This window comes from Notolepis coatsorum, assembly GCF_963971535.1.
Source record: "Notolepis coatsorum genome assembly, chromosome: 1".
Lineage (NCBI taxonomy): Eukaryota > Metazoa > Chordata > Actinopteri > Aulopiformes > Paralepididae > Notolepis > Notolepis coatsorum.
In genome coordinates, this window is record NC_140165.1 from 36,286,632 (window position 1) to 36,411,327 (window position 124,696).

At 43.3% G+C, this 124,696-nt stretch overlaps 2 protein-coding genes across 2 annotated transcripts; both read left to right on the forward strand.

Annotated features, from left to right (window-relative positions):
• The first annotated feature begins 33,754 nt into the window (after positions 1-33,754).
• mrps9 (mitochondrial ribosomal protein S9) lies at positions 33,755-64,092 on the forward strand. The gene is made up of 11 exons (XM_084312855.1): positions 33,755-33,865; positions 37,678-37,860; positions 44,138-44,200; positions 47,230-47,260; positions 47,413-47,492; positions 56,686-56,771; positions 57,601-57,676; positions 60,404-60,572; positions 61,113-61,221; positions 62,644-62,813; positions 63,679-64,092. Exons 1-11 carry the CDS (start codon positions 33,764-33,766, stop codon positions 63,768-63,770), a joined length of 1,161 nt encoding a protein of 386 aa, XP_084168981.1. The 5' UTR covers positions 33,755-33,763; the 3' UTR covers positions 63,771-64,092.
• A 9,201-nt stretch (positions 64,093-73,293) lies between these two features.
• LOC311230599 (SLAIN motif-containing protein 1-like) lies at positions 73,294-114,622 on the forward strand (the record flags this gene model as incomplete). Its single annotated transcript, XM_084316926.1, has 9 exons — positions 73,294-73,715; positions 75,777-75,910; positions 98,787-98,924; positions 101,760-101,873; positions 103,057-103,191; positions 109,056-109,424; positions 113,145-113,294; positions 113,884-114,208; positions 114,547-114,622. The coding sequence occupies 9 exons, from the start codon at positions 73,294-73,296 to the stop codon at positions 114,620-114,622; spliced, it is 1,863 nt and encodes a 620-aa protein (XP_084173052.1).
• Between the last annotated feature and the right edge of the window lie 10,074 nt (positions 114,623-124,696).

A 124,696-nucleotide genomic window follows, 5' to 3' on the forward strand; every position in this document is an offset into this window, starting at 1 on the left:
GAACAAGGAAGATAGGTTCATTTTAAGTTGATTTCTTAGATTGTCAGTGTCACATTGATCATCATCATCCACCACTTCTATGCTCTGGCCTGGACATTCTTCATGCAAATCACTAGTGACCTCAGAAATCCTGTCTTGGGGATCCTCAACAACGACAGCTTTAAGTCTGATGCAAGACTTAATTGGTGTACTCTGTTTTTATGGCAATTGAATGAAGAGTAAACATTTGTGCTATAGCTACATCCTTATATGGGCATGTCACTGTTTCATTATTTTTTAAATGCTTTCTGAGATGACTTAAGAAAATTGATTCAGAAAAGGGTTCCCGAAATGCGCACAAAGGGCATTTTATTACCACAGGGCTCAGACTCTGTTCTGGTCTACTGCTAAGTTGTGCAGTATGATATCTTGACAAATGAGTACTTAATGCATTTAGCGTTTTAAATTTACAGATACAATCAGTATGGAGGCATGGAAGAGGACTGACTCTGGAAAAGTGGCTGTGTTGCAGTCTGTAGTGTTTAAATAACTGTATTCTAGAAGTCAAAGAGCTGCACACAATTTACACTGCCAGACTACCATATTGGAACTATGAGAAAAACTGAGCTCTGTGGAAACAGATTAATAAACTATGTTCTGGTCTCAACGATACAGTCCCATCTCACAAATGTGTTTTTATATTTAAAAATAATCAGCTTACTGTTTGGCTCATTTGATATTTCCCAGCAGCACTTGCTACCTGAAAGGCAAGGGAAAAATACAACGTTTAGACCTCCATGAAACATATACCAGAATAACTTACAACTCAATATAACAAGTTCATACTATATTAGCTTACAAAAACATGATCATAATTTTCACTGTTTGAATGTTTAACCATCAATCAGAAGGAGATAGAGAGAGAGCGAGAGAGAGGAGATAGAGAGAGCGAGAGAGAGGAGATAGAGAGAGAGAGGAGATAGAGAGAGAGGGAGGGAGGGAGAGAGAGAGCGGAGATGAATGAGAGCGTGAATTAATATCTCTCTCAAAACCTCCCTTTTGTCAAAATATATATCTATTACAAACATCAATTTACAAGCTCAAAGAAATGGAGATATGTGGCTTCGACCATGCATGCCATGAGGACGCGACGCCTGCATGACACTCAACCTAACCAAATTAATCTCCCTCAAACCCGATAATAGGACATAATGTGCAAACAAACCTAAAATGGAGATGCGGCTTGACATGCATGGCACGCACGAGGGCGACGCCATGTTTACCTGCACTATAACTCACACTTGCACTTGACCCAATATCGAACACTTAATATTTTTTGCATGAAACTAACATAATTTCGGTGTGCCATAATATTTTAATTGCACACAGCATGCATGCACGCATGGCGACGCCATGTTTACCTGCACTATAACTCACACTTGCACTTGACCCAATATCGAACACTTAATATTTTGCAAACAACATCATTTCGGTGTGCCATAATATTTTAATTGCACACAGCATGCATGCACGCATGGCGACGCCATGTTTACCTGCACTTAACTCACACTTGCACTTGACCCAATATCGAACACTTAATATTTTGCATGAAACGACATCATTTCGGTGTGCCATAATATTTTAATTGCACACAGCATGCATGCAGGCAGTGTTTAAGAAGACAATGGAGACCGAGTTAGCTTAATTATACTGAACAGCCATTAACTATAAAAGATGCGCTAGCAGCTCACGCAATTTGCATCTACAAATTGCATATCCGAACAGATTAATGACCACAGATAACCGCAAATTGGCAAATTTTATAAAAAAAATATGTATACTCACATGAAAGAAACTTGACGTGCGCTGCTTCAGCTAACTTGATGGCTGCTGCTGCTGCAACTCACCATGCGGTATGCAGGTATCATCCCAGAATTCCTCCGCATCTGCGCATCTGCGCACAACAGTGGTTTCCTGTTGCTTGCTTGCAGAAATATTATTTTTCACATGCCGTTTTTTTCTCACTTCTCAGAGCTGAGCTAATTCTCTAAACGAATCTTTAATATAATTGGACTTAATATATATAATATAATAACTTTATTAACATCTCCTCTCACTCTCTCTGTCTCTGTCTCTCTCTCCCTCTCTCTCTCTCTCTCCCCTCTCTCCCCCCTCTCTCTCTCTCTCTCTCTCTCTCTCTCTCTCTCTCTCTCTCTCTCTCTCTCTCTCTCATTCTCTCTCTCTGTCTCTCTGTTTCTCTCTCTCTCTCTGTCTCTGTCTCTCTCTCTGTCTCTCTCTCTCTGTCTGTCTGTTTCTCTCTCTGTCTCTCTCTCTCTGTCTCTCTCTCTCTCTGTTTCTCTCTCTCTCCCTCTCTCTGTCTCTCTCTCCCTCTCTCTCTCTCTCTCTCTCTCTATCCCTCTCTCTCTCTATCCCTCTCTCTCTCTCCCTCTCTCCCCCCCCCTCTCTCTCTCTCTCTCTCTCTCTCTCTCTCTCTCTCTCTCTCTCTCTCTCTCTCTCTCTCTCTCTCTCTCTCTCTCTCTCTCTCTCTCTCTCTCTCTCTCTCTCTCTCTCTCTCTCTCTCTCTCGTTCTCTCTCTCTGTCTCTCTGTTTCTCTCTCTCTCTCTCTCTGTCTCTGTCTGTTTCTCTCTCTCTGTCTCTCTCTCTCTGTTTCTCTCTCTCTCTCTCCCTCTCTCTGTCTCTCTCTCTGTCTCTCTATTAATGTAAAAGAGTTGAATACTCTACACCCAGTGGCCTAATATTGAAGAAAACAGACCTGGGCTGGAATATGGAACCAACAATCTTGTATCTCCTAAATAAAATATAAAAATAAAAATCAGGAATGAAAGAAAGACGAAAGAAATGTCTCATATTCATATCTATTTTTGAAATCCATGACATTTACATTTAGTCATTTAGCTGCTTTTATCCAAAATGACTTACAAGTTCTGTCAAGCATGCAGGAAGGGTACAACTCTGCGTATAAGTAAGATTGTTTGTTAAACAGTGTCAAACTTGAGTGCTACAGTCTTGAGTCCATATCCGTGTCATGCTATAGCATACAGGCACAGGTCAACATAGCTTTTTCAACCTCAACCAAAAATAACAAATCTGACCAAAATCCAACATTTAATGAATGTCTTTTGCTATCTGGGAAACATGCAGGTTGCATGTTTTCATGCCGACATCATCACACTAATGTTACTGCATCAGACAGTAATGTTGAAACATAGAAATGAGTGGAAAATATATTTTTTATAAGATAAGATAAGATATTCCTTTATTGAATTCATGGGTACAGTGACTGTGACAGGCCCGGATTGATTGACTGAAAACTTTATTAACAGATTGCAGAATGGGTACAGTGACGTCACAGGCCCGGATTGATTGATTGATAACTTTATTAACATCTCTCTCTCTCTCTCTCTCTCTCTCTCTCTCTCTCTCTCTCTCTCTCTCTCTCTCTCTCTCTCTCTCTCTCTCTCTCTCTCTCTCTCTCTCTCTCTCTCTCTCTCTCTCTCTCTCTCTCTCTCTCTCTCTCTCTCATTTAAAGCTAGCAAGAAGTGGTATGAAACTAGAGACTGAGGAGTCCATATATACCAGCCGTGTCATGCTAATACAGGCACAGGTCATAGGTCAACTGTGTCATGCTAGCATACAGGCACAGGTCATATAGATACCAACAGTGTCATGCTATACAGGCACAGGTCATAGATACCAACAGTGTCATGCTAGCATACAGGCACAGGTCATAGATACCAACCTATCACACCTATCACACCTCTCACACCTATCACACCTCTCACACCGATCCCACCTATCACACATATCACACCTCTCACACCTATCACACCTCTCACACCTATCACACCTCTCACACCTATCACACCTCTCACACCTCTCACACCTATCACACCTATCACACATCTCACACCTATCACACATCTCACACCTCACACCTCTCACACCTATCACACCTCTCACACCTATCACACCTCTCACACCTCTCACACCTTTCACACCTCTCACACCTATCACACCTCTCACACCGATCCCACCTATCACACATATCACACCTCTCACACCTATCACACCTCTCACACCTATCACACCTCTCACACCTATCACACCTCTCACACCTATCACACCTATCACACCTCTCACACCTATCACACCTCTCACACCTCTCACACCTATCACACCTCTCACACCTCTCACACCTCTCACACCTATCACACCTCTCACACCTCTCACACCTCTCACACCTTTCACACCTCTCACACCTATCACACCTCTCACACCTATCACACCTCTCACACCTATCACACCTATCACACCTCTCACACCTATCACACCTCTCACACCTATCACACCTCTCACACCTCACACCTCTCACACCTATCACACCTCTCACACCTATCACACCTCTCACACCTCTCACACCTTTCACACCTCTCACACCTATCACACCTCTCACACCGATCCCACCTATCACACATATCACACCTCTCACACCTATCACACCTCTCACACCTATCACACCTCTCACACCTATCACACCTATCACACATATCACACCTCTCACACCTATCACACCTCTCACACCTATCACACCTCTCACACCTATCACACCTCTCACACCTCTCACACCTATCACACCTATCACACCTCTCACACCTATCACACCTCTCACACCTCTCACACCTCTCACACCTATCACACCTCTCACACCTATCTCACCTCTCACACCTCTCACACCTTTCACACCTCTCACACCTATCACACCTCTCACACCGATCCCACCTATCACACATATCACACCTCTCACACCTATCACACCTCTCACACCTATCACACCTCTCACACCTATCACACCTCTCACACCTATCACACCTATCACACCTCTCACACCTATCACACCTCTCACACCTCTCACACCTATCACACCTCTCACACCTCTCACACCTCTCACACCTATCACACCTCTCACACCTCTCACACCTTTCACACCTCTCACACCTATCACACCTCTCACACCGATCCCACCTATCACACATATCACACCTCTCACACCTATCACACCTCTCACACCTATCACACCTCTCACACCTATCACACCTCTCACACCTCTCACACCTATCACACCTATCACACCTCTCACACCTATCACACCTCTCACACCTCTCACACCTCTCACACCTATCACACCTCTCACACCTATCACACCTATCACACCTCTCACACCTATCACACCTCTCACACCTCTCACACCTATCACACATCTCACACCTCTCACACCTCTCACACCTATCACACCTCTCACACCTCTCACACCTTTCACACCTCTCACACCTATCACACCTCTCACACCTATCACACCTCTCACACCGATCCCACCTATCACACATATCACACCTCTCACACCTATCACACCTATCACACCTCTCACACCTATCACACCTCTCACACCTATCACACCTCTCACACCGATCCCACCTATCACACATATCACACCTCTCACACCTATCACACCTCTCACACCTATCACACCTCTCACACCTATCACACCTCTCACACCTCTCACACCTATCACACCTATCACACCTCTCACACCTATCACACCTATCACACCTCTCACACCTATCACACCTCTCACACCTATCACACCTCTCACACCTATCACACCTATCACACCTCTCACACCTATCACACCTATCACACCTATCACACTTCTCACACCTATCACACCTATCACACCTATCACACCTCTATACCCATTCTGCAATCTGTTAATAAAGTTGTACTTAAGTTATGCTTTTACATTATACTTACTTAATAAGTGAATAGTTCCAAGTCAATCAAAAACGATGAGTTTTATTTACTCAAAACATAATGCGGTTTACAGTCTGTATCTACTTAATTATCTTAAGTTGTACTTAATTTATGCTTTTACATTATACTTACTTAATAAGTGAATAGTTCCAAGTCAATCAAAAACTATGAGTTTTATTTACTCAAAACATAATGCGGTTTTCAGTCTGTATCTACTTAATTATCTTAAGTTATACTTAAGTTATGCTTTTACATTATACTTACTTAATAAGTGAATAGTTCCAAGTCAATCAAAAACTATGAGTTTTATTTACTCAAAACATAATGCGGTTTTCAGTCTGTATCTACTTAATTATCTTAAGTTGTACTTAAGTTATGCTTTTACATTATACTTACTTAATAAGTGAATAGTTCCAAGTCAATCAAAAACTATGAGTTTTATTTACTCAAAACATAATGCGGTTTTCAGTCTGTATCTACTTAATTATCTTAAGTTGTACTTAAGTTATGCTTTTACATTATACTTACTTAATAAGTGAATAGTTCCAAGTCAATCAAAAACTATGAGTTTTATTTACTCAAAACATAATGCGGTTTACAGTCTGTATCTACTTAATTATCTTAAGTTGTACTTAAGTTATGCTTTTACATTATACTTACTTAATAAGTGAATAATTCCAAGTCAATCAAAAACTATGAGTTTTATTTACTCAAAACATAATGCGGTTTACACTCTGTATCTACTTAATTATCTTAAGTTGTACTTAAGTTATGCTTTTACATTATACTTACTTAATAAGTGAATAGTTCCAAGTCAATCAAAAACTATGAGTTTTATTTACTCAAAACATAATGCGGTTTACAGTCTGTATCTACTTAATTATCTTAAGTTGTACTTAAGTTATGCTTTTACATTATACTTACTTAATAAGTGAATAATTCCAAGTCAATCAAAAACTATGAGTTTTATTTACTCAAAACATAATGCGGTTTTCAGTCTGTATCTACTTAATTATCTTAAGTTGTACTTAAGTTATGCTTTTACATTATACTTACTTAATAAGTGAATAGTTCCAAGTCAATCAAAAACTATGAGTTTTATTTACTCAAAACATAATGCGGTTTACAGTCTGTATCTACTTAATTATCTTAAGTTGTACTTAAGTTATGCTTTTACATTATACTTACTTAATAAGTGAATAGTTCCAAGTCAATCAAAAACTATGAGTTTTATTTACTCAAAACATAATGCGGTTTACAGTCTGTATCTACTTAATTATCTTAAGTTGTACTTAAGTTATGCTTTTACATTATACTTACTTAATAAGTGAATAATTCCAAGTCAATCAAAAACTATGAGTTTTATCTACTCAAAACATAATGTGGTTTAGAGTCTGTATCTACTTAATTATCTTAAGTTGTACTTAAGTTATGCTTTTACATTATACTTACTTAATAAGTGAATAGTTCCAAGTCAATCAAAAACTATGAGACTCAAGACATTCAAGTTAGTAGAACTTTCATAGAATATTGAGTATACCCTACTCAAACTAATTGATTATTTTGAACGTGCGGGTTTACAGTGCATACAAAGTAAGAATCTGATACAAAATAACAAGCATAAGACATTGATTATGAACAGATGATGGTGGCTTTAAAAAAATGCATTTATTTGCCTTTGGAAAGAATTGTTACAAATCATTTGACAGGAAATGGCTTTATGTGCTGTGAAGATGGCTGTGAACATGTCCTCCCTGCTCTCCTGCTGTTCTTGATTGATCAGTCTTGTATAAAACAAGTGAAACTCCAAGATTTTATATGTATATGTAGCAGGTATATATAATATACTGTTATGTATTCCACAAATAATCCCTCACGTTTTATTTTATTGCTTTGGTTTTATTTCATTGATTTCGTTTTGTTTTATTGCACTTTTGGGAGCCAAGTCTTTTATTTTGAAATTGACACCGTTGTCACTTACTCCCGAAGTGACGTATTTCCTTTCGACCGTCCCTCCTCACGCTGCAGTCACTACTGGGTGTTGAGGAGGTAAGATGTCTACTCACTGTCTGTAAATATATTTCTGGTCTAAAAGAACGTTATGATGGTTTAAATGTTGTAAATATTCATTATATACAAATGAACCATTTGTATATAATAGTATCTATGTTAAGGATGAGCAGTTGTGCACTTGTTGTGGAGGAATTTAGCCGTGGTAACGAACTTTTGTAAGAACACATGTTGATTAGGCTAGTAGTATGGTCTGAGAGTTGTGTAGGCCTCGACCTGACAGTGTGACATATTTCCCTCATTGCAGCCTGCGAGCTGTTTGGCGCCATCCTGTGGACAAAAGATAATTGTGTTTATCTGTTTTGAACCACAAGTAAATGAATGACCCATATTGTTTATTTTGTATTGGTTTATTGTATTGTTTTATTATAAATGTTTTATTTCAATGCTTGATTAAAAATGGCAGTCACTACTGGGTGTTGAGGAGCCTGCGAGCTGTTTGGCGCCATCCTGTGGACAAAATATAATTGTGTTTATCTGTTTTGAACCACAGGTGAATAAATACTGAAAATGGATCACAAGCCTGTGTTTACTTCACATGCATGTTCGACAGAGGAGTAGGCTGCAGACCGGCTACATATACAGTATTACTGTGGCCAAATACTCATGGATGGACCAGTGGACAGTATAGGCTAGAAATGACAAATGTGTATGACTTTGTGTTTTAGCTCTTCCTGTAAATTCATACAGTAACCCTCCCAACCCTGACCGACAGGGAGTGTTCCAATTGTGTTATACTCTGTGACTTTATTTGTACTAAACAGAGATGAGTCGGACCAGCCAGTTAATCCCAGGTTGACCAAAATTGTACAAAAATAAAACAAAATTGTTCTCTAAAACAATCGTAACAAACTTCTTTCAGAAGAAGGGAGTAGAGCTTGGCACGGGTGCTGTGTGGGGAGAGCGCCCTCTACAGGGGGGTGGATGTGGGAGGACTAATTTGTGTGTGTGGGGGGGGGGGGGGGGGGGGGCGGAGCGGATGAGACTGGCACATTTGTTTGGGGGAACAAATGGGAGGGGAAAGCCTTGGGAATTACTTTTAGTACTGTAGGTAACATTTATGTCTTGAATAATATATGGGCCGTATATAGCGATTTTCTAGAACTCAAAGTTGCTTTACACTAAAAGGTGGTGGTAGTGAGACAAACAACAGAGAGAGAGAGAAAGTCCCTTTTGCACAGATGCAAAACCCACCATAACTATCACTTATACGAGACAGGTGGTAATTCAACATAGTGATAATAATAATCCACATAATAACATTTAGAACCAATAATAACTAGGTCACTGCAATGATTACAGACACAAATAAATCAAGCAATTTCAATAAAAGCAATGCAGGAAACATACAATACAACTTTAATTCATAAAAGATTTCAGTCCTTTCTAATTCTCCTACTGTTTTTGACTGGGCCAGGTGCCAGGGATCCTTATCTTTAGACAGATAACACCAGTTTCCGTGAACTGGATTGATGATTTACAGTAGGTGGAACGTTGCAAAGAGAAAGCAAAACTGGTTTAACACAGGTTTATAATTGTTGACCTTCTTGGAACTCTGCTCATTTGGAACACGTATAGGTAAGAACGTACCTATTAAAAAAATGTCTGTAGTGTTTTACTTTTGTTTTAGAAAAACACTTTGAGCTTGAGTAACATTTGATGTCATGGTGAGGGACATTAGATTAGTGTTGTTAAAGAGCTTCAGTTTTTTATAGAACATATATATTTTCACAGATACCTGGCAAATAGCAACGTATATAATGGGTGGTAGGACCAGCTATCCTACTCCACCCTCAAGCACAACCAGCTATCCTACTCCACCCTATACTCCTGGCAGAAGAACATACACCATGTATCACGGTACAACACTGAAGAACGCTCAGAAGATCAAAGCACATGGATTTAAGCGGTCGGCAGGTGGCATGTTGGGCCCCGGCGTCTATGTCAGCAGGAATGTAGACAAAGCCGTGCCTCCTGGCGAGAGCAGGGACGTGCTCAAGCTGCGTGTGGGCAAGGTGAAGAAGATTGACTACCAAGGCCACCCACTTCATGCATGGGTGCCACCCGAGTCCCGACTGTGCAGATGGTGCGCAGTGGGCTGGAGGAGAACTGTGTCTGGGACCCGGACATCAAGTCAAGTCAAGTCAAGTCAAGAGTTTTATTTGTCACGGCATACAAGCATACATGCCCGCAGCGATTGAGCAATAATACAAGTAATAGTTAAGACATAACAGGTATAATGTACATAAAGTTTACAAAATGCATGGTAAAGACATGCTAAGGTCCTGCGATAGTGCAATACATGTTAAATACGGATGAGGCACTGGGTCTTATGTACACTACTATACAATACTATACTATACAATATACAGTTATACTATGTGTCCTTATGCTAGCTTGCTATATCCATCTATTTACTATACAAGAACCACTCCCGTTCTTTATTTTAAATTTTTTTAAATTTTTTAGTGACCTTTTCATTGTGTAAAGTGACCGTTGAGTGTGAGCGTGTGCAGCGTGTGTGTGTGTGTGTGTGTGTGTGTGTGTGTGTGTGTGTGTGTGTGTGTTGTGTGTGTGTGTGTGTGTGTGTGTGTGTGTGTGTGTGTGTGTGTGTGTGTGTGTGTGTGTGTGTGTGTGTGTGTGTGTGTGTGTGTGTGTGTGTGTGTGTGTGTGCGTGTTCGTGCTAAAGTGACTGTTAGTGTGTGAGCGTATACAGTGTGTGTGTTGTGTGTGTGCTCATGTGTGCTTGTGTGTGGAGAGTTCAGTGTTCAAGACTCTTATGGCCTGGGGGAAGAAGCTGAGCCGAAGTCTCTCTGTCCTAGTTGCTGCTGGTTTGCGCAGGCGTTTGCCTGACCGCAGCAGCTTAAACAGGCTGTTGTTGGGGTGGTGAGGGTCTTTCATTATTCTGCAGGCTCTGGATTTGCACCTCTTGTTATATAAGTCCTGCAGGGGTGGTAGTGCAATACCCGTAGTGCACTCAGCTCTGTAGGGCCTTCTTGTCCTGTGCCTTGCTGTTTCCATACCAGGCAGTGATGTTTCCAGTCAAGATGCTCTCTACAGCTCCGGAGTAGAAGGACAAGTATCTTCCCCGATACTCTGAACTTCCTTAACTGTCTAGGCGCTGCTTCACCTTTTTTACGACTGAGTCTATGTGTGTTGTCCATGTCAGATCCTCTGAGATGTGGACCCCCAGGTACTTAAAGCTGCTCACCCTGTCCACGGTAGCCCCGTTTATCCACAGTGGTGTGTGTGTCCCCTGCTGTGTTCTCCTAAAATCCACAATCAGCTCCTTGGTTTTACCAATGTTCAGGAGCAGGCTTTCTACATGATAGAGGTTCTGAAGATAAATACAGAATATATGATTTGAACCTGTTCCACTCGACGGGGTCGGTACAGACCCCTTTTGACCTTATTATCATATAGGCATATTTTTATGAAGATGAAAATAATTTGTGATTTTAAAATCAACCGTTTTCAAGTAGAAACATCACTGCTATGTCACAAATACATGTAGAATGTAAAACGTTAGGTTGGCAATAGTTTAGCAATAGGTTAAAAGTGTACTTATATCATTTTAAGTTTTCTATTTGCGATCGTCTATTTTGACCCGGAACCGGAAATGGAAATGTTGAACCATGGGAATTGTAGTTTTTTTGCGGCCATTTTGTAGAGGAGATCGCTAGCTATCTTCCAGCGTTGAAATTTCTCCGATCTACACTTCCTGTCACATACTATGGTGGTTCAAAGTTCAGCGTTCTGAATGAATCATATCAATAATTGTTATGATTCGCGATAATAAGCTACAAAAGGTAACGTTTTTGACAAATATTGAAACGCAGTCAGTTTATCCACACTATTGTTAACATGTAGGAAGAATTAGATCTGAAATTAGTTTCAAAATGGTTACACTGTGGGGGAAATAAAATAGTACAGTCGATTACAGTAAATATCAGTATCTGTTATAACTTATTATTAGGGATGCTCGATATTGGCTTTTTTACCGATACCGATATTCCGATATTGTCCAACTCTTAATTTCCGATACCGATATCAACCGATATCAACCGATACCGATATATGCAGGGTTTCCCCGTCCAAAAAACTGAATAATTTCAGGTAACTAATAATTTCACTGGATATATATATAACAAATATTGTTATTGTTTATTTTTGTTTTTAAACCGATAGCGATATTTTCCGATATCACATTTTACTGCCGATATCGGCCGATAATATCGGTCGGCCGATAATATCGGACATCCCTACTTATTATGCAAGCCTGGTGATACTATATCCAAATTGAACTCGGCCATTTGAAAGATACTATATGTATATATATATAAATGTGCGAATTGGCTATAATAAGGTAATGTATAAGCATATATTCTATATTCTATAATAATATTTCAAATTGCATTGGTCCGGATGGGAGAATTCAGTACTGTATATACAGAACCTTCAGTTTGATCATCTTCCCTTTATTAATTTCCTTAGATCTTTTGTACACATGATCTCAAGAGGGTACTGAATGAGCTCAGTGGCAGTTTTTTAAGTTTGGTCATTATTATCATGGTTTTATTCACTGTCAAAGATGAAAAGAAAAATCATAATTCATATTTTCCTTTGTTTCATCACAATTTAAGCAAGCCTAGTAATAGACACAATATTTCTGACACTGAGAATACATTCATTGAGGTCCATAGATGTTCCTAGATACCAAGAATATGCAAATAGCCCTTGTAGAAGTGGAGCAATATTCCATTTACCTAGGTATACATTTTATGCAGATTTTCACCTGGGGTGGAACAGGCCTATTGAAGAGAAGGAATGGCAAATACACCTCACTGAAAATGTATCTGTACTGAGAAGTGATAATGAAAAAGTTACCTTCAATTCTCAATGATTACAGTATGAAAAGGGAAGCCTACAGTATCTGATCTCTGCGTTCATTTTCACATTGTTATTCTAATCTCAGGACTTTATTGTTATATGTTTTAGACATTTTCTATATGCATATCTCACAAAAGCTTTCTCTATGTATCAATTTATACATTTAGCTGCTGAATAAACTTTGATATCATGCATAATGAAGTTTCACTGTCTTAAGTTCTGAGTTAAAGTAACCTAGATATATATTCATGATGGAGATGTACAGTAGGTATGCTGATGAGTCATCTACAAGAAAAATATGTAAGCCTCTCCCATGTCTGAACACATACAAAGTAAGAATCTGATACAAAATAACAAGCATAAGACGTTGATTATGAACAGATGAAGGTGGATTAAAAAAATTAAAATAAAATGCATTTCTTTGCCTTTGGAAAGAATTGTTACAAATCATTTGAGGGGAAATGGCTTTATATGCTGTGAAAATGGCCGTGAAGATGTCCTCCCTGCTCTCCTGCTGTTCTTGATTCAGTCTTGTATAAAACAAGAGAAACTCCAAGATCTTATATGTATACAGTATGTTACTGTGGCCAAATACTCATGGATGGACCAGTGGACAGTGGTGACAAATGGACAAATGTGCATGTGTGGCATGACACTGTGTGGGTGCCACCCGACTGTGGGATGGTGCAGAGTGGGCTGGAGGAGGACTGTGTCTAGGACCCGGACAGGATAGAGGTTCTGGAGATTATAGAAGAAAATACAGTCTATCATGGTTTCTATATCTAAATCAATATTTGAATAGATAGCATTATGATTTGCATTGCTTTGGAGGTAGAGCAGTCGTCTGGTAATCCGGAGGTTCCCTGTTCGATTCCCGCTCCTCCCGGGCAGCGTGTCGAAGTGTCCTTGAGCAAGACCCCTAATTGCTCCTGGTGAGCAGGTTCCTTGCCTCCGCCATTGGTGTGTGAATGTGTGAGTGAATGGGTCAAATGTGAGGAACAAATTGTAAAGCGCTTTGGATAAAATCGCTATATAAATGCAGCCATTTACCATTTATGAAGAGAAGGAATGAAAAATATACCTCCTACAGGTCTACTGAAAATGGTCTACCGAGAAGTGATAATGAAGAGGAAGCCTATCTGGTCTCTCTGCATTCATTTTCTCATTGTCAATCTCGGGAGTGAATTGGTAAAAATATCAAATTTGGTTTATTTATTATGTTTTAGCATTTCTATATCCATACTGTATTTCATAAAGGCCTTCTCTTGATATTATTTGTATTCAATGTTTTAACAGATACAAACAAAGCAGACAGGACAGACAAAATCAAGACATCACGATGACAAAAATAAAAATATATATCCCCCCTCCCAAAAAAAAAAGAAAAAAGAAAAATCACTCCTTCGTGTCTCTTACCAGTGTTAGACATAGACACATCAAATCAGAGATTGAGAATATATATCTATAATAGTCTTTTTACATGGCTTTGTGTAAAGGACATTTTCACAGTTGCCATTCAGTCCACATAGTCCAGTTATAGTCTTTGTACAAAATACCATCAGGCATCAGGCCATACAGAGTCCCTTTAGTGGATGCCTTTAGAGCAATGAGCCGAGGGAAGAAACACCACACAACAAACACATAGCAAAAACAAACAAAAAACAGTGCTCTATAATGCTGCCGCTTGTGATTGGTGGAGGCCGGACCCGGCGATACAACTGATTGACAGCGGAGGTGGCGAATGGAATGGCAGATGGCACTCAGATGCAGAATAACAGCCAGGCAATGCAATAGGGTATATCTGCAGAGCCACAGAGCCCAACGTCTGGGCAGGGCTTCGTGGCGTGGACGGGTTTGAGGTGGGGCTTCGTGGCGTGGACAAGTATTGTGGCCTGGACAAGTAGTTGTTGGAGTGCGCATGCGGATGAGGGGGGGGGGGGGGGGGGCTCTCTCGCTCGCTCTCTCTCTCGTTTACGACATTTACAGTAGCCAGTTTCGAATTGCAGCCTGCCGTACCGAACCGTTTCAGTGTGTAACATACCGAACAAATACAACGGTACGTTAACCACTAATGATTGGGGCGGTCAGGTGGCGTAGCGGAGATTGTGCTCGTCACCAATGCAAGAGGCTGCGGTGTACTCTACTATTTTTGTATCACAAACAGTGCTGTATATGTACAGTTTATTCCCCCTCAAATATACTCTATTATTACTATATATTTTTTTGTATCACAAACAGTGCTGTATATTTGTAGACCTCTTCCAATGTACAGTTTATATGTCTGAGGAGAAGACAGGTACTCATCATCTTCATCTCCACAAAGTAGGCTACTGGGGGGTCTACTGTATGTGAGACATATTTCCTTTAGAGTGAAAGAAAAATGACATGTGAACAAGTATGTTGTGTGCCAGGTTAATGTACTCTACTATTTTTGTATCATAAACAGTGCTGTATATGTACAGTTTATTCCCCCTCAATATATATACTCTATTATTACTATATGCGAGAGAGCCCCCCCCCCCCCCCCCCCCATCCGCATGCGCACTCCAACAAATACTTGTCGTAAACGAGAGAGAGAGCGAGCGAGAGAGCCCCCCCCCCCCCCCCCCCCCCTCATCCGCATGCGCACTCCAACAAATACTTGTCCAGGCCACAATACTTGTCCACACCACGAAGCCCCGCCTCAAACCCGTCCACGCCACGAAGCCCCGCCCAGACGTTGGGCTCTGTGGCTCTGCAGATATACTCTACTCAGGCAATGCGCTAGGTAGTGAGGGACTCGGGAGAGATACAGTAGAGCGAAAGTCAATTAACGTTGATATCAAGATGGACAGTGGAAGAAAGAGAAAGGGTGGAGGAGAGAGGGATAAAACAGACAATAAAAAGAAAGGCCCTTACAGGAGATTCTGCTAAATCCGGCAACATTTATCAAATGTTTTCTTGCACCAAAGTCAAGGAACCAGCAGGTTAGTCAGTGATAAAAATAAACATGTGGATGTTAGCTAGCTAACGTTACCATGCAATGCATAATCTCCCCTGTCAAAAGCCCAATGTTAAATCTGTGTTATACTCTTACCATATTAGGGGACTAAATTGAAAAACCCCATAAAAAGATTATATGTTGAAATAATTTCCCACTTTCTTTTCCATAAATATTTTATTCAACTTCAGATTAAAAATGAAATACTCCCACTTTTCTGAAAGGAGTTGTTAAATCTGACATTACAAAAAACAATATGTGGTGGTTATGATTGGGGCTGAAGTTGAATAAACAATTTATGAAAGAGAAAGTCAAAATAATTCCAAGATAATTCAAAGATTACACACCTTTGCCACATGGCTACAAACATAATCACTGCAAAGTTATCAAAAAAATAAGAATCTGATCAGACACAACGGTTAAGTTGTTGTTCCCTTTCTAATTTCCTCAAAAATATCTAGTCTAGTTAATGTGATCAATATTATTTGACAATTTGTGAGGTTTTGGTCCGCTCCCTGCCACACGCTCCGTTCCTTTAAGGTACTATGTGATTAATGCATTCCCCGCCACGCGCTCCGTTCCTTTAAGGTGCCGTGTTTGATTGGTGCTTTCCCCGCCACACGCTTTTGGAGCAAGTATCAATCTCATCCCGCAGCTGTCACAGCTTGTAATTAGCGCCCCTGAAGGCTTTATATGCTCAGACCCCCTTACTATCGACGTTGGGTCGTTCTGAATTACACCTGCATATACCTGCTTTCCCCGTCGCTGTTGCTGTTTTTTTGCTCTCCAGGATCTTTTGTGGAGAACTGCTGTGGAGAACCTGGTTCCCCGTTCGGAGCTACGCCTCGTAATCTGCCCGCTTCTCGCGTTGCGCTCTGGTGAGTTTTTGGAAACTGTCTTTTGGATTATCAGTTTTTTGTGTGTTTGGTGAACACCGAAGAGATCCCGTTTTTGTTTGTACTGGACTCACCTAATTTTTGTGTTAGTTTAACACTGAAGATACCGTATTGTTTTTTCTCTGGACTCTGCTAACTTGTGTGTGGTACACCGAAGATCAAGTCACTTGGATTTATACTGGATCAGTCACCTCTCTGCCTCTGTGTGTGTGTTGGGCTAACTCTGATTTCTCTCTCTCTCCGTTTCCACCGGGAGTGAAAGCTGGGAGAATCTGCAGAGCCGCTTCAACGTCACTAGCCAATTCCTCACCACTACCTACTGGGAGTATCTGCAGAGCCGCAACATCTTCACATGCCAGATTCCCTGTTTGTTCGATTGCTGTACTTCATTCCATCTTGTGACTCTGTAAAAAAATACGCCCTTGCTTTGGCTAACTCTGAACTTCCTCTCTGTGCCGTTGCGTTTGAGGTCGGTTACAAACCATAACACAATTGATGCTTTTTGTTGGAAATTTCAGTCAGTGAGCTCATACTTTGAGCTAATTTTATAGTTAAAATGATTGAGACAACGCAATCTTCTGTCTTCGTTGTGCATGCATGCGTGTCCTCACCACACGCGATACATGTGTCACTATTCTGGCAGTGGCTACTGTTATTATAGTATTGTAATGAAAGGTCTGTTATTTAATGTTTGTGTAAAGGGCTATTTTAACTGTTGATGGGTAGTGCATCAGTAAAGTGAATATGGTATTGTGCTCTTGCTCTGTTTGAATAGGTGGAGAGAGTGGTTAACGGAGGGTTATGTATATAACCCAGTTCTATGAGTTAGGTGCACTCAGCACCTGACTGCATATATCTCGCTTCAGCGTATATACACTGAATAAAAAATTCCACCATGTACCTTTACATGCCAGCATTCATCTGGCCACACCCCCATCCGCTTACCTACATAAGCAGGGGTGGGGCCACACACTCATCTCCTTCCCAACAAATTTCACCACAATGAAAAATCAAGGGCCGCAGCGGCGTCCAGGTGCTGAGCGCACCATAACTCATAGAACTGGGTTATATACATAACCTTCCGTTCTATGTCGTTATGGCTTGCTCAGCACCTGTCTGCATGACAGGGGCTGAGCGGGAGCCATAGCCCGACAAATACACCCCGCTGAGGCCCCCCACAACCATCAGACCGGGGAGGACCGAGCCCCCCAGACCCTCCCTAATGGAGGATACCCCCCCTATTTGAGGTTCACGGGAGGGCGAAGAGGCACCCAAGCAACTCAACGCACAGGGTGAGCAGACCGTGGCTTGACCCCACAACTACACACACGCACAACCCGCATGCCACCCGGGAACGAACGGAAGGAACAACCTCGTTACTGCCCCCAGAAATCACGGGGTCAAGAGCAAACCCAACCCCCTGGCAAGGCCGTAGCAGCGGAGCGCGAAGGAAGACCCAGACCCACTGAAGGGACTGGATCCTCTGGAAAACGGGGGCCCGGAGAGGTCAATGACGCCAGGCATCAAGACCCCACCAGGTGGTCACTTAGTGACACCGCCCCCACATCGCCAGCGTATTCGGATAAGGCCCATCCAAGAGTGGGCCCTTTCCCCCCAATAGCACACCGCCTGTCACACTGACCCTGCAGAACAGGCAGTCAGCATGGCCGTGAGCACACAAAAAAGGTTAACCAACGGAAGCAAGCAGCGCACCGGGGAAACCAGGCAACAGGCTGTAACCTGAGCCTGGAGCACTGCGGACGAGACAGGCGCCAAAGGAGTCAGCTGAAAACAGCCCCCCCGGCGGAAGGGGCGTATGCTGGCGTTGTTGCATGACAAAGCGTCCATTAAAAAAAAATCACCCAGAGGGGTCGAGGCAGAGAAAGCTGACATGATTGGTAACCCGGGAGTTGACACTGCTCCAACACACCAGGGAATCAACCACCCTCTTGGTACCGAAGGTGGTTGTTCCTATAACCCCTCAAGAAAAAACTCTAAAACACACCTGCGGGCATACACTGGCTATACCGCAGTACAAGTGTTTCAGTTTTCAAAAAAGGGTTATCCCAGGCCTACGGTATCAATGAAACTTTACTTCGGACCGGGCCCGGCGGCACGGGAAGCACAGGGTTAACAGAGGAGGTCCAAGACCACCCCAACATGTACATCCGGCTTCAACATGGACGGTCGCATTTTACGTAGCTCCCGTAACCAACGCAACAGAGCAACGACAAAAAAGTACTTTGCGCATTTTCTACTTTCCCTCCTGTGGATTATGGATTTGTACCTGAATTCACAACTCAAGCAGCAACTCCAGACAGAAGTGGAGGGTAGCGAAAACGTAAAACAGCAGTCCCATTGCGACTTCTATTTGTTAACGGGCTCGGAGAGGAAACATCCAGCCTTCGGAGCCACGACCATCCACACAGTACTTACTGCAAATCCGGAACGAAAGAAATTACCCCCGGCAGGCAAGTGTAATAAGAGATCAATGTTTTTATTATATCTGCTCATGTCGGGTGACATTCATCAGAACCCTGGTCCCGTAATGACACGGAACCAGAGACTACAGTCAAATCTGCTGACCCAAGAAGCAGCAGCCAGCACAACAGATCAACGGCTACCCACACATACTGCGGCTAACGACATGATCAACGGCAACATTCCTCCTCTGCCACCTCTGCAAAAGAACCCACGAGAGGCCACAGCGAGAGGGAAGGAACCGGGGTTCACAACCGAGGCGCCCAGCACGTCGCGGGGACAAAACAGCGAGGCATCGCTCCTCACACCGGCGCCGGAGATCAACAGCATCCACGCAATTGACGCTTCAGCCAGCAGTTGCACCAGCCGACCAGCAAGTGGCGACATACCCTCACAGAAGCCCCAGCGGACTCGGCGAGTGGCTAAAGGGAGAGCGGCGCGGAACATCAAGGTCACCAAGGACCCGACGGTTAGCTTGGCTGGCCCCGCCAAGGCCGCCATGCCAGCTAGTCTACCCGGGCCGAGGCCAGGACAAAAGGCACCCCCCCTCCCCCACAATGGAGTACAATCAGACATATCTGTAATCAACCAGCCCCCCCCCCCACATCGCGGGCTTTCACACAAAGGAATACAGACTCCAGCAAAGGACAAAGCATCACCCCCTCCCCCCCTCCCCACCCACGGCACAAACAGCAACAACGCCCCCCCTAGTCAACTGGCGCTGCTCTGATGGCTGCCTTTCTGATCGCTCCGACGAGACTGTGCTTTATTTTGTTAATTTTTATAGTATTAGGAGTTTTATTTGCACCAACTGTTGGTGCATTATATGTGTATGACCGTCAGTCAATCATTGACATTGGATTAAGAAAAACTTACCGTTTGGATTGCTCTCTGGATCGGATCGCTGAACAGCAGAAATGGCCCGCCGAGATCCTTTGTTATGCCGGCCATGCCCAAGACAAGAAGAAGCCGCCGCGAAGACGAGGAAAGAGAGCCGGGGTCCGGAACAGACTGAGGTCCAAACGACACAGAACCACATTGCCCAGCATATTGTTGGCCAATGTGCAATCGATAGGAAACAAATTGGACGACATCAGAGCAAGGATCCAATTCCAGAGGGACATTCGGGATTGTAACGTCCTCTGTTTCACAGAAACTTGGCTGAGTCCAGATGTCCCGAATCATGCAATAGAACCGGCAGACCATTTCTTCGTTCTCCGCAAAGACCGGACGGCAGAAGGGTCACTAAAGACGAGAGGAGGCGGCATTGCCTTCATGATAAACAAGGAGTGGTGCGATTTAGGCAACACAAAGGAACTGTCTAACCACTGCTCCCCAGACCTGGAGTTTATCACGATAAAATGTCGACCCTTCTTCCTCCCAAGAGAGTTAACGTCCATCATCCTCATCGGAGTGTACATTCCACCACACGCGAACACTGGGGTCGCACTTTCAAAACTTCACGACGAGGTAAACAAACTCCAGGCAGCTAATGTTGACGCTGCCATTTTGGTCTTGGGGGATTTCAACAGCGCGCGTCTTAAAAAGGTGCTGCCGAATTTCTATCAGCATGTGACCTGTCCCACCAGAGGCGAGAACATATTAGACCATGTATACTCGCAATTTAAGAATGGGTACAAGTCACAGGCTCTTAGTCCATTCGGTAAAAGCGATCACGCCGCCATTTTTCTTTTGCCTAAGTACAAACAGAGTCTCAAGCGAACGCCGGTGGTCTCGCGAGAGGTTAAGCGTTGGGCCGTGACGTCAGTGGAGTCACTCCAAGCAGTGCTGGGAAGCACAGAATGGAGTGTATTCCGTGATAACACAGCCAATATTAACGAATACACCGAAACGGTGATTGACTATGTCTGTACTCAGGTAGAAGTAATAATCCCCACCACCAAAATTAATATCTACCCAAATCAAAAGCCCTGGGTAGACAAATCCGTCCGTGAGGCTCTGAAAGTGCGCACATCAGCATACAACACCGGGCTGGTGACAGGCAACATGGAAGAACACAAGATGGCAAGATACAACGTCAGGAGAGCAGTAATAGAGGCAAAACGGCGTTACAGGGATAAAGTTGAACTTCAGTTTGAACAGGCTGACTCTAGAGGCATGTGGCAGGGCCTCAGAACAATGACAGACTACAAAGGAACCCCCCTCAAACTGAACAGTGACATCTCCTTAGCAAATGATCTCAACTCCTTCTATGCGAGGTTTGAGGCTGTGAATAACAACACCAGCCTACAAACCACGGCAATGGGGGGGGGGGGGGGTCTGCTGATGGAGACTCAGTGTTCAGGGTAACAGAGCATGAGGTGAGACGGATCTTTAAAAAAGTGGATATCAGGAAGGCAGCAGGACCGGACGGCATCCCCGGCCGCGTCCTAAAAGTCTGTGCCGACCAACTGGCCCCGGTATTCACTGACATCTTCAACCTGTCCTTGGAACAGGCCGTCATCCCCACCTGTCTGAAGAAGTCCACCATCATCCCTGTACCCAAAAAATCTACGCCCGCTTGCCTCAACGACTACCGCCCTGTAGCCCTCACCTCCATAGCCATGAAGTGCTTTGAGAAGCTAGTGAAGGGCTACATCTGTTCCTCCCTCCCCATCAACCTGGACCCTCTGCAATTTGCATATCGCCCCAACAGGTCCACGGAGGACGCCATAGCCCATGTGCTGCACACAGCAGCATCACATCTGGACAAGAGGCAGGGGAACTATGTGAGAATGCTGTTCATCGACTACAGCTCAGCATTCAATACCATAGTCCCCTCCAAACTCATAGCCAAGCTCAGGGACCTGGGCTTGAACTATGACCTGTGCCAGTGGGTCCTGGACTTCCTGACGGGCAGACCCCAGGTGGTAAGAGCCGGCAACTGCACCTCCTCATCCATCACGCTCAACATAGGGGCCCCCCAGGGCTGTGTTCTGAGCCCCCTCCTCTACTCCCTGTACACACATGACTGCGTAGCACAGCGGAACAACAACACCATCATCAAATTTGCTGATGACACAGTAGTGGTGGGCCTGATCTCTGCCAACGACGAAAGGGCCTACCTGGAAGAGGTAGAGAACCTGTCACAGTGGTGTCAGGAGAACTGCCTCTCCCTGAACGTCAGCAAAACAAAAGAGATGATTGTGGACTTCAGGAGGTCGGGGGTCAAGGACTACAGCCCCCTCAGCATCGACGGGGCACCAGTTGAGAGAGTGAACAGTTTCAAGTACCTCGGAGCCCACATATCCGAGGACTTGACATGGACCACACACATTGACAGTGTTGTGAAGAAGGCACGACAACGCCTCTACTTCCTCAGGCGCCTAAGGAAGTTCCAAGTCAGTCAGAAGATCCTTAGGAACTTCTACTCATGTACAATAGAGAGCATCCTGACCGGCAACATCACCTCCTGGTTTGGGAATAGCACTGCACAAGACCGTAGCAGACTACAAAGAGTGACACGTTCAGCCGAACGCACAATTAGAGGGGGGCTTCCCACCCTCCAGAACATTTACAACAAGCGGTGCAAGGGGAAGGCTAAGAGAATTATTAAGGACTCGAGCCACCCGAACAACTGCCTCTTTGAACTGCTGCCGTCAGGCAAGCGATACCGGAGTCTTATGGCGAGCACAGAAAGACTCAGAAGGAGCTTCTATCCCCAGGCCATCAGGCTGCTAAACGAAAATAATCGCTAAACGAACAATAATCACTATGCAACAACCATCAAATGCACACAGCACACACACCCACACGCACACACTCACTCAAACAAACAACACACTGCAGCACCCACTCTCCACACTTTAGATCACACAAACACACTTACACTTTATATTTATTGATAAAGGATTTGCACTACAACTCGTACACCTACTGTGAATTGTACCTAAACTGCACCTCGTCCATTTATGCCTTGCACTATATAGTATTGTATATTAGTACACTGCACAGTATTGTATATTGTATGGTAACTACGTCTACGAACATTGTACATATGTCTAAACTGAACACTGTGACCTCTTTTTTTACTTCTAATTTTTACTATGTTTTTATTTCATACTTATCTTGTCATGCACAGTCTCTGGAGCGCAACAGTAAGAAGCATTTTGTACAAAAGTATTCTGTACTTCTGTATGACAACTATTAAAGAAACTTGAAACTTGAAACCTCCCCCCACCACAGGACAGGACACAATTGAACAGAGTTACCTCAACTGTGACGACGTCAATCTTATTACAAGCAAAAATGGACTTCACATATTTCATCTAAATACAAATAGCCTGAGACCTAAACTGGCTGAAATCAAACAGTTGTTTTTAAACGGTAAGGCTAACATATTGTGTTTCACAGAAACAAAATTAGACTCATCTGTACAGGATCCAGAGATTGAAATTGAAAACTACTCAATAGTCAGGAGGGATAGGAACCAGTATGGAGGTGGCGTCTGTGTGTATATACACAAGGATACCAAATACATCAACCGTACTGACCTTAACCATGATGAAATTGAAACTGTTTGGATTGAAATCTTATTAGACAGGGCGAAACCAGTACTAGTAGGCACAATCTATAGACCACCAGAACAGAGTGGCTTTTATGACACACTTGATGGGTGTTTAGCTGGGGTGGAGGGGGTAGAAAAAATTCTTATTGGGGACTGGAACACGGATATGCTGCGTAAATCAGCACCCGTCTTCAAGGCCTTCAGTAGATTTTCTGACCTGCACGGTTTCAGCCAGCTAATCACACAACCCACAAGGGTATGCGATTCGACACAAACCACCATTGACCTCATTTTGACCTCTGACAAGTCCATGATCTCCAGTAAAGGGGTGATAGCATGCGGGTTAAGTGATCATTATATGATTTTCTGTACCCGCAAAAAGCTAAAACAGAAGGCCGGCTGTCACAAAACAGTCACATCTAGAGACCTCAAAACTTACTCTAGAGAGGCCTTTAACCTAGAACTGGGGAGCTTGGACTGGTCAGATGAGCTCAGTGGTACACAGGTTGAAGAAACATGGCTTGGATTCAAAACCAAATTCACAGCAATACTCAACAACATGGCACCGATAAGAACCACCAGGGTTAAAAATCGCGCTGAGGCATGGATGCACACTGAAATACTGGCCGCTATGAAAACCAGAGACAAAAAATGCTCTGAACTTCATAAAAGTCAGACAAAGCTTTCCAAAAGCTCAAACAGTGAACTCCAAGCCCACGTGGTTGAACTAAAAATCCAAAGAAACAGACTAAGAAATGACGTAAACACCATGATCAGAACCGCAAAAAGAAATTTCATCAACGACAAAACTGAGGAAAACAAAAACAAACCCCGCGAACTTTGGAAATTACTCAATAATCAACTAGGCTGCAGTAAAAAACTTAAAACCAGATTCTCAAACATAAACATAAAGACGGACAACACGCTCATCACAGATAAGCTGGATGTAGCCAATTACTTAAACATCTTCTTCACAAACATAGCCACAACACTGGTAAACAAACTACCCTCCCACTCAGGGCATTATGGGGTAGAACACATAGTAGCATACTACAAAAACCTAGGGGTCCACAAAGACGACTTCAAACTTGAAATGGTAACAACCGATGAGGTACTCAAAAAATTGAGCGCCCTCCAACCTAACAAGGCCACTGGCCATGACAACATCCCCTCCAAATTCCTCAGAGACGCAGCAGCCGCCATCACCCCAGTCATCACACACATAATAAACCTCTCTATAAGACAGGGGCACGTCCCCAAGGACTTCAAAATTGCGAGAGTGACCCCTCTACACAAAAAGGGCAGCAAATTAGACCCAGGCAACTACCGCCCTGTTTCTATTCTTACCTCCATCTCGAAAGTCATGGAGAAAATAGTCTACGAACAGGTCGAAAAGTACCTGGCGGAAAAAAACCTAATCTACGAATTCCAATCTGGCTTCAGAACGTCCCACTCCACTGACACATGCCTCCTCTATTTGAACGACCACATCAAACAAGAGGTGGACGCTGGCAAATACTGCGGCATGGTCATGCTGGACCTACAAAAGGCCTTCGACACTGTCAATCACTCCATTCTAATGGACAAGCTAAAAGCAATTGGTTTTGATAGCCTATCAGTGAGCTGGATGCAATCCTACCTGGAGGGGAGAGAACAGATGGTAGAGGTAAACGGTACTCTATCCCCCCCCCTCACAGTGAGCTGTGGTGTTCCACAAGGAAGCATACTAGGACCGCTACTCTTCCTAATTTATGCAAATGACATGTCGTCAGCCTGTGACTGCAACTTGTTCCTGTTTGCGGACGACTCAGCCCTGCTGGTCTCTGACAAGAACAAATTGCAGGTTGAAAAAACCCTCAGCACGGAACTAGGCAAAATCTGCATATGGCTCGCTGATAACAAACTATCATTACACATGGGCAAAACAGAGTCCATTCTCTTCGGTTCAAATAACAAACTCAGCAAGACCGACGGATTTTCAGTTACAGTGGGTGACAATATTGTCACAAGGAAAGACGAAATTACCTACCTGGGTTCCATCCTAGAGGCAAATCTTTCCTGTGACAAAATGGCATCCAATGTAATAAAAAAAGTCAACCAACGAACTAGATTCTTGTACCGGATCTCCTCTCTGGTAAACAAGAATACCCTGAAGACTCTGGCAGGAGCACTCATTCAAGGGTACTATGACTATGCGTGCACCTCATGGTACCAAAGCACCTCAAAGGCGCTTAAAACAAAATTACAAACATCACAAAACAAACTGGTCAGACTACTACTTGACCTGAACCCCAGAACCCACCTCACCCCTGCCCACTTTGCCAACCTAGGATGGCTTAGAGTAGACGACAGAGTACAGCAACTTGCAATGGGCCTGGTCTACAAGATACACTATACGACCGGGGTGCCCATGTACATGTCAAAATACTTCCCAAAGGTCAGTGAATACCACAACCACTACACCAGAGGAAGCTCAACAAATCATGTTAAACCCAGATTCGGCTCAAACAAGGGACTAAACACGTTTATGCCACAACAATGTGGAACGCCCTACCCAAAGCTGTAAAGGAATGTGAATCCCTGCCCACATTCAAAACCGCCCTTAAAGAGCACCTACGGGAGGCTGCAATTCGAAACTGGCCACCATAAATGCCCAAAACCCCCACCACCTCCTAATAGACAGTCTCCTCCCCACCGCATGTATATATTCCCTCCCCGCCGTATGTATATTTCCCTCCCACCCACCCACCCCCTCCTAATGTACAGTCCCCTCCCCATCATATGTATATACTCTGTCAGGATCTAGGGGTAACAGTACTGTATATTTGAATACCGCCTATGTCACAAATGTATCAGTACTAAATACCTATATGTCCCTATGCCATAAATGTCATGTATGTTGTGTATGTCATAAATGTCTATATGAATTGAAAATGGGGGACCCTGATGGAAACAAGACAAACGTCTTTCTCAGGTCTGCATCCCCTTAACAATTGTATGTATTGAGCCGTACTGTATTGTACCCATTCTGCAATCTGTTAAATAAAGTTTCCATTCATTCATTCATTCAACAGCCCCCTCTTCGCCACGCGTGAGAGAGGAGCGAAAAGAATGGAGAACCAGCCCTAAGCACACCGCACTTGGTATTCCCAGGCGGTCTCCCAACCAAGTACTAACCAGGACCGAACCTGCGTAGCGTACGAGATCGGGCGTGTACAGGTTGGCATGGCCGTAAGCCATTACGATAGTGCAGAGTACAATATGTACCCAACAAAGGGTCTCCATAGCGCCTAACCCTGTGACACCCGGACCGACCCGGCATTTCCCCCCCCAAAAAAAGCACAAGTCCCTCAGGGTACCAGAACAGCAGATCTGCATCCCCGGCGGACAACGGGTTAACTGACCTGGACCAGCGTGACCAGACCAGTCCCGTGTCCTAACCACGCCGACATGCCCACTCCAGAAGAGGGGGTAGGTATGCGTGTCGATCTAAAACATGAAAAGAGGGCGCCACCCAGACGGTCCCATTTGGACCGTGCTCAGTGGCCCACCCCAAGGGCGTGAGACCCCTCTACCTATGTTCAGATCTATTCCGTTAACATCCCCCAGATATGAACGAGAATTCATCGAGACAACCTAGTAAACTGGCGCTCGGAAGAGACAAAACTCCATCCCAGTTGCCCTATAAAAATGCTGTTTTAACAAGCAACCAAGGCGCACTTAGCCCCTGTGTGATTCTTTAACAGAAACACACCCAGCCAGCACTATGTATGCGTCGAGACCCAAACACATCAATGGATAGTCTAGCAAGACACCAAACATTGTTCCTCCATGTCGCCTGGGAGAACGACACGGAGCCATCGTGCTTCATGTACCTTCCTCTTTTTATTCAAAAAAGAAAGAACACAGACTGACATGAATCCCTCGTGACGCAGCTGAGGGTAAATTTTTTTTACATTTTTACATCCCACCACCCTCCCATAGGGAGGAGACGGAAATCCCCAGAGAGACTTCCCACGCGAGCTGTATAGATTGAAAAGAATATATTGCAACATTGAGCTATGTAATATTTGGGTTAGGGCTCTCCGAGGAGGAGGCACTGAACCAATACACACTCAATACTCGAATTGAATCGAATACACACACAATAGAGCAGAACTCCTTTTCGAAGTTCTACTCACCTTAACAATCTGAGGAGGAGGCTCTGAACTCTGAGGAGGCTCCCTCACAGGGAAGGAGAGTCCTAACTCACAGAAGGCCCGAGGAGGAGCTTCGTGAGGAGGAGCTCTGACAACTCCCTGAAACAGATCCATCACATGGACCTGAACAACTCACGGAAGTCTTACCAACAGAGACGCGCACAGTGACGTACTCTATGGCGGGGGAATTTCTGCGGTACACACGCCCAATCTTCCAGGGCGTGGGACCAGGAAACTCCCCCCCCCCCCCCTCTTACCCTGTAACGTGCCGAACAGCAACGTGACAGGAACCTTGAAGGACAGGAGGTTTTAACCCCTGACCAATCAAAAAGGGGAGGAAAGGATTACCAGTTCACCCCTTTACGACCCCACACCCATGATACGATGTAATGACAAAAAAGAACATGACACAGTCATAGTCAGCTACATGAAGTGTCTAACAGCTTCACACAGCTCATGTGCTAACCTGCTATCTGATTTTTACTAAGGAAAAAACACAGAATAGAGAGGGCCCCTTTAAGAGCCCCGGTACCGGACTTACACATGTGCTTCTGTGGCCAACCTAACCCAGTTGTAGATCACAAGACACATACAACCCTTTATCACAACAAAAAATGGCAAGTACACTCTTGCTACAGAGGAACGCCGTTTTTCATAACGAGAGAATACAGAATCCTCGATTATGTATCGGCCACAGGCCTTGCTAAGCACACACGATAAGCGACCAAACAATCTTTTCTTTAGGAAAATATAGTTCCTCAAGCGGTTAGCACAACCCCAGCAATTAAGCTAAGGGTTACATCGTATCCCCACAAACACAGTGACACAATATATTGTAAACAACATGTCTGAGAGGAGGGTGGGGAAGCCCCAGGGAACCGGGGGGATCACCCCTCCTACCTTACCCTTGATACGGCCCAGTTGAACAGGTAACAGTGTTAATATGTGAACACACTGTTCATTGTCATTACAGGCTGAGAAAAGAATTCATTCTTCACTCATATGTCACTAAGCATAGCTTTATAGGTTAATTAACCCCCTTAGTTGTGAGTTCACGGTACCTGAACACACATGATGTTCTCAACACAACTAACCAGATCATTTTTACACATGTAAAACAACAACCCGATTTGTATGGAGAGAGAAGCTATACCAGTGACAAGACAATTCACACACAACACGCATCATATCCTAAATGTATTGCAGCAACACCCGTTTTGGAAAACATCGTTATTACAAAACATTTAGAAGGGAAGGAAGAAGAAGTGTTTAAGGTCCGGTCGGGACCTTCCTACCGTGAGTGCAGGCCAAGCGAACTGCAATCTGGCTAACGGGGCACAGACGTTAAACACAGCATTCCTGTGTTGACGACGAGGGCAGCGTCGCTGCGCCACCCAGCCGCTACGGTTCTCCATGTTGACGCAGTCCTCGCCGGCCGGGCTCCCGGTAGGTTCGACTAACATCCTCTGTCAAAGATGACTTCGTAGTCAGAGTGTTTAAGGCATGTTATAGTCACAGAAAACGTTCAACAGTGTAGCATTAAGCTAACAGCCATTCGGCTGATAGCAACAAGCTAACGTATACCAGCCTGGTAAACACAGCGAGCTAACGCCGCAGCTAACAGCTAACAGCTAACACAGTAGTCCATAAACTAGCACGCAAGCTAAACAGCTATCACCTGAACTGTATACAATGACATAACAAGCCACACTTCAGACAGGCCGCTGTCCCAATCCCTCCCCTAACAGGGAAAAGAAAAAGAAATGTCAGAACACAGTTGTCAACGGTGATCCAGACATACACGGGGCCCTTTGAGCATGGAACTTACGATAAAGAAGAACCTATGCCCACATTTCCTCATTAGGGTATACTTCCATTTGTATATGAAAGATGGGGCCTGCACGGGACAGAGAAGCATCCGCTCTAGAATCCTGGGATCACCAGGACCTAGCGCAGCCCACTAGAGTAGCCATCATGGGCGTCAGACCAAGATCCCCCGACTGCCGTTTAAGACGAGCAGAGGACCCTAGCCTGGATTCGGCGTTTCGTAAATTGTTAGCTAACCCCCACAGCATCAACAACAACCAGAGCTCGCAAGCAAAACAGTACGTACCCAACCTGGAAACAACCGCTTCTCACAATAGTCGGTGCGTCCTACAGTCCAGCTGTGTTGCTGGAGGGTAACCCCATCCAGCCGCAGCAAGGAGGATTGTAGTTGGGAAGCATGTCAGCGGCGTGAGCTCCTAATACGAAAAAACCGTTGAAGGTCGGAATGATCCAGACACTCCAGTAACGAAGACAATATCGCTGTATTTTCTCGAAAATAGTGAGAGAGAAAATAAAGATATGATGTCAACGTATCTCCTTGTTCTTCTGTTTTCCTTTCCTCAGACTAAATATTTTTCTTCACGTCAAGTGGGCATGTGAGCAGCACTTAGCTTGTGATGAAATTTGAGAAGGAGATGAGTGTGTGGCCCCACCCCTGCTTATGTAGGTAAGCGGATGGGGGTGTGGCCAGATGAATGCTGGCATGTAAAGGTACATGGTGGAATTTTGTATTCAGTGTATATACGCTGAAGCAAGATATATGCAGACAGGTGCTGAGCAAGCCATAACGACATAGAACTGTATTATAATAGTAAATAGAAAAATATGTTGTGCTCTTGCTTTTTTCTTTTTGAAGGTGGAGAGAGTAGCATTGCTAGTGCCACAACAGTTTTATTTGAGGTTCATAACAGTACATTGTACTAAGCAATTGTTGGCTCATTAGTTTGTGATTCACATGCACTAAAATTCACCAGAAGGCAGGAAATTAAGTCTTTGTAACAAAAAATGTCCTGGTGGGGAACCCCCAGACCCCCCGCTTAAAAAGTGGCCTGATTGGGGCTATATTTCGCGCTATATCTCCCGGTATGAATTATTTCCCCAGTCCGGCCCTGCTGCGTTCTCATAGCGTATTCTCTCCATATAGCATATTAATGAGTTCTGTCAACCAGGTTGGGAAAAGTGGTACTATTTCTTTGTTCCACAGCATTAAAATGCATTTCTTTGCAATTACCATGCCATACTGTATAGTCTGTATAAGAGAAATTGGGTGTTGTCATATTATGTGACCAGCCAAAAATGGCCACTATTGGGTCTGGGGGAAAGTCATGGGTGTAGATGTTTGAGTAGCATTGGAACACCTCACTCCAGAACCTATGGAGCTTCGGGCAAAACCAGAAGAGGTGACCCAGTGAGCCTTCAGCTGATTTACATCTGGTACAGAGTGGTGAGACTGAGGGGTATATTGAGTGCAATCTTGTACAAGAATAATGAAGTCTATGCATCACCTTAAATTGAATTAACTGATGTCTGAAATTAATAGAACAAGAGTGGATACTGCGGAGGCCCTCATCCCAGGTGTCTATTGGAATGTACACCTGGATATCTCTCTCCCAGGACTCCCTCAAGCATTGTGTAGATGGAATATAGTGTTCTGTAAATGGAAGAAGCATGGACGCTGAATGAAGAGGCAAAGAGGATGATAGACTCTTTTGAAATGTGGACGCTGAGGAAGATGCTGAAGATAACATGGAAGGATAAGATCAAGAATGAGGAGGTACTGAGAAGAGCGGATATGCAAGGAGGACAGCTGCTGGAGAGGTTGAAAAAGAGAAAGATGGAGTTGTGCGGGCATGTTCTGAGAGGATCCAGCGGGGAGATGTTCAAGAAGGTGGTGATGGGGAAGGTGGATGGAAAGAGAGGAAGTGGAAGACCAAGAAGAGGCTGGGTAGACGACGTCTGTGATTGGAGCGGAGTGAGAGGCGGAGTCACGGAGTTGGAGAGAAGAAGTGGGGACAGAATGGGTTGGAGAGTGATAGGCAACCTTCGGAACGAAGAAGCCACCTAATGATGATGATGAAATGAGTCTACAAACTTGGATATCAGGCCTTTGGTATTGGGCTCTGTAGTCATGAGGGAATATATCACAGCAATTGGTGTATAAGTTTCAAAATTTGGAATATTTAAACGAACATAGTTCCTAATTTGTAAATATCGAAAGAAATGAGTGGGGCCTTCTCTAAAATTCACATATTTAGCTGATGAATAAACTTTGAAATCATTCATAATGAAGTTCTGCAATGTTACCTGAGTTAAAGTAACCTAGATATATAAATGATGGAGATGTATGTAGGTATGTTGATGAGTCTTATGCAGGGAAAATATATACAACAAGAAAACTTCAAGACCATGCAGGTCCTTTACGTATTGATAGGGCAATGACAATAATGCACATATATCAATCAGTCAATCCTGTTTTCCAGACCATGTCACTATAAGTCTGTTGTCTGAACTGTATATACCCACCACTTCCTTCACAACTGTATGTCTCTATGCCATGTCAAATAATGTAATCTGTGGGTGCTATATAAATACATTTGCATTGCCTTGTCAAGTCAAGTCAAGTCAAGAGTTTTATTTGTCACGGCATACAAGTATACAATGAAATGCGGGGGGTCTTGCCTGCAACGATTGTGCATAATACAATAGTAATATATAATAATATAATAAGAATCCAATAGAACGACATTGTGCAATAATACAAGTAATCAAAGTAGGGCATATCGGTATATGTACATGAGTTATTTACAGAGCATGGTAGGACATGCTAGGTCCTGTGGTAGTGCAATACACTGTTAGCTACGGATGAGGCACTGGGTCTTTATGTACACTTGCCTATGACAATAGTGAGTGGCTTAATGACCAGTATACATTTAAATTAAAACATTTTAAAGCTTTTTTTAAAGCATTTTAAAGAGATATAGTTCAAAAGCTAGCAACTTAAAGTGTGTTGTTATAGCGCCGCCATTGGGCCAAATGGCACCAAATTCGACACACTGCACTCCCTTGGTTTCTCAGCAATAAACCTGCAGAGCGTGATGTCAATCACATGAATGCTTCTTGAGATATAGACAGACAGAGATTCCTTCCTTTATAGTCAGATATACCAACCTGACAAATACTAACTGACAGAATGTGCACTTATTACTGCCAATAACATACCATACAAATGTACTTTGCGGGCCATAGGACATACTGTGAATCATGTACCACCATTGTACTTCAATGAACGTAGTAGATTCATTCTCATTATTCTTGTACAGTAATTTTCATACCACTGCAATAATCAAATATTAATAACAAAAGATTTTACTTTTGTGCAATAAGCACTTATTTAAATGAAACCTCTATGTACTTCAATATGTTTAGTATTTGTGTTGGATCGGTGTATGTGCTGTTATTGAGATCAATGTGTTGTTGTTTGAGGTCATTTTCTGATCTGTACTTTGTTTCTACTTTCTTTTAATTGCACTGATCAGGAGTAGCAGTTCTAATTTTGTAGGGATAGGCCTATAATGTTTTGTACAGTAGGCCTACTTAGATTCACAATTTGCTTTTATTTCCCCTTGCACCACTGGCGGTGGTGTAAGCACATCCAATATCTTGACTATAATGGTGCATGATGAAAATTATAGAACAATGAAAAATATATCCACACATCTGTCTGTCTCTGTGTCTGTTATAAAACCTACTGTGATTTGTGTATGTCAGTTAATGAATAACACACAATGAAACATCAAATGAAGCAGCAAACTGAAACCAAAGACGATATCAACTATATTCGGTGTAACAATTGATAACAACAAATAGGCTACTGCCTGAATGCCAGACGTTATCAGTGTTGTCGTGTATGTCATAAATGTCACTATGAATTGAAAATGGGGGACCCTGATGTAAACAAGACAAACGTCTTTCTCTGGTCTGCATCCCCTTAACAATTGTGTGTATTGAGCTGTACTGTATTGTACACATTCTGCAATCTGTTAAATAAAGTTTTCATTAATTCATTCATGAACTTCCGGTCCTGACGTCACTGTTGTCTCCAAAGATGGCGGCCTCCACTAGGCGAGCTGTGGGATCTATTTTGTGGAAATGTCGGAATTGCTGCTCCAGTTTCAATGCGGTGTCGTCAAATTTAAGTCAACAACAGGTAAGAGTTGGGTTTTTCCTAATCGTTCTTCTTACCCGTTTTATATTTACACTGAATGTAAAACGAAAGAAACTAAGAAGCAAACATGCCAACGAATGTTGACGTCCTTGAACTAACGTTAGCAAGCAGTGCCTGTCAAGTGTCAAACTCGAATACCGTAGTCATCATCGTGGCAGTTTACATCAGCGTTATTAAGAATAGATGTAGTCCTCTTGTGTCCTGTCGTGTAGTTTATGTAAGACATTGATCCATCATTATTGCACTGAAACGTTGCCATGGCATTGTCCTAATAGCAGACCTAGCCTAGCCACGGCATGTTGTGTTTGATTGATTGAAAACTTTATTAACAGATTGCAGAATGGGTACAATACAGTACAACTCAATACATACAATTGTTAAGGGGATGCAGACCAGAGAAAGACTTTCGTCTTTCGTCTCATCAGGGTCCCCCATTTTCAATTCATCATAACATATATGACATACAGATACAGTGCTGCTACATCTATACATGTATGACATACCAGATTTGCAAATACAGTACTGTTTTGTGATACAAAAAGAGTCCATACAGTATATACAGTGTACATTGGAGGAGGTTGGGGGTAGGTGGGGGTGGGTGGGGGACACTGTACACTGTACATTGGAATATTGACAAAACCATACTTGGTCATTTACTGTACATTGGAGGGGGTTGGGTTAGGACATTTACAGGGGCCAGTTTCGAATTGCAGTCTCCCGTAGGTGTTCTTTGAGAGAGTTTTTGAAAGTGGGTAGTGATTCACATTCCTTTACATCTTTGGGTAGGGCGTTCCACATTGATGTGGCATAATTGCGAAATGTGTTTAGTCCCTTGTTTGAGCCGAATCTGGGTTTAACTAACATGATTTGTGGAGCTCCCTCTGGTGTTGTGATCGTGGTATTACTATTCACTGACCTTTGGGAAGTATTTTGACATGTACATAGTACATGGGTACCTTGGTCGTGTAGTGTATCTTGTAGACCAGGCCCATTGCAAGTTGCTGTACTCTGTCATCTACTCTAAGCCATCCTAGGTTGTCAAAGTGGGCAGGGGTGAGGTGGGTTCAGGTCAAGCAGTAGTACTTTACAGCCCATAGTTATTATTTCAAAGGGAAAATCCACCCCAAAGAATAATTTACTTTGTGCTATTCCACTGATCTCAATGGTTAAAAACACACAGATACCATCAAGTCTAACTAAAACATGAAATAGGCTACATTGTATATCCCATACATTATTATTCTTTTTTTTTAAGATTTTTCTTTTAGCGTTTATCGCTTTTTGCTACTGGGCAGTCCAGTAGAGAGAGAGAGAGGAAGAGCGGGAGACAGAGTGGGGGGAAGACATTCGGCAAATGACGGCGGGTCCGGGAATCGAACCCTGGTCGGCCGTGCCGTGCCGCGACGCAGCGCGTTACATGGTTCGCCACTTGGGCGCCCAATCCGCCCATACATTATTTTTAACATGGGTCTGTTTGCTGATTCCACACAGAACAGGGTTAGCCTACCATGCCCTTGTTAGGAGAGGTCTGTGCCCTGATTGATCCATCTCAAGCCATCTTATGCCAATTCCCCACGGTCCTGGTCTGGTCATTGCGCTACCCTCTATTGCTCTGGGCAGGATGTAGACTACCACATGTCTCCTCCGATACATGATTGTGCAGTCACCAGCCACTTATTTTCACCCGAGCGAGGAGTTTCACTGGGAGAGCGTTCTCCCCCAGATCCCCTCCCCGCTGATCACGAGTCACTAATGCAACAACTAATACCCTCACCACCTTCCCAGCCATGACTTGACTTGACTTGAATACTGCCAATTGTGTTCATTGCAACGTCTGACCAAGCCAGAAGTACCCTCGGGAAAGCAATAGTTGTGAGGGCGGGTTTGAGATAGGTCAATCTGTCAGTATGTTGTTAAGTCAATATCTATAGACTATTTTACTGTTTGTAAACAATAAAGACATCTTTGGGTGCGATTTGGTTTCAGAGGTCTCCAGGGACAGACTTTGGATGGAACCATGTGAGATATGATAACCTGTCTGTGCAAAAAAGATTTGCGTGTGGTTTGGTTTCAGAAGTCGAGTTTTGCCCAGAAGATGACGTAGGAGATGACAAAACGGTCTATAAACATAGAACATCATGATTTGAATTTGTGACGTCATCAAGCGTCCTTTTGGAAAAGTGTCACAGATGCGAAGCATTGTTCCAATGGATTGAACTGGTCTTATGCAAAGTGACATGCCTTTGAGCTGTCACTAGGGTCAGAGTGGCTAACCATGTGTGAGTGAGCGAATGAATCAGTGAGTTGCAATAACAACTCTATCCATGAGGTGCTTCATTCACATCTAAAACCTATTGAGCAAGTGACACGTTTCCTGTCGCTGTTTCTACAGTCGATTCCATAATTTGTAACTTTGCTTGCTAGTATGAGTAAGAGAGAAGTAACTGAAACAGGTTGGTCTAAAATTCTTAGATGACTTAATAACAGTCTTCAGACTTTTATCGGCCTGTCGGCCTAGTTGATTTAGGGAATATTTTTTCCCCTACAAAAACAAAAAAACGTATTCCTTTATTGATATTCCTTTATTGATCCCCTTTGACCCCTTGGGGAGATTCAGGCGTCATAGCAGCATGGGGGCGGGGAGGTACAGGTATGGGCATGGTAATAGTAGAAAGACATAAATATAGGCAATACAATTAGGCTAGATTCTTAATATAAAAATTAGTAGAAAAAACTGTGTAAACAATATAATTAACTCTGAATGTAAAGATATGAGAAAAGTAAACAAAGGTGCAAATGAGGGACTGTATGGGGGTAATATGATAATATACTGTACACCTCTTTATAAAGCACCTCTTTAAATCTAGTGCTGCTTGCCTACTAGCCTTACATAGACATAGCCTACCGGTACTTATAATTCTTCAGGATAAAACAAAACAATAAAAAAAGCCTTAAATCCTAACCTTGGTGTTGTCCTTGACGACCGGCTGAACTTCTCCGCTCACATCACAGCGACAACCAGAACCTGCAGATTCTTCCTGAGAAACTTCAGAAGGATCCGCCCCTTCCTGACAAAAGAAGCCACGCTACTCCTCGTCCAATCAACAGGATCTCCCGCCTAGACTACTGCAACGCACTGCTTGCTGGCCTTCTGACCACTGCCACCAAGCCTCATTCAGAACGCAGCCGCCCGCCTGATCTCAAACCTACCGAAGTCAGCGGTGTCACCCCACTTCTTAGGGACCTGCACTGGCTCCCCATTGCCGCACAAATCCGCTTCAAGGCTCTCGACTTGGCATAATATGTTAGGACTAGGGCTGCACGATTTTGGGAAATAATCTAATTGCGATTTTTCTGACAGATATTGTGATTGCGATTTACATTTGCGATTATAATTTTTTTTAAGCAGCCCCACAGAAGTTTATTGTAAAATGCGGCTTGCATCTGGCCTACGCGGTGGGTCTTTTCGGGACACCGAGCCTGAAAATGTTTCTTTTTACCTGGGAATCGATACAGATTTTTTCTGTACTTTACTCTCCCTCCCTGAAGTCTAAACTTCACAACACACAATCTAAAACCCCTTACCTCCCTCTCCCAAACCGATCTTGTATCTCAATGGGACTTCCTGGTTAAAAAAATAAAATAAAAATGTAAAAAAAAAATTTAAACAATTTGCGAGTTGTACTCTTCCTGCTTACTTGTCGTACAAAACTTGTAAGTCGCTTTGGATAAAAGCGTCAGCTAAATGGATAAATGTAAATGTATTAAGTCTTAATTGTCCCTCCTCTCACCAGGTCCCACGGAGGCAGATATGTGTGAGTGCCGTCCACCACAGGAGGAACCTGGCGGCCGCCGGCCCGGAGAAGTTCACAGAGGAGTTTGTCAAGAAGCAGGTGGAGGAGTTCGACGTGGGGAAACGCCACCTGGCCAACATGATGGGAGAAGATCCTGAGACCTTCACCCAAGACGACGTAAATGTAAGAGAAACGGGCTTTCCCCAGGATGTTCAAAGAAGATGGTGCTGAGTCGCAACTAGGGGGTGGTCCAGAGAGGGGCTGTGCCCCTCGTACGGGAGTCAAAGAAATGTGCAGTGAAGAAAGCCATTTGCTCTTAAGTTCCTGCAATTTAAAAAGATTGAGTACAGTGTATAAGGTTGCACAATAGTTTAATGGTGAACACGAAAACACACGCATGCATGCATACATACACACACATGCACAGAGTGGAACAGAGGAACAATCAATGATGTGTCTGTTTCTACGCTGGCCCCAAGCTTTTAAAAATATATATACTGTATATGTATGTATTTTCTTTTCTTATTTTTAACCCCATATGCTGAGGCCACATTTAGCATAAAACGCCTAACGATTGCATACCCAAAGTAATTTGCGATTTATTACTTGAACCACTTATAGCTAGGGGTGGAACGGTTCACACAATCTACGGTTCGGTTCGTATCACGGTTTTGGTGTTTCGGTTCGGTTCGATATAGGTTATTTTTTATTTAAAAAAAATTTAACACTCCAAAAATACCATACATCAGCATAAGATATATAGCCTAAAAATAATCCAACTTTTCAGTTATTCTCAAGGACGTAGTCATGCAAAAACTGAAAGAATGAGGCAGTTTGACATCAGGCACATTATTTTGACAGTGAGCAGACAGCTAGGAGAGAGAGGGGAGGCATTGCTGATTTAAACATGCTTCTAATTTATTTGGTAAAAAAAAAAAGGGTTACCTTTAATAATGTTTGGCACACAAATACCAAACTGACTGAAAAATATAGGCAACATTTGTCAAAGTATTAACTTAGTGCAAACAAACAAAATAATTAAACCTTTCTATTTTTTTGCCACATTATAGACAAAGCCCATCAACATAAAGTATGCATATGCTCAACCAGCACTAGACTTTCTTATCAAAAAGGAAAAGTCACAGTGTTATTTAAAATAAATAAATCGTGTGTACGAAATATATATTAACTTTTTAATTGCATGAAACATTATGAAGTATTATCTTATGCCGCTTTTCACTGCATGGTACCTAATCGACTTGACTCGCTTTTGCTTCTTGAGTGTCTTGCATGCTGTATCTGAAGTGACTTCACACAAGGAAGTAAGTAAATCATTTATAACTAAATGATACACACATGCCCCGAACGGTAGGCAATAGTCCCGGTTGGAGTTAGTAAACACAGATGTTACCCTTCTTGGATGTTGAATAAACGCCTATCATTGTCTTTCAACACCCGCCTCTCAGACTCCCATTTTCTCCTCTGCTAGCTAGTAGCTATGGTAACATTTCATTGGCTGTATTAGAGCTGGCGGGCTACCATAGTTAAACATGCGTTGTTTTGTACAAACCGTGCTAACGTTAACGTTATGGCAAGATGTGTGTAGGCCTATGTAATGTTAATGGCTATGTTTTTAAAGTCGTAATGAAGATTGATTTATATTGCGCTTGCCATTTCCACAAAGTGACTAGCACCTGCTGCCAGCAGCCAGTGTGTCACCATCTCTCGCCTCTGTGAAAATAAATTTTATTTATTTTTTGCGCATCCCCTGAACCGAACAATACCCACACGCCCCGAACCGTGGAGGTCGTGCCGAACGGTGTACGGTTCGAATGCGTGCTGTTCCACCCCTACTTATAGCACATGCATGAGTCTGGTCTCTTTTGAAAGGAAACATTCTGAACTTTCTTCCACAACAGTAGAAGAATCACTCTGAGTGCTAATTTAATAGAGTTAGAGGTTTGAACACACTGAAATATGTGACTCACGTTTTGTTTACTTGTTGCCAGATGCCTGTTTTTGAGTTCCAGCTGAGAGGTAGGAGTTGGAAAACATAATGGTTCCATAGCCTGACGTCTTATCTACAGTACAGGTCCAAAGTTTATAACAATCCCACGGGAAATTAGTGTTTTACAGATGTTTTTGTAATCCTTGTATCGGTAATAATTCGTCCAAAATGGTGGACCGCTCATTCATTTGGACGGCGAATGGGGAATATCCAAGGAATATCCAAACAAACATCTTCTACGTCTTCTCTCCGTTTACCGTAGGAATCAGCCCTCATGTAATATACCGTTGGCTCCAGAATTTCATTGGCTACATAGGTGGTCAATCAGTTCCGCCATCAGCGGTGACCGATCCGTTCAGGACCTGGCCAAACCGGACGTGGTCACTTGTCCGAATGGCTTGTCAAATGACGCTCGTCGGATGTTTCGTCTTGTAACTCGAGACTGGAAGCACGCAATAGGTCGAGTGTGGTGACGATCGAAAATGCGGCAAAGTGCCGCAACGCGTGTATACGGGCCGCCTGAAGGTTAAACCACATGGTGGCACTGATGCTTTGTAATAGTGGTGATGTGTCCCTATACCATTGTTTAACGTAAGCCCTGATGGAGGGAGAGAGAGGGAGAGTCATTAGAGTCACTAGGTCATTAGACTGCTCGGAGCCTTTTCACACCTAAGTTTGTTTGTGATGTTCCGAATCAAAAAAGTTAAATCATTAGCTTGTGGCAGTTTTTCTTGGTTTGGTATTGTTTCACATCGGCAGTTGACAGACGAACCATCAATCAAACATCAATTTCAATCCTAACTAACGTGTGAACAAAAATAATCTTGTGATCCCCACTTTGGCACAAAAAATTCCATATGCTTTCCAATTCACTGTCGGTGATGTGCAAGTTATGTGCTACTGTCACCTGAATAGGGCATGCTAGGTATTTGTTTAGTATCGCAACATTATTTGGCTATTTTGAACTTACAACAGTGAAAATAATAACATTGTGATGATAACAAATCACACATTTGGAAATATATGGGAAAATGTTGGGGCTGGGCAATAAAACGATAAGGATGATTATCGTGATATATTTTAATCGATACCGATTGATAATCAAAATTTTTTATTTTTATTTTATTTTTTTTTGTGACCCTCTTTCCATTTCTCTCTTGCGTCACTGAATTGTTGTAGCCTATCAAAGGTAACATTATGTGAGCCTACGTTCTGACCCTGTATATAACGTTACCGCATGTAGCTTAACTTGGTGCAGAAAACTTTGGAAAGATGTCTGCTTTCATTAGCAAAATAATGTAAATGTCAACCTCTTACTTTCACTTTTACACTGAACTCTTGAGTCCCTCCTACAGTAGCCTCATAGCTCTCCAAACTGTGCAACGTCAAACATGGTAAACCATAGGAACAAACAACTCCTTTAGCCACAAACAACTGAGTCTATATTATAACGGAACAATCACCAACTGAGAAGGTTTAGTCAAGGTTTGAGCAAACCCAACACATTGGATATGTCGTTTCTGATGTGAAAAAGGCAGTTGGGGATAGTTCTATGCACTGTTAATTTACATTGCTATTTGTCCATCACTGCTCACTTTATCAATTCTGATTGGAAGCTGGAATAAAAATGCTTCAATCTTCAACAATGCTTGTGTTACATTAACTTTGTAACAAAGTCCTATGTCAAGCTAGCGACAATAATTGTCTGTCAGAATTGTTCTAGAATATCTGCCACATATGCATCTTTTCTCGTTTATTTTTTGGATGACAATATAATTTATAGTGATGCACGATATATCGGCCGCCGATATAATATCGGCCGATATGGCCGTTTTTGTACACATCTGTATCGGTCCGATATCAAGATTGGGCAGATAAAAAAAAATAAATAAATAAAAAAAAAAAATCTTTCTTTTTACATGTTTTGGCCTTAAATAGTTTCAAAATATCTGTCATTTCTGAAAAGAAGTTACAAAAGTAAAAAAAAAAAAAAAAAAAAAAAAAACGTTTTGGAAAATAGCTCGTTGATTTTTTATTTGATTATCATAAAGTGTTTTCTATAAATATCGGTATCGGCCAGAACAGCAATATTAATATCGGTTATCGGTATCGGCCACAATTTTCACATCGGTGCATCACTAATAATTTATCATTGTTTCTCAGCAATAGCATCAGTAGGGGAATTTCAATATTGCCCAAGCCTAACATAAAACGGCTAACTACACTTTCCAGAAAATTCATCTGGCACACAATTAGGCTATGCCTTTCATTTGCCAAACGTGACGGCTTTTATTTTAATTTTTTTTCATATTGGCCGCCTTTTTAGCTCTTCCTCCCGAGACGGCCTGGAAGCCACATGCCATTAAAGCGTTTTCAACATCCATTAAGCGGCCTACACACACACACAGCCCTCACGCTGCAGCCGTGATGCGAGCAGCGGTCGGTGTCATCCGTGTCATCAGCAGATGTGTTGGGGGAGTTACACAGGCGGTCGCCAGGAGGGGCCGGTGGTGCACTGGGTAATGTGCTGCGTCAAGGATGTTAGTGACGGCCCTCCGATGATACACGCACAACATTTGCCCATTTGCGAATTCCTAGAATACATTGGCTCCCCATTGCCCCCAATCGTTTAGCTCGATTTCCAAGCCCGTCCCGCCCCCACCCCCCACCTGACGTCCCTCACATTATGGAGTGAGACGTTAGCAGCGGACTGTGTAAGGTGATCTGACGGCTCGCGTCTCGTCCTCCGATGAGAAAGTGAAAGAATCCAAAAATCATCTAAAATGTAACAAAGCTTACAATTGACTTGCACAACTCAGCAAAGTAAGGTATAGAGAGAAAATTGTTGCGTTTTTGGTATTTGTATCGAATACAGGTATCGGAAATGTTCAAACGTTACCCAGCCCTAGTCGAATGATATACTGAATTTGGAGAATTCAGAACATGGCATACAGGAATGTGTCTATTAATCACCTTCAAATTGATTCGCGGGTTTGGACAATTTACTTATTTCAAACCCTGCCCCATTTGTTGCTTTGGAAGCAACAGTTGTGATTGGAGGATCAAGCAAATGGGGCAGGGTTTGAGATGGGTCAATTGTTGTGTCCTCTAAAGGCTCCCTCATAGTCGGGCGGAACGGACTCTGCAGAGGTCCGCACGTACTCAAAGCTCCAATTTTCTAACCGCACAGACGTCCGCGTCGCTCACTTGGTGTCACACAAAAAGCTGCTCGGCGTGTGTTGGTTGACATTGACCTGCATTAAATGTGACACCCATCTGCATTTTACTCTGAACACTCACTCCGTGGCAAGAGAGAGTAGGGTAGGATCATGGTTCTATGGGTAGGATTGGTCCGGTTAAAAACATTGGCAAAGTATTGCCGAAATAATTTTTTTTTACTATCGCTAATCGTTATCCATTCCCATTCCGATTCATATACATTTGGACCATGTCTTTTTTTCATCATCTGAAGAAACTTGAGTCGTTTGAATGGCTTTTCTAAGTGTGTAAAACTGCCAGTTCTATTTCAAAATCTTGGAAACGGAGATGACCTAGACTCTTTATTTTGACATCGGTGGATGTCGCCATGACATTGTGGGAAATGTAGTAAACTGGCACAAGAATTGGTTGGGTTTCTTTTTCTTCTTTCTTACTCTTTCACATACAATCTCTATTTGCATATGTTTCACCCAACCTGCCCTTCTCCACACACACACACACACACACACACACACACACACACACACACACACACACACTCCCCCCCCCCCTCTCTCTGACTTCCCCGGTCTTGACAAGCTTAAAGGCAGCAACCTGCTCCTTCCAGCCAGCACCTGCTGCTGCCACGCTAATTGAACCGAGAGATGGAGGGAGAGAGAGATGTGGGAAGAGGGAGAGAAAGAAGGAGAAGTGAACGATGGAGGGACTGAAGGATGAGAAAGATGAACAGACTGCCTGGATGAGTGCGGCGGGGTGGACACATGCATAGACACACACACACACACACACACTCCCAGTTCACACACACCTTCAGAGTGCCATCTGTAGCGCCACTAATGACCTGTGCGCGCACACACACGCACACGCCTGAGTGAACTCGATTTGAACCGTTGAATCCAGGGTGTCCTCCAGTCAAGTGTCAATGCAGCCAGAAGCCTGTGTTCTCTCTCTCTCTCTCTCTCTCTCTCTCAGCTGTCTCTTTACCGTGTGTGTTGTACTTTCTATTATCCGTCAACTTCTAACTCTTAACTTTCCTCTCCACGGGGGCATTCATTGGAACTCTGTCCCCTCTGTGAACTCTTCCCAGCAGCTTGCGGCGCATCGTCTTTTTCTGTCGTCATTGTCACTTTGTTTGCCCTAAACCGCTGTGATTATTGGCAGAACTGGACACCGCTACATCCCTCTAAATGTCATCCCTCTCTCTCTCTCTCTCTTTTGTTCCCTTTCCCCTAGAGGAGTATTGCCTACCTCTTCCCCTCCAGTCTGTTTGAGAAGAAAGCCCGGCCGATGATGAAGGTGAGGCTGCCGCACTGCTTTCCTAAAGGGGAACGCAAATTTAAGAGTTTTGCCCACACCCTGTAAGGAAGCTCCATCCACGTGTTGTGAACATGAGCTACTGTGGAGGAGGGATTTAACCAGATCAATGAATGTACTTCGTCAAATATAGACTTGGTTAGCACCGGTTTATTTAGCTCAAACAGCATCAAAGTACAAATAGGTCAAGATTTAAGGCCGGAGTATCCTCCATAGAGCTCCCGAATCAAGTAAAACGTAGGTCTTTATAGTAAGAGAAAAGGGGTTGTGCCCAGGTCAAAGGGGTTGTGCCCAGGTCAGAGGGGTTGTGCCCAGGTCAGAGATGGGGTAGATTGGGTTGGGGGAGTGAAGGAGGGAGGAGGGGTGATCTAGGACGGGGGGGGGTTAGGTGAGTTGGGGAGCTAGGGGGGGGGGGGGTTTAGGTGAGTTGGGGAGCTAGGAGGGGGGGGGGGATTTTAGGTGAGTTGGGAAGCTAGGGGGGGGGATTTTAGGTGAGTTGGGGAGCTAGGAGGGGGGGGGGTTAGGTGAGTTGGGGAGCTAGGAGGGGGGGGGGGGTTAGGTGAGTTGGGGAGCTAGGGGGGCGGGATTTTAGGTGAGTTGGGGAGCTAGCAGGGGGGATTTTAGGTGAGTTGGGGAGCTAGGGGGGGGGGGATTTTAGGTGAGTTGGGGAGCTAGGGGGGGGGGGGATTTTAGGTGAGTTGGGGAGCTAGGGGGGGGGGGATTTTAGGTGAGTTGGGGAGCTAGGGGGGGGGGGATTTTAGGTGAGTTGGGGAGCTAGGAGGGCGAGTTGGGGAGGGCTGGGGAGGATAAACGAGGGGAGGTGAGAGACAAAGGGTGGACTGATTGATCAGGGGAGACAAAGGGATTGACTGGGAGATGGGACATTTGGGTATTTGGCGATTAACTCTGGGATGGTAGTATGTTTGAGGGGAGGGGGGGAACATATATTCCACACTACTCTTCTCTCTTCCAAAGCCAGAAACCAGAGAAGTGAGACTCAAACTTGTCGTCGGGTGTAAAGGCTGGAGCTGCGCCATTGACGATGAATAATAATAATAATATATTATTAGTGTGGGTGAACTGGCGAAGCCAGGTTGCCACCCACACTATAGTAATCTATACTATTTTTATTCTTTCTTCTTTATTCCACCGATTTTGCAAACACTACTCGTGCCAGAGCGTTCGCGCCCCATACACGTGAAAGGTATCAAAACGACCGGCTTGCCCATGGCAACAGCGCTATTCAAACTCGGAAAGTTTCACCGCACCGTTTGGCTACGAATCGACTTTAAACGGGAACATTTCGGTCCCATTGGAAATAAATGGAATTGGACATTTCTATCTCAACTGTTGACCATTTGTTTAAAGGTTCTCCTCCCCATAGACACCAATGTAATCCCACTCTAGGAATACGATGATTTTTTAGCTTTTTTCCCCTTCTGTTCCGATCGCCACCCGGGCCACAATTGTCGACGGAATGCCACAATATCGCACACAACCCTTCGCCTACTCCTTGAAGTGCTCATGTGCGCTTCACAACGCTTCATCTCTTATGGTTTGCTTTTAATCATCGTGACAATGCAGTCATGCATCTGCCCCCATAGACATGCATTGTATGGAAAGTTCAAGTCATTCGTGATTGCATGACCTGTGTGGCTCATGGCTCATGATTGGTTCAGCCTAACAGCTGTGAGGCTCATGGCTCATGGCTCAGCTGACCTGCCAATGACCTAATCGACTTAACCCTTAAGTTACCCTCTGTGTTGCAGTACTGAATTGCTTGACAGCGCCCTCTGTCTTGCGGGTTGTCATTGTACTCAGTAGGGATATCCTCTTTCATTGGTCGATGTTGACCACCTTTCATTGGTCGATGTTGACCACTCCCCCGATCATAAGACCACGCCCCCTTAGGCCACACCCCCTCAGTGTATCTCTTGAACCGTTTGTCGTAGAGACTTGCGGGTTGTTCCATTGTACTCGGTAGGGATATCCTCTTTCATTGGTTGATGTTGACCACTCCCCCAATCCTTAGACCACGCCCCCTTATGCCACACCCCCTCAGTGTATCTCTTGAACCGTTTGTCGTAGAGACTTGCGGGTTGTTCCATTGTACTCGGTTGGGATATCCTCTTTCATTGGTCGATGTTGACCACTCCCCCGAGCATTAGACCACGCCCCCTTAGGCCACACCCCTTTTGTCAGTCCGAAAATTTTCAAAACTCTGAAAAATACGAAACATTTCAAAAACTCGGACAAATCCGAAAAATTTCAAAAACTCGGAATACTCAAAATTTCAAAAACTCGTAAGTCCGAAAAATTTCAAAAACTCCGAAAAGTCTGATAAATTTCAAAAACTCCGAAAAGTCTGCACAGAATTTCAAAAACTCCGAAAAGTCCAAAAAATTTCTAAAACTCGGAAAAGTCCGAACATTTTTAGAAACTCGGAAAAGTCCGAAACATTTTTAAAACTCGGAGTAATCCGAAAAATTTCAAAAACTCGGAAAAGTCTGATAAATTTCAAAAACTCAGAGAAGTCAGAAGAATTTCAAAAACTCGGAAAAGTCCAAACAATTTCTAAAACTTGGAAAAGTCAGAAAAATGTCAAACTCGGAAAAGTCAGAAAAATTTCTAAAACTGAAAAGTCCGAAAAATTTCAAATGGTCTATGTTGACCACTCCCCCGATCCTTAGGCCGCGCCCCCTTTTTGTATCCTTTGAACCGTTTGTCATAGAGACTCGCGAGAGACCCTCTCCCGTTGGCCGGCGGTGCACAGGCGTCACCCACACTTTCACAATTTCCCCCGCGCGGAATTGTCTAGTTATATATAGAGGTATATCTGAGTGTCATCAGCATAGCAGTGGAAGTCTATGTTGAAATGGCGGACAATTTGATGGATGTAGATGATAAAAAGGAGTGGGCCGAGTACAGAACCTACTATATATTATTACTATATAATATATACTGTATATATGAGTATATAAAACATCTTGAATCTTTTCTATCTTTTGCAGCATCCAAATGAGATATTTCCACAACGGAGAGGTACGTATGTTTGTGGTGATTTATGCTAAATTGATCAACACCTGCTAAATATTCTCCAAGCTGTAGTGTCTCTTGATGTCAGCCCTTACAGAGCAAAGTTTTCTGACTCTTGATTGGTCGACTAAGTTCTTCCTCTCTTCCTTGTCCTCCAGCCATCCAATGGGGAGAGGATGGACGTCCTTTCCACTACATGTTTTACACTGGGAAACAGTCCTACTACTCCCTGATGCATGTGAGTAGAGTGTCGATTATGTCATATGAGGGATTCTATTTTTTTTTATTGCAGAAGTGGAGTTTATCTTTAAAGCCCTTAAAGGAACACGCCAACATTTTGGGAAATTATCGTATCGTCTTCTCCAGAGAGAGACAAGAAGATAAATACCAGTTTCCTCTCTGTGTGTTCAGTAGAAAGCTATCTGGCTGCATGTTAGCCTAGCTTAGCACAATGAATGAAAGCGGACAGTGCCGGTTAGCCTTCGGGAGAGGTGTAAGTTGGACAATGCCTAAGCTAACCGGCACTGCCCGGCACGGTCCACTGTTTCCCCAAATGTTGGCGTGTTCCTTTAATCATAGTTTCATGTCTCAACGGGCATCATGGGCTCATGTTAGAACGGAGTGACATGAATGGACCTTGACCCTCTGCTGAACAAAGCTGTGAGGATCCATGGAAACAGCATTTAGGGCTTCTGCAATTTGACGTATTTCTGAATGCAACAGATCGTCGGAGCCGGGCACGGGGTCTATTTGATTGACATCCTGAAGTACTCACACATTTACACTTTTTATAAAGATGGCGAGGGGTACTGACTCTGAATCGAATTGTATTGGGGGGGAAAAAACGCTTCGTTGTTCGCCCTCGAGTGCAGAGTGACGCACCTCACGAATTAGGTACGTTTTATTCCTTTTCCAGGAAGAGGAAACATTGGATTTCTTTCGACAAAAATCAATTTTATGTGAATTTCCTTTGGCACATAGCGATACATTGATGGAAACTAGGTGCTGACAAAGGGTGGTGAAATGGAAGGAGGGACAATTTTCTCTTTTTCATTCCATGGGATCTTTTAATAGGAAGAAAATGGGAGACACGTCGGGAGGGCAATTCAAGAGGCGACCCCCGCTCCTCTAGTACACGCTTCTGTCAGGAGGGAGTGGTGCAGGAGAGAGAGAGAGAGTTCATAACCATTTATATATTGTATACCCAGTTTAAATCACCTGTACATTACTATTGCACTTTACTGTTACATTTGCACTCTGGTTGGATGTCAAACTTATTTTTCTTGTGTACTGTGCTTGTGCTGTATAATGACAATACATTTGAATATAATCTAATCTCTGGATCCGTCCCGCGACTACCTAGTCCTACCCCCCCCTGAAGCCTCTTCTCCCCCTGAAGCCTCTTCTCCTCTTCTCCCCCTGAAGCCTATTATCCTCTTCTCCCCCTTAAAGGGGAACTCCAACATTTTGGGAAATTAGCTTATTTAACATCTTCCCTGGAGTTAGACAAGAAGATACATACTTTTTTGTCTCTGTGCGTGCATTTTAGCTTTGGGAATAGACGCTCCGTTAGCATAGCTTAGCTTCATCACTGGAAGTGAGGCAGGACAGTAGCCTTACAGTGCCTTACAGTGTATTGCAAGGTCTGACATTGACCAAATTTGATATGCATGACCTTGGTGGGCTCTAGGTCAACTCCTGAAAAGGGGGTCAATGTCAGACCTTGCAATCAAAAGTTAGGGGGCGCACTGAAATTATGGCAAGGGTTATTAGCCCCCTAACTTTTGATTGCAAAGTCTGACATTGACTCCCTTTTAAGGAGTTGACCTAGAGCCCACCAAGGTCATGCATATCATGTTTGGTCAATGTCAGACCTTGCAATACACTGTAAGGCACTGTAAGGCTACTGTCCTGCCTCACTTCCAGTGATGAAGCTAAGCTATGCTAACGGAGCGTCTATTCCCAAAGCTAAAATGCACGCACAGAGACAAAAAAGGTATGTATCTTCTTGTCTAACTCCAGGGAAGATGTTAAATAAGCTAATTTCCCAAAATGTTGGAGTTCCCCTTTAAGCCTATTCTCCTCTTCTCCTAGTCTTGGTACACAGTTTTGTTTGTGTGTGTGTGTGTGTTGAGTGGGAGTGCATTCGCTGACGAAATCGCCGTGCATGTGTGTATTTTTTTTATTGGTCACACTTGTTGGTTCGTATGCGATATTGAGACACACACACACACGTAATCCATTGTTCACTGTAGCAGCGACACAATCCATGCCCCCTACTGTCTCTTTAATAGGTCTGTCAGTCTGAGAAGCCAGCCTGCTCGTCTGCATGATTACAGGCTCAATCTCACTACCTCTCTGTCCGTCTGTCTGTCTGTGTGTGTCTTTCTTTCTCCATCTCTCTCTCGTGCCTTTTTCTCGATAACCCTCTCCTCTCCCAGTTTTTCATCATACCTGGGTCAAACAGCATATACAAAAAATTGCTTTTGGCTTTCATCTACTTGGAGCGCCAGATGGGTGGGGTTTAGTCACGTATTGACTCAAGATTCAAGAGGTTTATTCATCACATACATACCCACGACATATAGTGAAATGAAGGTGGCCATGCCCGCTTCGATTGTGCAAAAAATACAAATAATAATAGAATAAAATAGAATAGAAATAAAATAGACATGATAAAAGTACTAAGATAAAATACAAAAGATAATGGGTCCTATGTACACTAATATACAATATACAGTTATACTCTGTCACTATGCTATCCTAACTATACTATACAACAACATCCAGTTATGTTTTTTTTCTTTTTCTTTAAAGTGACCTACGTTACGATACTTATCCATGGCAACTTGATAACAACACACCTGATACTAGTCACACTTGTCCAAATACACACACACACACACACACACACACTAAGGCTGAGCCCGAACGTTCGAACGTTCGTTCGTTAAGCTGACATTCGGACTTTAATTAATGGGTTCGAACGTTCGGTGAAAAAAAATAAAGCAGGCGCAACGACGGTGAGGCGATGTGAAGCGGCGCGTCCCCCGAGTCGCTCGGCTCAACCAGTATGGTCTCTGCCGGGCTGTTGCTGGATACTCAACCAGAGCTCTAGTCTCAACCAATGCAATAGAACAATTTTGATTGAATGACAGGCGATTCTGCCAATTACGTCACACCGCTTGCACCCGCCTCTGCTGTTACCACCAATCGGCAAGCGTTTATTATTTTTTTTACTTCCGGCAATGCCGCCATTGATCTGCTTGAGAGAAGCATTAACGTAGCGTTAGCTCCCCGCCGAGGAAGTAAAAGTCGTAACAAGGTTTCCATAGGTGAACCTGCGGAAGGATCATTAATGAATACCAGCCTTTTTCGGCCACGGAGCGCGAGCTTCATGGCGGGAGGTGGTTGCGTTGGAAACAACTCTGGCCGAGGCGGTGTTGGGAGCCCGGCGGGACCCCCGCGCCGGTGTCTCTCGGTCTCTCTGCCGTCCCCCGTTCCGAGGTAGACGGTGGAAGGAGCCGAGGCGCGCGCCTCTCTCCTTCCCGTCGACCAAGAGTGAATACCTGTTATTGAACGTGTAACACTAACTATATAACGTTAATGCCACAAAACGAATGCCTTTGTTTATCTAGCCCCTTACGTGACTGCGGTGTGCAAGGGCTATTGTTGAACTTTGATGCAAAAAAAAAAAAAATTATATATATAAAAAAAAAAAAAAGTTAAATAAAACTTTATTAAAAAATCTACAAAAAACGAACGTTCGAACGTTCGTTCGATAAACCCTGGCGAACGTTCGGACCCTAAAAACAGGGTTCGGGCTCAGCCTTAACACACACACACACACACACACACACCCATTCACAGACTCATACCCCCCCCATTCAGACTCAAACCCCCCCGACACTCAACTAACTACCTCGGCAACAGTGGGCAGGGACCGCTGCCAGACATCCAACTACTAGGAACTTCGATCACTGAGTGTGTCTGACTCCCACCTAAAAGGACAATATATAACGTATGATGTATATCACAGCATACATACCTTATGCATACGACGCCTTGTGTGTATACTTCATCAGAGCATATATTTTGCATATTTAGATTAGATATTAGAATATATATATTGTAACTATATTTATTGTAGGGCACATATAACAGAGGGCATACATACCCTCATCTTGCACCTTGTTGCCCATATGCGCATGTCCAGAGTTAATTATATTGTTTACACTGCCTTTTTTTTTATTATTTAATTTTTTACTTCTCCACTGTACCATAATTCTATGACCTGTATCATGTCTTCTACTACCTGTACCCCCCCCCCTCCCCCATGCTGCTATGATGCCTGAATTCCCCCAAGGGGATCAATAAAGGAATATCTTATCTTATCCCCCCATACTATACTATACCATTTCTAGACCTGGGCACCTCTTCACCTCAAAGCCCCTTCAGCTATTGCTATTGCTCAGACGAAGACCATGTAAGTTGCTTTACAGTATACAGTTTTAGACAAATTGTAGATTCAACCCAAATAATCAGAAGTTGGAATGTTGTGTATATTCATAGTTAAAATACAGTAGATGTTGTTTACATTCATGGTTGGATGGTAGAGGTTGTGTACATTCATAGTTAGATGGTAGAGGTTGTGTATATTCATAGTTAAAGACGGTAGAGTTTGTGTACATTCATAGTTAAAAGAGAGTAGATGTTGTACGTACATTCATAGTGTTGTGGAATATTTTAAATGGGTCAAGACAGTGAACTGTAGAAATCCAGATGAGTCAAATTGTATAAAAATAGAACATAGTTTATTTCTGTTTCTGTGGCCACAGAAAAAGTATCCTCAGTTTACAATCGGAGACAAGTGTACACACAAGCGTTTGACCAGAAAGTGAGAAAGAGCTTTGGTCAGACATACAATTAAGTACCAGCTGGGAATGATGAATGAAAACAAAGATGAGAACATTAAAACAAAGATGGGTTTAGGGGGGTTTTCGTGTCTCGCACGATACTGATATGAAGACAACAAGAAAAAGAACATGTCATATCTAAGTCAAGCTGTTCTGGTCCTTGGCCGTTGTTTTAAGAACACTGTCAGACTGTCGCCCAAGTGTCTGAGCTGTATACTAGTTAACTATATCAACTAGTCAAGGCTGTACAGAGAATATGTATTCAAACAGAGCTATGGACATGATAATATTTTCGACCACAATAGTTAAAAACAATAGAGGTTGTGTACATTCATAGTTAAAGACATTAGAGGTTGTGTACATTCATAGTTAAAGACGTTAGAGGTTGTGTACATTCATAGTTAAAGACAGTAGAGGTTGTGTACATTCATAGTTAAAGACGGTCGAGTCTGTGTACATTCATAGTTAAAGACAGTAGAGGTTGTGTACATTCATAGTTAAAGACCGTAGACTAGAGGTTGTGTACATTCATAGTTAAAGACGGTAGAGTCTGTGTACATTCATAGTTAAAGACAGTAGAGGTTGTGTATATTCATAGTTAAAGACGGTAGAGGTTGTGTATATTCATAGTTAAAGACGGTAGAGGTTGTGTACATTCATAGTTAAAGACGGTAGAGTTTGTGTACATTCATAGTTAAAGACAGTAGAGGTTGTGTACATTCATAGTTAAAGACGGTAGAGTCTGTGTACATTCATAGTTAAAGACAGTAGAGGTTGTGTACATTCATAGTTAAAGACGGTAGAGTGTGTACATTCATAGTTAAAGACAGTAGAGGTTGTGTATATTCATAGTTAAAGACGGTAGAGGTTGTGTATATTCAGTTAAAGACGGTAGAGTTTGTGTACATTCATAGTTAAAGACAGTAGAGGTTGTGTATATTCATAGTTAAAGACGGTAGAGGTTGTGTACATTCATAGTGAAGACGGTAGAGGTTGTGTATATTCATAGTTAAAGACGGTAGAGTTTGTGTACATTCATAGTTAAAGACTGTAGAGTTTGTGTACATTCATAGTTAAAGACTAGAGTTTGTGTACATTCATAGTTAAAGACGGTAGAGGATGTGTATATTCATAGTGAAGACAATAGAGGTTGTGTATATTCATAGTTAAATACTGTAGAGGTTGTGTATTATTCATAGTTAAATACCATAGAGGTTGTGTATATTCATAGTTAAAGACTGTAGAGGTTGTGTACATTCAGTACAATTCAGACAGTTACTGACTGGTTGGCTGACTGACTGACTCACTCACTCCCCTGTCGTTGCCTGCTGAGCTGCAGAAGGCATCAGACCACAACCAAGCCACAACAACTCATGACAACTGGATATTGCATAATAGTGGACCATGTGAACAAAATGCCAACTTTGGTTGAGGCTGTGTGACATGCATGTCACGTTCACGTATCATTCACCTTCACGTTCACCATACATAGCTATAGGGCATTTCTGCCATTAGCTGACGCTACACTCACTCGGTATTAGGGCTGTCTTAAATACTTCGAAGCTTCGTTCGATGGGCATGGGATTCGAATATGAAAATAAAATTCGATTATGTATTTTTTTGCAAAATCAACTCTGCCTCTCTTTGTTAATTACAACAAGCAATGCTGTTTGTTATTTAAGATGAGGTCGGACTCGGCACTGACAGATTTGTGTTCATTGTGCTGCTTTTTATAAAGCTTCAAATGACGGCTTACAATATTGCATGGAAGCAAAGTGTTTAGTTGGTCTAAGATTTAAAAAGGTTTAAACTTTACAGCACTGACAAAGTTGAACAACGTGCTGTACAAGTCCCACAACAAAAAAAATCAAATTATTAAAAAATCAAATACATTTTTTTTTTCCTTTTTTTTTTTTTTTTAAGCTTCGAATTAAAATCGAATCTCGGCCCCGAAGCTTCGAATTCCAAAAAAATTATCGAAGGTCAGCCCTACTTGGCATCATCTGAGATTAGGAGTAACACTTAATACTTGCTCAGCTGCTTGCGTTGGATATCAATCGCCCTCGGCCATTTCATTTTTGCATCTTTGCTTAGTCAACTTGTGTGTTTGACACTGTTTGCTCGCCCTAATGAGGGTGTTGATCCACCAGGTCGGGGCAGTAAGTCATGGAACGCATTAATACCACCATGCCTGCAGCGCAGACGACACTGTCGCTATGTGTAACACACTGATATACATACAAGTACTGTAGCATATTCTGATATGTCAATGGAGCCTAGCTAGTAGTATTATGCCGATGGGAGTGGGACTTAACGTTACAAGTTCATTTTTGTGAGGAAAATGTTTTATTTTTTACTTGAAATTTGCCTTTTCTTCCTCCCTCCTTCTGTCGTCGGTCGTAGTGGTGGATTAGGCCACTCTATCAAGAAGGAATTAAACCAACATCTGGTGAATAATTGACAGGGAAATTAGTTCTCGCTGGGGTGGAGTGGGGGGCGGGTACTGCTTCAGGGACGTGACCAGCACGACTCAACCCTATACCAGTCCTAGACTCTGGCTTTATACCACGACTAGTGATGCACGATATATCGGCCGATATGGCAGTTTCTTTACATCGGTATCGGTCCGATATCAAGTTAGGGCCGATATTTAAAAAAATATTTTTTTACATGTTTTGGCCTTAATTAAATAGTTTCGAAATATCAGTAATTTCTGAAAATAAGTTACAAAAGTAAAAAAGAAAATGCGTTTTGGAAAATAGCTCTTTATTTGATTATCATAAAAAAGTGTTTTGTATACAGAGATATCGACATCGGTAAATATCGGTATCGGCCAGAACAGCAATATTAATATCGGTTAGCGGTATCTGCCACAATTTTGCCTCTTGTACTACATCTTACCCCCCCCCCCCCCCCACACACACACACACACACACACACACACACACATCATATCCAGGCTCAGTTCCTGGCTGCCAATCAGTCTGACAAACCCATGACTCTTGTCGTGGAATAATAGATAATGTGAGCAGCAAGTAACAATTTCTGAGTCCAAAGTTGAATAAAAATGAGATGGCTTTATTCCTCATATGGCCATACAAGGAAATGCTCAGTTCACAATCAGAAAACGTTGTAACACAAAATGTCTGACGAGAAGTGAGAACGAGGTCTCATTCAACGTACAATTAATCCATGAAAAATTCCGTAGGAGAATGGAAGATAACAAGAAAAGGACAAGATGGTGGTTAGAATAATCAATACTACGACTATGTTATGGCTATCCTGGAAGGAAAACAGAGCAGTTCCCACACAGCTATGTTATGGCTCTGAAGAAACACACATCGTGTGACCCACAGCATATGGCCTCTATGATAGAATACTTATTGTAATACAGCCTGTATAATGACATGTATAATGACATAAACATATTTCCACCACACTTCCACCCTGTTTGACAATATAGATTACATAATCACTCATTATCTATAATGACAACTAAAAACATTATCATTCTTTAACCAAAAATAACACAAATTTTAATAACTCAAGCAAAAACTATTTTTATTATCTAAAATAAAAGGCCCTCTGGATTGACCCTGTGTCCCGTGCCCTCCCCGATGTGGGAGACGCCAATCACGAAGTCCCCAAGACAGTCACTAGAGGGAGCTCATAGTCCACATCCGAAATGACTGCAGGCCAGACAAAATGACAGGAGCCGAAGGGGTGATGTAGCTGGGGATATAAAAAAAAGAAAAGTATTCCGGCAAAAAAACGCATAATAATTCAAGCTGTAAAATGATCAAATGATATCTCAACACAGATCTATAATGACATGATAATATTTTCCACAACACCCTATATAGTAGAACTCTTTACTCATAAACCTGTTCCCAAATAAAACGAACCACCCCAAAAAAATATAATAAGAGCCATACCATTCGTGGAGGCTTTCACCAGGCTCTTTCACAATGCCAAAAAAGACAAGTATGCCCCCCCCCCCCCCCAAAGACTGCTTGCTCGGTCTGCATGGCAGCTCCCCCTGTGGAGAGGTGGGGGAGGAAAGTTGGGGTCTAGCCCTGGTGCCCCCCCCCCCCCACACACACACACACACCTCCGCCCCACCCCCTCAAAATTCAATTTCTCCACCCAATTAAATTCTGCCAGGGATGCGAAGAGATGGGGATCTACCTCTATAATGGAGGTGCGTTTGTGTGTGTGTGTGTGCAGTCCAAACTGAACTGAGATATTTTCTTACAACTTATCTATCTCTGTGCTGTCTTTCTGGTCGTATGTTTTCAGAATCGTATCTATATGAATCTATCTCTCTGCTGTCTTTCTGGTCGTATGTTTTCCATTCTTCTGTCTAGAATCGATTTGAGGAGGATGAGACACAATGTCAGGAGTCTGGTCTCCTAGCGGCAATGGGAGGAAGCCATTTTATTACTATGTATTACTATGACGGCACTGACTCATCCTCCTTTCTATCGCTCTCGCTCTCTCTCTGGTTCACTATAGGATATGTATGGCAAGGTGTCGGACATAGAGAAGCACCAGGACGAGCTGCGAGGCAGCAACCTTTTCCTCACCGACACCAAGCCCATGTAAGTGGACTGACTGACCTGATTGATTGATTGATTGATTGATTGATTGATTGAAAATGTTATTAACAGATTGCAGAATGGGTACAATACAGTACAGCTCAATACACACAATTGTTAAGGGGATGCAGACCAGAGAAAGACTTCCGTCTTGTTTACATCCCCCATTTTCAATTCATCATAACATATATGACATACATGACATACAGATAGACAATACTGCTACATCTATAGATTTACAAATACAGTACTGTTTGTGATACAAAAAGAGTCTAAAAAAGAGAGCATATACATTGACGAAGAAACTGTACATTGGAGGAGGTGGGGGGGGGGGGGGGGGTTGGTAGGTGGGGTGGGGGGGGACTGTACATTGGAGGTGGTTGGGTGGGTGGGGGAGGGGGTTGGGTAGGCGGGGTGGGGGGGTGGGGTAACTGTACATTGGAGGGGGTTGGGTTAGGACATTTACAGGGGCCAGTTTCGATTTGCAGTCTCCCGTAGGTGCTCTTTGAGAGTGGTTTTGAAAGTGGGTGTGTTCCACACCGCGGCCACGGAGATACATGCCAGGTTGTGTTTTTTAAAGGGACATATTATGGCTAATGAGGTTTCACCTGGTCTCCGTATGGATGGCAGTCTGACGTGGTCTGTAGGCACTGTGTCGTCTAGCCAGGGGGTTTTAAAGGAACACGCCAACATTGTGGGAAAAAGACACCCTCACACACACACACACACCCTCACACACACACACACACACACACACACACACACACACACCCTCACACCATAGTCTTGATTTTGTGTCACTGTAGAAAATATATATATGTGTGTGTGTCAGTTCTCTGGGCAGTAGCCGGTGGCTGATAAAGGAGGAGCTAGAAGAACTGCTGCTGGAAACCATTTCCATTCATGACGTAAGAACCTCCCTCTATCTTCTCTCACCTTTGTTCTTTAAGAACCTCCCTCTTTCTTCGCTCACCTTTGTTCTTTAAAGGCCAACCTCCAGCTTAAACCCTACTGATCAATTATGGGTAGTTTACATCATTGGTATATAATTTCATTATTTATTTTTTTCCATTTGACACCGGAAATGCCACTCTGAAAGAGTTAAAAAGGTCCATGCACGAATAACATGCACGCGCGAATCAAAAAAGCTTATCAAACGCCGACGTCACAACAGGACACAGGTGCATATTAATGAGCCGAATCTAATGTTGCTTTTCCACTAAAATAAAGTACTCAGTTTTTCTCCGTGTGGGGAGGCGGGGCTGCTGGTGATCAGAAATGCAGAAATGTCACGTGAAAAACTGCAGACCACTGATTGGTCAGAAGAGAGACGCGTCACTGTCTGGAGAGTCTGAACGAAAACAGAACGCCGCCATCTTTAATGTCTCGCGTAGGATGTCTTATGTATGTTTGCAGCACGAAACAAGTGCAATAAAAAAGGATACAGTCACTGTGTATTCTGCCTCATTTATTGATGAAACAAAACCGACATCAACACAATTTGCCACAGAGCGGAGAGTTTAGTCTGACAAAAAGATCGCTGATTAGTTACGCTTGTTGTTGGGGTTAGGGACGAGTGGTAACGTTAGTTAGCCTAATGCTAACGTTAGCAGATAGACACGAGAGGCTAGGTAACGTTAAAGCTTGTAGAATAGACACAATGAGGTAACGTTAGCGTTAGCATAATAGACACAACGAGAGTCTGGTTAATGTTGTTATTGATTGAATGAAAACTGTGTTTTACTCTGGCTTGCCAAGCTCATCATAGCCCCTTTCGTGACTGATGCACCGAGTGAATCCACAGTCACTTGCTCCTTAATAGGAAACCAACCTAGATTTACCATGAAGGACTGGTTCTGGCCGAACCGTTCGTTATACAAGTATCACAGAGACATTTCAAAATGTACTCACAGTTGCACAAGGGTTTCGGACAGAGATACGGGATGGTTTGAAAGCTCTGCGTTGCTAATAAACATTTTAAATATTTTTTATAAACTGCTCAAAGCGGCATTATTTCCGGCGTTGGCTGCCTGGTGTGATCACAGCGCATGCGCATCATGCACCCAACGCCGGAAATAATGCTCCGCCTCCTTGCTACTGCCTGTGACTCACAGAGCCCCCTGGTGACCAACACCTGTTGTGATGACATTACACGCGCACGTTATGAACCATTGATTAAAATATGCATGTGCGTGGTGATTGTGTTGAGCAGACAAAATGTTTTGATAAAAACGCTAAAACTGGGTCAATTTCAATACTTTTTTTTCCATTTCTTCATGAAAGTCACTGTTGGCCTAGTCCACATTGTTTATTGAACAAAAATACAACGTGGAGATTGACCTTTAAGAACCTTCCTCTCCTCTTCTCACCTTTGTTCTTTAAAGAACCTCCCTCTCATATTTGTAACATTGTTGCAGTTCATCAAGAACCCACCAGGGGGTGCTGTGAAACCACGTATGTTCAGGCCATTGTAGTATACTGTACATGTGAATACAGTATGTGGAGTATAGTTATGGCATAAATATGCTAAGCTAATGCATGTACAGTATTATTATATACAGTGATAAAAGTATGAATACGCTATGGTAATAAAACAGTCTCGCAAGTGGTTTAACTAATATGAGTAGGTATGGATGTACAGATATATACGTATATAACTATATATACATTGTGTACCATGTTATTGTACATTGCTATTATACAGTGTTATATGGATATATTAAAGATTATAGGCGACTGAGAGTGCATTAGATATCAAATGTATCAAGAGTTGGTCAGTTAATGGGTTAATGGAAAAACAGTTGTGCCCCTTAAAGAGCATGGTGACTTGTACAGGGAACAGGTGAATTGTACAGGGAACAGGTGAGTTGTACAGGGAACAGGTGAGTTGTAGAGGAAACAGGTGAATTGTACAGGGAACAGCTGAGTTGTACAGGGAACAGCTGAGTTGTACAGGGAACAGGTGCATTGTACAGGGAATAGGTGAGTTGTACAGGGAACAGCTGAGTTGTACAGGGAACAGGTGAGTTGTACAGGGAACAGGTGAGTTGTAGAGGAAACAGGTGAATTGTACAGGGAACAGGTGAATTGTACAGGGAACAGGTGAGTTGTAGAGGAAACAGGTGAATTGTACAGGGAACAGGTGAATTGTACAGGGAACAGGTGAGTTGTACAGGGAACAGGTGAGTTGTACAGGGAACAGGTGAGTTGTACAGGGAACAGGTGAGTTGTACAGGGAACAGGTGAATTGTACAGGGAACAGGTGAGTTGTACAGGGAACAGGTGAATGAGTATAGGGAAAAGGGCTTGATAAATACTAGGACTTTGGTTGGTTTTAGTCTTAGTCGATTAGCTGTTTTCTTTATGCTTTTATCCATGCTCAATGGGTTATTAACTTTTTTTAAAGCACATCTCTGGCAAGCACTCCGGTTTAAATAAGTCATTTTGCATGATTGTATGGGGTAAAACACAATTTGAAGATTTGATGATTAGGCCTAAATCAACGTATGGATTAGTTGACAAAGTCCTACGATTAATCGACTAAGAATGTCTTTAGTGAGCTGTAATAAGTACACCTCTCATTCAACAGAGACGGAAGGAAAAGGTGTAATTGTGTGTGTGTGTGTCTTCCACAGTACACACGCTTCATCCAGCTGATTGAGCGCCTGCTGACCCTGCCGTACGCGAACACAGAGGAGGAGTTTGTCCTGCGTTACCGACGGCAACTGGAGATCCAGTCCAAGACGCAAATGGTGCCACTGCTGGAGAGAGACGAGCGGGGCGTGGCCTTCAGCAAGGCAGACGGTACAGCACACACACGGAGGATATGATGATTGAAAGGTGGCTCAGCCAATAGGAGTTGGGAGGGAAGGACATAAAGACAGTTTGTACCTGTATTTATCCAGGGAAGATTGACTGAACACACTTGTTATTTCATGGGAACGCCCTGCTACATACTGACATACTCACAGTTACATACAAGCCTTCTACCTCCTATTCTACCTATTGAGGTCTTTAAAGACAAACATTGTAGACATGCAGACCGGGGCCCATATTTAACCTCAATCATATCGTTGTGTCCAAGCTCTGGGGACACAGAAGCCGTTGGCATGTTTTATGTCTTGATTATCACACGTCTCGCAACAGAACGATATGATTTAAAAAATAAAATGGTAAATAAACGTGACATTTTGTTTGTGTGTGTGTGTGTGTGTGTGTGTGTGTGTGTGTGTGTGTGTGTGTGTGTGTGTGTGTGTGTGTGTGTGTGTGTGTGTGTGTGTGTGTGTGTGTGTGTGTGTGTGTGTGTGTGTGTGTGTGTGTGTGTGTGTGTGTGTGTGTATTCAGGCAGGAGAAAGTCGTCCAACGCCACAGTGGTCCTTAGGGACAGTGGCTCTGGACGGATGGCGATCAATGGCAGAGACTATGTCCACTACTTCCCTACTCTACAAGACAGGTAGGTGTGTGTGCTTGGTTGGTTGGTTTGCCCTGAATCACTTAGGCAGAGGTCTTATTGAAGACGCATATGTCTGTCTTTCTCACACACACACACACACACACGCACTCTCTCACACAGAGACACCATTTGTCTTAACATGCAGGTCACGGTGAGCTCTACGAAATAACAAAAATCCAAAATGCAGCTTTTTGTGCTCTTCACGGCATCCCCTCTATTTTATTTATCTCCTGGTAGTAAGTTAATTACACGGTTGAGTGAGTCGTGTGTGTGTGGGTGGGTGGTGTCATCACCCAGCCTGAAGGCCTAATTGGAGCATAGAGGTGACATTTGACTTTGTCAGCAGCACACAGGCCTTTCAGCCCGAGACACCGACCAGGACACACACATCAGATATCCACGTGTACACACACACACACACACCTCGTCTCCCGCTGAGTCAGGACTTTGGGACTTTGTGAACTGGTGTGATTGTAAAACAAGTATTTTCACCGCGTCAGTACGTTATCTACTATGCTGCCTGTCAGGACAGTAAGTTATCTACTGTGCTGTCTGTCAGGACAGTAAGCTATCCACTGTGCTGCCTGTCAGGACAGTAAGCTATCTACTATGCTGCCTGTCAGGACAGTAAGCTAATTTCTGTGCGGCCTGTCAGGACAGTAAGCTATCCACTGTGCTGCCTGTCAGGACAGTAAGCTATCCACTGTGCTGCCTGTCAGGACAGTAAGCTATCCTGTGCTCTCTTAGTGATCACCCAACCAGACCGTAAACGTAGCTGTCGAGATGTGCCATTGAGTGATATGTTTAGTCTCATGTCTTACACTGTCCTGTGACCAGGCATGCGTTCTTCATGGGACGGGGTTGCACTCAGATAAGTACTCGCTATTTGCATATCAATAGCGCCGGTCATCAGGTGTGTTAAATACGTTCTCAGATACATTCACACCTAACTTGTTGTGAAGACATGTGTTACATTCCATTCGTAGAGGCAATTAGGCACTGTCTTTAGTCTGTGCTCAAGCGAGGGGACATTAAATGCGCATTCGCGGGAGCGCGTGCACGTGCCAGGAGCGCGCGCGTGCACGTGGTGCGTGCAACACCAGATGATTTCAATAACGCACCACTGCCTGTGACGTCCTCTAACACCAGACTTTCAAAATGATCTGTCTTTGACTTCGAGGGGTTTGAAAAAGATCTTTAAGGGTAACTTCTGTTTGTGGATGTATCAAAGTAGATTTATTTAATGTATTTGTATTTATTCTAAGTTACTGAGCTACTTAATGTGTGTTGCTTTGTAAACACTGTTAAAACTCAACTCCATCCATCCCGTCATCCTCTCCCCCGCCCCTCCCTGCCCACACTCCTTCCTTCCCTCCCTCCTCCTGCCCTCCCTCTATCCTTCCCCCCTATCTCACCTCCCAGGGAGCAGCTGATGTTTCCATTGCAGTTCATGGGTGTCCTGGGTCGTTTCGACCTCGAGTGTGAGGTGAGCGGGGGCGGTCGCGCTGGCCAGGCGGGGGCACTGCGGCTGGGCATCTCTCGTGCTCTGCTCAGCTTCCTGTCCGAGGGAGAGGTGGAGACCATGCGGCAAGGTGAGGAACTGAACGCTCCTGCTGTCCACTAGGAGTGATGCACTGATGCCCGTATTAAATATCAAGCTAAAATGAGCATATGGGATCAAATTTGTCAATACTGAAATCCAATACCAAGCGCCTGGTGTGTAATGTGTCGGAAATCAAAGCAAAGCCACTTTTGTTTTCAGCATTTATTAACATGCATTCGAAAGATGTTAGATTATTTGATGTGCACATTCAGGAAATTTTATGCGGCACAAAATGGTTGCTTGCCATGCAGCGATTTTGTAAACGCACAAGGTCCCCCTTGGAGTACGTTACCACACGTACGTTTGGAAACTCTGAAGTTTGATTTGGAGTTGAATCGGGAGTGAGTGGTGTCTAGAATGTGAATCACATGATTGCTGTTTTGGTGAGAACTTTGAACACAAGTTTCACAAGGGGCTTAACTTTCACCCACGCTAGAAGTGTCTTCTAAGTCGTTAAGTAAATATACTTAATATTACTTATACAAATCGAGCCCACATAAAATGTCACCGGCACCCTAAATGTGACTTTTATAACATCAGTGGCTTGATTTTCTCTTCTCTTAGGATGGACATGTTACTCATTGAATGCATATCACTAACATGGTTTTATTCTCACATGTACATGTGGTGTTTTTTGTTTTGTTCTTGATTTATTGTGATGTTTCTTCTTGACTTGTTTAAAGAAGACGTGTCCGGCCCATGGGGACATTAATGTGTGTTGTCGGGCCTTACAAATAAATTTGATTTGATTTTACTAACATGGTTTAATTCTCATATGTATCACTACCATGTTTTTGTCCCTTCCTCCCATCCTTTCCCTCTCTCCACCCATCCCTCCCTTTTGTGTTTCCTAGCTGGTCTGCTGACCTCTGACCCCAGACTCAGAGAGAGGAAGAAGCCTGGTCAGGAAGGAGCACGCAGGAAGTTCACCTGGAAGAAGCGATGAGGAGGAGAGAGGAAGATGACCTCGGCTGTATTCACACTACAACAGTGTGTGTGTGTGTGTGTTGTGTCTACTTTTCTCTACAAGGGCAGGACTCTTGAAACCACCTTCTTTTAAAGGTATAATCTAAAGCCATCAAATGCCGCAGTCTAGGCAAAAGAGCCCGTCTTGGTATTGTGCTTCGTTTAAATTCTTTGTGTAAGTTGAAGCTGAGTGGGGATAATGGAGGGGTTGCTATTGCTGGTCTGGATACATTCACAGTATAATAACTTACTATATAGCATATATATATATATATATATATATATATATATATATATATATATATATATATATATAGCAATAACAATATATAGATATACAAAGTGCAACACCAAGATGGGCTCTTTGGCTAGAGGTCACTGTTTAATGACATAACAGATTCTACCTTTAATGTGCCAGAGGTCTTGAAAACAATAACCAGTGGAATGATTCTGTTAATTTACAAACGAGAATGTTCTTCCACGTGTCTGCCTCCGCATACTGTTCACACACCTTGCTTATTCAGCTGCAGTGTACTTCCTCAGCCACCAGAGGGCAGTCTATGTCAATGAATGAAACTGTCTATTGAATATCTGTCACTGTATTGAACATTAAATTAAGCTTTTCTTATAAAAACAATGTTTTGCGCTAGTCTTGTATTATATTGTCTGCTAGACCACCAATGGGGGGTTCAGCTGTCTGGAAAATATGGGCCTACTAATGCTTTTTACATGATAATTAAACTCTATAAAAACTCCCACACAGAGATGATGATGCATTCAAATGTTATCTTGTCACAAATGACAATGTATTGAATTAAAATATGTATTTTGTATTTTCAAAATACGGAAAATACATCTTTGGATTGATCGATTGATTGAATTTATTTGATCATTCATAAAAGATGCATATAAAACTGCAGTTTATTTCGAGCCATTTTAGCATGTAAAAAAAAACGAAATAAAAGTAGCTTATTTATTTTTCTTTGGGATAAAGTATATTGAGGTATTTTCAAAAGTAATTTAATACGTATTTCACATGCATGTAATGGACATACTGCCCATCTCTGCTACCGAATCAAGTACAAGCAGTGCAGTGATGTGCGATAGCCAGATTCAACCACACGATGCCGACAAATACACAATGTTGATCAGGTGCGCTCCAGGTAATGACACTGGATGGAATTCCCTCTGTGGAAGTTACATTATACTCCTAGGGCCAGGGGTGTAAAAAGTACGCAGAAATTATACTTAAGTGAAAGTATGGGTACCGTCTCAAAATCGTAAAAGTCAGAGTATCTGGCTAAAAACACACTGGAGTAAAAGTAAAAAAGTTTCTACTTTTAAATGTAGTTAAGTACTAAAAAGTAAAAACTTTTTTTCTGACTATTCTTCTGTTAGCAGGTGTTTAATAAAAAATCCCCGCTTTCTAGTCTTGCGCAAGGACCAATCAGCATGGGTATGGGCGGGTTAATTTTCCATTGATGGGGATTTGATTGGCTGTTTTTAAATAAAGTGCGGCCGCAGGATTGTTGAAGTCAGGGGTTCTGTGTAGGATTGTTAGTAACTGTCTAACTGTATATATGGCTGTTTACACTAGTAACTGTTTACCTGCATATATAACTGTCTCCACCAGTAACTGTCTAGCTGCATATCTGTTCCCACTAGAGGGCGCTCTAGGCGGAGCCACCCAGGTACACCACCATGTGGCGAGTATAAAAGTAGATGTCTCCTCCCACTTCTTTCTCTCCCCCATGTCTCTCAGTGAGAGAAGACCTGTGTTACTGCTCTTTCCATGTGAATAAAAGAAACCACGCCAGTTCAGGCTCAAGATAGAAACCATGCCTCTTGACCACATTATTATCGCCCTATAGCCGAATATAGGCAGAGAAACACCTGGAGACGTTCCACACTCCAAGACCTAAAGAACATCGGAGTGAGCTGGAAAGAAGCAAAGGCCCTGGCCCAGAAGAGAGTGAGATGGAGAGCTCTGGTGGATGCCCTATGCCCCCCAACGGGGTAAAGAGGATTAAGTAAGTAATAGCAGAATTCTGTTAACGGGTTATGGGCCCAGATAACGCCGGGGCGAAATAATAAGGGTACTGTAGCAAGCTTAGCTGAAGTATATGCTAGGTTAGCACCGGGAGCACCGCGTGGCTAGACGCTAGGCCAACAAGAGCAAAAGCTAAGCATACCACTAACGAAGAGGATGGAAAACAATAGAAGGGACAAATGGCCGACATTCAATGGAAAAGCAGAGAACTACGAGCTCTGGGAAGAGCGCATGCTATGCTACCTGCACGGGGCGGGGCTGAAGGAGACGATCCTGACGGCCCCGACGGGAGAACTGACGGCGGAAGAGCATGCCCTGGATGACCAGCGTAACGCAAGCGCGTACTGTGAGTTAGCGCCGATGCTCGACGACACCAGCCTGGGGCTGATATTCCGCGACACTAAAGACAGAGGCCGAGAAAGCCTGGCGGTATTGAGAGAGCATTTCATCGGGCGAGGAAGACCCAGAGTCGTGGCCCTCTACATAGCACTAACAGGCCTGAGGAAGGGGACCACCGAGACCGTGACCGAATACGTCAACAGAGCGGAGCAGATCACGACGCCACTGAGGAGTGCCGGAGAAGCACCAAGCGATGGGCTAATGATGGCGATGATAATGAGAGGACTACCGGAGCTGTACAAACCGTTCACACTCCTGGTAACACACGGTTCAACGGACATGACGTTGGGACAGTTCAAGGCTAAGTTAAGGAACTTCGAGGCCTCAGAAGACACCCACCCAGCCGCCGCGGAGGAGGGGGAGAACCAGGACCACGACGGAACTGGCGTGTTGGCGATGCGGAGATAAAGGCCATCGGAGAAGCGAATGCACAAAGACGGTCTGGTGTAGCTTCTGCAAATCCACGGGGCACACAGACAGAGCGTGCATCAAGAAACACAACCAGAGCGAGCTATACGCACATGGACAAGATGGCGTCTACGGACGAGACGACGGCCATGGACGAGACGGAGGCCACGGACAAAATGGCGACTACAGACAATGGCGGCCACGGACGAGACGGCGGCCACGGACAAAATGGCAGCTACGGACAAGAAGGCGGCTGTGGACAGGATGACGACACGATGGCGGAGACGGTCGACGTGAGACGAATCGATACGGCGCCCGGAGAATCGATGGCGGCGACGATCGACGTGAGACGGATCGAGATGACGCCCGGAGAATAACGGGCCAAGAAGACTACGCTTTCGGGGCGCGGACGGCGGGCACCGCCGGACTGGCCCAGCTGCAGCGGGCCCAGAGAAGGGGGCTGATTGTGGACACAGGTGCGTCGTCCCATATCATCAAAGTTCAAGAACTTTGACGACACTTTCCACCCGGAGAGGCACAGCATGAAGCTGGCGGACGGGAGACACACCTACGGATTGGCGGAAGAGAGGGGAGACGCACAGGTATGCCTCACGGACAGTAAGGGGCGCCGGCGTACGGTGACATTAAAGAATGCTCTCTACGTACCAGCATTCCCACAAGGACTATTCTCTGTAATAGCTGCTACTGCAAGCGGTGCCAAGGTATTCTTCGATAAAGGTAAAAGTGTTCTTGTAGAACCTGACGGTACCCGGTTTGACATAAAGATGTACCAGAGAATATATTATCTGAAAACGGAGTGTAATGACAACGACCAGTGTAATGATAATGATGATGTGTGTAGCGGGACGGCCAGTCACGATATTCAGACATGGCACGAGATTATGGGTCATTGTAATTACGAGGATTTACTGAAACTACAAGTAGTGTCAGAGGGCATGCACATTGAAGGGGAGAAGCTGTAAATTGTACCTAAATTGTACCTCATCCCATTTCTGCTTTGCACTATATAGTATATTGTATAGTATATTGCGTAGTATTATTGTATATTGTATGGTAACTCAGTTACTTCTATTCTGCATCGAACAAATTGTACATATGTATATATTGAACACTGTGTCTACGTGACTAAACTATGACACATGTTGGACTTCTATTTTTACTTCCATTTTTACATGCTATACTATTTTATTTCATACTTATCTTGTCTAGCACAGTCTCTGGAGCGTAACAGAAAGAAGCATTTTATATAAAAGTATTCTGTACTTCTGTATGACAACTATTAAAGAAACTTGAAACTTGAACTTGAAGCGTAGACCTGACAAAAATTGTGCAATGTGCAAAACGGGGAAGTTTACCCAACCGAGATACAGAAATCCCACAGACAGAGTAAGGGTACCACTTGCACTAGTTGACATGGACCTAGCAGGCACAGTAAGCAACAAGTCCATAGGAGGTTTTAGATATGTACAGTCTTTTACAGACGTGTGTACAGGGGCAGTGTTTGTTTACTTTATCAAAGCAAAGAGTGACACACTCCAGGCCACAGAGAAATTCCTGGCAGACGTAGCCCCTTATGGTACAGTAAGATGTTTGAGGTCCGACCACGAAACAGAGTTCACAAACAGAGTTCTAATCACTGTTGAGAAGGTATATGATAAGACACAAGACGTCACGTCCATATCCCACACACCAGAGCGGGGTGGCAGAGAGGGAATGGCACACCCTTTTCGAAATGGCTAGGTGTAAGCTAGCAGATAGTAACTTACCAAAGAGCCTGTGGCATTATGCGGTGCAAGAAGCCGCTTACACCAGAAACGGGTGCTTTAATAAGCACTCGGGCACCACCCCGTATACAGCGCTGACAGGAAAGAAGTGTAATCTAACCAGAATGCACCGATTTGGATCAGTGTGTTATGCGTACCTGCAGGACAGGGGAAAACCCAAGTCCAAGGATGTAAAAGGATTTTTCGTAGGACACGACAAAGGAAGCCCTGCTTTCCTAGTTTATCATCCCGGTAACGGGAGAGTGCAGAAACACATGCTAGTCAAGTTTGTCACGAAGAAAACCTGTGAGAGCGAGACACAGACAGAGGAGTCAGAGCTGGACTCCAGAGCAAGGTGTGTAGAAACAGAGACGCATCAACCCAGTGTACTTAGTACAGTCGTGCAGACAGACAGTCAGCAACCCCCAGAGGGCGATGACGAGGAGCACCCGAGGGTGACGTCAAGTGCCCCAAGCAGTGGGAGGTATCCCTCAAGGGAACACAAACCCCCAAAATATCTGACAGACTCTGCCAGGAAAGGGAGTGATGACGAGGAGGACAGTACACCAACCCCTGTTGAATACTACTAAAGGGTAGCCAGTCGGGTAAACCCGACCTTTAAAGAGGCCACATTGTCCCCCGAAGAGGGCAGACATACAGTGGGAGGGAAATGGTTGTATTCAACCAAGTTACCAGAGGGCAGACAGACAGTGGGAGGGAAATGGTTGTATTCAATCCAGGAGGGTATTGAAGGCCACGGCAAATACAAAGTATGGTTAGTTGAAAATTGCTTAAATGCTGAAGAGGGTACCTCATATTTAAATAATGAAGAAGGGTGACTAATTGCTTAAATGCTGAGGGAGAATACTCCAGGTTTAAATACAGGAGGAGTAGAATCCAGGTTTGAAAGTCTGACTAGTTACCATGTTTAAAATACTGAAATGAATCTTATGTTTAATCCCATGTTTAAGTACAGAGGTGGGTGATTTACAATTGTTTAAATACAAAGGTGATTCAATGTTTGAATACAAAAGAGGATCTATGTTTAAAATACAGAAGTGGAGGATTTGATCATTGCACCAGACAACAATAGAAAGACCTAGGCAGGTTAAACCATTTTATAGGTATGGACTTCGAACAGTCTGCCAATTGTGTAAAAATATGCCAGAAGAGATATGTGGGAAAGATCCTGAGATGTTTTGACTGAAGTAAGAGATGTATAGAAAAATGTGGGTAGCTTCATTTTGTTGGACAACCTGTACTCGCCCTGACCTATGTTTTGTGGTGAGTAAGAGTGTCATAGTATTTTGTTGACCCCACAGAGAAGCATTGAACTACGTCAAAATATGTTTTTCGTTATCCCAGAGGTGCTGCAGACGGACAGCGGTGTTTCAGAAAAGACAACAAAGGCTTAAAGCCTACAGTGATACTATCAGCCTGTGAAGTGGAGTATGTTTCTAGCTATGACAATGCAAAATGTGTTATCAACTGCTCGAAGTGATGAAGATAAGGTTATGAATATATTGCTCAAAATGCAGTAGGTAATTGAAATGTATTCTCTATACCGAATATGGTGTTTTTGAAGAATGGGCGTTCTGTCAAAACCTTTAAAATGATGGACATTGTGTATATATGGAGACTGTTGTTTATGAGGACAACCAGGGGACCATTGTGATTGCTAGGAACCCAATGTGTCAATATAGATGTAAACATGTCATTATAGATAATATCATCTCATCGGGTATGTTATCGGATAAGAAAGAATGACACCTGTTTACTGTCCAATGGACGACAGAGTAGTAGACACTATGAGGAAACCTGTTTCAAATAAAAAATTGAAGGGATTTGCTAGGGTCATGTTTAACACTTTGGTCGCCAGGCTTATATTCTTAATAAACCATCCCACGCCAGCTCTATTTGTCTATGGAGAAGTTCCCCTTCTTTGCAGGGCTATAACTTTTTAAATTGTATTGCTAAATTGACATTACTATGGCCCATTCAACATCAAGTATATATTGTTCAGGGTGTAGCAATGTTATACTTTTTCATTCACATATTCATACTAAAATACGGTCTAAAGTATAAGTATGTTTTTATCGTTTTCTGCAGCTTTCTCCAGAACGTGATTTATAGCCCTAAATGCATTATATTGATGATTGTATACAGTTTGATAGAAATCGGCGCGAGATAAAACATTTCAAATGGACGTGCTTCTAGAAGTTACTACTTATCATCTGATGTTGACCGGATGGGGGGGGGGGCGGGGGGGGGGTCGTTTATAATTCCGTGGCCAACGTTAGATGATTCATCTAGTGTGGGTGATATGATCATTAGAGCAGTTTGTATCGAACACGTTAAAAAATAACGCTGAAACTAACCGTAGCTTCCTCGGGCCGTTGGGCGATGAGCGTGGAGCATATATTCCTATTATGGGATGTAGAAATATGCGATCCATCTCCAGGTTGTATAATAGTATATACGTCCAAATCATGTTGTTTATCGAGTTATTGGTAACGGATTGCTATCCATTGTGTCTAGCTTGAGTCCTGGGACTATTAGCGAGTGATCGGACCGAATTGGAATGAGCACCAGCTTCCATTTCCTGTTTCCGGTTTGAGCGATCCGCCGATCGGCCACCAGATGGCGCTCTTGAACCGTTGGAGAGTTGAGAGGGGATCAACAGTAGATCTCAAGTCTCCGGGGGAGAAATATGATTGCGATCACAGATTTTTGAAATATTGATATCAAAGACGTGGTACGGCGTCTTTGGCAGAGTGAGCATGGCGGGGAATGGCGTGGTAAGGCGTTTTTGGCGACCATAGTGTTAATGTGAAGATATTGACTGTCATACCCTGTTGATGTTTTTGTGATATTATTATTTCCTTTGTAAAATGTTTTTCCAAGAAGTCAGCCAGTATGCTAATGCAAACCTAAGTGGGAGTGTTGAAGTCAGCAGTTCTGTGTAGGATTGTTAGTAACTGTCTAACTGTATATATGGCTGTTTACACTAGTAACTGTTTACCTGCATATATTACTGTCTCCACCAGTAACTGTCTAGCTGCATATATATCTGTTCCCACTAGAGGGCGCCATAGGCGGAGCCACGCAGGTAGCCTGTACGTTAATGCCAAGCAAGCAGTGCAAAAATGCTTCCGCATTCGTCACCGCACGCTAGTGCGGTAAAGCGCCCTTCTTTTCAGACAAATGCTACCGTGCGTGCACCGGCGGCGGCGTGCTCGCTCAGGTGCGTGCGTGCGCCGGCGTGCTTGCGCGAGGTGCCCGCGCATGCGACACGAGCGGAGCTCAATATATATAAGTCACCGCCCCTTATTCAGTATCCAACAAATAGCTCAATTGGCTAGGACACATGGCTGTGGATCCTATGGCTTGTTTGCTGGCGAGTTCGAATCCCATCGAAAATATTTTTTAACGTGATTTTTTTTTAACGTGTATTCTTTCGCCGATTAAGGTTAGGCATTGTTTCGGAGTTGGTTAAGGTTAGAACGGTTAAGTTTAGGCGCTGTTAAGGAGCTGGTTAAGGTTAGAGTTTGTCAAAGAGAATGGCAATATAATTTCTATGGTTAAGGTTAAGGTTAGGCATTGTTTCGGAGTTGGTTAAGGTTAGAACGGTTAAGTTTAGGCGCTGTTAAGGAGCTGGTTAAGGTTAGAGTTTGTCAAAGAGAATGGCAATAGACAGCCTATTTCCGCGAAAATGAAAGGCGCATTACTGCATGCCACTACGGTAAATTTTTGCACTGCTTGCTTGGCATAAAGCTACACGCACCCAGGTACACCACCATGTGGCGAGTATAAAAGTAGATGTCTCCTCCCACTTCTTTCTCTCCCCCATGTCTCTCAGTGAGAGAAGACCTGTGTTACTGCTCTTTCCATGTGAATAAAAGAAACCACGCCAGTTCAGACTCAAGATAGAAACCATGCCTCTTGACCACATTATTGTCGCCCTATAGCCGAATTCTGTTAACAAGGATTAACGTTAGTTCGGCGGCAACAAATATACTAATTAAAATAGTTGGACCTGCGAGATTTGTACGTTGTACTTTGTAGGTCTGCATTTTAAATGTAAGGAGTAAAAATTATGTTTTTTTTCCTCTGAAATGTAATTGAGTAAAAGTACAAGTATACAAACCTAATAATACTCGAGTAAAGTACAAATCCCCCAAAACGGTACTTAAGTATTGTAACGAAGTACAATCACTCAAGTACTTTACACCCCTATTTATACCTAGGGCTATTCATGACATTCAATCGCAGATATTTTGGTCGCATATACAACAACAGGTGACTGTAATCACATGGCTGGTGGTGATTATCATTTAATTTACAACCACCCTGACCAATGAGATGTGCCATTGCGCTCTAATATATGTTAGCTCATAGCTGGGCAAAACACTACATGATGATGATGATAATACTATGAATTCATCAGCTGCATCGGCCGAAGCACTTGATTTAAAAGTTAAATGTGATTTACTAAACCAATGCAGACTTGCATAGTATGCTATAGTAAATACAATTCTGTTTTGAGAAACGGGAGGAAGTTACGTTTTTTGAGAAGAACTTTTAAGATCAGGGATTAATTGGGGGAAATGGCCGTTTGGAAGATGACAGGTGCGCTCACCTGCAGAGGGCTTTAAAAACCAGGAGGCGGGTGCAGCCACTCTGGTCATTCATTGGCTGATAAGAGTATAACGTGCTGCTCTACCGACGGACCGTTTGAGTGACAGGCGGACTAGAGCGATTACCACCGGCACGGTACCGTACCCAAACTGAAATCACGACGGGTGAGTCGAGAGCAGCTTATACCCCCTCCTCCCCGCCCGTCTTCCATTCCTGGTGGCACAATGGAGGCGGCAGTGTTAAACAACTACCAAATAATGATGGAGGAGGTGGACTGCAACAGCAACAACACCACCCTGCCCGCCGAGTTGGAGGTGAAGAAGCTGCAGGAGCTGGTTCGGAAGCTTGAGAAGCAGAACGAGCAGCTGAGGAGGACGCGGCGGAACGGACCCTGCGCTGCTGCTGGCGGCCCCCGGATCCGCGCTCCCTCGCCGGGGAACCACTGCCTGCCCGGTCCGCTAACAACGACCCTTTTGTGCCAGTCTTCCTCCTTGGGGTCGTGTTGCCCCCCGGACGAACCATTCCAATGTTTCCATGATGGTGATGAGGAGGAGGAGGAGGAGGAAGGGGGGCACAGTGTTCTGGATGAGCTGGAGCTTTTGGACCCCGATACGTTGTTTTCTCCAGAGGAGTCCGACGAAACATGGTAAACTGTCGGGCAGTTTATTGATATGATATGCAACCATTTGTTGCTTCTTCCCCCGAAGAGGGGGGAAATAAGTCTGTTTTTTATAAGAAGCCTCTTTTACACGTTGATCTAGTTTTTAGAGCTCAGGATCAATCAATCAATCAATCAGGATCTGTGATTTGCGTCTTGATTGAGGTGGTTGATCCTTGGGACAGTAAAGACATGATGCCTGTTCTCTACACACAAACAAAGCCACACGTTGGGCCTGGCTGGAACTCATAGCTGCACTCACACGGGTCTCGTCTTTGGAAAATATGAATTCAGCATTATGGCCTATCATTGGGGTGCCATTTTTTTGGCTATTGGCTGTACTCGTCAGAATTATACACACCATTAAGGCTGAATGATGTTGACTGAAGATTTACCTTCAACGGTTCTATACTAGACCGACGTCTGCAAAGCTTCTCTCTACTCATTGTGTGCGTGTGTGTGTGTCATGCTTTTCCTCTGTGCACTGCCCCTTTCAGCTCTGGTATCAGAGTGGACTTAATGTTTAATTCAGGCCTCCTTGCTGCCTGTTGGGGGTGGAAGCCAAGTGGAAGCAGTGGACGGGACGTGTCTCACAGTAGAGCGAGGAACAGATTGTGTCAGGGATGTAAAGAAGCAAAACATCACCTGCTGATGGGAGTTTTTTTAATTTTAATTTTTGTTTTTGCTCAGTTTTTAGTTGACGTTTTTAGTACTTTTAATAATACAACACAGTAACTGTATTGTAACTAATGCAGTGTAGTACACTACATACACAATACTGTCTGATCCAACACACCGTTTCCCCCATTCATGGATTTTATTTGTGGTGGCCAACTTCACATATCAGATGGGACCGGACCGCCACAAATATTGGACAGAGCAGCAGACACTGAATAGATTCCTCAATATATTAAAACTGCCTTTTGTGTATACCTCTTTCCACCTCGTAACACTCTGTCCCCTTCATGCCCCCTTCACGCCCCCTTCATGCCCCTTCATGTCCCTTGCCCTGCCTTGCTGCCTGCCACCAACACAAATAACGCGGGAAGCGCAGATGACCTCTTTGCTTTCACTACTGATTTTACAGTCGTAAACCTCAAGTATTGGCTGATCCAGAGTACTTTCGTTACTTTCACACTTAGGCCGTTCATTTTGGGTTCCTTTTTGAGATCTGACATGCTTTTAAAAAAGACACGTATCAAGTGGCTTTGCCTTGATTTCTTGACGTGGTGCATATGGCTCCTATCGCGTTTCCAAAATGTCACCAGTAGCCTATAGTGTTTTTTTTATAGTGTTATCGCTCCACTAAACATTACCATAATCTGTGTCTGTGCTTCTCTGTTCCCAAGTAGTCTATTCTAGTCTATAAAAAAAAACCATAAGGGGGTCAAAACATTTATATATCCTTCTTACCTGTAACTATGTATATATTAACCAACTATTTCAGACACTCCTACAGGACCATACTGTACCATCTCGACCTTGCAGACGTGCCTCTCACTCAGTCAGTGGCTTCTGGCTAGCCTTGCACAAGGTAACTCAGCCGTGTAGTACGTACCTGAATGTTGTTTTTTATATTTACGTAAAATGACATTTCCACTAAACTGATGCAGAAAAGGCACACATTGGTGCATAAAAGTCCACCAGAATGCAGGAAATTAAGTGTTTGACATGCAACATTTTCTGGGGGAGGACCCCCAGACCCCCTGCTTAGAGTGTCTCCCCCAATGTTGGAACCAAACCACCACCTTGCTAGGTAGTGCTTCTGCCATTGACCAAAAGTACTGGCATTACACCTGGTGTCGGTCTCTGGGTGACTGTCTGTGGCTGCCCCCTACTCATACGTGGTTAGGATGGGTCAAATGCAGAGAACAAAGTATCTAGGCTAATTTAAAATTGCCTGTGGTAAACGGGGCAGAGCGCCAAAGCAACACTATACCAACATCAAGTTCGAATGCTTTATTACTTTATGACCCATGTATCAACAACTGTTTCCCTGGTCCCCTCTCTCTCTGTCTTTGTGTCTCTCTCTCCCTGTCCTCCATTCAGGTTGTATGTGTCAGCCAGGGTGTGCGTGGTGTTCCCGCTGACGCCCCTGCAGTGGTGCAGGCAAGTGCTGGACAGCCCGAGGAGTGAGATGGTGGAGGCTGCCAGGCGCTCACTGTGCCACAGGCTGGACCAAGGTACAAGGAGAGACCCTGTGTGTATGTGCGTGTGGGAAGAGGGAAGCGCCCTAATGGTCCGACACCATACTACAATAGTTTATTATTGTGTCGAAAGACATGTGTAATATGAGAGATATATGCAAAGTAATTGGGACTTTCTGTATTTTACACACAGCACACTTGCATACAGTACACACAGAATATTGGATTGAATGGATTATGTCTCGGTAATTCCAGTTCATTGGCTCCAGTTGAGTCCAAATCTAATGTTGTTTTTGTTGAAGAAATTCATCAGATCAGTTCTCTGTATTATTAGCCATTAATCGGCAATTCGGCATTGAAAAAGCAGTCTAGTGTGTGTGTTTCTTAACACGTTCACCTGGTCTCTCTGTGCGTGTGGTTGTTTTTTTATGAATGTGTGATGCCTCTTTAGTGTAATTACCTGAGATAATTATAACCTGTGAGATCACACCTCCTCCCCGTTACCACAACAAGTCCTTAAGAGTGGACCGTCAGAGACACTAGCTCCTGCTGCTAGATATCACAGTGCAAGCAGGGTGTTACTACTGTAGTTAAAAAGGTACACACAGTAAAGCCCTGTGTTTCTGTGGTGGTGGTGGAGATGGCAGGCATTCTGTGGTGGTGGTGGTGGTGGAGACTATCTGTTTATAGGGAGGTGTAGTCTGACGTCACTGCTTGTTCCACCCGTATAGGGATTTATCATTGGGAAAATGGATTATCTGCGATTGTAACAATTCTGCCGCATGGAATTTGAAAAACTTTCCACTTTTGCACAAAATGAGTTCCCTTCTATCACTAACATTATTGTTTAAGCATTTTCTATTGAAATACAATTCTGCGATTCTTTTTTATGATTAATTGCGAATATATTCATGTTGAGCTATAGATTGTGGATGAATAACCACAGAAAGGTACACCATGCCAATGTTAACACATTAACTCCCACGCTTATATCCATCAATGTTTGATCACTGCCACCAGTCTAAGTCTATGGAGATGTTTACCTTCTTTGCAGGGCTATAACTTTTTAAATTGTATTGCTAAATTGACATTACTATGGCCCATTCAATCGATTATCTATCGTTCAGGATGTAGGAACGTTTAACTTTTTCATTCATACGAAAATACCGTCTAGAGCAGACCTGGGCATTGTACGGCCCGCGGGATGATTCTGACCGGCCTGCGAAAGATTACATGATTTAAAAAAAAAAATTTTAAATATATTTTTTTATTTTTTACATTTTTTATTTTCATGTCAACGTTCACACGCACAATATACGCTTACCTAGGATTTTACTTGATTCAACAACAAAGCAGTCGGGGCAATGGCAAGCCGAAAACTGTCGAAAGTTTTTTTTTTTCACAACTGAGGTAGGTAGATTACATTTTTTTTATTTGCAATTAATTTCAAGGCAACTAGGCAGCAACAATCTCGAACACATGAAAACCCTGAAAGAAGTCAAACCATCAGCTGATCACCGGCACAGGTACTCATCCATGTTAGGAGCACTGCATGATGAATTTTCAAGGCGTTTGGTGAAATGGGACACTTGATATATATTTTTTTTTGCACAGTTCTGAAAACATTAAATGTTTAATGTAGGCATGTAAAGTAAAAAAGGCTACAAAACTGGGACACTTTTCTTTACACAGTTCAGTGACATGTCTTGTTTATTTTGGCTATAAGATGATGTGATGTCTTTAGAAAGCTAAGAAAATCCTTGTTTCAATAGTATATGAAACTCAAAATAATAACTTTTATTTGTATAGCACTTTTTCATACATGCCCTTTGTTATTAATGTTTCACATTTTGTTCATCATTTTGGAAATAAATTCTATTTGAATAAATTATATTTTTGAAAGCTAACCTCACCTTTTAATTGCCAAATAATAACATACACTCTTACCAGGGGTCAAAATAATGCCATTTACTGCTTTTTATATAGAAATAAAATTTATATTATGCATAATTGAGTTTGGAATTTTGGCCCGGCCCTCCAACATATTTTCAGATGCTCATTCGGCCCCCCGGGAAAAATAATTGCCCACCCCTGGTCTAGAGTATAAATATGTTTTTATCGTTTTCTGCAGTAATTCCTAGAACGTGAGATATAGGCATAAATGCATATATTAGATTATCAAATGCCGTTTGATACCGATCCACGCTATATTAAAAATGGGGGGGGGGGTCGTTTATAATTCCGTGATCGTCGTTAAACGATTTATGTAGTATGGGTGATGTATAGATCAGAGCAGTTTGCATCGATAATAATAAACAAAAACGATAAGTCACGGCAGCCTCCTCTTACCGTTGGGCGATGATACTGGAGCAAACGGATCCCAGTTATTTGATGGGGATCGAGGTGATCCATTTCCGGTTTGTATAATACTAATACACGCCCAAATCATGTCGATTATTGAGTTATGGCAGCGATCCATATCCACGGTGTGTGGCTAGAGTCCTGGGATGATATGCGAGTGGCCGGACGTAATTAGGAGACTCACCGAGATCCAACCGGCATATCCGGTTTGGCAACTCGCCGATCATCCACCAGGTGGCAGTATTGAAGCGTTGCAGAATCCCACAGCATCAGACAAGGCTCCGTGAGTGAAATATGAATACCATGGCGAAAATATGAAATATGATCACAATAACGTCGTACGCCGTGATCTGGCAGAATTCGCATGAACTTGAAACCCGTTGTACGATGTCTCTGGCGCAGAAAGTGTTAATTCTTTATTTGTTTTAAATGAGACGATTTAGAAATGGGCAATGGGGAAATGCATTGGGTTGGACAGAGGGTGGACCACGAAAAACTGCAATGACGTAACCACTACACCTCCCTATTACTATCTGACTATTGTTAAAGTCTCTAATATATATGGCAGTGGTTCATTCATTCTTCATTGCGGCCAAAATGCCAGCACAGACTTGTGCAATGAATAAAGAAGCAGCAAGGTTGCACTGAGATTCTTTATATGGCCTTTTTATGGAGCATCTTGTCTTCATACAGCACAGGAGATCGCAAACGATTAGTTGCGGCAATAAACATCTGTTTCGTGGGTGCTGGGTGGCTATAATGTTAATCTTATTAACCTATTGTTGTAGCTGGCATTACTGTTCGTGTCTGACAAGGTGCTTGCTGCTGTATATTTACTGTTATTTGATTTATTCCATTACATACTCGTCTAGACGAGCAGTTGTTGGGTTAAGGTTATCAACCCCCCATCTCCTTGTTTACGACTTATTCTTCAGCTATAGCTCTACATTTACATTTACATGTAGTCATTTACCTGACGTTTTTATCCAAAACAACTTACAAGTTCTGTACGACAAGTCATCAGGAAGGGCACAACTTGATCAGCGGAGTAACAAATGTTCATAAACGTGTTGAGTGCTACAGTGTAGGTTAGTATATTAGGTCAAGTGCATGACAGTAAGGTTAGTTAGGGTTGGACTTAAAAAAAGTTATTTCAGATAATGGTTGAAGAAGTGCGTCTTTAGTTGACGGCGAAAGATTGGACGGGTTTCGGCTGTCCTAACTGTTGTGGGCAGCTTGTTCCACCAGTGTGGGGCAAGGACTGAGAATAGGCGGCTTCTCCTTGATGACCCTAGGCTCCTGGAGCTCGGATAGGAGTGGGTCTGAGACGGCCAGAAGATGCAGAGTGTAGGGGTCTTGAGGGTGTGTCGTTAGAGACCATTGACTGGAGGTAGGCGTGAGCGGTTCCCTTTGCCGCACGGTATGTTATGATATTGTAAATGGGGGACCCTGATGTAAACAAGACGAAAGTCTTTCTCTGGTCTGCATCCCCTTAACAATTGTGTGTATTGAGCTGTACTGTATTGTACCCATTCGGCAATCTGTTAATACAATTTTCAATCAATGCCAGGTCGAGGGCCTTGAAGCGGATTCGTGCGGCAATGGGGAGCCAGTGCAGGTCCCTAAGAAGTGGGGTGACATGGGCTGACTTTGGTAGGTTTGAGATCAGGCGGGCCGCTGCGTTCTGAATGAGTTGAAGAGGCTTGGTGGCAGTGGCCGGAAGGCCAGCAAGCGGTGCGTTGCAGTAGTCGATGCGGGAGTTGACTGTTGATTGGACGAGGAGTTGGGTGGCTTTAATTTTCTCCTCAATAATTTCACTTGAACGTTGTTACCTCCTGAATAAGCACTTCACAGAGCTGATGGAATGTTTTATGTTGAGTGTAATGGTCACTGTGGTTACCGCGACATGTGCACCAGCGATTTCCCCTGACCATACACAGAAGATAGGCCTGGTCTCCACTGGTTTTTGTATTTGGAAAGCGGGGTCGAGATTTAGGATAAAGTGACCTTATTTGTTACTGGGTATTCCATCTTTACCCAGATTGTGAAGCGGCGGCTCTGGGTATTCCTGGTATGAGTACTATGTGAAGTAGGGCTGCTCGATTTATGGCAAAAATCACAATTATTAAACACGATTACTCATTGATTTGAGATCATATGATGACGACTGAATTAGTTTTGTTTCTTCTCGACCAAAGGCTGCCTTTCTCATCTTCTTTCAAATATTTCGGTGGTTTTAGAAATGTAAATGCCCCCATATTTCTGGTGTCTTTTATATATAAGAGCCAAAATTGTTGAAAAAAGATAAATAAATGAATGCAGCCTTGTTTATTCACTGTTGTATGGAAACAACGGTGAACGCAGCCATAACAGTATCGTGTCCTTACGCTAAAAAGACATGGCACTACTTTTCTTTGCATTGCAGTAGCTATTCTTTCTGGGGTCCACAAAATATTTGCATTGTGACCGTGCAACATAATACTTGCATCATAATAACGTATATCATTACAAGGAAACGGGACAAAGGACTAGTACACAGACATAATACTTGCAAGGAAACATGACCAAGGACTAAACTTGTACAATATACAATTTTCCAATAATCAAACTAACGTGAAGTAGCTAAGAATACTTAATTTTACACAACTATATGCCCAAACATGTATTCATATACACGCCTAATTTAACAGCTAACTAAATTGATGACATAATACTGGATGGGCAACCCGTTGAGTGGGTGTATGGTGATTCGCTTTGTAATATGCACAGACATGGATGGATTTTGGAATGCGTCAGTCTCTAACACAGAGGGTGATGTCTTAATTTGGCCAGTGTTTGCCGTGTGGCTTTACTGCCAGCTAAGTAGCATAGAAGCCGTTATTAGCAGCGCTCGATTAGTATTTCATGCCACTGCTTATCCGTTGATTCAATCCCCTTTCCTCTGCAATTGTGATGGAAAAGATATTGATTTTGATGAGCGGAGGAGGAGGCTGTGAACCGAGATGAGTCACGGGAGGCTGAGAGCGAGAGAGCGAGAGACCGTCCAATCTCCCAGGATTATTGGTACGCAGGTAGCAAAGCCAACTCCTGAGTCCTGGCTATTTTAAACTTGAGGCAACACACTACTGTTGTGGATCTCGCCAGACATTAGAGCTGTCCCCGAAGCCTGTTTTTGGGCTTCGAACTTCGTCAGGGTTTTTCGAACGGACGTTCGAACCTTCGTTTCTAATTACAAAAAAGAAAAGAAAACGTTATTTTAAATATCCTCAATTTGAATAAAGTGATTCATCTGATTAAATTAGTTTTTATTAAATCGACTTTCTTTAATGAATATAACTCAGTTTCGTCAACATAAATAATCCAATAAGGGCACGGTTGGTACGAAAGTGATGGTGACGTCTTGATGGAGCGCCGAGTGCCAAGCGGATGCAGATGGGCTACATCATTTATGATGCATGTTTTATTTACATTTTTATGACTAGTCCTATACTATAATATTAGTGTAGTCTAATCTTTATCTGCAACTGTGAAGAAAAACCCCATTGGTTTAAACATAATGAATAGACTCGTACAAAAAATATAAAAAAAAAAAAAAATGTAAAAAATTCGAATGTTGATTTAGAATTCGAACGCCAACGTAACGAACGAAGGTTCGAACGTTTGTGCTCAGCCCTACCAGACATACGCCACTTTCCCCTCACGTTCACTCACTCCTTCACACGCCGACACTCGGTCCCCGTCCGAAGGCGTCCGCTGGAGTTGTGAAGTTGAGACTAGCCGGGGGAGACTGTCTTATAGACTGTCGTATAGATTTTTGTACTGTAGTGGTTTTCGTATGGAACCAGTGTCTTGCACCAACACACAAGTCACTTGTGAAATGTGTTAACATGATTGTCTCTCTTTTCATTTCTTTGTGGCAGTGGCGCTTGTGGTGGTCAGGTCATTTTGGTTAAGGCTCACAGCTCTGGTTATGTTTTGAAGTTGGAGGATGTACTGATTCAGATATTGGATATCATGCAGATACCAGGTATAATGTGTATTGGAATCTGAGAATTTCCCCATTGCTAAGATTGGTATTGGCTATATTAACACATTAACTGCCACGCTTCTATCCATCAATGTAGGCTCACTGCCACCAGTCTAAGCCTATGGAGATGTTCACCTTCTTTGCAGGGCTATAACTTTTTAAATTGTATTGCTAAATTGACATTACTATGGCCCATTCAACATGGCCCATTCAACATCGATTATCTATCGTTCAGGATCGTTCTTCCAAAAATACCTTCTAGAATATAAATATGTTTTAATTGTTTTCTGCAGTAATTCATAGAACGTGAGTTATAGGCATAAACGCATATATAGATTATCAACTGCCGTTTATTGCTGTACATGATCGTATACGTTATGATTCATCATGCGCGGATGAAAGGGGGGGGGGTCGTTTATAATTCCGTGATCGTCAGTAAATACTTTATGTAATATGGGTGATATATTGATCAGAGCTGTTTGCAGTGAAAATAATAAACAATCAAGCTGAAAGTAACGTTACTGTCCTCTTACCGTTCGCCGATGAGACTGGAGGAAAAAGATCCCACTTATTTGACGTTGATCGACTAGATCCATTTCCGGTTTGTATGGCGCAATAAACGCCCAAATCATATCGATTATTGAGTTATGGCAGTGATCCATAGCACGCCAGTGTGTGTCTATAGTCCCGCAACGATATGTGACTGCCGGACGGATTTCCCAGATGCACCGAGATTACCAGATCCACTTCCGGTTGTAACTCGCCCGATCATCCACCAGGCGGCGGTATTGAGGCGTTGCACTGTTGTGCAGAGTCCCACTGTATCAGCAGAGGCTGGGTGGCGGAATTATGAATGCCATGACGAAAAAATGAAATATGATCTCAATAACGTCGTACAGCGTGGTTTGGCAGAATTCGCATGACCAGCAAACCCGTCGTAAGCCGTTTTTGGCGGTCAATGTGTTAAGCCCAAATAAAATTCTGATCCTTTTACTTTTGTGGAAGAAAAGGGAACCATTAACACTTTGAGTGCCAGCCACGAGAAATCTCGTTAGTTCATGCCATACGTTGAGTGCCAATGACGAGAAATCTTGTTATTTAATCGTTATATTTTTTATTAGCGATTTCTTCATTTTTCATCAATCTAGCCTCACGTTACCATTGGGACTGGCTTTGAGCTTGAACAGGGAAAACACCGTCCCCTATCGTCTCCCGGATGACAATGCACTAGGGATGCCCCGATCGATCGGCCACCGATCGTTATCGGCCGATAATCAGTATAAATATGCGATCGGGAATTCCGATAATGAGTCATATTCGCCGATCGCGGAAACTGATCAAGTGGATATCTCACTCGCTTGTCTCAGACGCACAGGACCTGCAAACTGCTCCTCCTCCCTAGCCCCGCCCGTACCCGTGTAGAGTTTGTAAACACAGAGGAGGCGGACCTCCTCTGCTGAGTCTAGATAGTGCATTCGACCTGAGCTAACGTTAGCTACCTAGCTATCGTTACTGTTTTATTTTCGCCGATCGTCAAAACAGATCTCACTCGCTGAGTTCTGTCTCAGACACCGGGAGCTGCACACAGTGCTGCGCGTCTGCTCCTCCTCCAGCTCCTCCCGCACGCATGTAAACACGGGTCTAGTCTAGTCTAGTGGGACGGGACCTCCATGAGCTAACGTTAGCTACCGCTACAAAATGACCCAGTCAACTATTCACTTTTAGTTTAATACATGATGAGGCATTGTCTAACTGAACGGTATCTAGCCGGCTAGCTACTGATAGCTCCTGATATCAACAAATGCTCCAGCAATAGTCTAGTTATCTAGTACTAGTGTATGTTACCTCTGTTAGCTCACGTTAGCTTAGCTCACTGTTCAAAACGAAATGTCCCATTCAACTAAATAGTTCACTGAGGCGTTGTCTTAACGTTATATTTCCGGCTAGCAGTAGCTACAGACAGCTCCTGATATCAATGTCTTATAACACTCATTCGATGCATATTCGAAGCCCGGCTTGCGTCGCAGTCATTAACGGGGATAGCTGAGGGAGTAGGGTATATCTGCAGAGCCTAGGGTAAATCTGCAGAGCCGAATGTGATTTGATCAAAGCAGAGTATGTACACACAGACAGTGGAGATAGCGAGCATTTTGACTTGTTGCGTGGTGGCGATGTCTCGCAGATAATACAAGTACAAGTCTAATTATATAATATATATATTTTATAAAAAAAATTAAAAAAAAAATTATATAAAATAATTTTTAATTTCTTTTTAATCAAAAACGATCGGTATCGGATCAGTATCGGCCGATATGACTCACGACGATCGGTGATCGGTATCGGTGGCAAAAAACGTGATCGGGGCATCCCTACAATGCACCCATTGGATTGGACTGAATGAAAATGCATGGGGAAAAGAAAATCCGGAATCAATATTTTACTTGCCAGGCATGTAACCCGAGCCGATTACAGTCATTGTGGTCCCTCAGAACAGCGTGGAATATGTGTTTCAAGCACCCAGCGTTGGATCAATAAACGCGATCGATATTTGGAATGGCGATCAGGAATTGGAATAATCGTTTTGGAGAACATCTGATCTGAGGTAAGGAATCTATTTTACCAGTCTTGGGGTAATCACAGTTTTTTTCACATATATACGTGTCCCCTGTGCTGATCAGGAAATAGATAATCGATTTTTCAGCCCGCTTCTCTAGCGTGCATAAGTACACATATACTATCGATAATCTAGCGTTTATTTGAAAACGACAAATAGGCCGAAAAATTACAACGTTTTTTGTGTATTCCACTAAAGGGCGTTTATCACAGAATCTTTTTTATTTTCTGGACATTTCCAAAAACGAGCGTTTTTCAAAATGGTATAAAACGGAAATGTACCGATGAGATCATATCAGTTTCGTACATGTTGACTGCAAGCAAGTCATTGATAAGCGACGGGCCGTATTAGACACATAGCCATAATTTAAGATATAGTTTATGCGTTCGCAAATGTGCTCGCCCTCCCATTGACTACAGCGCTGGCACTCGAGCAATAAATCGTGCTGGCGCTCAAAGTGTTAAGGGAAAACTGACGTAGGTGATCTTTTCTTAACACAGAGCTGTTCAATTGTCACACATATGTTACCTTCACTGTATTGGTTTTACTAACTTTAATGTACTTAAAATGTGCAATGTGCCGCTATATTATCTAGGTAGAAAATGCAAATATGTCTGATTGGAGCATCACACTCGACACGGCGCTCTCTTGGGTCCTCTGCAATGCATATGCTTAGTGTGAAGTCGATCGGATGAACGCTTCTTGAGATATGCAAAGAATAGAGAGGACAGACGGGACAGAAATTCTTTCCTTTTCTAGTTGGATGGATAAGACGTGTAGCAGTGTTGTTGTTTTACCCATATATTCATCAGCACCGGTGGAACAGCACAGCAAGAAAATGCTCGCCACTGTCTGCGTGTGTCTCTCTGTATACGTTTGGGGCAGAGGTGGGTTATCCCAATTAAAAAAAAAAATGACAAATGTTTGGCGGTGAATATTTATATGGAGTACAACATTCGCCCTTGTCCTCTGTACTTTGTTCTACATTCATTCTTTGTACTACATTCATTGTAGGCTACATTAAAAAATATATAAATGTTAGCTGCTTATTCCCGGGTGTCTTACTGGCACTGTACTCCTCATTTTGGCCACTTGGAACTATTGGAGAACTGGACCTCATTACGCTGTTGCACTTATTGTAAGTCACTCTGGATGATTATTCATAATAATAATTGTCTGCCAAATTAATTATTAGAAATGTACTGTAAATGTAGCCTCCATCTAGCTCATTTTCCAGCGAGTATGCAATCTAAATAATGGTTTGTGCTGCAACCTGCGCTGGCGCCAAAACTGGGACGGGCATGCAACCAAAACGAACATAAGCCATCGACCACCACTGTTACACAAAATCAACAGTTTGCCAAAACTTGACCCCATGGTGTGTGTCTTTTTTTGGAAACGAGGGGCTAACTACCGTGAGAACGGTAGAGAGAACACCATTATATAACCGACCCTGAACTAGGCTTTATCTCTCTCTCACTCACTCTCATTCCTTCCTGCTCTAGCTGCCATATTGGCTACTTCCAGTTCGCTGAGATTAACCATTTCAAAAGTATTTCGCCGCTCCAGGCGTAACAACGGCAAATCTGGAACGAGCCGAGCAGGGTTATCAATTTAGAAATGTTCAATTGGCTTTTAACCGTTTCACTACCACACTACAGAAGGTTAACATTTCACTACCACACTACAGACTGTTAACAGTCTGTACAGACGGTTAACCCTTTCACTACCACACTGTGGTTGTGAAAGGGTTAACCCTTTGCCGCGTGGCAGTGAAAGGGTTAACATGCTGTATTGTCGCAGCTCTGGTAGTGTGGCAGTGAAAGGGTTTAAGGCGTCGCCGTCTTAAATCATCTCACGTTCCCACATTTCCCCAGTTAGACCTGAAACGATACAAGAAGAGCTTAAGCTTGGGGCTTCCTGGCCTCACTGCAGGCTCTAGAGTAGAGGGATAGTGTGACTGTCACAACGGATGGACGTTGGTGGGGCAGAGGGCTCGGAGTGTGAAAGGAGGGTACGGCTCCAGCGGCCTCCACCCTGGCCTGGATGATGCATTAAAGGCTGCTTCACAAGTTCTTAATGAAAGGATGTGGTACTTTTCTCACCTGGGCTGTGTGTATAGCTGTACTTGTGAGGACTCACTATATTGGCCACAGATTATTTTGGGGTTAATGTTTAAATTTGGGGTTAGAATTAGACTTGGGTTACTCATCGGATCAGGGTAAGGGTTAGACATGTAATGGTAAGATTAAACTGGACTTTGAAGACGTTTTTATTCATTGCAACGTAGTAATGCAGCGACACACACGCATGCGATGGGCGACACGCGCATGCATTTTTGCACACATGCGTGTGTCCCCCCGGGACCACCCGGGGACCAATCCAAGTGCTCCTGTCAGTCTTCGTCAGGGACGGTGACAGCTTTGGGGTTATCTATTCTTCTGGAGGGGAAACCCTTGTGAGCACGGGGAGTACATGCAAACTCCACACAGAAAGGCCCGGGAGATACCCCACCTAGGTACCTGGCAACCTGCTCCCCAAAGGGGAATTGAACCCAGGACCTTCTTGCTGTGAGGAAACAGTGTTGACCACTACACCACCTTGCCGCCTTAAGTGAAGGGGCACTTCACCAAAAAACGATGCTGATTTTATTTTGCACACATCCATTAGTTTGTTGTTATTTAGAGTAAATTAGTTTTGTATAAGGCCACCGGTGATGTCGTCGGGGACATTGAATCCTTGTGTTGTGTTACAGCACCATGAAATTATGCAGATGGAAGAATAGCAATACCTTATACTAGGGTACTGGTGCTGCCTTATAATTTAATTGAGCTGTAAGTAACGCAACACAAGGATTCAATGTCCCAGATGACATCGCCGGTGGCTATATTCAAACTCATTACTCTCTCTATAACTGTCTAACCTTTAAATCGATGTGTGCAAAACTGTTTAGAGCTTCTGTATGCATGTGAGATTATGTGCAAAATAAATCTGCATTGTTTTTTGGTGAAGTGCCCCATTTTAAGCCAATGCAATGTCCAGCATAGTAAATACCAACGCGTGTTTTCTGTTGTGTCAAAACCTCTTTTATATGGTATAAAACCTTGATGGGCAAATAACAACTTGGACGTTCTCAGATTTCTCTTGATTTTTCCTTTTTTCTATATCGGGGCCGATTGACTTTCAACCCCCCCAGAATTGCATCAGCCAAGCTGCAGCTCGACACACCGGAGGAGGAGGTGGAAGTCGTAATGATCCCCTCTCCTCTCCGCTCCTCGGCTGGGCTCCCAGTAATTGCAGGCGCCACCGAGAGCCTCCCCACCAGCCTGGCCTACTATCTAACTCTCTCTCGCTCTCGCTCTCTCTCTCCTGCCCCTGGTTACGTTCTGTGAGCTCGGCAGAGCGGTTGCCATGGAAACCCTGTGTACATGAAAGTGAATGCGCCCCCTCCGATTTGCTTAGTGGCACACATATTCACATTGACGGGTAGCTGAAGAAGAAAGAGAAAACGCTCTTCCCCAAATCAAGGGTTTGGGTGTAATGCTGAAATCGCATGTAAACATGCGCACACACACACACACGCGCGCACATAGAGCAGGGAGACATTCTTGGCCTCATACTGTGGCACATTTTCTTATTAATCCTCTCTTTCGTCGTACGGAGATAATGGTGGGATATTGCAGGTACTGGTATCCCATATAAGTCCTCTCTATGTCTATGAATAGCAACGTTTGTGTGGAAAATGACTGAAAACCCCTCAGAAAAGTTCTACTTGTAAGGAGAAAGAACTGTTTCTGTATTTAGGGTGTTAGGGTTGGAATTAGTATGTTACAATTGACCCGTCTCGAGCCCCGCCCTCTTTTCTTGATTCCCCAAAAGCAAGTGTCTCTTCCCTCGAGGAAAGCAGACAGACGTGATCGGAGGATCAAGAAAAGGGGTCTGGTCTGAGAAGATGGGTCAGTTGGGGTGAAGCTAAGGCATCTTGGTGGCCAGTGTCGAGGATACTTTTAGTGTTTAAAATAGTGTTCACAATTGTAACGGCACGTGGGTGTCTCTAAGAATTCCTTTAGTGGAGGACAGCCCTGGTATAAACACGAGGGATGGGCAGATTTGAAAGCATATCAACATTCAAATGTTCTATTAAAACAAATGCACAATGGCGACAACCTTTTTGTGATGGGCCACTCCCATTGCCACACACCCTTTTACCCAATCGGCATGCATTTGTTTCGGAACTGAGATCACTGTACAACAAAGCTCATTTGGATATAAAAACTGAAAACATTCTGCAGGTCCTGCAAAATCTGTTTCCATTCAGTTTAAACTTTATTTGAACAGGGACAGCACACATTAATGAACATAAATGTAAATGTGTGAGACGGTGTTAGCCAAAGCAAATGTTCAACTGTTCTCCCTGGGCCTGGTGTTAAAAAGCCGCTAAAAAATAAATAACATATGGCATACAGGTAGAAAGAAACCGGTTAAAAACACATCATGCTAAATATTTACATCAGACATGTACAGACAATGTACAAACAAACAATAATTCTACATATTAGGTACAGGCAACCTATAGGGTTAGAATTCTGCAGGGCAGTTATGTTCACATGTGTAGTTATTTCTTAACCATGTTTTGAAAGTGTGTTTGAATGATCTGTTTCTATATTGCGGATGTACTGTAACTTGGAATGGAGTTCCAGGTCTTGGCAGCTCTCACGGAGAGGGCTGATTTGTTAAATGTACTTGTCCTTAACACTTTGAGTGCCAGCAGGGGGGCGCACGATTTATTGCTTGAATGCCAGCCTTTTTAGACAGATTTTCCAATATTTCATGATTTTCACGGAGCTATATTATGGCTATGTGTCTAATATGCCGTCGCTTCTCAATGACTTGCTTGCAGTCAACATGTACGAAACGGATTGTTTTTTCATCAGTACATTTCCGTTTTATACCATTTTGAAAAACGCTCGTTTTTGGAAATTTTCAGAAAATCAAAGATTCTGTGATAAACTCCCTTTAGTGGAATACACAAAACACGTAATTTTTCGGCCTATTATGATCGTTTTCAAATAAACACTAGATTATCGATAGTATATGTGTACTTATGCACGCTAGAGAAGCGGGCTGAAATCTATTCAGCACACACATACACAGATAGGGGACACGTTGAGATATATGTGAAAAAAAAACTCCTGATTACCCCAAGACTGGTAAAATAGATTCCTTACCTCGCATCAGCAAAAAGATTATTCCAATTCCTGATCGCCATTCCAAATATCGATTGCGTTTATTGATCCAATGCTGGGTACTCGAAACACATATTCCACGCCAGGGGAGGTAACTTTTTGGCTTACCAGCCAACTGGCGAGTATATGATTTTTTTTTTACCAGCCATAAATAAATCGCTAATTGTGATAATTACTTCTTTGTATGTCTTAGTCTAAATTGATTTTCAATCATAGTAATAATCACACCGTGTCTCTACTCTTTAAAATATTTATTACCATAAAACATTAAGTGTCTCTACTCTTCACAATATTAGCAGCATAAAACATATATTAATCACACCGTCTACTCTTCAAAATATTAGGATATCACATATTAACATGAAAGAGGGAACTATTCTGGACTGGGTTGGGCTGAACTGGGCAGTGAAAGATGCTGGGCTGGACTGGGTTGGGCAGGGAAAGTTGGGCTGGTCTAGGTTGGACTGGGTTGCGCTGGACTGGACTCGGCAGTGAAAGAACCAAGCATTTCACTGTAATGTAATGGCTAAATAAAACCGCTTGAACTTGACTTGTTACATTTGCACTCTGGTTGGATGCCAAACATATTCTGGTTGTGCTGTATGATGACAATACATTGGAATCGAATCTCATGTCAACGCTAGGGGTTCAGCAGGTGTATTCTGAATGACAAGTATGACAACATCACCGTTGTGAAGGGCATTTGGGCGAGTGGTGATATGTAGGGATGGGTACCTTTCACATTTGAACCGATACCGGTACCGGTACCTGTGAATCGATACCGGTACCCAACGGTACCTTTTTTCGGTACTTAAAAAAAAAAAAAAATTTTTTTTTTCTTTTTTACTTTTTTCTTTTCATGTCAACGTTCACACGCACAATATATGCTTACCTAGGATTTGACTTGATTCAACAACAAAGCAGTCGGAGCAATGACAAGCCGAAAACTGTCGAAATTTAATTTACCTACCTCAGTCGTAAAAAAATATCCAAACTTCAAATAACTACAATTTCGACAGTTTTCGGCTTGTCATTGCTCCGACTGCTTTGTTGTTGAATCAAGTCAAATCCTAGGTAAGCATATATTGTGCGTGTGAACGTTGACATGAAAAGAGAAAAGTAAAAAAAAATAAAAAAAAAAGTAAAAAAAGAAATTAATAAAAAATATTTTTTTTTATTTTTTTTTTATTTTTTTTTTGGTTTCTCACTTGATTCGATACTCGGTAGTACCGACGTGTTTCGGTTCGGTACCTCAAAAGTACCGAATTCGGTACCCATCCCTAGTGATATGGGGGGAAACTCGGTAATAATTCGGTAATAATAAAATGTCACTCGGCTGCATTTAAGCAAAGCCGCTCAGTATAGTCGTCCACTATGTTGAACGTGCGTTATGGTAGCTTGTTACATGCTAGGTAGCTAGCCGGCTAATGCTGGTTGACTTGAGTGAGTGGAATCGTTGGCCTCACGCCCACTTGTCATTCTCATCCGACTCGAAGGAGACGCATCGCATGCTGTTGTTCGCCCCAATGTCAGACCGCACTGATATCCGAAAGCGACGACTCTACATGCAATTTTTTTCATCCACTGATGTGTTTTTGTCTACGTTGTCAAGCCGGTGACAGGAGTCTGTAGGGCCGCACGCAGTGGTCTGTCCACTTCCCCTAGATGGGCGACATCTTCTAGAAAACGAGTGTTCATTGGAGGAGCTTAGAGCGCAACGATGATGTTCATTGGTTATGGATTATTATGAGGCGCAAATGGGAGAAATCATAAGGGGGGAGTCAGAGTTCGGCTTGTGCCAGTGAGCGAATCAGCAAATTGCAGAATGATTTTTTTGTTTCGTTTACTACTCGCCAGTGTGGCGAGTGCTCTTCATGAATCACTCGCCAAACATAAAGAATACTCATTTGGCGAGTAAAATGGCCTAATTTCCTCCCCTGTTCCACGCTGTTCTGAGGGTCGGCGATGACTGCAATCGGCTCGGGTTACATGCCTGAGAAGTAAAATGTGGATTCCGGATTTTTTTCCCTTATGCATTTTCATTCAGTCCAATCCAATGTGTGCATTACCATCCGGGAGACGATAGGGGGCGGTATTTTCCCTGTTCGAGCTCAGAGCCAGTCCCAATGGTAACGTGAGGCTAGATTGATGAGAGAATTTATGGAAATCGCTAATAAAAGAAATAACGATTAAATAATTAGATTTCTCGTCCTTGGCATTTTTACGATTAATTTATTGTCAATAACTGCATTCGTTAGTACAACAGCATACGTTGATCAGATCGATTGGATAATCAAGCTGGAATTAACGTTAGATTGCTCTTACCTCTGGCCGATGAGACTGCAGAAAGAATATTCCAATTCTGCTAGATCGTATTTCCGTTTGGCCGACGCCATAAGCTCCAAAAGCATAATGATTCTTGCGATCTTGCGATTCAATGCACTCTACTGTATCTGGATCCACGTTACAAAATAACTCCGCCCGGACGACATTCACTCACGCCCAGAGCCAAGCTTCCTGCAGAAAGTAAGTGCAATATCGACCGAATACCACCAGGCAGCGGTTTCGGGCCGTAGCGATCTCAGAGTGCCAGATTTTCCCACAGCCTTGCTGGATGAATTATGAATGGAAATAGCGAATAAAAGAAATAACGAGTATACTCGTTGTTGGTGGCCAACGATTGGCGGGCTATAACGAGTTAACTTGTCTTTGGCGGGGAATGTGTTAACATTAGTTCGGCCAGAGAAACAAATATACTAATTAAAATTGTTGGACCTGCGAGATTTGTACGTTGTAGGTATGCATTTTAAATGTAAGGAGTAAAAAGTTTTTTTTCTCTGGAATTTAATTGAGTAAAAGTACAAGTATACAAACCTAATAATACTTGAGTAAAGTACAAATCCCCCAAAACAGTACTTAAGTATTGTAACAAACACATCTGTCTGTACATGCCTGTATATAATCCTTTTTTTACATATCCCTTACCGACTCTGGCCAGTTACGCTGCTCGCCAGTATGACTACTAGGGCTGACCTTCGAATTTCTTTTTGGAATTCGAAGCTTCGGGCCGAGATTCGATTTTAATTCGAAGCTTCGATATACAAAAAAAAAGATTATAAATATTTTTTTTTTTTATTCTTTTTATATATATATATATATATCGTACTTTTCGCACTATAAGCTGCACCTGACTATAAGCCGCAGCAGCTAAATTGAATGATGTGTACATATATAAGCCGCACTGGACTATAAGCTGGATGTGTTTTAATGTTTAATTACCATATGTAAGGAGTGGAGCCTGCGGCTTAATTTGACTCAACACGGGAAACCTCACCCGGCCCGGACACGGAATTTAAGGATTGACAGATTGATTGCTCTTTCTCGATTCTGTGAGTGGTGGTGCATGGCCGTTCTTATATTGAGCTTTAAGTTCCCACCTCTACAGAGAATGACTCCCATTGGGACACAATACTGTCGGACAAATAACATTAACTCATTTACAAGTTGTATTAAGTTTAGCAAATAAGGGAACAGATAAATAACATTTCAATGCAGTAAAAAAAGCAATATTTCGATTTTCGGGTTTTGTCCAAATATAAGCCGCACCGTTATATAAGCCGCAGGGTCGAAAAATGGGGAAAAAAGCTGCGGCTTATAGTCCGAAAAGTACGGTATATATATATATATATATATATATATTTTTTTTTTGGGGACTTGTACAGCACTTTGTCAGTGCTGTAAAGTTTAAACCTTTTTAAATCTTAGACAAACAAAACGCTTTGCTTTCATGAAATATTGTAAGCCGTCATTTGAGGCTTTATAAAAGCAGCACAATGAACACAAATCTGTCAGTGCCGAGTCCGACCTCATCTTAAATAACATTGCTTGTTGTAGTTAACAAAGAGAGGCAGAGTTGATTTCGCACACACAAAAAAAATTATATATATATTTTTTTATAATCTAATTTTATTTTCATAGAATCCCATGCCCATTGAACGAAGCTTCGAAGTATTTAAGACAGCCCTACTTACTACCATAGTGTCTTTATAGCTGTATCTCTGTACATATTAATACTACAACTCTGTACATGCATCTGATTAGCACCATTACTCAGTAGGACTAATTTATATATTTTATACCCAGTTTAATCACCTGTACATTGTATAGTACTATTGCACGTTACTGTTACATTTGCACTCTGGTTGGATGCCAAACTTCTTTTCGTTGTGCTGTATAATGACGATCCATTTGAATCTAATTTAGATCAGTCGAATGTTCGAATAACCACGCCGCACATCCCTAGTACACACACTACTGTTCCGGGGCTCGAGACGGGACGGTAGATGGTCTTGTTTTGCTCTGGAGAATGCAGCATTGTCTTGTGTTCTGAGGCTGGTGCTGCTTGAATGGAGGATTTGTTGACGGTCACACCACTCTGAACAGAGGCTAGCACTGTGCAGTCGTTACCTCACACCATGTGCAGCACACAGGTGTGTGTGTCTGAACTTGTTTGTGTGTGTTCTGTGGTTGTTTATGTATTTACACTAGGGATGCTCAATATTGGCTTTTTTACCTATACCGATATTGTCCAACTCTTAATTTCCGATACCGATATCAACCGATACCAATATATGCAGGGCCCCCCCCATCCCCCCAAAAACTGAATAATTTCAGGTAATTAACATTACATATCTCTTGTTGTGGAATTAACAACATTATGCATACTTTTGACAATAAGTAAAATCAGAATTTGTTCTTACTTGCTTGCCTGGGTAAATAAAAGTTATAGAAATGTAAAAATATAAATTGAAAACCGATATTATTTTCCGATATCACATTTTAATGCCAATATCGGCCGATAATATCGGACATCCCTAATTTACACTAATCAGTTCCAATGTCCTCGCAAGAATGGATAACCCGAAAAGGTTTTCACTTGTCGAGATCCTTTTATGTGCTTTTTTAGGGTCGCGTTAATGAGTTAATAGAATGTGCTCACAAGTACTGTATGTATGTGCATGCATGCTTAGCCTTAAAGGGGACATATTGTTGTAATTTTCAATAAGTTAATGGGTCTTTGAGGTCTCCGTGTCTTTAAAGGTTTTTTGCTGAAAGAAAAACTCAGATTATGCGTTCTAGCAGCCTCTGTACCTTCCTGTTTCAGTCCTGTTCTCAACAGGCTGTTTCTGTCTGTAACGAGCGAGGCACTTTTATCGTACAAATACCATAATTATCGTACATCTAGCAATGGTGCATGAGCCTGTACCGTCAAATTAAATTCAGATCAAACTGTCAAACTATCAAATATGACTCGAGATCCGACGAGCATATCAAATTTGCCGTTAGAATGTTGTCGAATTTATTTTAGGTTGAACTTTAGGTGGAAAAGAGATTTACGCGAGCCGCCATTTTGTGCACGTGCATTTTTTTCCAAGATTGCACGCATGTTATTAATTATGGTGATTGTGGCTGCAATTCTGACGGGCTTGTTTCACGAGGGATGGTTCTCGTTTTTTTTTTTTGTGAGGCCCCCCTTCCCGCGAGGCCCTTTTTCATCATAGACTTAAAATCTAGTTTTGCTTATATGCTTATATATTTCACATTAGACACGTTTGTAGAATGTGTCTGACTTGTTCCTGACTCTGCGGCTCTGCAGATACACTATTGGAGCTCTGGGGCTCTGCAGCAGACATACTATTGGTTTCAACGAAGGGAGGGGTTACATGTGTACAGTCGGCCGGCGTGCGTCAGCTGCGTCTGACTATTTCGCGAGTGCAGCATTGGAGGTTATGCCAGCCAAGACGAAGAGGACAGTCGTTCGGCAGATGGACTGAAGATGAAAGTTGTTGCATGTAGTTAGAAAGTTCAGTCAGGCTAGCCATGTCGGCTTAGCTAAAGGCAGGGACAGCTAGTTAGCTTTAGCTAGGTTATAATATCGAGTGCTAATGTGTGGTTCAGTTGGGATAGCCATGTCGGCTAGTAGCTTAGCTAAAGGCTAACTAGCGTTAGCTAACCTAGAGAGAGCGCGTGCAGCATTGTTATGCCAAGATGAAGAGGACGGTCGTTCGGCAGATGAACTTCGTCAACTCCACGCGGTTGTCTCCATCCTCTTGGACGTTTGGTGAGTTTTTAATGCACTCTATTCTATTCCCACCGTGGATATATCTCTCTCTCTCTCTCTCGGGCCGGCTAGCTATCGTGGCTAAGGCTAACGTTATGTTGGCTAACGTTATGTGGAGCCAGCGGGCCGGCTAGCTATCGTAGCTGACGTTCTGTTGGACCAGCGGGCCGGCTAGCTATCGTAGCCAATGTTATGTTGAGCTAGCGGGCCGGCTAGCTGTCGTAGACGTTATGTTGAGCCAAGCGGGCCGGCTAGCTAACGTAGCTAACGTTATATTGAGCCAAACGGGCCGGCTAGCTGTCGTAGCTAACGGTGTGTACCTGGTGTCAGTACCTGGCTACTCTATTTGCAGTTAGCCTATTTAGCTGATGTCGGCCGTTGGCTCCTTGCTACTTTGTTTTCTCTGGTATAGACCCTCTTCTCTTTGGATTTAAGTGTTGATCTTTGTCCTTTTGGATCTATGTATATTCATGTTGCCTTTGTGAAGTTATCTTTTCCTTCTGTTTTGTTCTTCCATTAAAAGTTGAATATCCTTTAGGGGCTCATCTTAGCTGTCTTGCTTATCTCTCTCTCTGTCTGGACCACAGACCCATCTCTCTCTCTCTCTCTCTCTCTCTCTCTCTCTCTCTCTCTCTCTCTCTGTCTGGACCACAGACTCATCTCTCTCTCTCTGGACCACATACTCTCTCTGTCTGGATCATCACAGACTCTCTCTCTCTCTCTCTCTCTCTCTGAGCATTGCATTGCTTATAGTTGTCAATTGTGTTGGTCAGTTCATTGCAATTTTTCCTTCAGTCACATTTAGTTTTATCCTGCACCTGGCCTAAAACAGGTTGGATGTGCACACAGCTGCTCTACTGTGTTTATAGCAGAGCAACCATAACTGAAGCCTTGTAAACAAAGACATCAACACTAGAGTGTGTACTTCTATCTACACAGTACAGCCAAATCATTCCCATTGCTAGGCAAAAACTCCACCTGTTTTCTACACTGCTTCTTCCCTTGCTGGATTTTCTGCATTACTGCCACTTGTACATGTGTGTTGTGGAGAAATTTGTACAGTGTTACAAAGCGATAACACTGTATATTGACTGTAGAACGGGAGCTCTCTCTCGCTCTCTCTCTCTCTCTCTATCTTGCTATATGTTGACTGTATCATGCCCAGCCTCGGGCAGCGCTATTATTTAAGAATATGTTGACTGTATACAAAAAAAAAAAAAACGTTTTGAATCTCGCACAGGGCCTCGCATTTCTCCCAGGCGGCCCTGCCTGTAGATGCATATTTCACATTTCCTCAGGGTGACGAGCCCTCATTCTGTAAAAACAATGCAACACATGGAAGATTTTCACATTAGGGCCCCTTGTTAGACAGGCTGCTCATTCCATCTGTAGGAACAAACTGAAGTGTTGGACTTTACCTGCAGAAACCAGAGGCTGTGACTGTAGGCTAATGGGTTTATTTGGCAGCCTCTGCATAAAGTTGCTGTTGGTGGCTTAAAGATTGCACGGCCAAACAAATAACAAATAACTAGTAAGATGCTGTTGAGTGTCTTTCTGCTATGTGTAGCCAGGCCGTGTAGCATACACATGTCCTCATAGGGGTATTGTTCCCATTTTAAGAATTCACTATGTTCTGGCTGTGCCCCAGGTAGGGATGGGTACCGAATCAGGTACTTTTAAGAGTACCGACCGAATCACATCGGTAGTATATTCACGTGAGATCCACCGGTGCCACATTTCGGTATATTTTTTTTTAAGTCCGATGAAGTGAAGGTTTTGTTTACCGCGAAACAAAACTTACAGTATGAAGTGTGCCGCACGTTCACTCGCACAATACACGCTTACCTAGGATTTGACTTTATTCAACAACAAAGCAGTCGGGGCAATGGCACTTTACAAAGCTAGATGCAGACAACGCTCGCTGCAATATTATATATATTAACTTAATTAAACTTAATTAACTTAATATAATTTTACAACTTAATTAACTTAATTTAGATAACATTTTTAGACACTAAAGTTCAGAAAAAAGGTACCGTTGGGTACCGTATCGATTCAAAGTGAAAGGTACCCTAGCCCCAGGACAGTTGAGGTCAGTATTTGTGAACATGCACCGTTCTAGAACTCGGAGGCCTCTCTGAACCCTCCAACATGCAATGTCAAATCTGCGGCTGCTCCAACGATGATTAAAGGGGCTCTCTTGCATCCCAGTTACATCATCCATTTGGGAGGGTTCTCTCTCCAATTTCTAGCTTGAGGAGAGTGGTGCATGTTCACATATGCTGACTGAACTCTGCTGGGGCACGGGAAGAAGATGCATTCTTAAAATGGGTGATGTTCCCCCTTTTTTTTATCCCTGTTGGAACCTCTGAAATATTTAAATGTGATTTATTGTGGATTCAAGTAATGCATTTCAATCCTGTGTGTGTGTGATCACTGATCAGTGATGGTCTGTTTCAGTCACGTTATGTCAAATCCCTCTCCAACCCTTCCCCTCATGTCCTCTCTCTCTCTCCACCATCTCCTCCTCCTTCCCTCTATAGTCTCCAGGTGGCGCAACTCATTTTCCAGCCCCTCCTCTCCCGCCCCCTCCCTGAGAAGAGTAGCTGGGGTGTTGCCCATGGGTGCCTCCCCCTCGCCCGTAACGCTCTGCTCCACTCCTCAAGCCTATGCCAAGCATGGTAAACTCTTACTTTCCACTTTCCACTCTTACTGTACGTACTTATTTTACATGTATACACCTACTGTACACCTACTGTATACTTACTTTACACTCTTACTGTACACTTACTTTACACTATTACTGTACTATTACTGTACACTTTACACGATTACTGTACACTATTGATGTATACTATTGCTTTACACTCTTACTGTATTCTTACTGTACAATATTACTATACACTCTTACTGTACACTCTTACTATACACTCTTACTGTACACTCTTACTATACACTCTTAAGTCCAAAGCACACGGCAGGCGACCGACGTCGCCTGGCGATGCGATCGTCTGTCGCTCAACGACAATCGCTTGGCCCCCCCCACACCAGATCTGACCGCTCAGGTATAATAAGCTATGTGTCGCTCTGTCTAGCTGGGGGTGTGGTTTCCCCCCGGGAGATATGAGAGGACGGACCGGACGTTAGGTTGTTGTGAAGCGAGATGAATTAGCAGGTAGCTGTGTTGTGCATTACGAGGGAAGTATTAACCTGTAAAACCCATATTGAGCTGGAATTAAACCACCATATACGAATACAACCTCTCCTCATTCTTCCTGACATTACTGCATGACTGATCGCTACAATACGTTCATTACCACCGATTGGACAAGTATTATGCACCTGCTGAGAGTTTTTTCACAAGACTCGAACCGTTTTGTTCTCAACCATCATTTCTTTGGACAATAAACCTTACAAACATCAGCTGCAGCCTGGACATTAAACTCTGTCAACATCCACAACTTATTTTGTTACCCAAGTACAAAAACATCTAGTAGGTGAATCGTGGCGCATTGTCAATTTATTAGTTAATGACGAGCGGCCACTAAACCGTAAGTTCTCCAACTAACGTTATTTATTAAAATTGTTCCTGTTAATGAATAATTAACATAAGTAGCATGGTAATAATACGTAGGTTATTGATAAATGAATGCATTGATAAATTCATTTATATTACAAATGATACACCAGTAGAAGTCATGTTAATTTCCTCATTGTCCTTGCTGTGTCGCCTGCCGTCGCCTCAAAAAATAGGATCGGGCGATTTTTAGCCAGGCGACAGAAATTGCTGCGCGATCGTCGCTTCAAAATCTCCTGCCGTGTGGGTTCTCTCATTCATAACAATGGAAGCGATAGAATTCTGTCGGTCGCCTCGCTTAAAAAATCGGTCGCCTGGCAAAAAACGCCCGCCGTGTGCGACGCGTTGGACTTTACTGTACACTTACTTTACAGTCTTACTCTTACTATATACTCTTACTGTACACTCTTACTGTACACTTACTTTACTCTTACTTTACACTTACTTTACTCTTACTTTACACTCATACTATACACTCTTACTGTACACTTACTATACACTCTTACTGTACAATCTTACTGTACACTTACTTTACTCTTACTATACACTCTTACTGTATTCTTACTATACACTCTTACTGTACTCTTACTATACACTCTTACTGTATTCTTACTATACACTCTTACTGTACACTTACTAGGGGTGGGAATCACCCGATACCATATTATCACGATACTGAAGTCATGATACGATAGTATTGCGATTACAAATATATTGCGATATGCTGAGTATTGCGATATTAATTGTTAATATTGCGATTTATTACCTTTTTTCAACTGCAAAGTAAAACTGTCAACATGTTTTATCTAATAAAATAAAGTTTTCAGTCTGTTTATCTCACTTCAATAACTTTTATTGCAGCAAATGGGATTTTCTCAAGCAGACAGATGTCAACACTGTAATCTGTGTTGCATGTACCTGACAAACTGAACTGTTTGTATTAGTCATATTCCAACTTAACTGAATGCACACATGTGCGTGTGTGTGGACTACTGTACTATTACAGGTATTGAAATTAACAATGCAACTTCCTTATACAAAAAAGAAAATACAAATATTTGTATTTATATATAATTAAATATCTATACAGTATCGCCACGCAAAGTATTGTGATACTGTACACACTTACTGTACACACTTACTGTACACTATTACTGTACACCTACTTTACACTCTTACTGTACACTCTTACTATACACTTACTGTACACTATTACTGTACACTCTTACTTTAAACGTACTGTACACTCTTACTTTAAACGTACTGTACACTTACTTTACACTTGCTACACACTTACTGTACACTTCGTTGGAGCTCCACCATTTCCAGTATTGTGACCTCGATTTTAAACTGATAATAATGTATTTGCTCAATAAATGGCACATGTTGCTGCTGTTTTGTATAAGCATTAGCATTAGTGTTGCCTAGTTCTTAGACGACACACGGACCAAATAGCCATCCAAAAATGGGAATTAACCTTAACCTAAAGGAACAGTTTATTTAGTTTAAGAACCCAATTTTTTCCATCCAAAAGGAAGGACATACCTCAGTGACTTCCACTACCATTTCTATAAAAAGAGCAATTTCTGTTTCCAATATCCCCAAAACCAAAACACTGCTCCCAGTGCTTTTTGATGAGTTTGTGACAAAACAAGCTGGCTTTTCAAACAACCTTTTTAACTGTAAAATAGGCCTAGTATGATCTGCTTGGTTGGAGATTTAAAACCGTTCTCTATTTATTTGACCCTTTTCTCTTGGTTTTCCATTCAAATACGTTGACTGCATTATTGTGCAAAGGACCATGTGAACAATATCAAATTTCCAATGGGTATGTTTTTAGATGACCTCCCATTGAAACACCTCCTCTTACTGTATATCCTCTCCTGTTTCCCTCTCTCTCTTTACCTCCATCCCACTATTCCTCCTCTCTCTCTCTCAGCTCTGTCCCTGTCCTCACCCCTTCACCTGCAGCAGGCATTGAGTCCCATGGCGAGGGATCCCTCGGGTCTCACTGAGAGGACTCCCACCTTCTTCCCCCATCCAGCCAGACGCAGTAAGCCCTTAGTCCTGCTCCTCACTCCACTCCACTACTGCATCTATGGCTGTGGTAACCCAAGTCTTCCCTATGAGATTTGGCTGTGGTTAAACTAGTGTTCCCTATGAGATTTGGCTGTGGTTAAACTAGTGTTCCCTATGAGATTTGGCTGTGGTTAAACTAGTGTTCCCTATGAGATATGGCTGTGGTTAAACTAGTGTTCCCTATGAGATATGGCTGTGGTTAAACTAGTGTTCCCTATGAGATATGGCTGTGGTTACACTAGTGTTTCCTATGAGATATGGCTGTGGTTACACTAGTGTTTCCTATGAGATATGGCTGTGGTTACACTCGTGTTTCCTATGAGATATGGCTGTGGTTACACTAGTTTTTTCTATGATGTATGGCCTTGAGATCTGATGTTGTGAGGTTGCATTGCTGTGTGTCCACCACACAGTCTCCCGCTAAACGTCTCCCTTGGCGCTGTGTGCAATCTTGTTATTTATTGTCACTGGAGGCGGTATTCCATGAAGCCACTTCACACCCCAGCATTAAAGGGACGGTTATTTTTGTGTTCTTCTGCGCGCACTGTCTATCTTAGAAAATAAGGCTGGCTTTCATCATCTCTGGGCTCTTCTTCTTTCTCAGAGCTTGTGTTTCTCAGAACTGTGAGATCTTATTTGGATTATATATTATAAAGATTAAAACTTAAAAGGTGCTATAGATGGCATTTATTTTTATAATCCAAGTAAAGAGCTTTTAGAATGGTGTGGAATAAGAGTATTGCCCCCCCCCCCCCCCCCCCCCCAACTTCCGGTTCTGGAAGTAACATGTTTGAATTTCGATTCTTAATTTAGATTAATTAATTAATACCCTAGTTACAGTACAGCAACCAAATTAAACCGTAAGTCAACTGACAATATGAATAGTATGAAGAAAATAAAAGATTATTCAAAAAATTATTCAAAAAAATTATCTCCTGCGAAATAAGCTGTGACCTGTTTTGACCTGCACCTCAAAGAATCGGAATCCAGAATCGTTTAGAACAGGAATCGAAATGGAGAATCGGAACCGGAATCGTTCAAATCCAAACGATGCCCAATCCTAGGTATCGGTGTACGTGGTTGATGACTGCTAGGTTTTGACCGGTACATCATGCTTTTGTTGTCTTAACATGCTGTTGTGTGTTGTGTGTGTGAAGGCCGCAGCCTGCGCCGCTCCTTCCTCAGCCCTCAGTCCTCTCTGGACAGCGAGGCAGAAGACGACTCTATTGTCATGGGATACAAACTGCAGGACCTCACGGATGTCCAGGTCATGGCCCGCTTGCAGGAGGAGAGTAAGAGTTTCTTTTACATGACAATCTGAATGATTGGAGTGAGGGGAACAGACTGAAAGGTTTTATTAGATAAAATGGATCATGTGTATATATTTTTATTTATTGCAGATGTTGACCCAAGTTTTCCGCTCTGGGAATAATTAGCATTTGAAAGAATAAATTGCAATATATCGCAATATTACAATATTGTGACACTAGTATCATGATAATCTGGTATCGTGGGGCCTCTCTGGTGATTCCCACTCCTATTCCCCTTGTTGTTGAGGTTAGAATGTGTCTGGCTCATGGAGTTGGCCTTCATCTAGGACCAGTGTTTCTAGCGCCCTCGACCGGGGCGCCTGTTCCTTAATGATAAGCAAGCAGTGCAAGAATGCGGAAGCATTCTACCGTAGTGGCGTGCGGTAATGCGCCTTTCATTTTCCGCCGCCCAGCGCCCGCGTGCGTGCACCGGCGGCGGCGTGCTCGCTCAGGTGCGTGCGTGCGCCGGCGTGCTCGCGCGAGGTGCCCGCGCATGCGATCCCGCCTTGGTTCGACACGAGCGGAGCTCAATATATATAAGTCACCGCCCCTTATTCAGTATCGAGAAATAGCTCAATTGGCAACACTGCATGGCTGTGGATCCTACAGCTCGTTTGCTGGCGAGTTCGAATCCCATAAAATATATTTTTTTTAACGTGATTTTTTTTTTTTAACGTGTATTCTTTCGCCGGTTAAGGTTAGGCATGGTTAAGGTTAAGGTTAAGGTTAGGCATTGTTTCGGAGTTGGTTAAGGTTAGAACGGTTAAGTTTAGGCGCTGTTAAGGAGCTGGTTAAGGTTAGAGTTTGTCAAAGAGAATGGCAATAGACAGCCTATTTCCGCGCGACAGCTCCCAAAGCGGGCCTGAAAAGAAAGGCGCTTTACCGTAGTGGCGTGCGGTGACGAATGCTTCCGCATTTTTGCACTGCTTGCTTATCATTAAGGTAGACGCGACCGGGGCTTGCTTCTTTTGACAAGACCACAATACTGGTCATATTTTAATATTGTACTGAATATGGGTCCCGAGGGGAAGACTAAATGTATTGTTTGTGTCCTGGGCTAAAGAATTTGAGGAACCAACAACAACCTATGATCTTGACCAAATACATTGGAAGACTCCCATCATTGACCAGCACAATGGGCCTCATTCACGAAGTGATATAAGAACAGATTTAGTTCTTAACTAGCATTTCTTCTTATTTTGTTCTTACCATTCAGCAATGTTTTCTTATTTTTGCTTTTCTCTTAGGCAAGACCAAACTTTAGGAGTGGTCGAGACCACTCTTACCCAGATGAGAAACTCTTACAGAGATAATAAAAAGCCTACCATTGGTCAATTGCCCTCAAATACAACTTTAAAAATCCAGAACTTTTCAATAATAATAATAATTATTATTATAACTTATGAATGAATGAAGTTTATTTTACGGTCTTGTTTAAAGACAAATCAAACACACCTGTGTGGACTTGCAAAAAAGATAAATAGAAAATCACAAATGTACATATTCAAGGCAAGCTCACACACAAAATCAACGACCGAAAAAAAGGAATAGGCTGAAGCACATGCTTATTTTTGCCTACCCTTTACAAATTCTTAAAAACGAAATATATTTTAATATAAGAAAGAGAAACTTAAAATATGCTGCAAGTGTTTGTTTTACTCTTAAACTGTACTCCTGAATTATTTTATCCTTTTTAAGGCTTTGTTAAATCTCCCCCGAGAAGTACACAACTTCAACTCGTCACTAAGGCTATTCCATAATTTAACTCCCAAAACACATCTAGCTTTTACATTAGTTCTTACCTTTTTACATTTTTTAAGAATACACAACCCTCTTAAATTATACTTTCCTTCTCTTGGTTGAAAGATACATTGAATACAAACTGGTAGGCTTTTACTCTTAGCACACAAAATGATTTTATGTACACCATATCTAAAAAGAAATTATGTGCAGGACTTTATGAATAATGGATTTGTCGATTCAAGGTAACTAGCTTTGTTTATTATTCTAATAGCTCTTGTCTGTAGTTTAATAATAGGATCTATATTTGTTTTATAAACATTCCCCCAGACCTCAACACAATATGACATGTATGGCACAAGTGAAAAATGCAATATATGCAAACATTTCTGATTTAACAGCTCCCTTGTTTTGTACAGAATGCCAATAGATTTGGCTAATTTACCTTTGATATATTGTATATGTGGCTTCCAACAGAGTTTGTGATCTATAATCACACCTAAGAACTAGGGGTGGGAATCGCCAGTTTCATCACGATACGATATCGATTCTTTGGACAACGATACAATATTTGCCGATATCACAAAGTCTGCCACGATACGATTTAGATTCAGGTGCCTGCAATCGATATGAGACGATATTATGTGCCCATTTAACACAATCGGTCACATTTAGATCAACTCAAAAAAGGCAACGGAAGGCGGCTAAGTGGAGCAGTGGGCAAGGCGCTCACCACTAATGCAGGAGATGCTGGGTTCGAGCCCAGCTCTCTGCATTGCTACCAGCTTGGCTGGTCGTTCATACTAATACAATTGGCAGTATTAGGGGGTGGGAAGCTGGCGGGTGGGGATCGGACGTTGTGGACAGCGACTCCTACAGGTCGGTTGGTGCGCCTGCCCTGCGCAGTAGAATCAGGAAGCAACGAGGGCGGCGTGTCCCTCCCACGCAGACCCTCGCCGCTGAGAGATCGCAGGTGAAAAGATGCGACAGCTGCCTCCTCGTGTACCGGAGGGGACACGTGATGCAAGGCTTGGTCCACATTGCAGCCGACCTGTGGGAGGCATGGCCTAACAGCGTTCGAGACAGGGAGGGTAGAATTGGACAATACGAAATCGGGATGGGAGAAAAATAAAAAATGGGAGAAAAAGTAGATAAAAAAAAAAGGGCAACGGAAATATCAAAACAATCTATTGTTTTTGTAATACAAATAGACTACGTAAAAACCTTTGGAACTCACAACACGCAACCTAAAACCCCTCCCTCTCCCAAACTTTTCCTACAATTGTTTTATGTTGCATGATGATCATGAATACATATATTATGTATTGTATTTTCTATGTTTAAATATCAACATTATCTGTCCATCCTCAGTAAATACTATCAATATAATATACTCCTGACTTCATCTGGTCTTTTCAAAAGCACACGCACACAGAATGCCAGTCCCCAGTCCCCACACACAGAATGCCCCCCCCCCCCTCCTTCCCCAGTCCCCTCCTGTTCTCTCTCAGGGTTAGCTGCTTAGCTTAGTTAGCGTAAGCAGCTAACGTAACGTTAATTTAGGTCTTTAACGCGACGTGGGCATAAAGGAATGGCGACGATGCAAAGCATGTTAGATGCATTTGACCCGTTGCGGGAAAGAAACTGCACAGACTTACAGTATATCGGGTTGCAAAATAGGCGCTCTGTAGCCCTGCTCTGCTGTACAGAGCTACACAGCGTTTCACACTACTGGGCGGATACGACTCGCCGGATTTTCAAAATGGAGTTATCACAATATGAACCGATCTTTTTGCGTTGCATCGATCCTATTTGATTATTGATAATAGATCAATATATCGATCTGGATTGATGTATCGTCCCACCCCAACTTATTGAGTGTGCTCTGTCTGAAATGGATTATATATTGCTGTTAGAACAGTTGGATGCATATAGAACGCATATTTAGAGATAGTCTACATCCGTGGTTCCCAAACTTCTTGTTTATGCGGACCACTAGATTGTTATCAAGAACATTTGCGGACCACCTCGTATGCAAACAGTAAAATTAAATAAATAAACAACTGACTTTGACCCGCGTCGCGGGCACTGCGTTCCGTTCTCAGAATGGATTTGAGAGAGCGAGAGAAGTGCCATCCAGTCTGACTTGGAGCATGCACTGTACTGTACTATGCACACTGCCAGCCAGGCTTTTATGCAGAGATATTCAGACTCTCTAGATCTATTTGCAGAGCCAGATGAGTGGCTGCTTAACCGGTATTTCCCAACCTACTGCGTGATTGGCTCTTAACAAACGCAGTCGTTCAGTCTTGACAAAGCCTACTTTGCTGGAACGATAAATTTTGCATGTACTGTCTGTATACAGTACGTGTGTGTGTGTGTGTGTGTGCAGGAGGTGGCCAGAAGTGCGCAACTAGACGGTATAAATATGGAATATTAATAGTCTATTCCACTATATAGCTATAGGTGCTGTATGATGACAATACATTTTAATCTGAGCAAAGCGCAAAGCACTCCAGCGCTACCTGTTGAATACGGGGATCCGCTCATGCAATGCAGACCCAGTTGTGCACACGGCTCTCGTATTATGAGTCCGCGGGGCGTGTCTGTATGCAAATAATTTCAGTTTAGAATTGAGTGGGATTCATCATTCGACACACCTGGGTAAGAACAGATTTGGACGTTAAGAACGGGTTGATAAATGCGGCGGTGGCTTTTCTTATTTGTTCTCTTGTTACCTGTTAAGCCGTAAGGTCCCCTTATAAGGAGACCCTGCTTTTCTTTATCATAAATCGATCAATAGAGATCGTATAGATCCCCATGTGGGGTATCATTGGAAAGCCACACTCATTGGCTACAATCCTGTCCAAATTTTTTTGAGATCGCCAAATGATTGACGGAGCGAGAGCCCCGGGAGTCGGGGTGGTAATGTGTACTTTGGCGCACGCCTCACATATCGGCATGTAACTCAGGAACCGCTAAACGGATTTTGTCACCTGAAAGGGCAATCGACAGGCAACAAATAGGGCTTTAATTCTACCTATATGTTGTATTAAAAGAAATGCACACTCGAGCCGCTAGAGGTCAAATCGTCCTCATGTGGGCCCACATGTTTACCGAAAATAAGAATTTCTCGGAAAAATGCTAATTATATCTCTTATCGTAAAACCGCAAGGAAATGACTAAATCCAGATTTAACCCTGCCATTGGAAAGAGTAGCCTTTTCCCTATCCATAGATGTATGATTAGGTCAAGTTCAAGGTCAAATATGAATTTATAATTAAAATTGATTATCATGTATTACTACAAATCCTTCTGTTTGCTCATCTTCCCTTTATTCATTTGCTTAGATATCTTTTACACTTTATCTCAAGAAGGTGCTGAATGAGCTCAGTGAGCGAGCTCGGTTCCAGCACAATTGTAACATGGTGTTATTCACCGGCACAGATGCAAAAATAAATAATCATTTATATTCTCCTTTTTTTCATTACAATTTACTCAAGCCTAGTAACAGACACAATATTTCTGACACTGGGAATACATACCCCCAGGTCCCTAGATGTTCCTAGATACCAATAACATGCTAATTGACCTTGTAGAAGTGGAGCAATCTTCCATTTACTTAGGCATGTACCTTTAGGCGAAATTTCTGAAAATAGGGCTACAGCTTAACAGACGGACTGTTAAGAAACAATATAAGAAAAATAATAAGAGTATTGGTGAATGAGGCCCAATGATCGGTTAGTTCTGCCAGGACACCTCTCTGAAGAGTGTTAATTGGGCTTTTTTTTAAGAGCAGGTTTGAAACTATCTGTTCAGTGGTGAGTGCATTTAGAATGAAGTAGCCCGTTCTCAACATGTCCTCTCTCTCTCTCTCTCTCTGTTCCCTCCTCGCTAACACTTTAACATGTGATACTAGACCTCAGAGCTCATCGCTACTTCAGCTTCATTAACCCCCGAAGGTGATGACTGACTGTGTGTGTGTCCTGTCCATCTGTTTGTGTGTGCATGTGATGTGCTTTTCTGTGTGTGGATGTGTATCTATCTGTGTATCTATCTGTGTGTGTGTGTGTCTGCCCGCTGGTCCTCACGTCTCCCTCCCCCAGGCCTGAGGCAGGACTACGCCAGCAGCAGCAGCACGTCGGCGGCCCTGGCCCCCCGCCGCAGCCACAGCTTCTCCTTCCAGCTCAGCCAGCTCTGTGCCGCCCCCGACCTGGAGGAGGAGGAAGAGGAGGACTACGGCCTCCTGCCTCCCCCGCAGCCCCGTCTCGCGCGCCTGCGCCACTCCCACACCTTCTCCAGCACCAGAGACTGGCGGCGAAGCACCAGCTCCCTCTGCACGCCGCCTTCCAGCCCCTCCACCCCACCCTACCCTTCGGCGGCGGGGCTCTCCTTTCAGCCGCAGCCCCCGGGCCCGGCCGGCCCCTACTACGCGCCCGAGCAGCTCCAGCAGCATGGCTTCAGGCCCGGATCAGGTGAGCCAGGGGAGGGATGAATGAATGAGAACTTTATTTAACAGATTGCAGAATGGGTACAATGCAGTACGGCTCAATACACACAATTGTTAAGGGGACGCAGACCAGAGGAAGACGTTTGTCTTGTTTACATCAGGGTCCCCCATTTTCAATTCATAGGATGATGTGTCCCCGGGTCTAGCTGAAGCTGATCTTTGCTTTTACAAGACTTGCGTGTGTCGAGGAGGATTGGGGTCAGTTTCACTTTGGAAGTGGATTTTCTCAGTCAGATATTGGGAGGATGTGATGGTCATCGTGAGTTGGTTGCATTGCATTGTTTCGGCAGATAATTGGTATCGGTCGATTTTGGGCGCTCAAAAACGCACCTCAAGTTGGTGCAATTGTATTTTGTGTGTTGCTTAATATAAGTGCTAAGTGAACAACAGAATAAAATACAAAAGAAGGAACTATATTCTACCAAAGTACACCCAATAATATACATGGCGGGTGTAGAATATAATTCCTACGTGAAACCGCTCACAACATGGTCTATGGATTATGTTGAGTAACCAGGCCGTGACTTATGGAAAGAGACGTTTCTTTTGAGTTTTTCTACTGGCATTTATTTTATTTTTTTATCTACTTTTTCTCCCCATTTTAAATTTTTTCTCCCATCCCAATTTCGTATTATCCAATTCTACCCTCCCCTGTCTCGAACGTTGTTAGACCATGCCTCCCACTGGTCGGCTGCAATGTGGACCAAGCCTTGCATCACGTGTCCCCTCCGGTACACGAGGAGGCAGCCTGTCTCATCTTTTCACCTGTACAGCGCGATCTCTCAGCGGCGAGGAGTAACGCGTCGGAGGCTCACGCTGCCCCTGTTACTAATTTACCATGAATAATGAACTCATTTTCTAAAGGGAGTATAGAACAAGAAAAAAGGAGAATTACTCGCTCAACGTGAGAATTTGTTGACCCGGGCGGCCATTTTGGATAAGCATACCGATACAAACATTGGAAAAACATGTGTAAAATACAAATCTTCCCTGGTATTGTTATCAACTTTGGACCCAACTCTATTACATTAGCACTCGGAGTGATTCTTAAAATCCAGAATGTTTCCTTTCAAAAGAGACCAGACTCATGCATGTGCTATAAGTGGTTCAAGAATAGTGACCAATTTACTTTGGGTATGCAATGGACAGGCATGTTATGCAAAATGTGCCTGGGTGGATAAGGGTTAGCTGCGTGTGATTTGCACCCGCTACAGTATGTGCTCCATCTTAAGAACCTAACACGCCTATACGGTGTGCAGTTTGCTCCCGATATCTGGCAGCGCAGTTGGCTCCTGATATGGTAACATTTTATAATTACTGCCCATGCAACAGTATGCATGTCCTAGGACAATCGGGAATTGGAAGTCCTGATGAATCAATAGCTCTTAGTTTCTATAACAGATAGACATAACAGTATTTTTCACCATTTGTATTTAGTTTATTTTGTAATGTATAGAGCTTTCTTAATTTGTATTTTCATGACACAATTGCATTCTTTTGTTTTGTCACTATCTTTTGTCATTGTATTTCACCCTTTGCGAATAGCAAGGTTTGTTTTGGGGCTATTTGCACAGGCATAGCATCAGAAAAAGCCATGCAATCCCTTTGTGAAATTGGCCACTGATATGCGAAAATTAACTAAATGGGTTTTATTTCTATAATAATATAAAGAATTGAAAGAAATTCATAAATAAAGAGCATACACCAGTTGGGGTGGTGGGCAAGTCATGTACTCGGTGGAGCCTGAACACAGTGACGCTGGTATCACAGACTACCACGGCATGCCTAATAGATGGCACTCCAGTTAAGAGGAAAATCTGCAAAGTGGTATACATATTGGACAATATGGGTGAGGAAAACTGTGTATGGACCTCACAAACGGTATTGTTACAGCCTTACTATTTACAAATAATTGAGAATTCTGGCAATAAATCAAAATGTTTACATTTTGAGTTTTACAATTGAAAGTGGATTGATCCCAACCATGATCAGATTAGGTTGACCTTTTTATATCCGTTTAAAAAGAAAAACTCCATCTGATAAATTATTGAATTTCCTTGGATAAAAAGTCTTCTAATGAGTTCTATTTTTCTCTGTGTTGTACATGTTTTTGTGTGTACAATATCTGTGTATTTACTGTACGTGTATTCGTGTATGTTGTTGGCCATACTGTTTTGGGGACAATTCCACTGGGGACGCAGCTGAGTATGAGAGTAAGTGTTCATGTTCATAGTGACCCCCCCCCCCCCCACTTAATTTCACGGCACAATTTAATATCTGCAGCCTTACAAGCAATAAACCATTTGCAGACAATTCATGCATCTCCAGTTAATCCTAATATTAATTCAAAATACATCATTCGAACGTGTGCTCTTTTTTAATATTTCATATCCAGCGTTGATCAGCTATCAACATATTGAGATGTTTGGTCTCGTTTGGAGGAATAACTCTCAGTACAGTGATCGCCAGTCGACTGATCTGCACTGATGTCTAATACAAACGTACTAATACTGTCGCGGCAGTACGTCTTAAGCCTCTTGTAGAAGCGCTCCTTAAGCCTTTCACTACCACACTACAGAAGGTTAACCCCTTCACTACCACACAACAGACGGTTAACTGTCTGTAGTGAACGGGTTAACCTGTAGTGTGGTTGTGAAATGGTTAACCATTTGTGTGCCAGTGAAAGGGTTAACCTTCTGTATTGTCGCAGTGCAAGGGTTAACCATTTGGTAGTGTGGTAGTGAAAGGGTTAAGCCTCTTGTAGAAGCGCTCCTTAAGCCGTCCTGCCAGAGCTCTCTTCCCGTTCCGTGGCAGAGACTAGCGACAGGGCTTGATGGGATTAGAGCAGTGGTTCTCAAACTATGGGTTGCGACCCAAAGTTGGGTCGTGGGTAGATGACAGTGGGGTCGCATTGGAAAGTAAAAAAGATGTGTGTATTTTTTTGGTAAAATGTTTTATGTTCTGGCAACATATTTTGGCTAAATTTGCCTCATTTTATAAATGTGTATTGATAACATAATGCTATAATTAAATGTTCTAATAAATATGCATGATCAAGTTCAACAACGTGTGCTTTTATTTTGATATTCCTTAGTTCCACATTGAAATTATGCGATAAGTGGGGTCGCCCAAAAATATCCTAAATAAAATGGGGTTGTGGTATAAAAAAGTTTGAGAACCCCTGGATTAGAGTGTTGGGGTATATATGACTGTGGCGGTTGGGGGAGCAAGGACGGCTTGGTGTGTCGGAGAAGCGGGTGGTTGGTGGTGGGACACGAAGGCATAACGACACGGACCCTTAGGTGCACGGGACCGTTTGCATCCCATGGTGTTTGTGGTTCCTTTTTTCATTCCAGAATTAGATCCTCCATTTGGGAAGGGACACAAGTGTCATAGATACGAAGCAAAGTGTCATGAGTGAGTTAGTGAGAATCGCTGGTCTAGGAGGTGCTTTGCATCTAAAACATGTTGCCTACTGGGACTAAATGATTGCTGCTGTGAAAGCAAAACTAATAGCCTAACTAACTGAATATTACTATATAATTTTTAATTGTTTGATAAATTTTACTATAATAATTTTATAATATAATAATTTCCACTTAACATGGCTCATAATGGATATGTGTGTATTGTAGTATTTTGGAATGAAAACATTGATGTCATTGTTTTTAACTGTCTTTGTCAGATAAACTGCGAGGGAGCATGCCTAACCTGGTGCGGGCTCCCAGCATGCCCAGCGTGCCCATTCCAGCCAATCTCTGCGCTTCCCCTTCTTCTCTCCATAACAGCCAGAGCTTTGATTCGTCCAGTGGGCTGGCTCGGCTGCAGTCGTCCAGTGAGACACTTCTCTCTTTTTTAGTCTCAGTGACTGAACTAGGAACTGCTTTCTGGGTCTGAAAGATGAGACCACTCAAAGGATCTTGCAGTTTCATATTTTTTGAAAGATTGACGCAACAAAGTTATGTAACAAACCTGAGAACATAACAATAATGTGTTCTATAGGTGAAATTCAAGGCACACGCAAAGTTACTTTCGGTTTGTTTTAATACACCCATACAACAAATTGACTCTACTAAATGGTTTATGGCATGTGCAGTTCCTGTATTGTTTATATACTTTAGGCTACATATCAGTGAATTTCACAATAGAGACGGAACATGCACTGTAATTATCTGCCAGTAGAGGTCACTAAGACTGAGGGGAAATTAATTTATCCTACTTGCTGTTGTCATGCCTCCAAAAAAGGCACAATGTCACAGCTCGTTGGCCATGGTTGTCACTGTTAATCACCTGTTATTTGACTACAGTCACCTGTTTGCCCACCAATATATTTGCCATGGAATACTGTGAATAGAGGATCTCTAACCTCCGTCTGCTTGTATTTCTCCTCTCTCGCTCTCTCGCTCTCGCTCTCTCTCTCTCTCTCTCCTCCCCAGGCCAGCTACAGACCAGGGTCCAGAGTGTGGGAAACTTCACTTCATTGTCACGGCAACCGCTGAAAGCCACCGCCTACGTCAGCCCCACTATCAAGGGCTCAGTCTCCATGCCTACCTCTGCCGGCCTCCAGTCTCTGGGCAGCAGTAACAGTGGGATCCCCCTGCCCAGCAAGCCGTCTGGTGGGGGTGGAGGCAGCACCAGCCCCGCCTCCACGCCCACCACCCCACGCAGTAGCCTGCCCCGCCCCGCCTCCTTCATAGGCACCACCACAGGCTTCACCCCCCGCAGCAAGATCGCCCAACCGGCGCGCAGGTAAACGAAGGGTGGAACTTGTGAAATGATTCACCCTGGTGTTTTGCATTTATGTTTTATCAAATTACCTAAGGTTTTCCAGAATTGACTTTGGTGTATAATGTGGTTTACAGAGAGATCGTTTTTTGTTTTTTAAGAAATTGAATTTGTACTTAATTGGAACTAAAAACAGTGGAGGAATTTGACATCTGAATGTAAACATTTACAAACATTTAGCCGTCTTATACACCATCAGTCCTTGCATCAAAGGTTCAGACGATCTTTTGACCGTAAAAAGAAAAACATGTATAATATATATATAAATATTATAATTTTTTTGTCTTCCTACTTCTACTCAGTTTGTTGACGCCACCAAGGAGCCTGTCCACCCTCAGTGCCCTACATGATGGAAGCTGGAGGGACGGCTGCTATTGATGAATAGATGGGACATAAAGATGGATGAAGAGGTATAGACGCGCCCCCGCTGGCTAGGGGAACTCTCTACACCACACAAAGTGTTCTGTCTTGGGGGGGGGGGGGGCCTGACTGATGGCGGACCAAATTTGAAAGATCTAAAGAAAAACCTCAAGTGCATGACCTCACGCACGTCTACACTGGATACTCTGGAGAGGGGGTTTGAGATGCACCCATTCTGCATAGAATAATGGGGAAAGTTTTTTTTGTATCATACAGAGGAATTAGGTCCTCGTGCATTGGATCTGTGGTCCATTTCTACGCAGAATCTCTTGGCGGTGTGGGGATAACTACATCTCTTATCTCTGGTAATTTATTAACAACGTTGTCGTTGCTCACAAATATAAAGGGTGCATCGACTGGTTTCCCTGCGTGCTGAGTGCCAAGGGGAAGTCGTTCCCTGTTGCTATTGTGCAATAACCCACTGGGTCATGGGTGGGGAAAAGTAACCCTAACCCACTGACGAGGGCTGCCGGTCCCTACTAATTCAGCCTCCGATTGCTGCTTTTGTTTTTACTTTGTAACTTGTGATTAATAATCGGGTGTCAGGCGATCCAAACGATGCTGCTAACAGTGAATCGCTCCCTGTTGTTTTTGGGCAAATTTGATCCCAATTTTTCTACATCACAAGAAATTATATAATATTTATTAGTGTACAAATCTATCTATTCGGTGTTCGTTGAACTCATCATTGTGTATTGATGCAATATTTATTGGATTTTCAATGTGAAGCATCGTGACCAAATTTAAGCAAACTGTCTTGAGAGTTTTTTTTTTTTATTCTTTTTTTTTACTAAAAGTCCAATCACAGAAATTGTGTCACAGAACATTGTGCATATTAACACTTTATATTCACTTTATATTCACTTTATAGTTTATACTTATTACTCAGTGGTATATATAAGGTATTTTTGTTTCTGAATTTAATACAAATGTTCCTGTTCTTTACAATTATGATTGCACTTGTTGTTTTTGGATATTTATCAAGAGCACGGAGTAGATGTTTCTTAAATGTTTTGTTTTTTGGGGGGGTGGGTAACAATTCTAATGTAGCACATTTTGTTTGCAATATTGAACTTGTATTTTTAAAAGGTGATTACACTTCATGGCACATTTCACAAGATCTCACTCACTCACCTTTGTTACTGTACTTGATTGAATGAGTGTGTAACATTTTAATAAAACATTTTAAATTTTTCATTTCTGTAATCATTACATGTAGGAATACTTCTTTATTGTGCCCATGCCAGACCAGAGGCATAGTATATCTATTTGTTGCTGCTTAAGCTTGGATTTGCACAAAGCAGGATTTCACTCGTAGCATCTTTAGGAAATGCCCTCAAGGAAATATATTAACTTTTCTATTGTCAAAGGTTATATTTATACAGATCAAGGATGCTAGTGATCTTGGAACAGATCTGAATCCACTCTGATAATTTGTAATTCGTCCACCACCTTGTGGAATATTGTAGGCTTTAGGCTGTTTAATTGTTGTTACCCTGGAAGGCTGGCCTACAATGGCAAATTTCTCTAACTGACTGACTCCCCATTGCTGAAACACGCATGTTGTTAAAACGCATGTTGCGGTCTTGTCCAGCCTGAAGGAACACACCAACATTATGGGAAATATCCTTACCGTCTTTATGGAGTCGGACAAGAAGATGGATACCAATTTACTCTCTGTGCATTCAGTAAAAAGCTATCCGGTTGCAAGCTAGCCTAGCTTTGCACAATTTAATGGAAGTGGATATGGATCAGCTAGCCTAGCTGTTGGCCAAAAACACACCACCGGAGTTTTATGCTAGGCTATCTTCATGTCTGGGGAAGACTGTAAGCATGTTTACTATAATGTTGGCATGTTCCTTTAACTAGGCTTGCCTAGTCTTATTTCAAAAGGACACACTTATCTTGTTCAATATGTGATGGTACTGCAGGGCATCACATGTCTCTGTGGTTCCTGCCAATATGGCAGACCTCATTTACCAAAATTGCAATCTGATGATCATTTTCAAAGAATATGATGGAAAAACTGATTCAAATCATATTTATAGCACTGACACTTTGGGTCATAATTGGAATTAATTTAAGCTTTTGCCATCTCAGAAAAACTTGAAAGTGAATATAAATAGTTGGTTTTGACACATAATGATAATTTGATTATACCAAATTCATGTATAGATAGATGGAGATCTTTATTGATAATGAACATATATAGAAGTATACATATAGAGGCCCACCATTATCATAAGGATAAAAACGCAAGAAAGCTTACATCTTATTTCCATTGCGGTCCTTCAGATGTCTTGAGTAATATGTACTGGTGAGTGTATGCCTGGATGTGTGTAGGTGTATGAGAGTAAGAGTGCATGATACAACATGCACTTGTCAGAGCCTGTGGGTAAAGCGAGGGTGTGCCCACCACGCAGGGGGCAGGAAAACATAGGGAGATCAAATACAGTAAAAAAAATGTAATAGGCTACAGTAAAATACAATTAATACAAATTAAAAATATACCCCTCAAAACCTAATAAAATACCTTAAAAACAACTAAGATAAAATATAATTAAACCCATGTTCTGCTTCTCCTGATCCAGCTCTTTACTTTGCCTTTAAAAGAGGAATGGGGACTTAATTTAATGTCTGCTGGTAGCCTATTCCAATCTACTGCCACCGAGTACAGGAATGTCGTTTACATTTGACTGGGACTAGATCTGTAGGGCTCCCTCTAGTGCCGTGACCATGTACGTCACTGACCTTGGTGAAGTAGTGTCTGAGGTTTGGAACAACATTATTTACTATTCTATCCTATGTACCATGCTGAGTTTTATTTGGGTTACTCGCTCGTCTACTCTGAGCCACTTGAGGCTGTCGAAATGAGACTGTTGTATAGGTGAGTCCTGGGATGCAACTGTAAAATGAGTTAACTAATTTATTTTGTGCGGTCTGCAGCAGCCTATTCTTCATTGACACTGTGATGCTGGTGTACCAGGAGGAACATGCATTGCTGACCTGTTTACATATAGGTTGAAATCCTAGAGGAATTGTACTCTCTGGTTGACCTTAGTGGCTATACCCTTTGTGCCATGCTCTCTCCTGATAGGGTGTATCAAATGGCCAACAAAATGTGAAAGAACCTTGATAAATTGGGCCCAGTTTCTTCCCCTAAGTAGGCTAGCCTACATTTTAAGCTGGATCTGGATCTTCCCTATTAGGTAGATAGTAACTAGATGCTACTGAGGGCATCTGGGATGTTTGGACAACAATGGACATGCAATGGGACTATCCAGCTTTCAGCACAATGAACAGCACATTGGACAACATGGCTAATTCCTTATCCCCCCTGTATAAAACACACTTAAAAGTTGAATTCAAGGGACCATGTTCGTTCCTATTTTGATTGATTGATTGATTGAAAACTTTAACAGATTGCAGAATGGGTACAATACAGTACGTTAGGTTATGACTATAACCAAGTTCTGTTAGTATAGCGACGCTCGGCATCGCTCTCTGCACTATCTCGCATATGTGCACGCGCACTGAATAAAGACCACAAATGTACCTTTAATCCCAATATTCGTCTGACCACACCCCTATCAGTTTACCCATATAAGCAGGGGTGGGGCCACCCACTCGCCTCCTTCCCAAGCTTTCGCCACAAGGCGAGGTCAAAGGCTGCAGCGGCGTCGGATGCCGAGCGTCGCTATACTAACAGAACTTGGTTATAGTCATAACCTAACGTTCTGTTTCGTATTCGCTCTCGCTCGGCATCGCTCTCTGCACAAGGGAGGCCGAGCGAGAGCCAACGGCCGACAAATACACCCCGCTGACAACCATCAGAACAGGGAGGGCCGAGCCCCCCCGACCCACCCTAATGGAGGGCACCCCCCCTATTAGGGGCTTCACGGGAGGGCGACGGACCCGACCGTGCGAAGAGGCACTCAAGCAACTCAACGCACAGGGTGAGCAGACCGTGGCTTGACCCCACGACTACACACACGCACAACCCGCATGCCACCCGGGAACGAACGGAGGAACAACCTCGTTACTGCCCCCAGAATCACGGGTTCAAGGGCAAACCCAACCCCGTGGCAAGGCCGTAGCAGCGGAGCGCGAAGGAAGACCCAGACCCACCAAAAGGACTGGACTCCCTGGAATGGGGGCCCGGAGAAGTCCATGATGCCAGCATCAAGACCCCACCAGGTGGGCACGTAGTGCCCCGCCCCCCACATCGCCAGCGTATTCGGACAAAGGCCCCTCAGCCGAGCGGGCCCCGTCCCCCCAATAGTACACCGCCTGGCACACTGACCCTGCAACAGGCAGTCAGCATGGCCGTAAGCACACAAAAAAGGTTAACCAACGGAAGCAGGCAGCGCACCGGGGAAAAACCAGGCAACAGGCTATTAACCCTAGCCTGGAGACTGCGGACGAGACAGGCGCCAGAGGGGACGCCTATTGCTTAATAACAGCGCAGCAGTGCTGCTTTTGCTTCCGCGTTTTCCCTGATTGGCTGCGCCATGCCCCGCGGCAGGCGCGGCAACCGCAGAGCGGAGCGGCGGAGCGGCAGAGCGAGCGGAGCGGCAGAGCTTGCGGAATTATGTAACCGCCCTAGTTTAGAGAGAGAGATTTTCATTCGGCGCTTCAGCTCACCTGGCAGAGCAGCGGTCCTGCGGTCCGTTGTTGACGAGTTCGAATCCCATCGAATTTTTTTTTTAACGTGATTTTTTTTTTTTACGTGTATTCTTTCGCCGGTTAAGGTTAGGCATGGTTAAGGTTAAGGTTAGGCATTGTTTCGGAGTTGGTTAAGGTTAGAACGGTTAAGTTTAGGCGCTGTTAAGGAGCTGGTTAAGGTTAGAGTTTGTCTTAGAGAATGGCAATATTCTTTCTATGGTTAAGGTTAGGCATGGTTAAGGTTAAGGTTAAGGTTAGGCATTGTTTCGGAGTTGGTTAAGGTTAGAACGGTTAAGTTTAGGCGCTGTTAAGGAGCTGGTTAAGGTTAGAGTTTGTCTTAGAGACAGCCTATTTCCGCACTGCCGCTCTCCCGCGTTGCCGCGGTCACATGGTCAAATTGTCACATTCTTGCACTGCTGCGCTGTTAAAAAGCAACACGCAGAGGGGACAGCTGAACACAGCCGCCCCGGCGGAAGGAGCGTAAGCTGGCGGTGTTGCATGACCAAGCCTCCATTTAAAAACCCCCACCCAGAGGGGTCGAGGCAGAGAAGGCTGACACGATTGGCAGACGTCATGAACGTGCAGGGGCACCCTCAACCGGTGAACCCGGGAGTTGACACTGCACCAACACACCAGGGAATCAACCACCTTGGTGTTACCCAATGCGGTGGTTGTTCCTATAACCCCTCAAGAAAAAACTCCAAAACACACCTGCGGGTATACACCGGCTATACCGCAGTACAAGTGTTTCAGTTTCCAAAAAAGGGTTAACCCAGGCCTACGGGTCGACGAAACATTACTTCGGACCGGGCCTGGCGGTACGGGAAGCACAGGGTCACCAGAGGAGGTCAAAAACCACCCCCACAGGCCCCTCTTCGCCATGCGTGAGAGAGGAGCGAAAAAGAATGGAGAACCAGCCCCTAAGCACACCGTACTTGGTATTCCCAGGCGGTCTCCCAACCAAGTACTAACCAGGACCAACCTGTGTAGCGGCCGAGATCCGACGAGATCGAGCGTGTACAGAATGGCATGGCCGTAAGCCATTACGACAGTGCTGAGTAAAAACGTACCCAACCAGGGTCTCCATAGCGCTTAACCCTGTGACACCCGGACCGACCTGGCATTTTTCCCCCTGAAAAAAGCCCAAGTCCCTCAGGGTACCAGAACAGCAGATCTGCATCCCCGGCGGACAACGGGTTCAACTGATCCGGACCAGCGTGACCAGAACCAGTCCCGTGCCCTAACCACGCCGACATGCCTACTCCAGGAGAAAGGGCAGATATGCGTGTCGATCTTAACATGAAAAGAAGGCGCCACCCAGACGTTCGGGCGAACCGCGCCTGGTGGCCCACCCCAAGGGCGTGAGACCCCTCTACATATGTTCAGATCCATTCCGTCATCATCCCCCAGACATGAACGAGAATCCATCGAAAACCAACCCAGGTCGTGGGATTTGGTCGTCGGAAGAGGAAAAACCCCCATCTCAGTTGCTTTATAAAAACGCCGTTTTAACCACAAGCAACCAAGGCGTGCCAGTCAGTCGCCTGTTTACAGCGAGCTAGCACAATACGTGCGTCGGGACACACCCCCATCAATGAACAGGCTATTTAGACCTGTCATTGAATCCCCAAGGCGCCCAGGGGAACGACAAGAGGGGTGTGACACTTCCTAACTCCAACACTTTTTGAATAGAAAAGAAGGAAGCATCAACAGTATGTATCCCAGTCTACACAGCCGGGGGTAAAAAAAATTCACATTTTTACATCCCACCACCCTCCCATAGGAAGGAGACGGGGATCCCCAGAGAGACTTCCCATGCGAGCTGTACAGATTGAAAAGAATATATTGCACCTTGAGCCATGTAAAAAATTGGTTTCAGGGCTCTCCGGGGAAGAGGCACTGAACCCATACACACTCAATAATCGAATTGAATCGAATACATATACAATAGAATAGGACACCTTCTAGAGGGTCCACTCACTTTGACAATCTGAGGAGGAAGGCTCTGTACTCTGATGGAGGCTCCCTCACATGGAAAGGAGGAGTCCGAACTCACAGAAGGCCCGAAAAGGCGCTTGGTGAGGAGGAGCCCTGACCACCCCCCCGAAACAGATCCATCACATGGACCTGAACAGCACACGGAAGTCCTACCAACAGAGACGCGCACGGTGACGTACTCTACGGCGGGGGAATTCCTGCGGTGCACACGCCCAATATACCAGGCCGTGGGACCAGGAAACTCCCCCCCCCCCCCCCCCCCCCGTAACGTGCCGAACCGCCACGTGACGGGAACCTTGAAGGACAGGGGGTGTACCCCTGACCGACAGAAACAAGGAGGAGAGGAAAGGTTACCAGTTCACCCCTTTACGACCCCACACCCATGATACGATGTAATGACAAAAAGAGAATATGACACAGTCATAGTCAGCTCTATGAAGCGTTTCACAGCTCCACACAGCGCATGAGCTAACCTGCTATCTGATTTTTACTAAGGAAAAAACACAGAATAGAGAGGGCTCTAAGAGCCCCGGTCCAACATACACATGTGCTTCTGTGGCCAGTCCAACCCAGTTGTAGGTCACATGACACACACAACCCATCATCACCTACAGAAAATGGCAAAAACACTCTACAGAGGAACGCCGTTTTTCATAATGAGAGAATACATAATTCTCGATTAATATCGGCCACAGGCCTTGCTAAGCACACACGACAGCGACCAAACATCTTTTCTTTTAGGAAAATAAAGTTTCTCCAGCAGTTTTAGCACAACCTCAGCAATCAAGCTAAGGGTTACATCGCATCCCTACCACACAAAAGACACAATGTAGTGCAACATGTCTGATAGGAGGATGAAAAAGTCCCCAGGGAACCGGGGGGAAACACAATCCTCTTATTTTACCCTTAATACGGCCAGTTAAAACAGGAAAACCTGTTAAGTGAACACACTGTTCATTGTCATCACAGGCTGAGAAAAGAACATTCTTTTACTCACTTGTCACTAAGCATAGCTTCATAGGTTAGTTACCTTAGTTGTGAGTACACGGTACATATAAACACCATGATGTTTCTCACACAACAACCAGATCATTTTCACATCTGTAACAACAACCCGATTTGAACGGACAAGCTAACTGCCAGTGACAAAAACAGTTCACACATAACTCGCGTCGTATCCTAAATGCATTGCAGCAACACACGTTTTGGGAAAACATCGTTATTCACAAAACATTTAGAAAAGTAAAACCAGAAGACGTGTTATAAGGTCTGGTCAAACCTTGTCCTACCCGGAACGTAGATCAGCGAAGTGCAGACTCAGTCAAGACCCCGTAGACAACACAGCCGATCCTGTGTTGCTCGAACTGGGCAGCGTCGTCGCTCCAACCAGTCGCTACAGTCCTCTTTGTTGACGCAATCCCCGTCCAGGCTCAGGGCAGGGTCGACGAACATCCCCTGTCAAGGATGACGTCGTAGTCAAGAGTGTAAAACATGTTATAATCAAAGCACGTTCAACAGAGTAGCATTAAGCTAACGGCCGCTCCAACCGCTCGGGCGCTACTGCCCCTGCTTGCGAGACGCCGAGCTAACGGCGCACGCGACCAGAAGCGAGCTCGCGGCGGCGCGTGAGGAGCTAAAGCTACCCCGCGCCAGGCCTTGGCCTATAGCAGCAAGCTAACGTTACCTAGTGATCACGACATGCTAGCGCCGCAGCTAACAGCTGACTGGCTAACAGTAGGCCCAACCTAAGTAGGCCATGCAGCGATCCCAGCAGGCTAACGCAGCAGCTAACAGCTGACTGGCTAACCGTAAGCTAAGCAGCTATCACCTGAACATGTATACAATGACATAACACTCACCCAGACAGGCCGCCGTTCTGAACCTCTCCTCACTTTTTAAGAGAAAAGAGAAACAAGATGTCAACACTGCTTTACAACGGTGATTTTACCAACACTCGACGGAATCAGCACAATACCAAACTGGCCTGTGTAGCTGACTTGAACATGGATCTGCCGCTATCGCACATCCATGCACATATCTCCTCGTGAAGGAATACTCTCATTTGGATATGAAAGAAGGGGCTTAAACACGGGACAGAGAGATATCCACTCGTCCAGAACACACAGGGATCACCAGTGTTAATGGTCGCGGCCCACTAGTTAAAACTACAATGGTCTTCAGACCAAGGCCTTCTGTCGCCTAGGTGGCTGAACAAAGGACCCTAGCCTGGGGCCGGTTTCCATAAACATTGTCAAGTAGCCCCCATAGCACTAACAGACAAGTGAAGCCCGCCAGCAACAGTACTCACCCAACCTGAAACCCACCGCTTCTCACAACAGCGGCGCGTCCGACAGTTCAGCTGTGGCCTGACAGGTTTCACCCCAACAAACACAGCAAGGAACTGCAGTTGAGAAGCATGCAGCGGCGTGCTCCCAATACGAAAACCGGTGGAGGGTTTTTAGAATGATCATCATCTTCCAGACACTCCAGTACGAAGACAATATCGCCGTATTTTCTCGAAAATAGTGAGAGAGAAAATAAAGATATGATGTCAACGTATCCTTGTTTCCCAAAGCTGCTCCTAATCCTTTCTTCCATCATGGTGTCAAGTGTGGGGATCTACCGAGGCACTTCTTCCTTGTGGTGAAAGCGAGAAGGAGGCGAGTGGGTGGCCCCACCCCTGCTTATATGGGTAAGCTGATAGGGGTGTGGTCAGACGAATATTGGGATTAAAGGTACATTTGTGGTCTTTATTCAGTGCGCATGCACATATGCGAGATAGTGCAGAGAGCGATGCCGAGCGAGAGCGAATACGAAACAGAACAGCTCAATACACACAATTGTTAAGGGGATGCAGACCAGAGAAAGACTTTCGTCTTGTTTACATCAGGGATTTACTGGAAACACGGCCCATTCATTCTTTAAATTGGAAACTGATAAATAAAGTATTTAATTTACTCTACAGCCAGTGCTTGAGTTTGAGTTGCTTGAGTTTATCTCATGTGAGATAGGACGTTGATGACTAGAGGTCTAAGATGGGGGAAAACAAGCATCTCACTTTTTCTGAATGTATGTACATTTTATATATATAAAAAAAAAACTGTGACATTAAAATAATGTGAATGGGCCGGGTATCCGCGCGGGACCCTGGAGTAGTTACCCTTAACGTCCATCCACTCGCCTCTTAACAACGATCCATTCCCTTAACAACCATCCACTCGCTGTTTACAAAACCATGTATTATTTTGGCCATAGTGGCGCTGTTGCGAGTTTGTGGATGCTGCGCTGCTGTATCCACATTTAGGAGAAGAAGAACAGAAGAAGAGATCCGTTTTGCAGAGCTGGAGAAAGTCGCGTTTTTTGTCAACC

Bases quoted from the DNA above. Each gene is read 5' to 3' on its own strand.
- mrps9 (XM_084312855.1), top strand. From the start codon at position 33,764: ATGGCGGCCTCCACTAGGCGAGCTGTGGGATCTATTTTGTGGAAATGT. The intron at 47,261-47,412 runs GTACGTATGTTT...CTTGTCCTCCAG, and splicing joins GATATTTCCACAACGGAGAG to CCATCCAATGGGGAGAGGAT. The intron at 47,493-56,685 runs GTGAGTAGAGTG...GGTTCACTATAG, and splicing joins CCTACTACTCCCTGATGCAT to GATATGTATGGCAAGGTGTC.